Below are 144,179 nucleotides of genomic sequence, written 5' to 3'. Positions count from 1 at the left end.
AGAACAGTGATGGATCAAACCCAGATCTTTTGACTGGGTGTGAGTGTTTGATTGGTTCTGATGCTCCGTCCATCACCACCCCCTTTTGTACCGCTTTTGGCCGCCATAAGTGTGGCAGGGTATGCTCAGACGTGAGTCCCTTGCTCACTTTGCCACTGGATTCAAGCAAGCCGGGCTGAAGACGGCTGGAATGCCAGAAGCCGGTCCTCTGAAGCTTGTTTCCGGTCCAGGGAAGGCATGGCTTGGCAGTTCGGGCTGGACTGTTCCCATGAGGCACAGGGTCAGACTGATTTGCATATAGCCATGTCTGAACTGGGGTGGCAGAGTGGGCTAAAGAACAGTGATGGATCAAACCCAGATCTTTTGACTGGGTGTGAGTGTTTGATTGGTTCTGATGCTCCGTCCATCACCACCCCCTTTTGTACCACTTTTGGCCGCCATAAGTGTGGCAGGGTATGCTCAGACGTGAGTCCCTTGCTCACTTTGTCACTGGATTCAAGGAAGCCGGGCTGAATACGGCTGGAATGCCAGAAACCGGTCCTCTGAAGCTTGTTTCCGGTCCAGGGAAGGCATGGCTTGGCAGTTCGGGCTGGACTGTTCCCATGAGGCACAGGGTCAGACTGATTTGCATATAGCCATGTCTGAACTGGGGTGGCAGAGTGGGCTAAAGAACAGTGATGGATCAAACCCAGATCTTTTGACTGGGTGTGAGTGTTTGATTGGTTCTGATGCTCCGTCCATCACCACCCCCTTTTGTACCGCTTTTGGCCGCCATAAGTGTGGCAGGGTATGCTCAGACGTGAGTCCCTTGCTCACTTTGCCACTGGATTCAAGCAAGCCGGGCTAAAGACGGCTGGAATGCCAGAAACCGGTCCTCTGAAGCTTTTTTCCGGTCCAGGGAAGGCATGGCTTGGCAGTTCGGGCTGGGCTGTTCCCATGAGGCACAGGGTCAGACTGATTTGCATATAGCCATGTCTGAACTGGGGTGGCAGAATGGGCTAAAGAACAGTGATGGATCCAACCCAGATCTTTTGACTGGTTGTGAGTGTTTGATTGGTTCTGATGCTCCGTCCATCACCACCCCCTTTTGTACCGCTTTTGGCCGCCATAAGTGTGGCAGGGTATGCTCAGACGTGAGTCCCTTGCTCACTTTGCCACTGGATTCAAGCAAGCCGGGCTGAAGACGGCTGGAATGCCAGAAACCGGTCCTCGGAAGCTTGTTTCCGGTCCAGGGAAGGCATTGCTTTGCAGTTCGGGCTAGACTGTTCCCATGAGGCACAGGGTCAGACTGATTTGCATATAGCCATGTCTGAACTGGGGTGGCAGAGTGGGCTAAAGAACAGTGATGGATCAAACCCAGATCTTTTGACTGGGTGTGAGTGTTTGATTGGTTCTGATGCTTCGTCCATCACCACCCCCTTTTGTACCGCTTTTGGCCACCATAAGAGTGGCAGGGTATGCTCAGACGTGAGTCCCTTGCTCACTTTGCCACTGGATTCAAGCAAGCCGGGCTGAAGACAGCTGGAATGCCAGAAACCGGTCTTCGGAAGCTTGTTTCCGGTCCAGGGAAGGCATGGCTTGGCAGTTCGGGCTGGACTGTTCCCATGAGTCACAGGGTCAGACTGATTTGCATATAGCCATGTCTGAACTGGGGTGGCAGAGTGGGCTAAAGAACAGTGATGGATCAAACCCAGATCTTTTGACTGGGTGTGAGTGTTTGATTGGTTCTGATGCTCCGTCCATCACCACCCCCTTTTGTACCGGTTTTGGCCGCCATAAGTGTGGTAGGGTATGCTCAGACGTGAGTCTCTTGCTCACTTTGCCACTGGATTCAAGCAAGCCGGGCTGAAGACGGCTGGAATGCCAGAAACCAGTGCTCGGAATCTTGTTTCCGGTCCAGGGAAGGCATGGCTTGGCAGTTCGGGCTGGACTGTTCCCATGAGGCACAGGGTCAGACTGATTTGCATATAGCCATGTCTGAACTGGGATGGCAGAGTGGGCTAAAGAACAGTGATGGATCAAACCCAGATCTTTTGACTGGGTGTGAGTGTTTGATTGGCTCTGATGCTCCGTCCATCACCACCCCCTTTTGTACCACTTTTGGCCGCCATAAGTGTGGCAGGGTATGCTCAGATGTGAGTCCCTTGCTCACTTTACCACTGGATTCAAGCAAGCCGGGCTGAAGACGGCTGGAATGCCAGAACCCGGTCCTCTGAAGCTTGTTACCGGTCTAGGGAAGGCATGGCTTGGCAGTTCGGGCTGGACTGTTCCCATGAGGCACAGGGTCAGACTGATTTGCATATAGCCATGTCTGAACTGGGGTGGCAGAGTGGGCTAAAGAACAGTGATGGATCAAACCCAGATCTTTTGACTGGGTGTGAGTGTTGTATTGGTTCTGATGCTCTGTCCATCACCACCCCCTTTTGTACCGCTTTTGGCCGCTATAAGTGTGGCAGGGTATGCTCAGACGTGAGTCCCTTGCTCACTTTGCCACTGGATTCAAGCAAGCCGGGCTGAAGACGGCTGGAATGCCAGAAACCGGTCCTCGGAAGCTTGTTTCTGGTCCAGGGAAGGCATGGCTTGGCAGTTCGGGCTGGACTGTTCCCATGAGGCACAGGGTCAGACTGATTTGCATATAGCCATGTCTGAACTGGGATGGCAGAGTGGGCTAAAGAACAGTGATGGATCAAACCCAGATCTTTTGACTGGGTGTGAGTGTTTGATTGGTTCTGATGCTCCGTCCATCACCACCCCCTTTTGTACCACTTTTGGCCGCCATAAGTGTGGCAGGGTATGCTCAGACGTGAGTCCCTTGCTCACTTTGACACTGGATTCAAGCAAGCCGGGCTGAAGACGGCTGGAATGCCAGAAACCGGTCCTCGGAAGCTTGTTTCCGGTCCAGGGAAGGCATGGCTTGGCAGTTCGGGCTGGACTGTTCCCATGAGGCACAGGGTCAGACTGATTTGCATATAGCCATGTCTGAACTGGGGTGGCAGAGTGGGCTAAAGAACAGTGATGGATCAAACCCAGATCTTTTGACTGGGTGTGAGTGTTTGATTGGTTCTGATGCTCCGTCCATCACCACCCCCTTTTGTACCGCTTTTGGCCGCCATAAGTGTGGCAGGGTATGCTCAGACGTGAGTCCCTTGCTCACTTTGCCACTGGATTCAAGCAAGCCGGGCTGAAGACGGCTGGAATGCCAGAAGCCGGTCCTCTGAAGCTTGTTTCCGGTCCAGGGAAGGCATGGCTTGGCAGTTCGGGCTGGACTGTTCCCATGAGGCACAGGGTCAGACTGATTTGCATATAGCCATGTCTGAACTGGGGTGGCAGAGTGGGCTAAAGAACAGTGATGGATCAAACCCAGATCTTTTGACTGGGTGTGAGTGTTTGATTGGTTCTGATGCTCCGTCCGTCACCACCCCCTTTTGTACCACTTTTGGCCGCCATAAGTGTGGCAGGGTATGCTCAGACGTGAGTCCCTTGCTCACTTTACCACTGGATTCAAGCAAGCCGGGCTGAAGACGGCTGGAATGCCAGAAACCGGTCCTCTGAAGCTCGTTTCCGGTCTAGGGAAGGCATGGCTTGGCAGTTCGGGCTGGACTGTTCCCATGAGGCACAGGGTCTGACTGATTTGCATATAGCCATGTCTGAACTGGGGTGGCAGAGTGGGCTAAAGAACAGTGATGGATCAAACCCAGATCTTTTGACTGGGTGTGAGTGTTGTATTGGTTCTGATGCTCTGTCCATCACCACCCCCTTCTGTACCGCTTTTGGCCGCTATAAGTGTGGCAGGGTATGCTCAGACGTGAGTCCCTTGCTCACTTTACCACTGGATTCAAGCAAGCCGGGCTGAAGACGGCTGGAATGCCAGAAACCGGTCCTCGGAAGCTTGTTTCTGGTCCAGGGAAGGCATGGCTTGGCAGTTCGGGCTGGACTGTTCCCATGAGGCACAGGGTCAGACTGATTTGCATATAGCCATGTCAGAACTCTGATGGCAGAGTGGGCTAAAGAACAATGATGGATCAAACCCAGATCTTTTGACTGGGTGTGAGTGTTGTATTGGTTCTGATGCTCTGTCCATCACCACCCGCTTTTGTACCGCTTTTGGCCGCTATAAGTGTGGCAGGGTATGCTCAGACTTGAGTCCCTTGCTCACTTTGCCACTGGATTCAAGCAAGCCGGGCTGAAGACGGCTGGAATGCCAGAAACCGGTCCTCGGAAGCTTGTTTCTGGTCCAGGGAAGGCATGGCTTGGCAGTTCGGGCTGGACTGTTCCCATGAGGCACAGGGTCAGACTGATTTGCATATAGCCATGTCTGAACTGGGATGGCAGAGTGGGCTAAAGAACAGTGATGGATCAAACCCAGATCTTTTGACTGGGTGTGAGTGTTTGATTGGTTCTGATGCTCCGTCCATCACCACCCCCTTTTGTACCACTTTTGGCCGCCATAAGTGTGGCAGGGTATGCTCAGACGTGAGTCTCTTGCTCACTTTGACACTGGATTCAAGCAAGCCGGGCTGAAGACGGCTGGAATGCCAGAAACCGGTCCTCGGAAGCTTGTTTCCGGTCCAGGGAAGGCATGGCTTGGCAGTTCGGGCTGGACTGTTCCCATGAGGCACAGGGTCAGACTGATTTGCATATAGCCATGTCTGAACTGGGGTGGCAGAGTGGGCTAAGGAACAGTGATGGATCAAACCCAGATCTTTTGACTGGGTGTGAGTGTTTGATTGGTTCTGATGCTCCGTCCATCACCACCCCCTTTTGTACCGCTTTTGGCCGCCATAAGTGTGGCAGGGTATGCTCAGACGTGAGTCCCTTGCTCACTTTGCCACTGGATTCAAGCAAGCCGGGCTGAAGACGGCTGGAATGCCAGAAGCCGGTCCTCTGAAGCTTGTTTCCGGTCCAGGGAAGGCATGGCTTGGCAGTTCGGGCTGGACTGTTCCCATGAGGCACAGGGTCAGACTGATTTGCATATAGCCATGTCTGAACTGGGGTGGTAGAGTGGGCTAAAGAACAGTGATGGATCAAACCCAGATATTTTGACTGGGTGTGAGTGTTTGATTGGTTCTGATGCTCCGTCCGTCACCACCCCCTTTTGTACCACTTTTGGCCGCCATAAGTGTGGCAGGGTATGCTCAGACGTGAGTCCCTTGCTCACTTTACCACTGGATTCAAGCAAGCCGGGCTGAAGACGGCTGGAATGCCAGAAACCGGTCCTCTGAAGCTTGTTTCCGGTCTAGGGAAGGCATGGCTTGGCAGTTCGGGCTGGACTGTTCCCATGAGGCACAGGGTCAGACTGATTTGCATATAACCATGTCTGAACTGGGGTGGCAGAGTGGGCTAAAGAACAGTGATGGATCAAACCCAGATCTTTTGACTGGGTGTGAGTGTTGCATTGGTTCTGATGCTCTGTCCATCACCACCCCCTTTTGTACCGCTTTTGGCCGCTATAAGTGTGGCAGGGTATGCTCAGACGTGAGTCCCTTGCTCACTTTGCCACTGGATTCAAGCAAGCCGGGCTGAAGACGGCTGGAATGCCAGAAACCGGTCCTCGGAAGCTTGTTTCTGGTCCAGGGAAGGCATGGCTTGGCAGTTTGGGCTGGACTGTTCCCATGAGGCACAGGGTCAGACTGATTTGCATATAGCCATGTCTGAACTGGGATGGCAGAGTGGGCTAAAGAACAGTGATGGAAAAAAACCCAGATCTTTTGACTGGGTGTGAGTGTTTGATTGGTTCTGATGCTCCGTCCATCACCACCCCCTTTTGTACCACTTTTGGCCGCCATAAGTGTGGCAGGGTATGCTCAGACGTGAGTCCCTTGCTCACTTTGACACTGGATTCAAGCAAGCCGGGCTGAAGACGGCTGGAATGCCAGAAACCGGTCCTCGGAAGCTTGTTTCCGGTCCAGGGAAGGCATGGCTTGGCAGTTCGGGCTGGACTGTTCCCATGAGGCACAGGGTCAGACTGATTTGCATATAGCCATGTCTGAACTGGGGTGGCAGAGTGGGCTAAAGAACAGTGATGGATCAAACCCAGATCTTTTGACTGGGTGTGAGTGTTTGATTGGTTCTGATGCTCCGTCCATCACCACCCCCTTTTGTACCGCTTTTGGCCGCCATAAGTGTGGCAGGGTATGCTCAGACGTGAGTCCCTTGCTCACTTTGCCACTGGATTCAAGCAAGCCGGGCTGAAGACGGCTGGAATGCCAGAAACCGGTCCTCGGAAGCTTGTTTCCGGTCCAGGGAAGGCATGGCTTGGCAGTTCGGGCTGGACTGTTCCCATGAGGCACAGGGTCAGACTGATTTGCATATAGCCGTGTCTGAACTGGGGTGGCAGAGTGGGCTAAAGAACAGTGATCGATCAAACCCAGATCTTTTGACTGGGTGTGAGTGTTTGATTGGTTCTGATGCTCCGTCCATCACCACCCCCTTTTGTACCGCTTTTGGCCGCCATAAGTGTGGCAGGGTATGCTCAGACGTGAGTCCCTTGCTCACTTTGCCACTGGATTCAAGCAAGCTGGGCTGAAGACGGCTGGAATGCCAGAAACCGGTCCTCTGAAGCTTGTTTCCGGTCCAGGGAAGGCATGGCTTGGCAGTTCGGGCTGGACTGTTCCCATGAGGCACAGGGTCAGACTGATTTGCATATAGCCATGTCTGAACTGGGGTGGCAGAGTGGGCTAAAGAACAGTGATGGATCAAACCCAGATCTTTTGATTGGGTGTGAGTGTTTGATTGGTTCTGATGCTCCGTCCATCACCACCCCCTTTTGTACCACTTTTGGCCGCCATAAGTGTGGCAGGGTATGCTCAGACGTGAGTCCCTTGCTCACTTTGCCACTGGATTCAAGCAAGCCGGGCTGAAGACGGGTGGAATGCCAGAAACCGGTCCTCGGAAGCTTGTTTACGGTCCAGGGAAGGCATGGCTTGGCAGTTCGGGCTGGACTGTTCCCATGAGGCACAGGGTCAGACTGATTTGCATATAGCCATGTCTGAACTTGGGTGGCAGAGTGGGCTAAAGAACAGTGATGGATCAAACCCAGATCTTTTGACTGGGTGTGAGTGTTTGATTGGTTCTGATGCTCCGTCCATCACACCCCCTTTTGTACCGCTTTTGGCCGCCATAAGTGTGGCAGGGTATGCTCAGACGTGAGTCCCTTGCTCACTTTGCCACTGGATTCAAGCAAGCCGGGCTGAAGACGGCTGGAATGCCAGAAACCGGTCCTCGGAAGCTTGTTTCCGGTCCAGGGAAGGCATGGCTTGGCAGTTCCGGCTGGACTGTTCCCATGAGGCACAGGGTCAGACTGATTTGCATATAGCCATGTCTGAACTGGGGTGGCAGAGTGGGCTAAAGAACAGTGATGGATCAAACCCAGTTCTTTTGACTGGGTGTGAGTGTTTGATTGGTTCTGATGCTCCGTCCATCACCACCCCCTTTTGTACCGCATAAGGACCCTTAGCAGCCAATCGGACTTCATCACCAAACTAGTAGTGCACCAGGAGGCATGTTTGCAGAGTGGTGGAGAAAGAGGGCCGGGCCACGAGAGTGTCTCAGCAATCCCACAGTGTGATACTTACGGAAGGTAACAGGAGGGGTAGTTAGCCCCCAGGGACGTCCTTGGCGGACAACAACTCCTTCTGTTACATCCAGTAAGTCCCACACAGTGCAATTGCTTAGATCTCTTTGGAAGCAACGCCCATCTTTAAGGCTCCCACCAAGCCATAGCAAAATGCAAAGCACTGGGAGTGGGCACTCCGAGACATTGCAGGAGCTAGCCCTGGGAGTGGCAGTGCCCAGGGCCATTAATGGCTCCAAGATGGGGGCTGTGCAGCCCTCTCCTTTTTTGTCATTTGCCCCTCGAAAGGAGTGATCCCCGAGGCTGCAGGGGGGTCCTCATTGCCCCTCATTCACATATCCGAAAGCCTCAGGGATGTGGTGGTACCAGGGGCTAGGGGAGTTCTGAAGGACCCCAGTTTCTTTTCAAAATAAAAGCCCTGGAGAGGTAGTGGCCCCCACAATCTTTTAAGAAAATCCCCACTGAGGAGACCTCACAGCATATATTTGTAAAGAATCCTTGGGGAAGTGGTGGTGCCTGGGGCATAATAAGCCCCGGGAGGGGGAGCTCATGTGCCCCCTACCTTTATTTACACAAAGCTTCTCGGGACCTGGCCCACCCAGTGGCCAATTAATAACGAACTGCAGGGGCTTTCGCTTCATTTTTTTCTCTACGGGCTTCACAGATACAGCGCAACCCCTACTGAAAATTTGAAAAAAATGTCTTTTAACACCTGGATGGGTCCTTTTGGGGGTCAAGGTATTCCTACCCTGCCCCCTTTTCTGTATTTTTTACTTTTTTGTGGGATTCGGCTTCAAGCCAAGTCCCAAGATGGCGGCCAACACTTCCTAGTTGAAGTGTTGGCAGCCAATAAAATTTCAGTTCGTTTTCAGATGTCTATATTTTTTAAACTTAAATGTCTCTGAAGCCACTGAACAGATGTACACAAAATCACAAAAAGCACACTTTCTCGACAAACATCTAGTTTTCTACCAAATTTGGTGTAATTACGTTCAGCGGTTTGGGCTGGAGTTGTGTTAAAAAAATGAAAAATCCCCATAGACATAAAACGGGGAAAACACGTTTTGGGACTCCTTCTTATTCTCAGCCTCTGCTTGCTGGATCACCCCAAAACTTTCAACACAGCAGCTGGACCAAAAAGGGTACGTTTTTTGGCAATTTCCTGAAGATTCATCAAGCGGCCAAAATAAATTGGCAAAATGAAAAGCGGGTTTCCTATCGAAACTTTGAGCCTAACTGTATATATTTATTGTCAAGGTTCATAGATTTAAAGTTAGATATTGTAAATCTATATCTTCTCTACTTACTGTTTGTCCCTCAATATTTTGTCTATGATATTGAGGTATTACAATATTCCTATTCTTGATATTTAGTAGTACACCACTAAAAACAGAAATGGAATCAATGGAATAGTGTTCACGGGCTATACCTTTCAAGTCATGTGAAAAAGTGCAAAGGCACTGTGAGCAATTAGTCTGTACCATTGATATATTTATAAAAAATTCAAATGAAGAAATAAAGTTGACAAGTATGACTAGGATTAGTTTTGAACTTTGAAAAGCTGCAGTTTACACTTGACAGTTACTTCATAACTATATAGTACCTTTGGGGGTTGTGAGGAAAGTGTGGTATTATACGTTGTGCGACCTCACTGTGGAATACACTCATTTCACTGACCTGGGCCCAGTCAGGCTCGTTTGTTAATCCTTTGCAGGGTAGCTGTGGCTATGAGCAGTCAGGGTTAAACAAAGGAACAAGTGTAAAGTATCTAGACTTGTCAAACAACGAAATAAGGAAGTCACGCAACATGAAATAAATTTGACACCATTTTATGTAAATAGATCTTATTTTTATGAATTTCTACACACAAAAATGAACAAGATCCACCAGAATGTTCTGGGAATATGAGTTTCTAAGTAAATAGTAAATCACAACTTTGCACTCAAAAACACGAACAAGCAGTGGTATTCGCAAAGCTTGGCTATCCTCACCCACTTTGGGGAACCGATTCTGAGAGGGGAAGGGTCTGAGGGGCTAATGAGGAGTAGTAGGACAGTTACCTTGTCACCAATGCAGTCTTAAGTCCAGTTCCAGACTCTATGGGGGTCATTAGGATGGCGGGCGGATTGCCCCCGCCAGGCTGGCGGTAGCCATCCCCGGCCTGGCGGGGGCAATCCACCCATCCTCAGCTAAATGCCCCGCCATATTAGTATGGCGGGGGGGGGACCGCGGCAGACGGAAAGACCGTCTGCGGCTTTTCCGCCCCGGTCGCCTTGCAGTCCCCCGAAGTAAAGGCGAGGTGGGGGGTGCGGCAGGTACCGCGCGGTGCCTGCCGCTTTGTGTATGCAAATGCATATATGCATTTTTAGCATTGTGGCGGGTGGTGCTGAGAGCACCACCCGCCACAATGTTATAAATGCAGGATGCGCCCGCCACTGTGGCGGGCGCATCCTAATACCCCCCACGGGACCCCCGCCCTTATGGCGGGTGATCCCGAATTCCGATAGGATGGCGGGCGGACTAAGTCCGCCCGTCATCCTAATGACCCCCTAAGTGTGAACTGCCATTGACTTTAAAGGAGTGGTCCTGATACAAGGGATACAGGATGCTGAAGAGGGTGTGAGATGCTGAGGATGCTGTGTGGTTGACAGGATTCTTCCTGAGGCTACTTCTCGGTCCATGTTCCAGATGGGGCTGCTTTGGCCTCAGGGGTTATTGTTCCTCAAAGTCCTCTTTGGTCCAGCAAAAGTCCAGGTGCCACTGGTCATACCATAACCCGTGGTTCCCTTTGGTGAAGGCTAGTGTCCATCTTGGGTGACCAAATGCACTCCAACAACTCTCCCAGGTTCTGCAGATTCAGGAGCAACTTTTGAGCATTGGGTCTTGGTCGTCCGGGCTGCACATCGGCAGTCTGTTGCAATCAGGTGGTTGTGGCTACTGACTGGCCAGAACAGGCTTCTTCAGCTTTTGTGGGCCTGGTGCTGTAACAGGAAATCACCCAACTGACTCTTGGAGTGTACTTCTTCTGTCTGCTGCTCAGAAGCAACTTTTCCATGAGCCAGACTCCGTAGGCACAGTCCTCTTTTTGCTAACCCAAGGATCAGAAGGTGAAGTCCAGCAGTTGGTGCTGGCTCTCTGGTCAGTGCAGGGAACAACAGGGCAGTCCTTCTTTGGTCCTCTCTTCAGTCCAGATGTGATGGGAGTTCTGAGTGCCAGGGTTGCCATATTTATGCCCAGAAAGTACACTTGAGGGATACAGTGGTTACTAGCCAGAGGGTGGCTAGGGTCCTTCCCCCCAATGACAACTTCCTGCAATGTGTGGCATTTAGCTATCCCAGAGTGCACTATTCTACCCACTCCCAAGATGGCAGAACCACTCTCTCGGTGTGTGGAGTTTGGTAGCCCACCCTAGAGGTTTGGCTATCTGAGGGCTACACGGATCAACCGGTTTGGCATCTGGTCACTCCTCTCCGTCCCTAATGCCAAACCATCTGCCTCAACAAAAGAGCAGCCCCGCTCATGTGTGTCCACCATTTTCATAGACAGCTTCCCTTTTAAAGCTTACCTTTTGGGCTAACATTCCTTGTAGTTTCCTGCCAGAGAAAGGTGACATCTCTTCCAGCAACAGGCCTCTCTTGTTCATACTCCTGGGAGTTGTTCACACTTCTCTACAGGAAGACAGAAGTCTGTGCTGTAGCCAGAATCTGTCAGTGGCCCTAGGAAGACTTGGGCAACAGAGTGGCAACTTTCTAAATTACATTAAATTCAACTTAGGCATTAAGTCAGGTTTAATGTAACAATTATTTTGATACCATGAAGTATCAGCTTTAGTAGTCCCATTCAGGAGTTAGCACAGCTGAGTTTTCAGCATGCAACCCTGTATTCACCGATGGGGCTATTAGCTTTTTCACTGTAAAAATGGCAATTTGGGATTTATACTGCCAGGAAATATACAAATACATGCCCTACTCTTTAATATACAGCACTGTGAATTAGGACATGATAAGCCTGCTGTAGGGGTGACATATATATTAAAAGGGAAGCTTGGGCTTTGCCATAAGTTTAAATGTAAAGTCGAGGTAGCAGTTTAAAAAAACTGCTCTGCCAGTCTGCAGTGGCACATCGTCACATCCAGGGTCACATAATAAATGATGCAGCCTCGGTGGGGCAGTTTTACTTACAGGCCATGGGTACCTCGGTACCATGTAAAGTTATACCAATTGGGTATAAGCCAATCAATAATACATTTTATCGGGTTAGAACACTGGAACTTAAGTCTGGCTAGCAGCCCTCTATGCACTCTCAGAGTCTAAAAACCAATAGTACTATTGCAAAACTTTGAGGTTGATCATGCAAAAAGGGACATTATAGAAGGTGGCTGCTTATTACGGGTATCTTATAAGTCATGGAAAAATGCCATAGACTGCAGTACAGAGGATGGCTGCAAAGCTAAAAGGTGCAATATAGCAAATGTGTGAATTATGATGACCACATACAATGTATCCTTCAACCTATATTTAGATAACACCAAATTCTATCCAAAAGGCTCCTCTTTTGCTAATTTCCACTGCCAAAAGTGTTGTCTAAGGATCAATAATTACTCAATATTTATACAGTTTCTCAAGTTTAAAGCAGTTCATTAAGTTTCTACTGATTTCACCACTACACTCTCTTATGCTGGCTTCATTTGAGGTTTTGCATATCTCCTCCACACACTAGTGCTTATGTTAAATCACGGTGGTTGCTGCTGGAGTTGTGGAGGTCTATCAAGATACAAGGCAGTGATTGTTCAAAAACATTGGTTTCCTATATCAGAGATATTCCTAACATGCCCTTTAAAGAAGCATTAAAATGTCCCTTTGCCATGAGGGCTTCCTCCTCTAAAAGGATCCCAATGGGAAATCCACATCATTTATGAAAGGTAGGATGCCACTAGGCAGATTATGAGGACCAACTTTACATTCTACTATCAGATTATACACCACACTTCCAGAATACTTGGGATGGTGAAGAGACAGAATATCAAATCAAAGATATTGATTTACACAAATAATGAGTTAAAAATGTTGTGGATCAGAAATATTGACAGACAAATGTTCGTGGTCAACAATATCATATTAGGTATGTAATATCGATGTTTAAAATATCGAAGTGTATTTTAGTATATATTTTATATGTATGTGATATATGGATTTTGTATAAGTTCTGTTTGTATTTTTAATATATGTGTTAAATCTTTATTAGTTATAAAAAATAGTATTCGATTTTTGCATTTTTAGATCCGTAGTGGGTTGTTGATTTAGAGGGGAATAGGGTAGGAAGTAATTTAATTATAGAACATTAATTGATTATTTTTAGTAGTTATTAATATTTTCATATTTTAATTTAGCATTTTTAGTTCTCTAGCTGGTTGTGGATTTATAGGGGAATAGGGTGGGAAGTAATTTAATCATATTAAATGGATTGAATGTTTTCTATTTATTATTATTTGTTTAATAGTGATGGTAGAGTGTTAAATGGGTAAAGTAATGTAATTGGTAATTTATTATGGTAACTGTGTAATTAATTTTAGGTGTGTGTTGTGGTGTGTATAGATGTAAAGGGTGGGAAGTAAATTATTTTAAATTGATGAATTAATAATTAGTTGTTAATTATTTTTAAATAATTAATTAATAATTAATTATGGTAATTGTGTAATTAATTTTAGGTGTGGGTTGTGGTGTTTATAGGATTAAAGGGTGGTAAGTATGTTGTGTTAATTATTATATAGTTGTTAATCAATGCTAAATATTTGATATTTATTTTGTGTAATTGTTTATTTTTTGGTGTGTTTTTACTTTTAAAGGGGTAAAAGGTGGGTATTAAATACGTTTTTAAATATTTAATTATTATTTGTTAATAATAATAGTTTTTCTTTTAAAAAGTAATATTTAATTGTGTTTTATTATTTTATAGTTTAATTTAGGTGTGTGTTGCGGATATTATAGTGTTAAAGCATGTGTACTCAATGAATGGTTTTTTTATACAGTCAGAATATCTTTATTCGACTTATTCAAAGTCATACAAAGAAGCAAATACAATTAAAACATGACATAAGAAACATAATTAGGTTTCCTAACATCTAAAAAAACATCATACCCAGTATACATTATAAATACTATTTACACAGTTTAAAAAAAAAGGATACATTTATATTTAAAACAATACACATAATCTCGTTAAGATAGGAAATCTTTTAGACCGGAGATTGTCCAACAGCTTTCGCCCTAGAAGCTGCGACTAAAAAGTTTGCTAAACTAAACGTTGTGCATGGGTTTGTCATGAGCTGTAAATAGAGCAGTGCCGGGCGCACCTGTGTGAACCCTGCTTCTTTAAATAAAGGGAGCAAATATTTTTTCCTCTGCTCGTGATATAGACTACAAAACATGACAAAGTGCATTGTATCCTGCACGGAGAAATTGTCGCAACTGCAAGGGGCGGCTAGTTCTGGCTTCTGCCATCCCTTAAAAGAGCCTAGGTGGAAATGAATAAGATTAAACCTAAGTTTGGTTAATAAAAACCTATGGTAAGGGATTGTTACAAAGCGAAGGTAAGGTGCCAAATTAGGAGTGCTAACCAATAGGTAGTGAGCCCTAACTGCTGGTTTCTGCAGCTCAGATACCTCACGGCAGGCTTCCTTCCCTTCTTTAAATGCCTTTTTTATAAAGGCTATATCTTGGGCCCTAATATTCACTGGACAGAGAAACAAATCTGGGCGACCCAAATCTTTGAATGATTTACTTAAATAAGCCAACCATGGGATTTTACTATAGTTATCCATTGATTGGACATCCCTCAAAATTTTATGGTTCAGTGGAAGATCGACGTTTAACCACATTTTCAACCACATGATCAGTGGTGCTACACTCAATGAGTCCGACAAATATGGTAGGCCAACCTCCTTATGGATAGAATAAGTTGGGGTTGACTGGGGCACAGAAAGGAGAGATCTTATGAATCTATTTTCTGCCCTCTGAATGGGGTCAAGATTAACATACCCCCACAGAGGAGATCCATATGAGGCAATGGCAACGGGTTTACTCTTATAGATCTTCAGCAACGCTTCCATGGGCCTGGCACCCAGCTTGCCAGCAAAACCCAAGAGTGCAGAAGCAGATCTAGTGACTGCCAGCCTTTTTGCGCTTATCTGTGGACCCCAGGTGCCTTTTTGGTCGAACAAAACTCCCAGGTAAGGGAATGTGGTTACTTCCGAAACAGGGATCCCACTACAGAAGAAAGATTTGTGTCTTCTCTTCGTATGCTCTCTGCCCATGACCATTGTGTGCGATTTGGACGCATTGACCTTAAGGTCCAGATTTTCCATAAAAGAGCCAAAAGAGTTAAGAAGGACCTGTAGCCCATTACCCGTGCGGGCGATCAGCACGGCGTCATCCGCGTACAGGAGTGCCGGGATATGGGCATCTCCTACACGTGGGACATCCGTGCTCAGGCCTCGCAGGTAAGCCCCCAGGCCGTTAATATAGAGGATGAAAAGCGTGGGTGCCAAGATGCAACCTTGCCGTACCCCTTTCAAGGATTTAAATAAAGGGGTACGCCTGCCGTTGTTGGAAACTCGAACGGCTGCAAAGAGCTCCTGATGCAGTGTGGCCATAAACATAACCAGGGCTTCATCAATACCTAAATCCAGGAGGATCGACCATAGTTTGGACCTGTTAACGAGATCGAAGGCCGAGGAGAGGTCCATGAATGCCAGATACATTGAACCCTCCTTAGCCAGCGTGTACTTAGAGATGAGTAGATACAAGTTAATGCATTGCTCTATTGTACCTTTACTCTCTCTGAAACCATATTGTAGTTCACACAAACCACCGCACCCCTCAACATTCTCCCTCAGTCTTGATAAGAGGACTCTCCCCAAAATCTTTACGGTAGAGTCCAAAAGGCATATAGGCCTGTAGAATACTGGGTCGTCCCGCTGCCCTTTATTTTTGTAAATGGGGACGATGGTAGATGTAGCCCATGATGCAGGAGCTGAGTTATCGTTAACAGCATTAAACACATTGGACAACACCCTCGACCACATTTTAGGTAAAAACATGAAAAAGTCGGCCGGAACTCCGTCGGGGCCAGGTGCCTTGTGTTTAGTGGTTTCCGCGAGTGCCTTTTCTACTTCTTGGGGGCTAAAAACAATTGGATGTACAGGCCCGTTGGGCAATAAGCGCCTGTCAATATGCTCATCAACTAAGTCACCCCCATATACATTTTTGAAAAAAGACAACCATTTATCCTCAGTAATCACACAATCCATTGGTAAATTGCTGTCCTCCGAAAAAAGGGGCTGCTTAATAAGTTCCCAGAATCTCCTGCTATCCTTCAGCACCGCCGCCGAGAGGAGGTTATCCCATGTTTCACGTTTAATGGAGTCTTTGCGGTTCTTTACTGCAGCCTTATACATTTTCCTAAGCCTCGCAATTTTCTCTTTTACTCTCGGGACAATTTTTAGTGCCACCAACAAATCTCTGTGGGCCTTTGAACAAGCAGAATCAAACCATCGCTTGTGACCCTGCGCTCCCTGAAAGGGTTTAGCTAAAAGTTCGTTAGAAACCTGGACACATATTTCCTCATAGACTGATTCCATGAGGCTCCCTTGGGTGTCAGGGTTCTGACAAAGCTCAACCTGAGATTTAATCTTAGGGAAGCATTTTTTATAGAAATTTTCCGGGATCACATTCGCCCATTTAACTCTTCTGTCTTGATCTGTAGTCCTCAAGGAATGGGCTGATTTTATAATCGATGGTGATGCGCCCATCTGACTGCCCCACATCACTTCTAGTAGTACTGGATTATGATCGCTGAAGTGAGTTACTATCGTGGTATATGCAGCAGTCAAATTTAGGATGCCAAGAGAAACAAAAATATAATCTATCACAGACCCATGATGACTGCCGGTGAAAGTTGGCGTTCTCAGACCGAAATTAGGTTCATAGAGGTTGAAGTTTGCAAGTAAGTCCTCAAGCTCCTGACCCTCTACTGAATGTTCGAAATGAGGTGCTACTGGGGCGTCATCATCATCTTCGCTGACTTCACTTCCCTTACATGCTAAATTGCATAAGTGTATATTAAAATCACCTAGTAAAATTAACTCAGATGCAAAAGAGATATTCTGTAGGACTGAATTTAAAATACTATCTAAACTGGCAATATTACGCCCTTCATATGCGCTGTTCCCAGAGTTATAGAAGTTAATGTATAAGGTCCTACGGGTCTTATTGATGACCCTTTCAACAATCAGTATATTGTCAGATTCGGACCTAATCTGCCTGTAACTTCCTTTTAGGTCCAAGGCGAAAAAAAGGGCCAACCCACCTCTAGCCCTGCCTGTTCTGCTTGGGACAGCTGGGCTTATAAAGCTAGTGTATCCATCCCACCAGATATTACTAGATGTGTCCCAAGTTTCTTGTAGGGCAATAATGTGGTGCTTTGAGATAAAGCTCCACCATACCGGGTCCTTACGTTTGGTGTTCAAACCTGCCACGTTCCAGCTTATGATCTTACATGACTCCCTACTAGTCATTAACTTGCTACCACTCTCTGATTCTCCAACCACTGCTGCCTGCGATGGTGAAGCCTCGGTGATTTTTACTTGACGGCAAAGCTGTGTGCCCACTCCGCCCAGACCCTGGTTACGGCCAGACTCACCCCCAGATGAGGTTGCTTGCTGACCTAGAGTGGTAGATGGTTGGGGCTTAGTGGCTACATTAGGCGTAGAAAAACTAAGGAAATCATCAATGCTTAAGCCATCGCTACGAGAGTTTTGACTAGTCGAATCCACATTATTTTGGTCAATACCTGGTTCGAGTCAATCGCACGTGTTAAGGTCAGATAAGGGGCCAAACCTATTACCTGTAGTAAAGCCCCAAGCAGATGGGGTAGCTAACTGAGCCTGACCGTTATGGGCTAAATTCCACAGAGGATGTGGGGTAATTGGATGAATCAAAGAAGGGTCCATTCTCTGCCACCGTGTTGGCATGATACCCCGTGCACTGTGATCGTACCCCAGTGCGCCAAGCCCCCACCCGTTGGTTCCCAACCCATACTGGTGAACCGGCCGAATATTTTCCTCGTGCGGGTAAATAGGTCTTCCTGACTCTCGCTGTACTACAGGCGGGAACCGGTCATTTACATATCGCAGGCCCCTGGCCCCTCCCCAGCTACAGTTGTTACTATACTTGTTCTGCCTGTTGATTTTATGTATGGTAGCGGGTTGAGGCTCATTATAGAAAAAACCAAGAGTTAAAGGGACTATGGAACCGTTGCGCCGCTGAGGTGGGAAGACGTTGCTCAAGATTTCAGGAAGGACCTCGGCGTTTGTGAAATTTAGGATAACACAGTCGCCTTGAAACTTTTTCGGCTTGCTGCCAATCCAGGGTACCCTCCTGGTCAAAACTATGTTTCCTGCCAATTTATCAAGCCCTTCTTACGCCATATGCATGTTGTTTGAGAGCCAATGTATGGCTTTATCTTTGAGACCCTGATCTGACTCTGTTTTGTCTTTTAGCAAAGGTGGAACATTAGCCAGCACCAAGACTACCGGTGAGGCCTCCGCAATAAATTGGACTGGGCTGGCCTCTTGATGACTTACCACTGTTGCAGCAGTGGAGATGGTATGAGGGTCCCCAGTTACGCCATTCTGATCCGGAACAGTTAATATTGATGATGGGGGTAGGGGTAACAACCCTTGTAGAGCGGGCTGTAAGTTATTTTCAGTAGCAGGGGCCTCCTCATCCGTGGATATTAGGTCCGCGACGAGGGAAGATAAATTCTCTAGCTCCTTAGTCAAGGTACTATGAACCCCCCCCAACTTTCTGACTTCGGCAGTTAATTTGTCCACTTTCCCGATCAGAGGTTTAATGATGGTCTTAATTTTGATATCTATCATGTCTTGAAACCTGTTGAAGAGGTCATCATCGATAATGCGCTTGGACTCATGATCGACCTCGCAATCTAAATATTTGCCCAGACGCCTGGAAGGAGGTGTGGCAGGCTTCTTCCTTCCCAATTGTTTCCCCCCTCGTTTAGCTGTTTGTTTCCTACATGCTCTAACAGCACGAATAGATGGAGGCTGGGGCTGGAGATCCTCTTCCGTGGCTTCTATCTGAATACTTGATTCAGAGATGGCATTGTCTGATAGATCAATAAGATCTTCTCTATCTTCACTGTTCATGGCGGAATCAGGGACGATGGTGGCCTCCAAGTGGTTTTTTTATACGATATTTTTAATTGGGTATTAATTATGTTAATTATGGAAATAAATTTTATTAAAAATGTTGAAGTGTTTTGTTATTGGTGTGGTGTTATAGGTAGGAAATAAAATAAATTCATTTATGTTTTAAATAATTGTTTTGTTTGTTAATATGTGTCACTTTCAAATAAATATTGTTTATAAATGTATTTAATAATTTATTTTATACATTATTTGTAGGTTTTCGTTATATGTCATTAATATTATAATATGTGTTCTTTTTGTAGGTTTAATATATTTAATTTTATATTTTTTACATAATGTTAATTTATTTTTATGATTTTTTTAAATGTTGGAATATTGTTAGGTTTTCTTCAATTGTTTAAGTGTTATTAGTAATTTTTTTCTCTGCTATCCAACACTTTCCCTAATGTTGCAATCACTGGTGTGGGAATATTAATTTTTACCTCTCCGCTATCCAGTACTTTCCCTATTGTTGCATTCACTAGAGTAGAAATAATAATGTTTACCCCTCCACTATCCAACAGTTTCCCTACTGTTGCACTCACTGGAGTTGGAATATTAAATTGAATTACTCCGCTATCCAACATTTACCCTACTTTTGCACTCACTGGAGTGGGAATAGTAATTTTTACCCTTCCGCTATCCAAAACTTTACCTACTGTTGACCGCTTTGGAGTGGGTACAGTAATTTTTGCCCCTCCGCTATCCAATAGTTTCCCTACTGTTGTACTCACTGGAGTGGGAATAGTAATTTTTACCCCTCTGCTATCCAACATTTTCCCTACTGTTGCACTCACTGGAGTTAGAATCAGGGCCGGACTGGCTACCGGGCAGTTGTGTGTGCTGCTGAGCTGGGGGCTGTTTTCGTTGATAGGGACCTGCGTGTGAAAAACAAAATTCGTTTTGCGTTTTTTATTTCAATGCGCACGCAGGTCCCCATCAACGAAATAAGCCCCCACCACAGAGAAATGAGCCCCCAGCTCGGCAGCACGCACAACTGCCCGGTAGCCAGTCCGGCCCTGGTAAGAATAGTAAATGTAATTATTCCGCTATTCAACACTTACCCTACTTTTGAACTGACTGGAGTTGGTATAGTAATTTTACCACTCCTCAATCGAACACTTTCCCTACTGTTGCACTCCCTTGATTGGGAATCATAATTTTTGCCCCTCCGCTATCCAACACTTTCCCTACTGTTGCACTGCCTGGAGTGGGAATAGTAAATTTTACCACTCCGCTATCCAACAGTTTCCCTACTGTTGCACTCACTGGAGTTGGAATAGTAAATTAAATTACTCCGCTATCCAACATTTTCTCTACTGTTGCACTCTTTGAAGTGGGAATAGTAATGTTTACCCCTTCTTTATCCAACACTTTCCCTACTGTTGCATTCTTTGGAGTGGGAATAGTAATGTGTTCCCCTTCGCTATCCAACACTTTCCCTACTGTTGCTGTCACTGGAGGGGGAAAAGTACATTTTATTCTTCCAGTATCTAACATTTACCCTACTTTTGCACTCACTGGAGTGGGAAAAGTCATTTTTACCCCTCGAATATACAACACTTTCCCTACTGTTGTACTCTTTGGAGTGGGAATAATACATTGTACCACCTCCGGCTATCCAACACATTCCCTACTTTTGCTATCACTGCAGTGGGAAGAATAATTTTTACCCCTCCGCTATCCAACACTTTCCCTACTGTTGCACTCACTGGAGTTGGAATAGTAAATGTAATTATTCTGTTATCCAACACTTTCCCTACTGTTGCACTTATTGTATCGGAAATGTAAGTTAAATATTTTTTTAACAGTTTAATGTTTTAATTTATTAAAGAATTTTTTTATTTTAAATTATTGATATATATATTATTTTTATATAATTGTAAAGTTTTAAAATTAAATAAAGATAATAGGTAATAAAATATTTTTAAGTAAATATAGGTATGTTTTTAAATTAAGTTTATTTGTTATATTTGGTTTAAATCTATAGTACATTTAATTTATTTAGTTAAACATGATATTATATTTAATATATAGTTAATATATTTTATTTTATATTTTTTAATCAATATTTATTACATCTATATTTTTTACCTAGATATATTTGATTCAATATTGTTTTACTTACCTGTTAAGATATTGGAGTTATTATTTGTGCAGTTGATACTTTTTTGTTGATATTTAGACCATTGATGTTTGTTACATCGATATTCTATCAGCGAACCACTCGGGATGACCCTAAGACTTTCCTCAAAGATGAAATGAACATTTAGCTCTCCCTGAATGAACATCCCGCATTCATGGAATGAACGCCTAATCCTCCTTGTTTCTACCAGTTTCTACCGTGGAATAGATCACTGACTGTGAGCGATGCAAGGTGTTGTTGGGGCATTACAAGAAGCATCAGTTTTATGAATTGCATATGTTGAATTTTTCAGCTAATTTTAGGACCTTGGTAGAAAATAGGAAGATAGTTAGATCCTGTTTGGAATGTTCTCGCCTCCATTGCTGTAAAAGGATTCATTCACTCTGGCAACAGAGCGAAGGCACCTTCCAGGCTTCATTGTCCACGGAACTGATATACTGTTCCACTAGGAGCTACCAGAATAATGACAGTTCAGTCCCTGACAGAAGTGTCCGACATACCCCTGAAAATATATCAAGATAAATTTGAACCCAATGCCTTGAAGAGGGTGATCCATTCTGCAAAAGGTGCCAGTTTTTTTTTTTTCGCATCTGGACTGCATTTACTTTTTTTTTAATACATGTACTTTGACAAACGATAAATGCCTTAAAATACACTAAAGTTTTATTCTCCATTATAGAACATAAACAAAGATTGGGAAATAGAGTACTTGGCAACTGGGACTTTGTTAACACTATAAGAACATATTTGTTAAAAGGTGCCCCTGAGGGGGAGGAGCCAAGCTCGTGACCGCAATGGCCGCTCTGTAGCTCGGCTCCGTCAGCCTTCCTGCCCAACACGCAAATCCTGACAAATATCCTGCCCCGAGACGACACACTCGGGAAGAAACGGAAACGTGAAGCAACACTCGTACTCACCGTCTGGCCTGGGGGCTCCTGCGTGCTGTGGATCCGAAGCTGTGCTCCTGCTTGGTCCGGGGCATTCGCGGTGTGGAGACCGGAGCCTTCCCTGCGTGGATCGGCCGGGGTGGCGGTGTCGGCGGCGGCCCCCGGCGGGAGTGATGGCCGACTGTGAGAGGCCGTTGTGCGATTGTTCCGGTGGATACTGACCGGGCCCGGTCCAGCGGCCGGGAGGCCCCGTGGTAGGGCGTGGCGCGCCGTGGATGGGGGAAGACCGTGCAGGGGGACGCCCCCGTTGCTGCCCCATCCGGCCATCTTGAAGCCCTGCGCCGGAGTCGGCTTGTGATGCCCGCAGGTGGTGGCGCAGGCGGACCCCCCGAATTTGGTGGCGCATCTTTCTGCACCAAGATTGCCATTCTTGGGGCCTGAGTGAACTCCAGGGGTGTCTTTGCTTAAGAGCCCGCTCCGCGAGTGGCGGAGGGTGTGTGACGCGGCTGAACCCGCAAAATGGCGGCCGACGCCCTGGGACACGGATTTCCTCGGGGCGGCGGACTTGTGTGGCTGGAGTGCGCGGGGGCCTGGTCATATGAGCGTGAGCCCACGATTGGTGATGTCCTTGACGCCCTGCAGTCTCTGCATGCGGCCTTGGCCCCCGGTGCCCCTGTGAAAGGTATACGGTCCGCCGCCATCTTTGATGGACCGTTCTACATGGACGCGGCTCGACTTCGTGGTGGCGCTGCTTCGTCCCCCTCGATCGCTGCGGGGAGTGCTACCGCTGTGCATCGACAAGACTGCAAGCCTGCGGCCCCGAATCTCCTGGCAGTTATGAGTGTGGAGTGCGAGGGCGTGGGCTCCATGTTGGGGCCCGATCCTGCTCGAGTGTTCGAGGAGCGTTGTGGACTGCTGCTCCGATCTACTTTGGTGAGGTTGTGCTGTTGTACTGCGGGGGAGCCTCTGCTTTCTTATACGGCGAGACTGAACTCCTGTTTTTTGCTGCTCTTGGGGTCATTGTTGAGAGTTCCGGACTGCAGAGAAAGATTCTTGTTTTGTTGCTGGTTGCCGGGGCCCCCTGGTCTACACCCTTGCCTTGTTTTGTTCCGATCGAGTAGCCTCTCCATCTTGAAATGTTTGCTTCCCACTGCTATATCATGTGTGTTAGTGATGACTAGGAAAGGCCAGGGGTGAGCCAAACTGAACCCTGAGGACTACCGGTGAACGGATTGTGATGAGGCAGACCCCCAATCATGATAATATGGACGATCCCTTTGAGAGTTTATGATACCTGAGATTGTGTCGATCTCGTTTAGACGCTGCATAATTGTGTGGGTGGGCGGGGGGCTGGGGCCGAACGACTCGATTGATGGTCTCCTTCCCCCCCTCTTGATTTCTTTCTTCATTTTTTGCCTCTTTATTCCTCTCTCTCTCCTTGACTTCTCTATATTTCGGGTTCTGGTTTAGGGCGACAGGCACGCTGCTGGGGGGTAGGCCGTAGCCTTCTGCAGGGGTGCAGGGTGGGGTGGGTGGGCTGGGGCTTCTTCTCTGTTTTCTTTTCCTTAGTTCTATGGCTCTTTTGTATCCCTTTATCGGAGCGCCGCGTCTGTGCTTGTCTCCCATGGTACGATTGAGGGTGGGAACTGAAGGTGTGTTGTTCTCCTTCTTACGGTTTTGCCACATTGCTATTACGACTCACATGACCACCTTGCTGGCGATATCCTTACTTTCTTTGCGTGCTTATTGCTGTGGGGCGCTTGCATCAGCGCGGCGTTCTCTCTTTCTTGCTTATATTACTTCTCCCCTTTCCTCCCTCCCTTCTCCCCTCTTTTTCTTCTTTAGGTTAGTATAGCGGATGATTATATTCACTGTTGCTGTTCCGGTTCCTCCGTTCTGTCTAAAACATGTAACTGGGTGATAGGTAGACAAGAGACGAGCCACGGTGGGTACTGCTCTGATATATGGCGTCCATATCCTGATTGATGTAAACTGTTGCTGATGATTATCCATATTGATGCCCTTGTGTTTTGCTGTTTGCTTCGTGGCCCGCTATGGGAACTCGGATATCCATACACTGCAATTGATCCTGCTATACTCCTTATTATAAAATTAACCTTCTTTGATCCTGCTCGATGGCCGTACTTAACCTTTTCAGACTGAACTGATTGCTTCTATATTGTTGGCTGATTCCGGGGAACATCCTTCCGGAGTCATTGGCCTCTCATACTGTGTCGTGGCCGGCCTGACTGGTTGTAGGCCCATATTTGTATATTCCTTACTGCATAATAAAGGTTTTAAAAAAAAAAAAAAAAAAGGTGCCCCTGAAAAAAAATGGTGTTAATTTAATTTAATCATAAAAAATATTTAAAAAATAATTGGTAGCGCCAGTGGTCAAGGTCAAGGTCAAAGGATCTTTATTCAGATATATAAAAACATCCATAAAAGTACAAAATCATCACAACAATCCACATAATAATCAGTTAAAACAGTATAAAACAATTTAAAACAATTAAAAAATAGACAATCAATCTGTGCGATGGTTGCCTAACAGTCTATATTAGGTGGGAGCCATCTAATTATATCATTAAAAGTACATCACTTTATAATCTAGGCTGGCGCTCAATAAATGTAAACATTGTATAAACTAATTGGCTATGTGCAAAGTGTCATCAATGTACAGTGGGGACTGCTATAAAGTGCAAATGTGCAACAAATAAATGTTCAGGCTTTTGTACAAAACCACAATAATATGCAAGTGAATTAATTTATCAGGGCATATTCATAGTTGCTCGGGAACGTGTCGCTGATTGGAGGAAACAGCTTACTCTGAAAATTACTTCATCACAACTCAACAGTAATAATTCCTTAAATGCTAGATTAAAATCCACCACAGCATGCTCTTTAAAGTAGGGAGTTAAATAAAGTTTTGTGTATCTAGCATAAAAACAATAGAAGAAAAAGAAGTGTAACAAAGTTTGTTTACACCCTAGATTACAGGGACATTGCAAAGTCTCCAGGTTTTTATTGAAGCCCAGTGGAAATGATAAGGAATATTTAATGCTTCCATCCCTGAGACGAAAGAGCAAACGTCTGTTCCACCTCCCCACATTTTTTCTAAGGTATCCCTGCGGCATGTTGTTAAGCCTGCCACCCTGTGCCAGCAGAGGAATATATCTTATGATGGCAGGTTTGTGTTGCTCAGATGTTTCTCTCTCTTTCTGATATAAATTATACAATGTCCCTCTTACTAGCTTATGTTGTGCTTGTTCAGTGGCTCGGTGGGAGGAGAATAGGTGCTCCATACCCACACTTGCTAAGCTTCTTTTTACTGCCCCCAACCAAGGTATGTAATTTGCCCTGTCACACCTTAGGCAATCCATAATTATTTCTTGGGTCAAAGAAGCAGCAGGGTTCCGCAATATTTTTAACCAAAATAGTGCTGGTCTTGACCTGATGAAGTCCTCCACATAGAAAAGATTCAGCTCCCTGTGGCAAACATAGGTAGGTGCTGAGATAGACGCCCCCAGAACCTTTCTACAGAATCTGTTCTCTTCGATCTGTATACTGGCGCTGTTAGAATAAGGTAGCGCCAGTGGATATCTGGTGGTTTAGTGTCGCACTGGGCCATTTATCTTGCTACCCCTTAAAGCTTATACCCAAAATATTATTTGAGACGTTTTCTGCACCAATCTTTATGGCTCTCCTTGCTTTTGGTAATGCATCGATAACCTATTTTTTGGCATTTTGAGAGGTCTTCAGCGCTCATTTATTCGCCTTTGTCTTCAAAGCTTTTCTAGTTAACAAGATCAATATAGCATAGTGCTGATAAAGGTGGATCATCACCCGTTGATTCATCTCTTTTCCCCATGTCTTCTTTATTCATTTCTAGGCTTGAGTTTTCATTCCATTTTTGGTGGTTTCGTTTGTGATGTTATGTTCCTTTTATTATTTTACATGTTATATGTAAAAAGAATATTTATAAGGCTCCAACAATCCTCATGGTAGTCAGAGTTGTAGTTTAATAAAATGTTTCCACGTTTTTTTGCAAAGATTCAGCCCATTCTTTCACAAGCTGGTTAATTCGGGAAAGTGGATGAAATCAGGAGTCGGAAGAGGCTTCCGTCTGGTGAGCATCATGTATTCTGAAAAAGAGCTGTTGTGATCTTTTGCGGTCTTTTCAGTGCTGATTCTAAGAAATGACCATGCCCACGTCCAACTTACTGCTGGGGCATTATCAAAAGTGAAGATGGTTTAAATAATGATAGTTCACCTCTTGTTAGAGTTCATGAACTGTGGAAAGTTCTGTAAGACGAAGACACAAATATGAAAGTTGACAACAGAGGGTAATGCACACCTAGTTTAGGAAACTCATCTCCAGGTGTAAACAAAAAGCAGGAAGATGCTAGCTAATTTTTTCAACATAGTTTCTTTCTTGCAATTCAATTGACAAAAAAACAAAAAATCAACATAAAATGTGCTTTTAATTCTGAGTCCCAGGCATTTTATTGGTATATTTCTTGACTGTGAAAGTATTTAGTACAAAGTACGGTTTTAAAATGACTGATGGTTTCCCACGCCATGAATGTAGGTGGAACATCCTGTGACTTAAACACTTCAGCAAGTTTTTAGTGCTTCCGAAAATCCCAAATACATTTAAAATGAGTCACATTGTATAACATGGTGCTTCCATATTAAACTTGGAATTGGGGAATAGTGTTTCTCTTCCAAATACAATACATTTCAATCACATTTTCTTGTATCGCGATGCTGCTTTCCTTGCAGGGAGCATATTTGAAAAAGGAAATTCTACACCTGTCCTCTATGGGTGGCCCTAAAGAGAATGGGTGCTGTCGAAGTCTGCACTACTCTTTGTGTACATTCTCAGTTCCCCTCAAACAGTAGGGAACTGGCTTACACGGATGTATGACGTTACAACGCACACTTTTACAACGCATACCTTTACAACGCAACTTTTACAACGCAGGATCCATTACAACGAATTCCATTACAACGCATTTTTTTACAACGCAAATACCTTTACAACGCATACCATTACAACGTAAGTATAGGTAAGTATATAATATTTTTAAAAATGTAAGTTATTAAATTTAATATAATTTAAGTTTTATTTAATTTTAATTTAATTTAATTTAATTATTTTTAAAACCCAAACCTAGCCTTGAACCCTAAAAATACCCCTTTACCCAAAAACCCATACCTAGCCCTGAACCCTAAAAATACCCCTTTACCCAAAAACCCAAACCTAGCCCTGAACCCTAAAAATACCCCTTTACCCAAAAACCCAAACCTAGCCCTGAACCCTAAAAATACCCCTTTACCCAAAAACCCAAACCTAGCCTTGAACCCTAAAAATACCCCTTTACCCAAAAACCCATACCTAGCCCTGAACCCTAAAAATACCCCTTTACCCAAAAACCCAAACCTAACCCTGAACCCTAAAAAAAAACCTTTACACAAAAACCCAAACCTAGCCCTGAACCCTAAAAATACCCCTTTACCCAAAAACCCAAACCTAGCCCTGAACCCTAAAAATACCCCTTTACCCAAAAACCCAAACCTATAACATTTTTACTATAATTATATACTTACCTATACTTACGTTGTAATGGTATGCGTTGTAAAGGTATTTGCGTTGTAAAAAAATGCGTTGTAATGGTATTCGTTGTAATGGATCCTGCGTTGTAAAAGTTGCGTTGTAAAAGTAGTCCGTTGTAAAAGTTGCGTTGTAACGGTTAGATACCGGCTTACACACGTTACAGTTTCCCTGCCATTCTCTGCAGCTGTGCAAAACTTTCCTTAAAGCAGATTTGTAGGTCTACCCTACAGACAGCATTTAGCTCTCTGTTGTGAAAGACCTCTTGTCTAGTATGTCAAAACTTACAGTGGTCTGTGGTTCGGGTCATTGCATATCATTGGTTGGCTCTCTTATCAGTCTCATTTGCTTGCTTCTTACTTGAAGGCTTTCTTTCCTGTTCTGTGTTTGTACCTTTCCTAGAGCTAGGCTTCTTTATCATCCTTTTGATTGGCCGGCCTTTATAGTTACACTTGTGGAAGTGCTTTTTACTTTTTCTTTCAGAACTCCATTGGAGTGCCTGTGTTTCCATGTTTTCTCCCTTGTATGTTGCTTCCCACCTCAAAACTACTGCTTTTTGTGTTGCTCTTTCCTCCCCCACAACAGGGCCATTGCCTGCCCAACCCCTCACTGTCCAGCTTTTTAAAAATTATTTTAAAACCCTCTTTCAGAAAGATACACTATTGCTACCTCATCTTTCCCCACATCCCAATACTTAGCTCCAGCATTGTCTTTGCCCCACACACCCACTCCTATGTTGATCCCTGCCACTCACCATCACACTTTAAAGAAAGCAAAATTCGCCTTTTTAGGTCTCGCCTGTCGATGCGCATGCGCATCGAGCAAGGCGAGAGTATTGCGAGTTATCCACTCTTTATCCACACTGCAAGGAATCGTGGCGATTCCTTGCAGTGCCCGTGACTTTTAAGGTCAATGCGCATGCGCATTAAGCTTATGCGCATGCGCATTGACCTTAAAAGTCACGGGCGCGTGCATGTCCGTCTTTGTTTACCCGCTCCGCCCCCTCCCGCCGTGTCGCCTTGCCTACTCTCTTCCACAGCCTCCCCCAGCTCCGCCCCCTCACTACTTGATTGCACGGCCGCTAGGCCGTGCCTCCCCTACTCTCCTCCCCCCTCCTCCCCTGCCTGCCTGCCGCTAGCTGAGTCCTAGCGTTGGCTGAACATCCCGTGATTTTGGACAAATCCCTTAATCTTGCTGTGACCTTGTTTCTACTTTCAGCGCGGAGGCTTATTTCTAAACATGTTCACACTCTCGACGTCTGAAACGGGTGAAACAGGACTATGAGATTGCAAGATTTCTGCGAAAATTGGTAGTCTTAAAGAGCTCTGCCGCCCACTTTAAAACACATTCAAGACCTCACTAAGTGAGAGGAGACCCCACTGTTCCTCTACCACGAGGCATCAGACCTTTAAGACCGCAGCGTTCTTTCTGTTCGAGTGAACGCAGACCCTGTACAATACCACTCGTACGAGTCACAACCCAGCCTACTATAATCGCGCATCTTTGTGTGACACGTTCCGTGAATTCCATTCCCCGAATCTGTTGCGAAATACTACAGCCCACACTTTACCCGTGTTGTGACTGACTAGTTTTAATTTATTGCGGTGCCCATTTCATTTACACTATTTTTGTTCTGAAGTGTCTGCCATTTATTGCAGTATTGTACCTCTACCTGCACTTTGTACGCTTCTGAAACCTGCACACATATCACTTTTCCTCCTATAATGTACCGATTGCTACTTCATGTATTTTTGCTGCTCACCATTGTCACTATTCATTCACGCAACTCAACGTTGCCTTCCTTCACCTATAATTTTCTCCTCACGCATCCTTAATGCTCCCATCGAGACGCGCCCCGCCAACCCACTGCAAAGTCCGCGCTACCAAAACCAACAAACAAACTATCACCCCCGCATCGCTCTCCGTACTCTGGCCTCAGCAACCCCCTTCTCCACCCCCACCAGTCCCCTCGGCTAACTTGGTAGAGATGCGGCCCCGCCCGGGCTCCCCCCTCGCATCCCTGCCCCCTCGCGCTGCTTCAACCCCTCCCCTGGCCGCGGCACTTTATTAGGGGCCTAACCCGACCATTTGACTGTCATTGTAAGTCTCTTGCTGGAGCTACAGTCCCAACAAAAAATAAGCCTTTCGGCAGTCCGATGTCCCAGCTGTGACCAGACACACGTTTTTTGGCTTTTATTGAGTTATCCCCTCTGCTCTTGAACATTGTAAATCGCACCCTCTCTTCTATGGGTGCTAAGTGCTATATCCTGTATTTTTCTTCTTCATATATGACTTTGTTTCTATCACTGTGCTGCTCTCTGCAAATTTATAAAGCGCTCTGATACCCGTCAAGTTTGCGCTATAAAAAACGATCAAATAAATAAATACTTGCATGAAGTCCGTGTTTTAAATCTAGCGACTGAGATGTATTTTCTATTTTGTTTAGTTCATTTCGTGACAAAAACGTTACGAGTCATTGCCTGTGCGACTTCTTTTAATCTTGCAGAAGCAAGGCTGCACCACGCCACATCTTGTTCCTCTTTTACCCACTCTGACACTGTCCCGGGACCGTCAAAACCAGTTTGCCCAGTTTGGAAAGCTTCACTTCAGTGCTTCTCTCCTCTACCTGCATATCAACACGGTGGTGTGAGGGGGTGTGGTGTCGGGAGAGGTAGGCTGGGGGGAGGAGAGGTGTGTTTGTGACAACTCCCAGGGCTGTGCACAAACGCCTTTCATTTGCTCGGTTACCAACAATCTCATAGCCAGCTACTTAAGTGTCCAGGGAAGGCAACACGCAGGGCCGAAAGCTGCCGTTATTATCCGTAACGACCTCAGAGGGGACCTCTCAACATTACTCACAGAAAACAACTCAGAAGGTGGAGTCATTATACTAAAAGGAAACCGCACAGGCTTTCTGTATACTGTGACTGTGGGAGAATTAGTTAATGTTCCTGCGTTTGAGTTAGAGCTTTTAGATTTGTTTATGGCTTTTTTTCTTTGTAATTCTTTAGCATTGCCTACAGGAAACAAAAATGCTAAAGATTTAAAAAAAAAACCCATAAACAATTCTAAAAGCACTAACTCTAATGCTGCGAGACCTATTGCATTTCCAATGCTTGTTCTTTTTTGAAAGGCCTTGCAGCTGAAATTAGCTACTGGGTAACTTCTTTGTCTTTTCTGCATTTTTGCACACACTTTCGTAATTTACTGCTCTAAAATTGGTGGCTGCCATCATGGAATAGTACATTAAAAGCTAAAAAGAATGTATGTTTGTCGTAATGAATACCTGTGCATGAGTGCTGTTTTGCATTGGCAAGTATTTTTCTTTTTTCGCTGATGTGGAACAGAATTGACCAATTGCATTATTGAAGCCAAAATTTCAGAAAGCACAATCGATAGGTGAAATCATTTGGCTTTTCAAATGCTTGATTTATATTATCCCAAGTAGCATACAGATGCAAGTTAAATAGTCTTAGAAATAATATGAATATGATGAAACGGTAACATAAGTAAAAGAGTAAAAGATCCCTTGTTTAGTAGACATATTTTTATAAATAGTGAAGCGACAGCCGGCTGGTCTTTCGGGAAAAAGGGTGTCATTATATGAAAAGGTAACTGCCTCACAAGGAATCTTTCCACCACTGGTAAGAGGTGCCTCTGCAGAGAGAGATTACAGAAAGACACTCACCACGTTCCACCTAATGGTCCCATGAATCGCTGAGCAGGAAAGTCTCTATCTAACAAAGGGGACATTTGTAGTCATTTCCCCACAAGGATGTGTCCTTGTTGGCTCCTCCCTGAAGGGAGAGGGAGTCACTACAATGTGGTAAGTATTGTTGACTTGCTACCACCTCCTGTGGAGAGCTGCTGATGCTCCCCAGGTGCCATTTAGGACTCAACCATTAAAACAGCTATTCTAATAGTAAGGAGGGAATCTCTGCTCTCCAATACATCATAAAGATTAATAGGCAAGTTACATGTTTAATTTATTGAGAATGTTAATAGTATTACTTATGCTTCACCCAAACCCCTTTCTGTACCAAGGGACACACCGATTCCCTTACTACATTCAGAAGAATGTATCTTATAACAACTTTTACTAAGGTATATTTAAAGGTAGGTGGTGGTCCATATTGTGGTTCACTAATTATTCTCTATTAGGGTAATCAAACATTGACAGGAAAGAAAGAAGGGGGAGCCCCCAACCAACGTACATAAGCCTGAGTTGCCCCTATGTTCATGGCACTGATTTTAACACCTCTGAGGCCAGGGGTCTCAAAGGCAGAGCCTGGGTTCGCAAGGGGTAAGCCAGGTGTCGAAGCTGCGACCCCTAAATGACGTCCATGAGTGACAGCCCCTTCACAATTACAAGATGTAAAGAATGTACAGCTTCCAGGTGAAATGTTGAGGCACAATGAGGAATAAGGACTGGAATTACCTTAATGTTCTCACAATAATTCCTCTTTTACAAAGAGACACTCTTGGTCCCACACCTCATATCTAGTAACTTTTCCCCTCCCTCTCCTTCCTCCGAATTACTGAGGCCATTAATATTGGTCACTCCCACGGGGATGGAGTTATTATGTACTACTCTGGGGCCCTCAGAATGGGACCCTTACACATTGACCAAACCCATAATGCACCTTGCATTAAGTAGAACATATTGTAAATACACCCAAATACCCAGTATCTTTCTATTGCACTTTCTGTTCAAATATCAACTCAAACCTTTTGCACATTCTACTTGGGAAGGGCTTGCAGCCTAAAGTAATAGAAGTACTGTATTATATTACTATAAGTAATCCTTAAAACCAGCCATTATGTTAGCCTTTCTTCTCAATTCTTTCCGTATTTTAGATCGATTTACTTGTGGGTAATGGCTTTCCATCTTCTAGGCTCTGGAGAAAAGGGAAGCTTTTTTTGAAGCAAGATGGGATTTTTTTTCTAGGTTAAAGGACATAAACAGTCCTACGCTGGTCTCGTTCCTTACGCGAAGGGCAAGTGTTTAACATAATAAGTATTTTCCCCATGCTACTTCTTGCAATCAAAGTCTGGAAGCCGTGGAGTATATTATAGGTTGGTTTATTGGATGATAGTTCCAATTAAATAAGATGATGTTAAAATCCCACCAGGATCAGCATGCTGCTGCTCAGCCCTATTGGAATTCTCAAAGGCATATTATCAAGCCCATTGTCGCTGTTTTAGCTGTAGTTTTCTGCCACTAAAAGGGCGATAATTTTTAACGCCGTTCTTGATAACATGCCCCATAGTAACCAAAGTAAGTCACAACACATTTTCCCTTCTTAAGTAAACAATAGAATACATAAATAAAACCATCAACAAGTCTCAAAAATCAAAAGGATAAAAGATACCACAATACAAAGGTGCAGGTAACCCAAAAACTGGAATAACTACCAATTCTCCACATGACACACACTCACGTAGGACCAGCCTTATACTTCATAACACAACACTGGGACATGTAGCTTTGAGCTAAAAATCACACTTCACAACAATGTAACTACACACCCACTCCTCTTCCTGCATTATGAACAGGACCAGGGAAGGGTGGTCGCACTTCACAACAATGTAACTAGAGACCCACTCCTCCTCCTGCATAACAACAGGACATGGGAAAAGTGGTACAATGGGCTAAAGCAATACCCCTTCACCTTTAACCCCTTAGGAAGGGTGGTAACCTTGGGTGTGATTAAGTGCCATCTTTCTTGCCTTGGTATGCCCCCACTTTTTTCTGAACTGCTGATGTACTTTGACTGAGTGTGCCCTGGGTCCCTGCCAACCAGGTACCCAGGGCCTGTGTTCCATCCCTACAAAGAAAACCTATGCTGAAACAAAACACCCAATTGGAATCTCTGGCCACCTGTCAGCCCCTAGTAAATGGTACCCTAGGTACCCAGGGCATGGTGACCAGAGAAGACCTCTGAGGGCTGCAGCACTTATTGTGCCACCCCCAGGGACCCTGTACCCTGGCACCCACACACTGCCGTTGCAGGCTGAGTGCCTAAGTACAGAACTAAAGCAAGAGTCGACATGCACACATCCCTGTGTGCCATGCCCACAGAACCCACTGCCCTGGTATACTTCAGTCACCCCTCTAGCTGGGTGCCCTATGCCAGAGGTGAGGCCACAGGGGCATGAGCCCTGTGCCCCTACAGTGCCCAGGGCCATTCCTGGGCAGTGTAGGTGCAGTGATGCCATTTAAGAGTATATGGTGCTGGGAGGTCGTCATTACGAACTCCACATCACCATAATGGCTACACTGAAGACTTACAAGTTTGGTACCAAACTTCTCAGCACATTAAACCCACACTGATGCCAGTGTGGGATTTAATGTAAAATGCACGAGAGGGCATCTTAGAGATGCCCTCCAAGACCCGAACCTACCATCCACGTCTGTGCTGAGTGGCTGCAGAGGCTGCCACCCAGCAGACATGTTGCTGGACCCCTGGGTGGAGAGCCCCCCGCTCTCCTGGGCCTGCAACAATGCACATCCTGGGCGAGGTGATATGTCTCCTCCCCCAGGATGGACAGGGGGAAGCTTCAAAGGCATACCGCCTCTGAGAGCTTCTCCATACGAGTTGCTGTACCCAGCAACCAGCCCCCACCAGGCCTACCCCCACCCTGGTGGGAAGGCTGGCGGGAAAAACTACGTCAGGAAGGGGGGTGTGCCAACCTGTGCCAACTCCACCCCTCAGGTGGAGGAGGCGAGGTGAAGCACGACCCCAGACCCCGGCCATCTTGTAGATGGGGAGTCCTGCCCAATCCCAGCTAGGCACCTGCCCCCTCCCACAGGAAAGGAGCAGGCTAGGGGGTGTACTCACCCCAGGACAGGGACCCATTGGTCCCTGCCCTTGCCCTACCTGTAACGCCCCTAAATTCAGTATTTAGTGGCTCCCTGAACCTTTCTTCCTTAATCCCGATATCAAAAAGAAGAAAGAAGCTTAAGAAGAAGAAGACCCGCCATGCAGCTGCTAACAACAGGACAACAACAACTGACTTGGCCCCAGCCCTACCGGCCTGTTGATCTTGGAACCTGCTCCTGCCTAACGCCAGCGACCTCCGCGGACAGCAGCCTTGGGACACCCAGAGGACCTGCCTGCCTTGACCCTCTCGATGATTGGAACTCCCATCAGCAGAGGCTCTGCTGCAACAACCCACCTGGTGCCCACCAGGAAACTCCGGACCAGCCCACTCTGCACCAGCCGAGCCCGGGCCAGGCCAACCCGAACCAAGACCACGAGGTCGTCCCCCCGGCGACTGGGACCCGAAGTCCAGTGCCCAAAGACCCTCCTCGATGAACCAGCCGACGCCTGCAGACTCAGAACCAGGGGCCACCCCAACCGCGACCAGCCGAGGGCAAGCTTTTCCGACACCCAAAGACACCCCTGCACCCGGCGCCCTACAGCCCCCTGTGCCTCCCTTTGGGGTACCTACCTGTCCTCCAACATCCCAACTTACCCCTCGAAGTGCTGGTCACCCCTGGAGAGTCACCATCCCCGAGCCTGCAGCCTTTGTTCCTTTTTCAAGATCCTCATTGGATAACATTGAGCGCCCGACGGCTCAAAAGCACCCTGCACCCAGCCGCCCGAGTGCCGCTCACTGTGACCTCTTTGCCCTATCCTATTTCCCCCCTTGCCCAGAGCAAGTGACCAATAGCCCAGCTCCCAGAGCCGTGTGGCCTGCTAGCCAGCAGCCACTAACCGAAGGCCCATTTCCCTCATTGGATAACATTGGGCCTACCTACCTCTGCACCTGGACGCCCCTGCGCCGCTGGGACTGAACTAACTGTACTCACCTGACCCTGGGGGGACCCCTGAGTCTATGCCCAGAACCGTAACTTCACCAACCAAGTACTCATCTGGAAACCGGTAATTCACTTACCTGCCATTGGATAACATTGACCCATTTTTGACTCAAAATTTTTCTAAGTGTGAAGTTTTGAAAACTGAAAATATTCCTATAAAATCAGCCAAAGTCCAAATTCGAAAATACTCACCTGTGATCAGGAGAGAAGCCAGTACTGTACCTTTCAGCCCAGTACTGAACCACAAAAGTAATCCCTAGCGGGTTTACTAGTAACCTGTATTTTCTCCATAGGAACCCATTGTCTGCTTTTCTATGAAATTTCTTCTGTGTCTACTTTTGAAAACTGCAAATATTCTTTAAAAATCGTACGACATACTGAAACGCAATTACCTACCTGTTTTGAGTTAAGCCCCCAGTGCTGGCCCTAGGAGACTAGTGCTGGGTTACAAAAGTAACGCGATCGTACTTTACCTGTAACCTGAATTTCCTCCCATTGAATAACATTGTGAGAATCACCTCGAAACGTTTCTAAGTGTGAACTTTTAAAACAGCTTTATATTCAGGAAAAATCATCACTGTAACTAAAACGTTTTTGCTAATCTGGTTTCAGCTTAGACCCCAGGACTGAATCCAAGATCTAGTCCTGGAACTACCAAAGTAATCCATAAAGTAATCAACTCTACTTTCCTATGAAAACCCATTGAGCTCAATGCTAGAGTGTGTTTCAGAACTGTATTGCTATTAGCTAACCTGTGATTATTGTGTGTACAAACTTGTTGCTCCTCCGCAAAGTGTTTACCTGAGAGTACTCGTAATGTGAAAAGTATATTTCTATAACTGTCGGTTCTAAAAATAAAACAACTATATCTAAGGATATAATAATAATTGGCCTGGAGTTAAGTTCTTGAGTGTGTGAAACCTTCTGCTGACTGAGTGTGTACAACAAATGCTTTACACTGTCCTCTGGCCCTGCCTTACTGCTCGACCAAGCTACCACTTTGGAGAGTAAGGTCAGTTCTGACTTTAACCTCTGTTAAACCTTTGGGGTTTGTGGACTCTATACACACTGTACTGCCTTATTGTCCAGTATATATAGAGGCACCTTCTCACATTGGGCTAAACAAAATGCCCCTTCACCTTTAACCCCTCAGGAAGAGTGGTGCCTTGAACACGGAACCTCTGCAAAAAGGGTGTCATTAAACTTATCACATTCCCCTACAGAGGGAATTTCAGAAAAACACAGCAAAAGGATTCTTTCAACCCATAACCTCACAGGGAAACTTTAGACCCCTCACAATCACAGGGTATTTTTTAAACACAACACATTCCCACTCAAACTCAGGAAAACTCAGGAAAATGTAGCAACAGGTATATAACGACCCATCGCATTCCCACTAACACAGGGAATCTCAGAAAATGTAGCAACAACAAAAGCTCACACACCATGCACAAACTCAAACACCAAACCTGGTCTTCCAACAGACCCAAACTTTAACCTTAACTTATTCGCACCCACAAGGAAACTTCACAGTGTAATACTTTACTCAATAAGCATACCTCATACAGTATAATACAGAAGCAAAAACAAACTCCTGCAATAAATCCAGTCCTCCATGAACCAAACACTCTTAGCAGATAAACATGCTAGGCATGCTAGACTTGAATAACAGTACAAACACAATATTTAACTGCACAATTTCCAGCACAAACAGTAAAAGTTCCCGATGAGCGAGCTTTCACCCGATGTTCTTCACCAGGGCCAGATATGAGGAGACACTTCACAAGATTACCAAAAGTATAATGGAATTTCCAGTATATGGCTGCAATGCAAGAAATCCTGAATGTAGAGATCAATCCATAGTAGTTACTGCTGGAATTATAGACTTTCCAGGAATAGCCACAGAAATTTAATTATGACAGCAGTAGGGTTCTCCCCTCATACCTTAACGCTTCTCCCACCACAGAGTCCTCACTGATGACTTGTGATGATCTAACAAAGTTCCTTTTGCCATGCGATGTGTAAAAAAAAATGCTGGCTCCATCCTCATGAGGTTGAGGACTCAAAACACGAGTGCACATTCCAGTCTACCAAACTGACATCACAAAGAAGGGCCGCTCATCACGAGTGTATGCTCCAGCAGGCGAGTCTTGACCACATAAAGATGATGACAACTAGGGACTCTCAATCTAAGGGCTAGGTATGTTGCACAAGAACTCATGTAGCAGTTTTAAATGATGCATCGGATTATGACGCTCTTTACTAGAGGAAAATGGCGATGACGTGCATGCAGAGGTATGACATCAGAGCACCCGGCCCACTAAGCAGCACACTCACTTGAGCCAAACAACCTCGCATGTCAGAATCCTCATGTTTTTCTTTCAAAAATAAAAGAATGCCGCCACCATCCTTGTGCTAGTAAGGGTAAGCACAAATCCTACTCACCGCAGTGATGTCTTGCTGTCAGTTACTCTCACTGGTATGTGCATATATTGCCACCCATGTTCAGATCACAATGGCAATTCCTCCACAGCGACGTGTTAATATGGATCCCATTAAAAACATTAAAAGTCACATCCGCATCTTCTCAAAGTGTTACCTTTCCAACACTAAAATGCAGGAGCAGGCTCTATGGTCACAAGCCCCTTGCCTCACCAGTTCCTAAGTGCATGTACAAGCCCTGGGCAGGCCTGACGCCAAATCAGTTTAATTTAGCAGCTGGCCTCCCTATCTATTACACCCAATATGCTGGATTGTGACATTGCCCTGGAATGGAGGCTGACAGATCCTTCATAACATAATTGCTTTAGGCTGATGAGCATATTACACAAGATGTTGCCTCCATTACCATGAATGATACTAGACCATGTAAATAACAGATCCACGCTCTGGCAGTGGGCTAACCGATGGGGACGACACGATGGGTCCTGCCCCAGTCCCTGCTTCTTCAGTGAAGAGCTTGGGTGTTACACTTGCATCGGATCTTTCATTAAAAGCTCAAGTCGGAGCAGTTGTTTCTGCTAGTTTTTACCAGATTAGGAAAATAAAAAAGATTGCACAATTTCTGACATACTCAGCCCTTATCCAGGTCACCATCGCACTGGTACTCTCCAGGCTGGACTTTTCTAATAGTCTGTACCTGGGCCTTCCATCTGGCCTTTTAAAAAGACTCCAACTAGTGCAGAACCAGGCAGCCAGACTTGTTCTTAAACAACCTAGGCGGTGTTCCATCAGGCCAGGCCTAGAACAATTACACTGGCTGCCTGTATCTCAAAGAATCATGTTTAAGTCCGGCTGTATCATATACAAGAGTCTACAAAACATAGGGCCTCAGTTCATCAATCAGTTGGTCTCCAAATACAAGCCCACTCGCAATCTTAGATCCATCAATAAAGACTTGCTGGTTGTTCCCTCTTACAGGAGAAAGCGTCAGGGCGACAGCTGTTTCCATTACTTAGCTGCTGTCCTATGGAACTCCCTACCACTTTCCCTTCGGCTCAGCCCAGACTTTCTAACTTTTAGACGTTCTTATAAAACTTGGCTGTTCAGACAGGCTTATTTTCAGTAAGTTGTTGTGTTAGGTTCCTACTTCAAAAGCGCCATGAAGACCACGGGCGTACGTGCGCTTTACAAAAAACCCCTAACATAACATAACATAACACTAGTGGGCTGCAGAGCATTCTGTTTCTTCTGTAGTGCTCAAAGTTTCTTCAGAAGTTTCCTCTTAGGTTTCCTTAAGATTTCTTCAGTAATTTCCTTAATTCACATGGATGGTTCTTTCTTTAGATCGTCAGCAGTGTTGTAACCAAAGTCTGGAAGCCGTGGAGTATATTATAGGTCGGTTTAGCGGATCATAGCTTCAAGTAAGTAAGATGATGGTTAATCCCCACCAGGAGCACCAGCCTGCTGCTCAGCCCAAAACCAACTGACATTCTATCCCACCAACACTCTACATTTCAGATCATCTCACACTCTGGCTGAGCAGCAGGGGTATGGAATTCTGGGGAGGATGCATAGCAACCTAAGCAATCAACCTAAGCAAGCCACAACACAACTGTTGTATAGTTGTGGGTTACAGAAGCACTCAGGCATATTTTACTGAAGTTCAAATATACTATTCTATGTTCTGTATGTCAAACTCTCAGTCCTTGGGCCTTTCAGTATAACAATATGCATTATCCAGAACTACAGTTGTAAATAAAACAGACACTTAATATTTTCACACGGTCGCGACAGTCGGAATTATAACCCAGCAAGCTGAACTCTCGCTGTAGAAACATACGACTAGCTGCATGTCACGAGTTTGAATCCTGATAAGGCCTACTCAGCGTACATTCCATTCAAGATCTAACTTGAGTACAATTAAATTGTAGTGTAGTACCGCTTCGTACATGCAGTGCTTAGAAACAGGAAAGTGCCCCATGAAGCACTCTATGACAAACACCTTATTATTTCCTTAAAACCCTAACCATCAACAGATCGGTTTTGTAACCGTGAATGGAAGCGAAAGAGGACCAGAGTGTTATGTGTTACCTGTTCTGTATCCCTAGCTTGATTGATTTGATATTTCACATCTAACACATATTTTGCTTTTACTGATTATGAGGTTTCAGAACGGTGAATAGGGAACGCTGGAGGACTTATTTTTCTCTACTATGGGTTGCCCTTGTGATGCTCAAACCTTTGTCCAGCAAAAAGCAGGCAACAATTGATGCTTAAAGTGATGAATGTTTTTAGACTCTCTTTCCTGTTGGCAGCTGCTTTAGGGCTCGTTTAAGAATATGTTTAGTTCTGATATTCGGAGTTATGAGCCTGACAGAAAGTCCGGGTTCTGGTGCTTTTCATCTGGGCCTCCAGTTGCTGAATGCAGCTAAACAATCTGAGTGAAACTCTTTCAGTAAATGAGGAATAACCAGGGAAAAGGATGCAGTATTTTCTGTTCTACAGGCGACGTTTCATTTCTGAAGGGAGCCTGAGCTCCCATATTAAAAATGCAATCGATGTCAGTAAATCCTGAGAGGAGCAGGGTACAAGCCAAATATATTCACGGTCATGGAGCTTAAATGGGGAACCCTAAAGGATGGGACCCCTGCACCGCCTGCGTTACGCCCCTGAGCTCATTAACCATGCCATACTCTTTTAGGGGGAGACAATAAGCCTTGGACGATTCCATACACACATTAACCTTAAAACCACTTATTGGCTTTACATTTTGAGTCACTACATTTCCTACAGATGTTTTTTTGGCTACACGCGAGTTTTATAAGGGTTTCCAGAAGGTTGATGCTTTCTCACGTCTATAACATCCCACGTCTCAAATACTTCGGCAGAGAAATATTTCTATGTGTTAGTTATATTCAAATGCATTCAGAGCGTGGTAGTCTGAGTGGAACAAGAACATTATAAACACTGACCATTTGATGCACATGTATTCTGCCTAATTGCTGAACTGAGCGCCTGCTTTTATGCTCTGGTGGTATATAAAGTGCATACTCATAACTCAAAATTTCTCTGCAAGTAAGACTAAAGACACATGTGGACTGTAAAAGTGACAAAAGGCTGTCATTCTCTAGCTCTGCGTGGATGGCACCGTGCTAACCATATTCTTAAACATCTGCTAGAGAAACAGACATTTCAATTAAGCAAATTTAGAGTGCGGTGATGTGGTAAAGTGCCCCATATAAAGGAACTGCTTTCCGCCGAAACGTGGGAACTTACCATAATTCCCTGCTTTCTTTTTTGCATAATTAATGTGGCACTCTAATCCTGAAAGGGTATTATCTTGACATACTGGGTGCTCCCTTGTGTCTGGACAAAGCTATATCTTTCCAGAGAGCAATAACTTGAGTGAAACACATGCCAGGGGTAGCCTTTATTCATTCCAATGTTGTAAATTCCACAATTGGCCGTTTGTAATCAGACAGCTGGCGTTGTCTGGTAAGCTTGACCTAATAAGAATTGGCAAAGCCAATAGGTCTCACAAATGGAATCTATTGACTTTGTAAATGTTTTCCGTAATGGGTATATATCACTGGCATGATGCTGTGCAGCATGGCTCCATGTTTTTGTTGCAGTTTATGTCCTAAGTGTGACAGGTATGCCCAGGCATGGGTCCCATGCTCATTATGCCATAGGACTTAAGCTATACATCACTGATGAGACCTAAGTAGGTCGAAATTGATCCAGTCTTGAGTGATGGCCAGTGACTGAGATGAATCCAATTATTCCATCCATTGCGTAGTTGTTGTTGTTTATACATTAAGTGAAATGGGTATTCCCAGATGTTTTCCCAATGCTCACTGCGGCATGTCTCAAGCTATACCTCACTGATGAAGCCTAAGTGGAGTTGAAAGTGGTCTGGGGTTGCTTTGTCTCAATTCTAGAGGGGTTATCAGCTGGCTGTTTGGGATGACTGTTCCCATGAGGAGCATGGTCTGTACTGATTTTCATAAAGCAGAACTTTGTCTAGAGTAGCATGGTGGGTAAAAAAAACTATGGACTGCAGTGAAGCCCAAAAGACTACCAGTGGCTGAGATGAATACATGCATGTCATCAAGCATGTTGTTGTTATAGTTTATTGTAAAGAAAAAGGGTCTCCCTGCTACACAATAATTTACCCAAGGAAGGGATGAAATAATTAACAAAAAAAGAACGCAGGCAATTAATGATTCTTATCACAAACTAGAAGCCCATACTAGGACAATCAGAGTGACGAAAAATACATCAAATAGAAAAATATGTTTTTTTTATTGTTCTATTAAACAATATAAAGATAACAATATGTCTATAATATATTCTTTTTGTAAAAATACATAGCCATTATAATTAGTTACACAAAAAAAACATTCATTCACAAATTTTACTCTCCAGCCTTCACACAATCATACTATCACCCATGTCTCTTCAAACATACTATTGCACTTCTATCTTCCATACTGGTGAAATTAACAATCATTAGAAATAAATATATTACAGCAGACGTATTATTGAAACGATGATTACAAAATAGTGGCCTGACGTATATGTTGCTTTTTATTCTATGCACATTTCGGCAAATAGCCTTCTTCAGGAAGCCACAAAATCAAAAATCCAAGCTCGAAATTCTTAGAGTAAAGGTAATTCATATTATAGTTGATTATGTACCCCCATTCAAATTTAGATAGTACTCATAAGGTGGTCAGGATCACACTGACTCAAAGGTCATATGTTCTTTACTGAACATAGGTTCTACTAATAATATACCGCAGAAATGTGTCCAAATTCAACGTACAGATTAAAGATGAAAAGGTCCCAAGGGATCCCAAATATGGAACCTCGAACTTATGGCGATCGATATTTTCATAAAATGTTCAGAGTAACTTGGCGACGGTAACTGCCAAACCGCTAAAATCGTGTGCCTGCTCGGATTACAGGCACATGCCTGTTGATGAACGGAAGCCCCGTTTCTCGGCATGGAAGTGCTCTCTCTAGTTTCAAGTTTAATTTATTTGATTTAGTTCTCTGCTGAGAACAACACATTTTTGAAACAGAACGTTTGTTATAACAATATAAGTAAAAAACATTCAATACAGATTTAAAAAAGACTTTAAGAATTTAAACAGGTGATGACACAAATTCATCAGGGGGAACTTCATAGTTTATGCAAGGAAATAGTTTGGAGATGGATTATCAGCTACATAGTCAAAAAGGCTCAAACATAACTTGTTTTTGCAGTAATAACAATTTGGGTGTCCCTTCCTTGCACTCAATTCAGCAGCAAAAATAAATATTGTCCTGCACAGCTGCAACCTGAAACAAGTGGAGAAGAAAGTTAAGCAAAGTTTGGAGTTCCTTAATAAAGCAATAAATATACTTCATTCTTGTTTCATGGTATATAACAACACTATCGCAAGGTGAACTGAGAATGTTTAGTCCAAGGAGATTGCGTTAGAAATATCTGTTGACAGAACAGCAGCCAAAGGGACTGCCCTCTAGACAGAAACTGACAACAGTTCTCTGCTCTATTAAAGACTTGTCAAATCCAATACATAATTATGAGTTCTCATGTTAGTACACCTTTGACAAGTTGTACCAGAGCATTATAATGACTATAATCAATGTTTCTCATAATTCTTTCTTTGTTAATGCTGGGGACATCAAGGGAGGTAGAAGTGCTCCTCTGCAACAAGCAGAAAATGATTCAAAACCCAAAGGCAGTGGCCCGTATAAGGACTAACATTAACTGCAGTTGTTCACTTTCAAATGTGGCACATTCAAATATTTTATATAACAGCTAGAATCACTGGACAAGACAGAGTTTTGCCACCATAATAGGCAACATAAATTTCGTATTTTGACATTGGCCATCTTGCATTTAGTAACATTTAGTTATTTAGTTGATTTTTATATAATTATTAAGACCAAGAACACAATTCTAAGGGTGTACTTTGGGAGATACATTTTGCAAAGTTCAATAAATATGTGTTTGCAATTACGCACCATAGGAACCAATGGGAAAAGCAGAAAAATGCTTGAAAATTCAGGCAATGATTTCATGAAGTTAGTCTTCTCATTTTCGGCCGATGTCCAGACCGAATCCAAAGTTCCAGCAGGAGAAGTTCGGGAGCATCCCGTATCGGCCGGGCACAGAGTACTGAGATGTTGGAAGCTGGTTCGCAAAGTCGAAGGGGGCCATTGAAAATCCACTGCACAGGGGGCTTACAGCTAGGTCTGGCAGGTCTCCATAGAGAGATGAGGTTGCAAGAGCCTGGGGACCACAGTAGCAGGGCTGGTTAGTCAGTGCTGGTGGGGCCGGGTGCAGAGTGAACAGGTCAGCCGGGTGTCATGCGTCTTGAGGTCCTTGAGGTCAGGAGCAAGAAACTTGGAGGGACGATGTCTGGACAGCTGGGCCACTCAGGAAGTGGGTTTCAGGCATCTTAACATCCCTTGACAGGTTCTTGCTTCTGGTGCTTTGGGAGTCCAGAGTGGACTCTTCTTCTTGGTGTTTGCCGTTGAGGTCTGGTAGCCCGAGTATTGGTGCGCTGGGGCTACGTTAGGTCCTGGTATCTCCAAACTTGGTGGGGAGACAGATCTGGCCCTCGGGAGCTTTTGCACTTTCTTTTGCTTTGGTGACGCATCAAGGTCATTGGGGAGCAGCAAGTCAACAAAGCAGACTTTACTGTATTGGTGCCGGAGGTGCAGGGGAATTATACCTACACTTTAAGGTAGCTTCCCTGCAATTTCTTGAAGGCTGGATGTGCTCCTGGGTTCTTGGAGTCCTCTCAGATTTCAGGACAGCACAGCATCAGCGATTGTCGAGTCCTGGGAGCAGCAGACAGGGTTTGGCGCCTTTTTGTTCTGCAGCAGGGCTTCAGTTCTTCTGCAGCAGGTCTTCTATGTTCTGGTCTTCTCCTGTCGGTGGAATCTGATGTTTAGGCGTTAGGGTGCCACCTAAATACTAAATTGTGGGGCATTGCCAGGGAGTCAGGTAGTAGTCAATGGAGTATCTACCTTTAGAGTGTCTACACCCACAAGTGACCACTTCCTGTGGGAAGAGGCACCACTCTAGCCCTGATAGGATGTTTTCCCAACATTCAAAGATGATGGGATTTAAGGAGAAGGGTTCACATTGCCTGCTCCACCCTAGGGGAGGGGTAGGCTTAGTGGGAACATACTCTTAATCTAACACATTTTCTCACATTTCCTCCTGCCAAAAGCTAATCAGGAAAGGGGGCTTGGTTTCCCCTACAATCTGGAGGTGCCTGGGTTAGATTTCAAAGGCAGCATCAACTTTGAAGCTTTCCTCCCAGGATGGCATCCTGTCCTGGAGGAGGTGTGAAGCACCTCTGCCCAGAGCGGACATTGCCTCTGACCTCTGAGAGCACTGGCTCTCATCCCATGAGGCCAGAAACATATTTGGTAATGGTAGGCGGGCAAAACAAGTCAGGAACCACACCTGTGCTTGGCAGGTTTTTAGAGGACCCTCTGAAACGGTCTCCTATTTGAATATTTTAATAGTCATCAGTGAGGATTTATTAAGACATGAAGTTTGGTGCCAAACACATTATAAATCAGTGAAGCCATCATAGAGCTGTGAAACTTGTGGTGACAAGTATCCAGCAAATGTACTCTTCATGGCATCCCTGTGCACCTACAATATCTAAGAATAGACTGGACATTGTAGGGGCATGTGTGCTCATGTTGATATGCCCACACATGGGATACAGTGGATCCTGCCTTGGGGCTAAAGGCCTGCAGTAGGGGTGACTTACCCATATCTTATCCAGTGTATGAGGGGCATGGCACACAGAGCTGTGTTGTCCATGTCGACGTTTTGGATTTCTCTGCACCAAGACATACAGCCTGCGATGGCTCTGGGGCAGCACAATGAGTGATGCAGCCCCACAGGACCCTCTTCAATACCCATGCCATAGGTACCAGGAGTACCATTTACTAGGGACTTAAAGGGGTAACTGAAGCTGTGCCAATCATGGTACAGGTTTTGGGAAAGAGATCTGGCACTGGGAATCTGGTTAACAGGGACCCAGTGCACTTTCAGTTTGAAATCACATCAGTCATCAGGCAAAAAGTGACGGCTAGCCATGTCAAAAGAGGCACTTTCCTACGCAATACTTGTTCACTTGGTCTACTTTTAGCCAGTTTGAGGGCTGCAGTGTAGCCTTAAATGGCATCCTGCTTAGAATGTTTGTGGGTCATAGTGTATGCTTGCATGGCATATTGTCTAGCATGTTTGTGGGCCCAAACATATGCTTGCATGGCCTACTCTCTAAAATGCTAATGAATCAATGTGTATGTGTGTATGGCATACCCCCTAGCATGTCTGTGGGTACCAGCATATGTTTGCGTGGCATATCGCTGAAAACGTTGGTAGGTTCCAGCATGTGCTTGCATGGCATATTGTCTAACTTGCTTCGTGGGTCCCCCCATATGCTTGCATTGCACACTGTTTAGCAAGTTTGCTGGTCCAGGCATAAGGTTTGACGGCATACTGCCTAGCATATCTGTGGGTCCCAGTTCATGATCGCATGTCATACTGCTGAGCATGTTTGTAGGTCCTAGCGTATGCATGTATGATAAACTGCCTAGTATGTTTGTGGGTCCCAGTATATGATTTTGTGCCACACTGCCTAGCAAAGTTGTGGTTCCCAGCACAAGATTGCACAGCATACTGCCTAGCATGTCTGTGGGCCCCTGCTTCTACTTGTGTGCAATTGTTCCTATCAAGTTTGTGGATCAGAGTATATGCTTGCCTGTTTAGCAGGTTTATGGGCTGCAGTGTGTGCTTATATGGTATACAATCTAGCATGTTTGCGGGTCATAATGGTTGCTTGCATGGCATACTGCCTAGCATGTTTATGGGTACCAGAGTATGCTTGCGTGCCACACTGTTTAGCAGGTTTGCGGGCCATGGCGTATGCTTGCATTGTGTACTGTTTAGCATGTTTATGGGTCCCAGAATATGCTTGGCATACTGCTTAGTATATTTGACTATCCCAGCATATACTTCCATGGCAAACTGCCTAAGATGTTTGTGAGTTCCCGAGTATGCTTGCATGGCATACTCTCTAGCATGTCTGTGGGTCCCAGCGTATGTTTGCGTGCCATACTGCTGAGAATGTTTGTGGGTCCAAGTGTATGCTTGCATGGCACACTGTTAGAAGGTTTGTGGGTCCAAGCATTAGTTTGCATAGCATACTGTTTATCATATCGTTAGGTCCCAGGGTATGCTTGCATGCCATACTGCTGAACATGTTTGTGGGCCCCAGCGTATGCTTGCATGGCATACTGCCTAACATATTTGAGGGTCTAGTGTATGTTTGTGTGCCATTCAGGGCCGGCCTTGTAGCATGTGCGAGCTGGGCCCATGCCCACTGTGCCGACCTTCAGAAGGGAGCAGGAGCTGCCTGCAGAAGCCTTGCTTCGACCTGGGACATATAGATAATCAAAGAGCATGAGTGGGAGGGGTGTCAAGTTTGAAGGCCAGCTCTGTGTGCCCTTCTGCCCAGGCGGTTGTGTGCATCGCAGCATACGATTGCATGGCATACTGCCTAGCATGTCTGTGGGTGCCAGCATATTCTTGTGTGCCATACTTCCTATCAAGTTTGAGGATCTGAGCGTATGCTTGCATGGCACTCTGTTTAGCAGGTTTGTTGGATGCAGTGTGTGTTTATGTGGTACACGGTGCAGTGTGTGTGTGTGTGTGTGCATGGTATACTGTCTATAAAGTTGGTGGACTGCGGTGCAAGCTTACATGGTATACGGTCTAGCAAGTTTGTCGGTTGCAGTACATCCCTGCATGGTATGTGGTCTAGCAGATATATGGCTGCAGCGTGGGCTTACCTTACATACTGTTGGCTAGTGGACCGCATTGCATGTTTGCATGGCATACCATCAAACAGTCAAACAAAGTGCGGAGCAGCGTTTTACTCCGACGCCAGGTGCACAGCTTTGCGTTTCAGTTTTTACTGTTTCTTAACCTTCAGTTATCCCAATTTTAAACAAACTTGTGACATCTACTCCAAAGTGTATTTCATCTGGATTTATTTGCTTCATTGTTGGATTCAAACACATAAGACGGTTACAGTTATGGCAGCTTCATATGCCTCAGGTATGCCCCTCCGAGCCTTTTCCTGGGCACGTGCATAATCGTAAAACATTCTCAGATGCAACTCATGGATTACCCAATGCATTTCGGGCTCTGAAAAGCCCTTCTTCAGGGGTTTGCTACAGATAAAAGAACGAAGCAATTAGTCTATGGCTACAAACAACACTGATTAACATTGTAAATTGTTTAAAAACGAATCCGTATTAGATATTAGTATCACCCCATGATTGCGCTTTCCCGCTAAATACATGTACCTTAAGGCTACCCTGTACACAGCTTTAAAACCTCCCATTTTTATCCTCATGGTGACTCACCCACGGTACTAAGATGTACCCAGCTACTCTCCAGATTGATTCCTCATAACCTTAATTCCTGTTTTGCACCGTTTTAGTTAACATACCTTCATTGCTACGTCGTATGTGGATCCTGTCTCAAACAGTTCCAAAGGTAAACTGGTGGTCCCACCCTTTCTCCACTATGTTTAAACTCAGGTGTTAATATCCCACCTCTAATGCTTCAACCAATCGTCTACAACCACCTCACCTCGAAGCAAATAAATCCAGATTAAATACACTTTGGAGTAGATGTCACAAGTTTGTTTAAAATTGGGATAACTGAAGGTTAAGAAACAGTAAAAACTGAAACGCAAAGCTGTGCACCTGGCGTCGGAGTAAAACGCTGCTCCGCATTTTGTTTGACAGTATCTTCACGTGAAAAGGGCAGATCATGCTTACCAGGTTGCACGCATAATGGTAATCAATGGAAAATGGCGACGAGTCAAGATTATAAAGTTAAAAAGGTGTGCACTTTAATTCCTGCTATGTTTATTACACAAAATATCTGCCCTACCTACAAGCTGCACCCACGGAAAAGTATCGGTGAACTAAACTTTAAACAAAGATATACGTCCACACATGAGTTCGACATTCCAGACAATGAAAAAAGTGCGTGCAATGAACACTTGGTTTTCATCAAGCTTCTGGACTTTAAAATCACGAACACCACGTATGAAAAGAACTTGTCTATTGTAATGACATCATTTTGATATTGATTTAAACCTGATGAGTTTTGTTGCATTTCATACGCATGTTTTTTAAACGAATCAGCAGTTGGGTATTGTTTGCGCTAAAATTTACAGATGAAGGGCGGGCGGGGCATTCTAAATAATTGTTGGGAAACAGTGGGCTCGGAAAGTTGATGCATGCATCTTGTTAGATTAGATGCATTATGGGATGTGAAGTCTCTTGGAAGCGCACAGCGAGGTGGTTGTAGACGATTGGTTGAAGCATTAGAGGTGGGATATTAACACCTGAGTTTAAACATAGTGGAGAAAGGGTGGGACCACCAGTTTACCTTTGGAACTGTTTGAGACAGGATCCACATATGACGTAGCAATGAAGGTATGTTAACTAAAACGGTGCAAAACAGGAATTAAGGTTATGGGGAATCAATCTGGAGAGTAGCTGGGTACATCTTAGTACCGTGGGTGAGTCACCATAAGGATAAAAAATGGGAGGTTTTAAAGCTGTGTACAGGGTAGCCTTAAGGTACATGTATTTGGAGGGAAAGCGCAATCATGGGGTGATACTAATATCTAATACGGATTCGTTTTTAAACAATTTACAATGTTAATCAGTGTTGTTTGTAGCCATAGACTAATTGCTTCATTCTTTTATCTGTAGCAAACCCCTGAAGAAGGGCTCTTCAGAGCCCGAAATGCATTGGGTAATCCATGAGTTGCATCTGAGAATGTTTTACGATTATGCACGTGCCCAGGAAAAGGCTCGGAGGAGCATACCTGAGGCATATGAAGCTGCCATAACTGTAACCGTCTTATGTGTGTGAATCCAACAATGAAGCAAATAAATCCAGATGAAATACACTTTGGAGTAGATGTCACAAGTTTGTTTAAAATTGGGATAACTGAAGGTTAAGAAACAGTAAAAACTGAAACGCAAAGCTGTGCACCTGGCGTCGGAGTAAAACGCTGCTCCGCATTTTGTTTGACAGTATCTTCACGTGAAAAGGGCAGATCACGCTTACCAGGTTGCACGCATAATGGTAATCAATGGAAAATGGCGACGAGTCAAGATTATAAAGTTAAAAAGGTGTGCACTGTAATTCCTGCTATGTTTATACCATCAAACAGGCCTGTGAGTTGCAGTTCACAAACTTTTGTAATATATCCTGTAGTTAATTGTAAAATGCATATTGCATGAACTTTCCTTCCACCCTAGTCACCCTTACTCCTTATATACTTCCCTATAAAAAAAATATATTTGATTGCAATGGTTAAACAATGTTTTTATTAGGTCAGGAGACCAGGGGGTAGATGTATCAAGATTCAATTTTGCGATTTCTAAATAGCGATTTTTAAGGAATCGCTATTTAGAAATTGCAAAATGGAATGTATGTAGAAAATCGCAATTTTTTAGCGATTTCTTAGTCTTCCTTATTTGCGAATTTGCCATTTGCGAATTCGCAATTAAGGAATAATTTCCCATGCATTCCTATGGGCCAGGAGGCCCATAGGAATGATTGCGAAATATTTCTTAATTTGCGAATCGCAATTTGCGAATTCGTAAATTGAGAATAATTTCAAGGGTGCGGGGGTGTCTCAAAGACACCCTGCTGCACCCCTGAAATTTACATGTGTGTGCATATGGCGCACATACATGCCCTATGGGCATGTATGTGCGTCACATGCCACCTTCACAAATGCCAAATAGGGCATTTTTCAATGAAATCGCAAATTACCACCAACTACAAGTTGGTGGTAATTTGCAATTTCTTAACACAAATTCACAATTTCTAAAACCCACATACATCGCATTTAAGGAATCGCAAATTTTGCGATTCCTTAAATGCTTCAGCAAAATAAGGAAAGCCTTTTGCGATTCGCAAAGGTCGAAATTCACAGAATTTCGGCATTTGCGAATCGCAAAAGGCTTGATACCAGGCCCGGACTGGCAATTTCGGGCACCGGGCAATCCCCCGGTCGGCTGGATGGGGTGGGGGCCGGTTTTGTGACAGGGGGGCCGGTTCTGTTGCTGGGGGCCGATTTGGCAGTGCCAGACCGACCCTGCAAACAAACATAGCATTAACTTCCATTCCTGCTCACTGCCGCCTGCCCTGAATACAATGATTCTCTGCATAAAATGCTGGTGCTGTGACGTGAGCAGTGACCTGACCCGCCAGCCGATTTCATTTCATTTAGGCCGGACTCGTTATAATTTAAAACCCACCTGACCATGTGATCATGATGACCTAGCTGCTCACTGCTGTCACCCCCTCCGCGTCTGCGCACAGCAGTTTTAGTTTAGTTCAGCCTTAGGGTGGGGTCTGCTGCCTGGTACTGCACATGCGCAATTAAAAGTAAAAGGGCGCGTGACTCTGAGGCAAGGTCAAGGAGGACGCAGGCATCGCTCGCTCTCAGAGGCCAGACAGACCCCATAATGTAATCCCCCTGTCTGCCCCCGCAGCCGCAGGTGAGTCTATTTATGACTGGACCAGGGGAGGACCTCGGAATCGTACTCGGTCCGGTCCCGGACCTCTGATCCAAACGTGTGCCTGATACCAGGCAGGTTCTGAAATGAAACGGCAGTCTCCAAAACGTGCATGAATCGCCTGCCCAGTCAGTGCCACCGAGTGATGTACACTCTAATGCCAGACATCCCCGTCCCGCCAAACCCCACTTCACACAATTGCCTACTCGCAGATCCCCACAGCCCAAGGAAGGAGGGCTATGGGTGAAACAAAATCCCCAGGTCGTTGACCCTGTCCTCTTCTCAAAATAGGCCCTTTCTAGTAAAGCGTGAGAGCGCCTTGTCCAGCGCTTGGATGAAAGTGCTGATGACTATTTTCAGAGGCGCTACCGAAAAGGATCATTCTGCCCAAGCAAACAAAACAAGGGGCCCGTACCCTGGTCAGACCTTTAAACTCTTGCATGTGTAGAAAACAGCAATTAACGAGCAATGCTTAAAAACAAGTCCAGGGCAATACACAGCTGAAGTATACCATTGCCCAATTTAGACTGAAAAACAATTCAAATAATTGCAGGGAAACTGAAAGAGCATCAGTGGGAGCAAACCGCAATTTGTATTAGGTTTAATTTTCAAAGCGCTCTAATCTATTGAAATGATATATGCCTTTCCTCTGACGAGGAAGCCACTGCTCTTACACGACCCCACCATGTATTCGCTCCTCTGACTGTACCCCGGAACCCAGGGTTAGTGGTAAATCCAGTGATGGTTGTTGATGACTGGCTGCGATTACTTATGTACTCTCAAAGACCCCTCCATCGGTCACCGAGGAGCCACACAGCCTTCCCTCATCACTGCCTACTCTATCCACCACCCCTGACCCCACCCCTATCCAGTTCATCTTTGCCTCCGTGTCGAACTTCTTCTCTTGTCTCCAGCATCCTCCATCAATTTACATTGACTCTCTACTCGTCTCTCGCGCATACGCCTCTCTTTGTCTTCATTCTCATTATGATTTTGCTTTTCCTTTCTTTCTTTTCCTCCCTCTCCTTCCTTCCTACATCGCTTCTCCTTCGCTCCCACTTGTAAACTGTTGCTTATCGTTCCTCCCCCTGGCTGTCTCTCCTTCTCTTCCTCTATTCTCTCTTTCCCTTTCACCACATCCCTTTCTGTCTTGCTTTTTCACTCTTCATTTCCTTCTTCCCTGTACCGTCCACTTCTATCCTCTGCCTCCACCCCTCTGGTTCTCTCCACCGTTATCGCCTTCTCCCTCCTCCACCGCGTCTCTTCTCCCATCCACCATCAATGTACACACTTTCTTTTCTCATAAGTGCATTTCCTTCGTCCCACCCCTTACGTCCATATCCTCTCTAGTCTTCTTTCTCTCACTCCACCCCCTTCCTTTCTTCATCCCTCATTCCTTCTCTCACTTCCTTTCTCTGTCCCCTTTCCAGTCCTATCCCTCACTCCATTTTCCCACAGGTGCTTCCTGCCTCGTTTCCATCTCACCCCTCACCTGCCCTCTCTTCTCTCGCTCCATTTTCCTGTGCCTGTTTCACTCCCTCTAACTCACCCCTTCGCTTTTCCCTTCCCTGCCTAATCACACTCTCTCTCTCTCTCCACTCCCCTTTTTCTCTCTCTCTCCCCCTCCCTCACCTTTCCTCCTCATCCTCTCTGTCTGGCTGTGTGTGTGCGCATCTCCTCCGAACCTCCTTTCTCTGACTTTCCCTTTTCTTCGCCCCTGCTTGTCTTGTCCTCCCCGCCCATTGGCACTCTTCCTCACGGCCCCCTTCCCGTCTCCCTAGCGGCCTCCCACTGCCCGTGCCACTCATGCCCTCTGCCTGGTCTCAGAGGCTGCGAGCTGCTGCAGTCTGTGCCCATGGCTGTCTGTCTTTCCCTCACTGACCTCACCCAGTCAGGGCTGAGCCCGTCACTCACAGGCTTGGCTGAGAGGAGGGTGCACATTTGCACTGGACTCCTGTCTGCAGAGGACACGCACCCCGACACTCTGGGCTGGGGGAGGGGGTATGGCTAAGTTTGCGCTGCCGCCAGTCAAGCCTGTGAACATTTGCACGTTCTGCCTGAATTCAGTCTTTAGCCAGCCAACATGGTCAGGTGTGCCCTCAACCCAGCCAATGTGGTTTCACCTGTTTGCAATATTTAAAAGGTTAAATAATACTTGTGAGAAAATGTATTTGGTACTTTGGCTAATGGTGCTCGAATAAATTATTTGACACGGGGGTAGGGCACAGAATAAAAAAGTTTGAAGACCATTGGTTAGCTGATAAGTTGCTGAGCTTTGAAATCAACACCAAACACATGACGCAGTTCAAATACTTCCTTCTCTCTCTCAGTGCCTACAATTGCAAATCAGTGCACCTGTGAAATGCAAGTATGTATAAAATCCAGTTTACTGTGAAGAACTCTACACATGTTCCAACCATTCCCCCTCAGCCCCCACACGTGTTGCAGCCTGGCAGACGCCTTTAAGCACTGACTGCACAGCTTTTCATCTGAGCTGCTGAGCACAGGGGACATTGTGGTAAACACGGCTTAGTGGGTTAATGCATGGGCTGGTGAGCAGATCGCTATGTAAGGGGACAGATTAAGACATTTCAGAGGGTTAATGTAGCTGTTGTGACGCTCACTAACCTCCAGGTTCCAATCCGGTAAAATAGCATAGAGGTTAATGCACCTGCTGCAGAGTACCAGCAGGGAACAGACTTTAACTCTGCATATATCAAAGATTTTAAGTGGACAGTCCTTATCTGGCCCTCCGATTCTAAGGTCCCTAACTTTACAAGCAAAATACTGGTCAGTTTCACAAGAATGACTTTAAAAATCCCCAGTCAAGGTGATCTAGGTCACCCATGCAGCCCCGCTTACATTTCACATTTTACTTCTTGCATTCCTTATGAGTGTTTGCTTTCTCCGTATGTGCTTCTGTAGTTTTTATACAGGGTATGACTCTTGTATAGTGCATATTGTGAACTGATCTGACTCTAGGCGTATGAGTGAGTTCAGGTTGTGGGTAAGTGTTTACGAAAGAACACGATTGATAACTCTGCAGCTGAGGCTGAAGAAGAGTGAGTTTCTTTCAGTTCCTGTCAGTAGGTTATACAGGTATTCAGACTGAATGCACATCCCATCCTTGGCCTATCCGCAGAGTGCACAGAGCGATGGTCTCATATGTTGCAATGATAACTGTTGGGAAGTGTGTGAAGGAAGTACACAGCTGTCAAAATTTAGACTGTGCCAAAGGAATAGAAATGAAATGCTTCCAGGTGTGTGCGTTGAGTGTGGCAGGGATGGTGGAGTGGAGAAGATAAAAACGGGTATGTGCAGAAGGCAAGAGTGAAAGGAATGGCGCAGAAGAGGAAAGAGATGACACTGTTTTGCAACTACGTGAAGAACAGAATGTTAGTTCCTGTGTTTTCAGCCATGCCCTTCCTTACATAGACCACGACTCTTGGAAAATAATTCTAATTCTACTTCTTTTGCCACATCCCTTCTAGAGACCCCTTGCTGTTTTTATCCTACTTGAAGCACTCGGTATGTACATAGTACACTAAGTAAATGCGTCTGTTGTCCATATGCGTGCATACCCCGCAGTCAGCAGGCTTGATTCCTCATCTGACGCGTTTTCACTCATGCTGCAGCCAGCTGTAGGCTGCAGGTTCAAATCCCAAACCCACGAGCCGCAGTCTACCCTACACCAGTGGGTCATTGAGTGTACCCAGTCCCTTTCCAGTCTTTTCATTACTCTCAGACTCATTATTCCCATACTCCTCATGGTCAACAACTTCATCCTTCTTCACACAACTACAGTATATCTATTGTCATTTGCTTGTGCCTTTTAAAGGAAAATAAAGAAGAGAAAAAATAGCGAAAAAAGAAAGGGATACAAAGGAGAAGTAAGTGAAAGAGAAGCTAGGATGGGAAAGAGATTTGAAGGCAGAGGAGACAAGAGGAAGAAGTGAGAGAAGGAATGCAATAAAGTAATGGGATGAAAGGAAGGAGTGACAAGGGTAAGGGAGGGAGAAATGAGAGAGAGTTAACCAGGATAGAAATTAAGTAAAGAATCTTAGGTGATCATGGAGAGATGGTAGGGAAGAGTGAAAGGGAAAAGAAAGGAACGCAATGGAATGAGAGGGGAGATTATATTTAAAACATGGGTTATAAAAAAAGGAGAGAGCATGAGGATAAGAACTGAAAGGATAAGAGAGCAGAGGAAAAAGAGAGGAAAATCAAATGGCAAAAAAGGTTTAAGAATGGAGAATTTGATATCTGAGTAAAAAGCGTTTAAGGCAGGATTAGGAAAAAGAGTAGCAAGGGAAAGAAAGGTAACTGAGAGAATGCCCTTCTTTCTGGGAAAGAACACGTTTAAAAAAAAAAAGCATAATAAACAGCTTGATGAAGATTATTGAATCTGTCTGAAAGTACTTGAACAGGAGTGAATGTGAAGAAGCCAGGGACATCTCATAGGAAATGTGTTTCATAGCCAAAGTAGTGCAATCAGAACATCCTATTATATCTGAGCTAAACTTGCAGTTGCAGTTTAGGGAGATAGTGATCTTGTTCTACCTGGTGCTCCTCAGTGAGACACTAGATGCCACCCCCAGTGTATTTATCAAAATGGAAACAGCAAATAAGATAAAATTCACTACTTGTGTCTATTTTTGGTGCTCTCGTAAAGAATGTCTATGGGTACATATGAATGGGTGGGTAACCAGGTGCTCTTTAAGGTCATCATCTACTATTTACTGTGGTTTCAAATTTGATACCATTGAATATGTAATGAAAAATGTGCTGTAAAATTCACCATTTTGGTCTGTCTTTTTCCCAAACCCCCCTAGTAGCAGTCGGGCTCGCTGCACTCGCTCGCTACGTGCCGGACGGGGGCTGGTCTGGGAAAATTTGCCAGGGCTGCTTTCAGTTCCCAGTCCGGCCCTGCTTGATACATCTACCCCCATGACTCGTTTGAACTGTGCAAGATTCCGATGGAAGCAGGGCCACTATATGGGAGGATGGTTTGGTCTGTGGCGTACATGTTCCTTTGCTTCAGTCCCCAAGCATTCAAAAGTCACAGGCCCTTAGTTAAAAAAAAAAAAAAACTTTGCAAGGTTTAGCTGGAGACAGGTGTTTGACATGAATGAGCCGACAAGCTTAACCATAGTGAACTGAGCTGTCATACAATGCATGTTATGAACTGTTGGAAAGGAACACCGCCCATAATATCCTACTCCAAATAATGCTAATGCGCCATGACATGCTGGTCTCCAAAGTCTGCATAAATAGGAGCATCACGTTACACGAAATCTGCTACATTGCACACATAATATCACACTCTGCCTTCTCAGATAAATCCGGCCAAGCAGGGCTGTGACTGGTTTGTTGGGTGATTGTTTGTTAGGGGAAAGTATTTCCAAATTACACAGACACCACTACATGCCTTCCTTTGGAATAAGAACATATCTCCATAGATGATGTATACTGGGAAAGGGAGATTAGTTCTCTTGATTTTCTATTTTTGCATCATTTACACTACAGTGGTTAATTGCTAGCATTATACACCCACTGTCTTCGTGCTGTGTAGCGCACTGGCTCGGGCATATGCAGGCAGATTCTGCAGTTTCCCACATATCTAGAATCCGTTTTGGTACCCTCACAGATGTGAGGGCACCAGGGTAATATTTTATTCAACATCACAATGGCTCGCAGTGACTCCGTCCTCACCCTCGCCCTTTCTTCTGCTTTAATCCAGACCCTCTGCCTGCGTGCAGAATTGACTGGCTGTGCACCCACTTCTAGTGCTTAGTTGCACCTTGCACTTTCTGTTTAGCTGTGCGACTCTAATTTATGGCCCTCCATCCTCTGCTAGGCCCTGGGTCTCAAATGGCACGCATGCGCAGATCCATTTACACCTGCCCTCTGCCTCTGAATCCACCCAGAAACATTGGCTTGCTTTAGCTCTGTTGATCTCCGGTGACCCAAACGATGCACAAGGGAGAATGACTGTTTACCTAGGAAATGACATCCAGTGCGTATTTAGGGTAAACTGAACTATGGGCTCTTAACCAGCTCTTAGAAAAGGTTTTCAGTCAGCGATAACGATAATGACTTGACGATGCATCAGATGGACTTGGCATCATATTTCCATGCTCTCATTTGCAGACGTTTAAGGTTATGGTGGGGAAGAGGTATTTTTCACCAACGATGTTGGGGGAAGTAATGTCTAGAATAACAACCGCGAACACCTGGTTCTGCACCTCCCACTAGTTCCAGTAAGTAATATTCCTGCGCAACCAACCCCAGCGCCAACCGTTGCGTGACGCCTCTGTGCTCCAGATCCCAGGTTGTTTTCAACGAAATGGGGGTGCGCCAGGTAATGAAGTCCAGTAGTCAGCTAGTAGCGTTAAGAAAGTTCTTTATTTCAAATTCACCAATCAAATCAGAAATATGAAGAGCTCAGCCAATGCGTTTCATTCCCTCACATGGAACTTCATCAGGGCTTTTATAATAGTTCAAATAGAATACAACAGCTCAAATAGCCGATGCAGGTTTTCAGTTTCAGCATGTAGTGTGGGGACTCCCTGGTATACTTTCAGAATAGAAAACCCAGGAAGTTATGCAGGGAGTAAAATGTGTAAGGCTCTGGGGCCAACCACAGGGATTTCTGCTGGAGGTAAAATAAGCAAGGCCCTGGGGCCAACCACAGGGAGTAGTGCAGGGGGTAAAATAAGTAAGGCTCTGGGGCCATCTACAGGGAGGTCTGCAGGAGGTAAAATAAGCAAGGCCCTGAGGCCAACCACAGGGAGTAGTGCAGGGGGTAAAATAAGTAAGGCTCTGGGGCCATCTACAGGGAGGTCTGCAGGAGGTAAAATAAGCAAGGCCCTGGGTCCAACCACATGGAGTAATGCAGGGGGTAAAATAAGTAAGGCTCTGGGGCCAACCACAGGGAGTTTTGCAGGAGGTAAAATAAGCAAGGCCCTGAGGCCAACCACAGGGAGTAGTGCAGGGGGTAAAATAAGTAAGGCTCCGGGGCCAACCACAGGGAGTTCTGCAGGGGGTAAAATAAGTAAGGCTCTGGGGCCAACCACAGGGAGTTCTGCAGGGGGTAAAATAAGCAAGGCCCTGGGTCCAACCACATGGAGTAATGCAGGGGGTAAAATAAGTAAGGCCCTGGGGCCAACCACAGGGAGTAGTGCAGGGGTAAAATAAGTAAGGCTCCGGGGCCAACCACAGGGAGTTCTGCAGGGGGTAAAATAAGTAAGGCTCTGGGGCCAACCACAGGGAGTTCTGCAGGAGGTAAAATAAGTAAGGCCCTGGGGTCAACCACAGGGAGTTCTGCAGGGGGTAAAATAAGCAAGGCCCTGGGTCCAACCACATGGAGTAGTGCAGGGGGTAAAATAAGTAATGCTCCGTGGCCAACCACAGGGAGTTCTGCAGGGGGTAAAATAAGCAAGGTCCTGGGGACAACCACAGGGAGTTCTGCAGGGGGTAAAATAAGCAAGGTCCTGGGGCCAACCACAGGGAGTTCTGCAGGGGGTAAAATAGGCAAGGTCCTGGGGCCAACCACAGGGAGTTCTGCAGGGGGGTAAAATAAGCAAGGTCCTGGGGCCAACCACAGCGAGTTCTGCAGGGGGTAAAATAAGTAAGGCTCTGGGGACACCCACAGGGAGTTCTGCAGGGGGTAAAATCACCAAGGCTCTGGGGTCAACCACAGGGAGTAAGTCACATCCGTCCAAAGCCTTGTAGGAACTGTGGTGAGACATAATAATAATAAAAAGTGCAGAGTGGAAGATTCAAAACACACCTGCGTATTTCTGTGGTAATTATAACAGTAGAAAACCACCTGCAGAATGTCTAGCAAGGTCACTGGGTGCGCACCCTGCGGCGTGCCTGTGATGGCAGAGCGGCAGTAAAGTTGTCTGAATGACATACTGTAGAGTGTGCATGCTTTCCATACCATCTAACTTGCTCGTCCTCTTTTCACAAAAACAAAAAGCTGTTGGAATGTAGCACGAGACAAGTAAGCCATTCAATGGGGCAGCTTTGAGTTAATGTCGTCAGATTTTCAAAAACACAGACATAAGTATGTTTTCGAACTGTCGGATTTGAAGACCACAAACACAATGAAGGTCGGAAGTGCTGACGTGCATTGATGACGTTTGCAAACTTTCCAAAATTAACATGATTCTAGTGATCATACAGTCCTCCCTATACTGCTAAAATTCCTTGAAAATAAGTTAGCTTTAGATTTAAAAGAGGTTATTGGTCTATATCTCAGCGGTGCTGAAACATGCAGTTCCTTCATGAAATACGTTTTTAGTTAGACGGTTTTATTAAGTTTCAGAGTGAAAATTAAATATGATCAACATATATAAAGATACAAATAAGCCTGCCGTGTCAAATTGGAAGCACTCATTCGGCAGTGGGTCAGGCCTGGAGATGGACAAGTAAAACTTAGGTGCACACACACAAAACCAGCACTGGCAGAACCAATAGACTTCTTATTGTCTGTCAATTGTTGACTATGGCAATGTTTAAGAATGATTTTCGTAAAACTGTATTAGGCGTGCGTAAGGGCATATTGTGCAAGAGCAGAACTTGGGTCCAATTTTGAAAGCCTCGAGCTTTCAGATCATAATACAAAAGGCAGTTGTAAGATATTGATTCCAGTGCTGATAACAGCGAACATCCGTAAATTGGGCACAGGTGAACGCCTTAATGAGAACTGCATTAAAACTGTTTGTAGTTTTAAAAATGGGGTTTTATCTGTCACATTTTCTGCTCACGCTGTATCAGAAACACTGCATGAGTGGATGATGTGAACTGAACTTGTGGTACATCACTGCAAGGTTGAATGAGACCGTGAGTGTCTTCCAGGTCAAAAGAAGCCAGCCAGCAGGGTGATCCAAGACAAAAGGCCATTGAAGGGGGAAAGCAGAGAGGAACACAGGGCCGGAGATATCAAAGGGCTTTACTCATTAAGGGCCCGAATATGGTGTCGGGCGCCCAACATTCCAGGCTGTGATCCGACTACTGCATAATGATGTGATCAGTCAGGGTGCAGTGGGCGGAGGGACTGACCGACGTCTCCGACAAGCTCAAGGTGCCCTTTTGGTCATAGGTCAGAGCGTAATCCCTACAATGGGGGGGGGGGGCAGGGGGTGCCAACGGAGGCACCGCCATAGGGATTGCAATGACCATCTTCCCTCTGCCTTTACATGTCGGTCCGACTGTCAATGTGAAGGCAGACTGAATGGTATTTTGGGGACCCCTAGCAGGCCCCCCATCCCTCATAAGCCTCTGCTTTGGGCCCAGGGCATCACATTTGGTGTCCCTCCAAACATCCATGCACTGTGTGCCGGGCACCACATGTTGCCTGGCACACAGTGCATGGATGTTTGTGATCTGCCTTTTTCCCCTGGGGCTTGTGCTGCAGCCCTTTTGTATGGCTGCAGCGCAAGCAGCAATGAAAAAGAACAGTTTTCCGACTGGCTGCACAGCAGTTACATTGTAATTGGGCTGGTGGAACTGCTAACATAAGGTCGATCGGACACCTGGGTCTGACCGCCATCGTAATGAGGCCCTATCTGTCTGTGGGGAAATATAGTGACACATAAGAGCCTTGATCATGAGGGTCTTAGTAATTTCAGCGTTATCCTCACGCTCTAACAGCCAAGCACTCTACATTTTTATGATGTTTTTTTTAATTCCAATAACAGCTTTCTATTTTACTGAAAACAAAATAACTTTTTAATGTATTTGCTTTTATTCAGTTACCGTTTTTGATTCTGCTTTTAGTTTCTTTTAATTTCTTTGGACTATTGCTCACCACACTACAGGGATAGCATGGCACAAACGACATTTAGTTTGACATTTCTTCGAAATTCTTAAGTTCTTCTGATGGTTATTGATTTGTTTCCAAATATGACAAACAGCAGTCTAAACCGAGAGCACAGTCTGAGATGAACTTGGGATGCTTGGTCATCTGCTAGACCTTCTCTGCGGGACAAAGTGCTTTTTGTAAAAACAAAAACAAAATGCACAAATAATACACTGTATTCCCCATCCACAAGTATATTTCTCCTCTCAAAGAAGTTGGAAGTGACGATGATGAACAAATGGGTTGTTCATGTTGAGTGTGGAACAGAAGTGCAGATCAACCTGTTCTAAATCCTGTAGTTCTACCAATAGCACCTGCTTCAACCTTGTCAAAAATCCAAAAATGTTCACCAGCCACCATATTACTGCAGTCGCAGCTCACACAAAGGAAAGACAAACACAATCACCTAACTCTACCCCAATAACTTCTGGTTTAGCTCAGTAAAGAAGCTGTACTTCTCAGTTTGGAAGTCCTTACAATTAGGCTGCATAAGAAAACTACACTGTAAACTGCACAATTTGCCGCAAAACAGAGTGTCATGGAAAGCAAGGTGACATTAAGATACCCAGGGCCAACTGGTCCATCTGAAAAACCAACATGCAATTCTGTTGCAACAACACCTCAAAAGGATAGCTGGTACAGAGAGAGAAGTTGAACAGATAGAAGGAAGTAGTGATAATGTGTAAGATGTTGTCAAGCGAAAAAGGCCTGTCACTCTTGAGCCTGCAGTCAATACCTGCAGCTACCTCAACTTGGCACAAGGAAAAGAGGAATACCACAGTCGACCCGAAGTGTCCAAGCAGCCTTCCTCCTCCACAGATGTTAATTGAGGTGGTATCTTCACAAGGACAACATAAACTACAGCCCCCTATGAAGTCTGTGATTAGCACATTTTCATCATAGCACTGAAATCATAAGCTGGTTTATAAAAGGGAAACAGGCCAAAATGTCAGTGCTTGGACTCTTATAGTGCTGTCAGAATTTTGGCAAGGTACAGTGCCCTTAGAGAAATAAATAGCCTTCAAACTTGATATTGTGGTCTTCCAAGCAGTATGGTAATTTGAGAATAATCGAAAACAAACCACATTGCCATAAAAGACGTAGCTAGTTTGCCCTAGAAAACGATTACAAAGAGGTATATTGCTCACAATTGATCCTTATCTGGACTTCTATGTCTGATAGCTATAATGAATCTTTCTACAGAACCTTGCAAAGCAGCAGAGGTAATCTTACATAGTGTCAGAAACACCCTCGTAACAAAGTCTGATAAATCAACAGGCAACAGCAAAAGATAGCTTTGGAAATGCAGGAAAACAGCAGTGCAGCATACCACAGGCGAAGGACAGCACATCAAGGCCTTCCTTTAAGTCAGAGGCATGGATGGGACCATACTGATAAAAACGACACATTTTAAGGTAGAGTCCCCACCTCATCCTCAAAACAATTCAGTGAGGCACATTCTGCACCGAAGAGACACCCATCCCACCACATCTACAACCTGGGAACATCAGCTATCAGCACCACCCTGATCCATATCATCAGTACCACAGAAATGAATGCCCCCCTCTAGAAGCTCACAGCCGACCCGAATCAACTGAGCAACTTCCGACCCATCTCCCTGCTCCCCTATCCAGCCAAAGTGATTAAGAAGGCCAATAACAAGCAACGTACAACCCACCTCGAACATCACCATCTTTTAGGCAACACACAATCAGAAGGAACCCCAGCACCGAAACAGCACTCATAGTGGCCACCAATGACATTTGAAACATCTAGGACAGAGGAGAAACAGCAGCCCTCATACTACTTGACCTCTCCACGGCCTTTAACACTGTCTCCCACAACACCCTCATCAGAAGACCCCACGAAATTGGTATATAAGGATCCCCTCTCAAATGGATCTGTTCCTTCTTCACGGGAAGAACGCAAAGGGTCAGGATGCCACCCTTAACATCAGAGACCAACAAACTGATATGCAGTGTCCCACAGGGATCGTCCCTCAGCCCCAATCTTTTCAACATATATATGATACCGTTAGCCAAAATCATATAATCACATTACATCACCATTGTCTCTTACACCGATGACACCCAACTCATCCTCTCCGTGACAGACAAGACAAACACCACCAGAACCAACTTCACCAATTGCATGACCATGATAGCAGACTCAATGAGAACTGACAGCCTGCAGCTCAACTCCGACAAGACAGAAATACTTGTCTTCAGCAACAAGACCTCCCCATGGTAATTTACCTGCTGGTGGTCATCCGAGCTAGGACCAACACCCACATCCACTGATGATGCAAGAATTCTAGAGATGATGCTCCTCCTGCTTCCACATCCTGCGCATGCTGCAAAAGATCTTCAAATGGTTGCCTCATAACACCAGATGGACAGTCACACAAGCACTCCTCACCAGCAGACTGAAGTACAGCAACACTGTCTATGCCTTAATCTCCAAGCAACTCCTATACAGACTCCAGACCATCTGGAAGGACTTATACTCAACCTCCCATGCCATGGCCACATTACATCGCAGCTTAGGAAGATTCACTGCTCCCCATTCACAAGCACAGTTCAACGTCAAACTTCTCTTTCACACACACAAAGCCTGACTAAAAATAGCAAAAAACCACAGTTGATGGACAGAATGTAGAACAATGTCATACATTCACCCCAGTACAAGGATCTGGGCCTAAATCCATCGTTTTTTTGCACTCCACACCACCCTGGGTTAGACACTGGCTATATGCAAATCAGCTCCGACCCTGTGCCTCATGGGAACAGTCCAGTCCGAACTACCAAGCCATGTCTTTCCCAGACCGGAATCAAGCATCCAAGGACCGGTTTCTGGCTACCAGCCTTCATTTAGCCTGGATAGCTTGACTCCAGCGGTGTGGAGAGCCTGGGACTCACGTCTGAGCATACCCAGCCCACTCGGGGTGAAAATTGCAAAAAACACAGTTGATGGACAGAATGTAGAACAATGTCATACATTCACCCCAGTACAAGGATCTGGGCCTAAATCCATTGTTTTTTTGCACTCCACACAACCCTGGGTTAGACACTGGCTATATGCAAATCAGCTCTGACCCTGTGCCTCATGGGAACAGTCCAGTCCGAACTGCCAAGCCATGTCTTTCCCAGACCGGAATCAAGCATCCAAGGACCGGTTTCTGGCTATTAGCCTTCATTCAACCTGGATAGCTTGACTCCAGCGGTGTGGAGAGCCTGCGACTCACGTCTGAGCATACCCAGCCCACTCGGGGTGAAAATTGCAAAAAACACAGTTGATGGACAGAATGTAGAACAATGTCATACATTCACCCCAGTACAAGGATCTGGGCCTAAATCCATCATTTTTTTGCACTCCACACCACCCTGGATTAGACACTGGCTATATGCAAATCAGCTCTGACCCTGTGCCTCATGGGAACAGTCCAGTCCGAACTACCAAGCCATGTCTTTCCCAGACCGGAATCAAGCATCCAAGGACCGGTTTCTGGCTATCAGCCTTCATTCAGCCTGGATAGCTTGAGAGAGCCTGGGACTCACGTCTGAGCATACCCAGCCCACTCGGGGGGAAAATTGCAAAAAACACAGTTGATGGACAGAATGTAGAACAATGTCATACATTCACCCCAGCACAAGGATCTGGGCCTAAATCCATCATTTTTTTGCACTCCACACCACCCTGGGTTAGACACTGGCTTACACCGATGACACCCAACTCATTCTCTCCGTGACAGACAAGACAAACACCACCAGAACCAACTTCACCGATTGCATGACCATGATAGCAGACTCAATGAGAACTGACAGCCTGCAGCTCAACTCCGACAAGACAGAAATACTTGTCTTCAGCAACAAGACCTCCCCATGGTAATTTACCTGCTGGTGGTCATCAGAGCTAGGATCAACACCCACATCCACTGATGATGCAAGAATTCTAGAGATGATGCACCTCCTGCTTCCACATCCTGCACATGCTGCAAAAGATCTTCAAATGGTTGCCTCATAACACCAGATGGACAGTCACACAAGCACTCCTCACCAGCAGACTGAAGTACAGCAACACTGTTTTTGCCATAATCTCCAAGCAACTCCTATACAGACTCCAGACCATCTGGAAGGATTTATACTCAACCTCCCATGCCATGGCCACATTACATCGCAGCTTAGGAAGATTCACTGCTCCCCATTCACAAGCACAGTTCAACGTCAAACTTCTCTTTCACACACACAAAGCCTGACTAAAAATAGGACCCGGATAACTGAACAGCTGCATACACTTTCACACACCTAGCAGATAGCTATGCTCTGCCTCACTCTCCCTCGCACACACTCCCCACATCCGCTAAAGCAAAACTGGAAACTCCTTATTCTCCTGGACCAAAGACGTGGAACAACCTCCTTCAACTCTTCAGAGCCTCCTCCTCACTTCTTGAGCTCCACAAGAAACTGAAGACCTGGGGCCAGATGTAGGTAATTCTAATTTACCGATTCGTAAATACCGAATTTTACCGATTCGGTATTTATGAATCGATAAATTAGAAGGTTGGAGATGTAGGTAAAATTATTTTTCAATTACCGATTTGGTAACAGTCGGTATTTACCAATTCGGTAAATACCGAATCGGTATTTCCCATTGATTCCTATGGGCCTTGAAGCCCATAGGAATCAATGGGCAATACCGATTCGGTATTTACCGAATCGGTAAATACCGAATTCTGCAAGGGTGCAGGGGGTGTCACTTTGACACCCTCTAGCACCCCGAATACGGGCACCTGTGCCATGTGGCACACATGCATGCCCTAAGGGCATGTCTGTGTGGCACATGACATAGGTGTGCATGCACAGATGTGCATGCACACCTGAATTCGGTATTTTACCACCCAATAGGATTGGGTGGTAAAATACTGACTCTTAAGGGCCTGTGGCACTCTTAAGAGTGTCACCTACATGTGGATTTACCAAATCGGTAAAATTACCGATTCGGTATTTTACAGAATTGGTAAATTTACCGAATCGGTAAATTTACCGATTCTGTAAAATGATAGCCCCTACATGCCGATTCCTAAATACCGGTCGGTAACGGCCGAAATCGGCCGTTACCGACTGGTATTTGCTCTCCTACATATGGCCCCTGGTTCTTTATATAAGCACCTTGGGCCACACACATACACATCATGTCCAAGTGCTTGGATAACCTCTTGGTTATTAGTGCGCTATTCAAATCAACATAACATAAAAAAACTGGGGCTAAACAAAACACAGATTTCTTGAGCAGAAGTGTTAACCTCTAGAGTTATCCTACAATTTTGTTATTCCCTGAGATTTACTGGGCACACAAAGATCTCTGGCAGCAGATGTCTTAATACCATAAGATATTTTAAAATGCCGACTTTGCAACCAATTGAGCAGAACAGATCTACTCTCACATTTGTCCTTATTGCCAGTTTCTCTGTGGCAGAGATTTAAAAAAATAAATGTATAAGTTGAGGCCCAGATTTTGCGCTGAGGTTGCGTCACTTTTTTGGCACATCCTCAACAAAAAATGTCATTTGTTAACTCTCGTAATGCACATAAATGTACTCATGATAGACCGGCTAAACATATGTGTGAGGTCTTTAGATCTGATGTCACTACTTGTGATGGTGCTTCCTGGTCATATGTTGTGATCCCACTTTGTGGGATCTCACTTCCTCTCATGTCACATGTGATGCCACACTCCGTGGTATCACACACTGTGATGTCATACCCCATGATGTTACTTACATACTGCCTAACTTGTTTAGTACCCCCTGCTTATTTTTCTAGGACTTGTTCCCTGGTGTGTTTGCTGCTGAGGAAATATTCTCAAGGTTTGTGATGCTAGGTCTGTATTAACTGTCTAATTTCTGGGACTTTTTTCTGTTTTTGCAAGCTTTGCCTGGATCTTGTGATATGGCTCCTTGTTTGATTGCCAAATGCCAGCTTGTGGACTTTCTTTTTTACTTTGCGAGGATCTTTCCCGCTTTTTCTTATCTGAGTCGTGTGATTCAAACATGCTTGGATTTCAACTATAAACGTTTTAAAGCTTGCCTTATTTGAATGCCACTACTCTTTTGGGCATGTAAAAAGACGCTGCAATTTAACTAATTTTGCAATGTTTAACTTCTAATGCTAGGAATTACAAAGTTGTGGTGGCTGGCCATTTCTACCATTGAAAAGGACGTGATTATTCAATTTGGTGATACCCTTCAAAGTTTATAGCGCCATTGTTCTAATGAGGTCTCTTCATAGCGCTGGTTCTGAAGTTTATCTCAGCTTATCCTTCACAAATATAACGTTTTAGCTGCACTTACTGGGTCTCCTCCATCTGGCTTAGTTTTGTGGTTGAAATTACATGTGAGAAGTATTGATGAACTATCCAACATCGAGCATTTTTGGGTTCTGGAACAAACCTCGAGTCCTATCTTTCGCCTAAAAAGTATAGTGGAACCCCTTAGCTGGCATTTTAGCAACAGAAAGGTTTCAGACAATGTTATTGTTTGTTCGTATTTTCAGTATAACTGGATTACTTCTGAGCTGATCCTAACTGGAACTACGTAGCAAAAATTGTATTTCTATTATATACAGTCAGTTATGGGCAATATGTAGAGCGTCATATTTCTGGGAAAATAAGAAGGCGTATCCTCCTAATATTCAACGATGGCTATAAGATAATTGATGACAGAAAAAGATATCTTAGGTGGGTCTTGTCTTTTATTCATTTGCTTGTTTGTGAAGTGAAGTCTAGGAATTCTACTCCTAAAAAGGACAAAAAGCAGCTGATTGGATAATCCCAGTGCATCCATGTCTACAAAGATTGCTCAGCAGGGACCTTGGTAGGGTTGGTACTGCCTTGAGACAGTTGTAGCTTTCTCGCCAGCCTCATAAGCTATAATATATCATAAACGAAAAATACATTTATATAAACATGCAAAGAGAGACTCTCTTAATCCATTGGTCTTTTCAACTGTCATTAGCATTTGACATGAAAAAACATCACATTCAATTACCTTAATAACTCTTTAAGGCATAGTCTGGGAAAAATACCCCTGCAGCATAGTGGTGGAGGCCGGAGGGCCTGCAGATGTGTCTCTCATACTATAAAATGAACAATAAAGCAGTAGGTACAGGTCTATTGCTTGATATGCATGCAAGTAAGATTAGGGCGACTTAGTACCTGCAGCCCATGCCATATAGCCCTGCCTTCCTCTTTTAACCGGGTAACAACCAGTTTAGGCCGAGGCAGAAGGGCTATTTGGCTATTAGAACATTCAACCTACTGCAACATTCCAAAGGTGTGGTGCAGTGGCCAGAGCGGCTGACTCCGGAGCGTGGGGATAGCGGTTTGATCCCCGGTGGCAACTCAGCTCAGCACCGTGTGACTCTGGGCAATAGCTCACTTGATCTCCATGGTGGCCCCCAGAGCCTTGAAATCCTTAAGGGGGTGATGTATTCGAGCTCTGCAAATAGGAATTAGTAATACGTGTTAATGTCCTAATAGGGTATGAAAGACTGCGCAAGAAATCTTCAGACGCACATCTGCTACGAGTACACAGCTTGGAGTTAGTCGGTCTGAGACAAATGTGGACAGAGAATAATTGACGAAAATAGAACTTTCTTTTAAAAGCCATATTCCAGTTGACTTGCTGTGATGTATCAGGGCTTCATTTTGACCTGTGCAAATTGGTGATGAATGCCCATTTCAAATTACAAGGTTCTTTGATTTGTCTAGAAAATGTCAATTTCTACCTTAACTGTAGGCATCCTGATGTTTTTTCTCGGCAGGGTGTCTCAATCAAACAAGGTTACACAGGGACACCATTACAAATCAAAATATGTTTCATCATTTCCATGTAAATAGGTTGTGAACTCCTATTTTTGATGTAAATAGGACAAACTCTTTGATAATTGATCTACAGAGTCATAATCATACAACGATTTAAATTTCTGCAATTCGATTATCCATTGTGTTTATGATAAATAAATAATTAATTTGTTTATACTAAATAGAGATCGGTTTTTCTCATTATGCAGCATATGTGAATAACCTTAGATGGCATCATATAATTATATTTTTACGGCTTAGAGAGAATCAAATATTTGTTGTGGTTGAAGGCATCAAAACAAAACACAGGCCCAGTAAAGAAAGTGACGTTCACTCACTCTTAAATGAAAATCACTGAATACCATTACTAGTTCTCCAATAAGTGTTAAATTGAGTATTGGCAAAGCCAATAGGTCTGGGTTTAGTGTGCTAATACATGCAAACACAGGTATGCACAAATTTGTAGAGACTACTTGCGTTATATCTTACAGTTTGCTGATCCTCTTATGTTTTTCCCTTATTTTTTATTCCCCAAACTTATGGTACTGGTTGCAAAAATGGTTTCACAAATTGTTGAAAGCACATTGAGGTGCTTAGTCATCCTTGATGCAACATCAGCATGAGCATGGAACAAATTTACTAACAGAAATCACATTTAGGTCTGAATCCATTCTAGGTGCAAAATAATTTTTGGTGCAAGGTAAGCAGCGAAATTGTTTCACATTTAGTAGCAAAATCCTAATTAGATGCAAAATTAAATTGAAGTGCAATATCATTTTTGGTACATCATCATTAGGCATGTGGAAACAATTTAGGGGCACAAATACACCTCCATTGCAGCACACAGATGCTTCAATTCGCCATCCATGGACTACCATGGGAGGTACTCTTTCCGCAGTAGATTAACATACCTAATAGCCAATAGCTAACAGCAAGATTGAAACACTCCTGTTGTTTGATCCAAAGTGTGAATTACATATTCTTCGATCAATGGCTCAACTGGACGGGCTCAGATGGATCAACACATAAAGAGGATGGGTTCAAAGCCCTCTTTTTGTATCATTCACCACATCACTTATGTGAGATGATGACATACTCACAAATAGTGGAATTTCAGTATGCAATTTCAATGGTCAGTTTCCAAATTCAGATATTGGATTTTGAAGGACACTACAGATATCAGCATAGACACAACACTGAGAGGAACTGTTAATGTAGCCATGAAGAAGTTCGTGTGGACAAAATGCATTGCCTACGGTTACTTATTTTAAGAAATTAATAAAGGAAAACAAAAATGAACAAAAGTTATGTCGTCCGAATTTTCTATTGAAGACTTTTAATTATATGTACGTACTTTGTGCATGATATACTTAGAAAAACTGTGCTGAACTACCAAGTATACAAAAATAAGGGTGCTGAACCATTATATTGGGAGTTATCTCCACTGGAAGTTGAAAGGAGCTGAACTTTTAGTTCTGTTAACCATTAGAAGTATGTTAAATTGTTTCACTGTGGTGGTTGGTGCGGGATCTTTTTGTCTCAACATCTTTGTGCATTGATCTACCTATTAGGAGTAGGTCTGCTGCTTCCATTGGCTACTGGGTTGCCAATCGTTTGTCAGCCTCAAACAATGACCAGTCACTTACCAAACAGCAATTTGTTTGCTAACTCCATCTTGGTTGAATATGGCTGGATATGACGTTCTTTACAGAGACCTGGCAGCAATAGACGTCTTACCATTATACTGTAATCTCTGCACCAGAAAGCAGCTACAACATCCTTTGCAATTATTGAAAAATTATAATGAAGTTAAACTGTAATTTTTAAATCTCTTATCTCAGAAACATCTAACAGAAACTTTATTAAAATAAGTGTGGTTGGGTTACCTGTAGATTTCTCACTCAGCCAGCATCTGTTTCGTTCTTACTAGTAAATTCCTCATTCATAAAGTTTATGTTTTGCTCTCTTATTCTGTTCTCCTTTGGCCTCCTTAGCCTTGCTTTCGCCCCTTGGCTGCTTCTAGAAAATATCCCAGAACTATCGTTTTTTTCGGTGCCTCCTTCAGGGGTGAATCTATTTTCTAGTCCGAATCATTTTCTTCCTTCAATTACATCCACATGAGATCATCTCATCCATCTTTATCTTCTATATGGTCGAAATAGATAACAATTATTAATTATACCTATGGTTTTGGAACAACCATTTTCTAACCTGCTTCATTATGCTGCTTTCAGAGAGTCTTGACAGAAGCAACCCTCATGGTAAGTTGGGTTGCATTTCCCATGGAATAATTTAGTGGCTGACGAACCAACGTATCCATTTGGTTGCCTGAGGGACTTCTCTGTGGCACTTTTTGAATCAGGGTCCCCGACACAGGCCTTCAGAGATTGTTTCAAACATACCTTGAATCTGACCTGGCCCTACTTAAAAAAATGAAAACAACTGGTCTTTTGGACACAGGTATGAATGCTCTACCTCTACCTTACAGAAGGAGTGGCAGATAATATGGGAGTCCAAGTGCCAATGACACCTCTGTTAGTCTGAGAAAAAATTGTTGGCCTACCCTTTTCACTTAAGGATTCACAAAAGTGTATTTTTTCAGGCAAAAGCCTGCTTTTTAGGTCCGGCGTTAGCAAAGCCCGTTTGATTTTACTAACATATGTATAAGATACATATAGGACTGTAAGCCATCTCTCTTTATCGATTAGTCAACTGTTGTGCCATTCACATTTTGCTTCCACCAACTACAGTATATATATCACAGGGCATGGGGACAGCCTACTTAAGCAACTGGTTAACTTCACTTTGAGTGATGGCATTTCGATCCCTCATAAGAAGCACATTCACACACAAGCTAGCTCCCTTCTGTGCAAGTGTTTTATTTTCACTTTATAAGAACTGTTAGATAATTGGGTTGTTGGTTGGGGTGAAAGTCTTCCCAAGCAAATGCCATGATCCTTGTCAGGGTGAACTACAAAAAGTCACTAAATTAACCTGTGCCTAAACCTCTGACAGCTTGGCACAAATCAGTGAAGCTTAACTTAGAGGCAGTGTGTAAAGTATTTATGGATTACACAAGCAGTAATAAAGTGAGAACACAATACAAGAAAAATCCCACAAAAAGTAGAAAAAAGAGTAGAATGTAATAAATGATTTGACACCAACAACAAAAATCTAATCAGTAGAATGGGAGATGTGTAGTTTTAAAGATTTTGATAAAAATTGTGCCTAAAAGCACAAAATGGCAATTGCGTTTATCTGGTCCCAGTGGACTGGGTCAAAGTCTCAAAGACAGGCCGACCACGATGTAGTTCTGGCCAAATAGAGGACCAAGTTCAGTCTGATGTTAAAGTAGCCTGTGTCCTAGTGCTTTGAGATGCAAAGTCCTTGAGCTGGCCTGCGCGGCACAGGTATTGAGGAGCAGTTGATGGGAGCTGCGATGCGAGGTCCTGCTTGGGGATGTGTCATGCTGAGTCGAGGATAATTGAGCCGTCAGTGGAACCTTACGATGCGGAGTCTAATGCAGAGTCTGGCAGTAAATGCGGTGCGTCGAGGTCGATGAAGCTGTCCATAATGCTGAACCGAGATGCTTGGAGATGGGCTGGTTGTCTGCATTGAGATTTAGGGCCATATGTATGAACACATTTTCTCATAGACACAGAATGGGGAAAACTGTTTGATACATCTGGCCCTTAGTAACACAAATCAATCCCGCTTTTAAATAAAACAGGAAAAAGTGACGTTCTCTGCATAAGACGGCAAAGTGGCAATGCATATCCATGTGCATTGTAAGACAGGTAAATAAAATAGCACACACCATTGTATTAGAAGAAAGGAGGAATTTAAATGAAAAAAAAACAACTTTGGTTTTAATTAGGCTGCAGTTTTTAGGGTATAGTTTTTATAAGTATGTCGTTCTATCTTTCGCAATATTTAAAATAGATGTGCAACAGCAGTCTTTAATTTCATGCTGTTCTTCAATTTCAAAATGAAAACTGATGGAAGAAGGAAACAAAAAATTGATATTTCAATTAAAGTCGTCAATTAGTGACAGGCAGATGTGCGACATTTACCAATTCCTTGGTACCACCGCCTCATTAGAGGTGGTGGAACCACTTGGATTCCTATGGCAGAGTCTCAGAGCGCACTGCTGTCAGAAAGCTATAGCTGGTGGGTCATTCACCACATGGCCACCAGTTACACCACAAAGGAAGTCTGTCTTACCAGGGTGGGCCTTCCAAAGCATTTATGTCATGTTCATGGCCAACCTGTAAACAATGGCAGTCTCAAACATGAAAAATGCAGCAATGTCCCTGACATTCTGGGAAATTTCTGGAATATGTTTGGTTTCTGCACTTACTTCTGGGGATTCTATCTGAAAAACAAAAAGCATTGCCAAGCTGTGGCATGCCCAGCTTCAGATTTTCTCAAAAGGGTTTCTACTGTGTTGGCAGGTGCAAATTTGGCAAAAACAAATATGTCAAAGGGGATAAAGGGCACTGAACGTATGGTAGGCCGTTCGTCAATCGGCTGGAGGAGGTGGACAGTCTGCAGACTCTGCAAATTGGCAGAGTGTCAGGTAGGTCTAAATGACCTCGAAAGTATGAAAAGATCATCAAGTGCCTGAATGTTCAATTGCTTCTACACATATATATCCAGGCTCAGTTATGCCCCATATAATTTAAATACATGCAGCCCCATTCACAAAGCTATTTTTGGCTGTAAAAGTACATTTATAGCTGAACATATCTTATTTACACTTGCCAGTATTTCACAAATGGATTCCTTTTGGGAATAAATAGATGTATCACTGTGGATATTCCAAGGCAAGCTTTGTCTTTCAAGTTTGGGAGCGCACACAAACCTGTCAATTTGTGGGCATTCCCAAACTTTGATCCAACCGCTTCCCATCTTGGAATTGGTTGGAGATTAACTCCTGCCAAGGATTAGAGTAAATACCCTCCCGGGTTCTAAAGGGGAAAAGATCACCACCATTTTGTTGGGGAGCAGGGGAAGAGCTTTCTCAATGGGGAAAAATGGCATCCCCACATGGAAACTAGTGTGCTGCCGCAGTAGCTCCACTCCACATCTGCAGATTTCTATGCTCTGTAGAATTTCACACATGTGGAATTGGATCAATGGGAATTATAACATGATAATCCCAGTAGTACCCCGGAAAACCTGCATATATTTCAGCTTTCCAGGCATAATAGCGGGAGTGTTGGTGAATATTAAAAAACAAAAAAGTATGTTAAAGGAAAAAATTCTTTACATTTATATTTTTTGTGTGAATAGGACATCCTGACTTTTGCATTAAAAAAAGTGATTACAAAAAAGATAAAACAATAACTAAATCAACCTGGAATTATAGGGGCAGATTTATCATTGAGTTGTGTCACCCTTGTGTCACGTAAGCGGGTGCAAAGGCAACACAACTACTAAGTCAGATTCATCAAGCCAAATGACCCTGAGTGGCTTGAAAAATCCAGAGTACTGCAATGCAGCGCAAATTGCCACGTTATGTTACTCTGCCCCACGGAGGCATTCCAGGGGTGGAGCTTGGGTGTTTCCATGCATCCACCCATGGGTTTTGGCACATTCCCAGATTTACCATTACTGATAGACCTAGGAATCCTTCAAAATGCTACACTTACCCAGGTGAGGCATAACCAGGAGAAATATTGTTATTTCTCCTTGTTGTTTCCACTTTCTATGTGTGCTGCAGAAGCACACATAGAAAGAGGAAAATGCCTCAGAGGATTGATTTTGTGCAGGAAAATGTCCTTTCCAGCATAAAAACACTCATGCCCTCCAATGCAGGCACCCTTGCACCATGGCACAAGGGTGCCTATGTTGGTTCTAGGCAGCACATTGTGCGACGGTCAAAGGAAAGAACAGGAATGAACTATATCAAGTTAAATATGGCACATTTCTGCCCTTTCACACAGCGTAACAAGGTGACTTGCTGCGCCGAGTGAAATAGTGATAAATAGGCCCCAAAATCTTCTGCCATAGACTATTTTGTCAGACCAGTAGTCTGTCTCATGAACCTCTGCATTTTTAAACCCAAGGCGCTCGTCGGAATCCGACTCTGCCATGCTTCTTAATGGTGCGCGCGGCCAGCTCTTGTCTCCATTTGTTGTCGGCTGAGCCGACGACTATAGTTCTCTGGCGAGAACGCGCTTTCCGCGCTTCTAGCCGAGACCTAAAAATGCAGACTTTGCAACCAATTGAGCAGAACAGATCTACTCCCACATTTTTCCTTATTGCCAGTTTCTCTGTGACAGAGATTTGAAAAAATAAATGCATAAGTTGAGGACCAGATTTTGCGTTGAGGTTGCATCACTTTTTTGGCACATCCTCGACAAAACATGTCATTTGTTAACTCTCGTAATGCGCATAAATGTACTCATGATAGACCTGCTAAACATATGTGTGAGGTCTTAAGATCTGATGTCACTACTTGTGATGGCGCTTCCTGATCATATGTTGTGATCCTACTTTGTGGGATCTCACTTCCTCTCATGTCACATGTGATGCCACACTCCGTGGCGTCACACACTGTGATGTCATACCCCATGATGTTACTTACATACTACCTAACTTGTTTAGTACCCCCTGCTTCTTTTTCTAAGACTTGTTCCCTGGTGTGTTTGCTGCTCGGGAAATATTCTCAAGGTTTGTGATGCTAGGTCTGTATTAACTGTCTAATTTCTGGGACTTTTTTCTGTTTTTGCAAGCTTTGCAAGGATCGTGTGATATGGCTCCTTGTTTGATTGCCAAATGCCAGCTTGTGGACTTTCTTTTTTAGTTTCCAAGGATCTTTCCCGCATTTTCTTATCTGAGTCTTGTGATTCAAACATGCTTAGATTTCAAATATAAAAGTTTTAATGCTTGCCATATTTGAATGCCACTACTCTTGTGGACATGTAAAAAGACGCTGCAATTTAACTCAATTGCAATTGTTAACTTCTAATGCTAGGAATTGCAAATTTGTGTTGGCTGGCCATTTCTACCATTGAAAAAGACGTGATTATTCAATTTGGTGATACCCTGCAAAGTTTACAGCGCCATTGTTCTAATGAGGTCTCTTCATAGCGCTGGGTTCTGAAGTTTATCTCAGCTTGTTCTTCACAAATATAACGTTTTAGCTGCATTTACTGGGTCTCCTGCAGCTGGCTTCGTTTTATGGTTGAGATTACACGTGAGAAGTATTGATGAACTATCCAACGTCGAGCATTTTTTGGTTCTGTGACAAACCTCGAGTCCAATCTTTCACCTAAAAAGTACAGTGGAACCCCTTAGCTGGCATTTTAGCAACAGAAAGGTTTCAGACAATGTTGTTGTTTGTTCGTATTTTCAGTATAACTGGATTACTTCTGAGCTGATCCTAACTGGAACTACGTAGCAAAAATTGTATTTCTATTATATACAGTCAGTTATGGGCATTATGTAGAGCGTCATATTTCTGGGAAAATAAGAAGACGTAGCCTCCTAATATTCAACAATGGCTATAAGATAATTGATGACAGACAAAGATATCTTAGGTGGGTCTTGTCTTTTATTCATTTGCTTGTTTGTGAAGTGAAGTCTAGGAATTCTACTCCTAAAAAGGACAAAAGCAGCTGATTGGATAATCCCAGTGCATCCATGTCTACAAAGATTGCTCAGCAGGGACCTTGGTAGGGTTGGTACTGCCTTGAGGCAGTTGTAGCTTTCTCGCCAGCCTCATAAGATATAATATATCATAAACGAAAAATACATTTATATGCACATGCAAAGAGAGACTCTCTTAATCCAATGGTCTTTTCAACTGTCATTAACATTTGACATGAAAAAAACATCACATTCAATTACCTTAATAACTATTTAAGGCATAGTCTGGGAAAAATACCCCTGCAGCATAGTGGTGGAGGCCTGAGGGCCTGCAGATGTGTCTCTCATACTATAAAATGAACAATAAAGCAGTAGGTACAGGTCTGTTGCTTGATATGCAAGTAAGATTAGGGAGACTTAGTACCTGCAGCCCTTGCCATATAGCTCCGCCTTCCTCCTTTAACAGGGTAATAACCAGTTTAGGCCGAGGCAGAAGGGCTATTTGGCTATTAGAACATTCGACCTACTGCAACATTCCAAAGGTGTGGTGCAGTGGCCAGAGCGGCTGACTCCGGAGCGCGGGGATCGCGGTTCGATCCCCGGCGGCTGCTCAGCTCAGCACCGTGTGACTCTGGGCAATAGCTCAGTTAATCACATTTAGGTCTGAATCCATTCTAGGTGCAAAATAATTTTTGGTGCAAGGTAAGCAGCGAAATTGTTTCACATTTAGTAGCAAAATCCTAATTAGATGCAAAATTAAATTGAAGTGCAATATCATTTTTGGTACATCATCATCAGGCATGTGGAAACAATTTAGGGGCACAAATACACCTCCATTGCAGCACACAGATGCTTCAATTCGCCATCCATGGACTACCATGGGAGGTACTCTTTCCGCAGCGGATTAACATACCTAATAGCCAATAGCTAACAGCAAGATTGAAACACTCCTGTTGTTTGATCCAAAGTGTGAATTACATATTCTTCGATCAATGGCTCAACTGGACGGGCTCAGATGGATCAACACCTAAAGAGGATGGGTTCAAAGCCCTCTTTTTGTATCATTCACCACATCACTTATGTGAGATGATGACATACTCACAAATAGTGGAATTTCAGTATGCAATTTCAATGGTCAGTTTCCAAATTCAGATATTGGATTTTGAAGGACACTACAGATATCAGCATAGACACAACACTGAGAGGAACTGTTAATGTAGCCATGAAGAAGTTCGTGTGGACAAAATGCATTGCCTACGGTTACTTATTTTAAGAAATTAATAAAGGAAAACAAAAATGAACAAAAGTTATGTCGTCCGAATTTTCTATTGAAGACTTTTAATTATATGTACGTACTTTGTGCATGATATACTTAGAAAAACTGTGCTGAACTACCAAGTATACAAAAATAAGGGTGCTGAACCATTATATTGGGAGTTATCTCCACTGGAAGTTGAAAGGAGCTGAACTTTTAGTTCTGTTAACCATTAGAAGTATGTTAAATTGTTTCACTGTGGTGGTTGGTGCGGGATCTTTTTGTCTCAACATCTTTGTGCATTGATCTACCTATTAGGAGTAGGTCTGCTGCTTCCATTGGCTACTGGGTTGCCAATCGTTTGTCAGCCTCAAACAATGACCAGTCACTTACCAAACAGCAATTTGTTTGCTAACTCCATCTTGGTTGAATATGGCTGGATATGACGTTCTTTACAGAGACCTGGCAGCAATAGACGTCTTACCATTATACTGTAATCTCTGCACCAGAAAGCAGCTACAACATCCTTTGCAATTATTGAAAAATTATAATGAAGTTAAACTGTAATTTTTAAATCTCTTATCTCAGAAACATCTAACAGAAACTTTATTAAAATAAGTGTGGTTGGGTTACCTGTAGATTTCTCACTCAGCCAGCATCTGTTTCGTTCTTACTAGTAAATTCCTCATTCATAAAGTTTATGTTTTGCTCTCTTATTCTGTTCTCCTTTGGCCTCCTTAGCCTTGCTTTCGCCCCTTGGCTGCTTCTAGAAAATATCCCAGAACTATCGTTTTTTTCGGTGCCTCCTTCAGGGGTGAATCTATTTTCTAGTCCGAATCATTTTCTTCCTTCAATTACATCCACATGAGATCATCTCATCCATCTTTATCTTCTATATGGTCGAAATAGATAACAATTATTAATTATACCTATGGTTTTGGAACAACCATTTTCTAACCTGCTTCATTATGCTGCTTTAAGAGAGTCTTGACAGAAGCAACCCTCATGGTAAGTTGGGTTGCATTTCCCATGGAATAATTTAGTGGCTGACGAACCAACGTATCCATTTGGTTGCCTGAGGGACTTCTCTGTGGCACTTTTTGAATCAGGGTCCCCGACACAGGCCTTCAGAGATTGTTTCAAACATACCTTGAATCTGACCTGGCCCTACTTAAAAAATGAAAACAACTGGTCTTTTGGACACAGGTATGAATGCTCTACCTCTACCTTACAGAAGGAGTGGCAGATAATATGGGAGTCCAAGTGCCAATGACACCTCTGTTAGTCTGAGAAAAAATTGTTGGCCTACCCTTTTCACTTAAGGATTCACAAAAGTGTATTTTTTCAGGCAAAAGCCTGCTTTTTAGGTCCGGCGTTAGCAAAGCCCGTTTGATTTTACTAACATATGTATAAGATACATATAGGACTGTAAGCCATCTCTCTTTATCGATTAGTCAACTGTTGTGCCATTCACATTTTGCTTCCACCAACTACAGTATATATATCACAGGGCATGGGGACAGCCTACTTAAGCAACTGGTTAACTTCACTTTGAGTGATGGCATTTCGATCCCTCATAAGAAGCACATTCACACACAAGCTAGCTCCCTTCTGTGCAAGTGTTTTATTTTCACTTTATAAGAACTGTTAGATAATTGGGTTGTTGGTTGGAGTGAAAGTCTACCCAAGCAAATGCCATGATCCTTGTCAGGGTGAACTACAAAAAGTCACTAAATTAACCTGTGCCTAAACCTCTGACAGCTTGGCACAAATCAGTGAAGCTTAACTTAGAGGCAGTGTGTAAAGTATTTATGGATTACACAAGCAGTAATAAAGTGAGAACACAACACAAGAAAAATCCCACAAAAAGTAGAAAAAAGAGTAGAATGTAATAAATTATTTGACACCAACAACAAAAATCTAATCAGTAGAATGGGAGATGTGTAGTTTTAAAGATTTTGATAAAAATTGTGCCTAAAAGCACAAAATGGCAATTGCGTTTATCTGGTCCCAGTGGACTGGGTCAAAGTCTCAAAGACAGGCCGACCACGATGTAGTTCTGGCCAAATAGAGGACCAAGTTCAGTCTGATGTTAAAGTAGCCTGTGTCCTAGTGCTTTGAGATGCAAAGTCCTTGAGCTGGCCTGCGCGGCACAGGTATTGAGGAGCAGTTGATGGGAGCTGCGATGCGAGGTCCTGCTTGGGGATGTGTCATGCTGAGTCGAGGATAATTGAGCCGTCAGTGGAACCTTACGATGCGGAGTCTAATGCAGAGTCTGGCAGTGAATGCGGTGCGTCGAGGTCGATGAAGCCGTCCATAATGCTGAACCGAGATGCTTGGAGATGGGCTGGTTGTCTGCATTGAGATTTAGGGCCATATGTATGAACACATTTTCTCATAGACACAGAATGGGGAAAACTGTTTGATACATCTGGCCCTTAGTAACACAAATCAATCCCGCTTTTAAATAAAACAGGAAAAAGTGACGTTCTCTGCATAAGACGGCAAAGTGGCATTGCATATCCATGTGCATTGTAAGACAGGTAAAAAAATAGCACACACCTTTGTATTAGAAGAAAGGAGGAGTTTAAATGGAAAAAAAAACAACTTTGGTTTTAATTAGGCTGCAGTTTTTAGGGTATAGTTTTTATAAGTATGTCGTTCTATCTTTCGCAATATTTAAAATAGATGTGCAACAGCAATCTTTAATTTCTTGCTGTTCTTCAATTTCAAAATGAAAACTGATGGTAGAAGGAAACAGAAAATTGATATTTCAATTAAAGTCGTCAGTTAGTGACAGGCAGATGTGCGACATTTACCAATTCCTTGGTACCACCGGCTCATTAGACGTGGTGGAACCACTTGGTTTCCTATGACAGCGTCTCAGAGGGCACTGCTGTCAGAAAGCTAAAGCTGGTGGGTCATTCACCACATGGCCACCAGTTACACCACAAAGGAAGCCTGTCTTACCAGTGTGGGCCTTCCAAAGCATTTATGTCATGTTTATGGCCACCCTGTAAACAATGGCAGTCACAAACACGACAAATGCAGCAATGTCCCTGACATTCTGGGAAATTTCTGGAATATGTTTGGTTTCTGCACTTACTTCTGGGGATACTATCTGAAAAACAAAAAGCATTGCCAAGCTGTGGCATGCTCAGCTTCAGATTTTCTCAAAAGGATTTCTACTGTGTTGGCAGGTGCAAATTTGGCAAAAAAATATGTCAAAGGGGAGAAGGGGTACTGATAGTATGGTGGGCCGTTCGCTAATCGGCTGGAGGAGGTGGAGCGACTACAGACTCTGCAAATTGGCAGAGCCTCAGATAGGTCTAAATGACCTCGAATGTATGAAAAGATCATCAAGTGCTTGAATGTTCATTTGCTTCTACACATTTATATCCAGCCTCAGTTTTGCCCCATGTAATTTAAATACATGCAGCCCCATTCACAAAGCTATTTGTGGCTGTAAAAGTACGTTCATAGCTGAACATATCTTATTTACACTTGCCAGTATTTCACAAATGGATTCCTTGTGGGCATAAATTGATGTATCACTGTGGATATTCCAAGGCAAGCTTTGTCTTTCAAGTTTGGGAGTGTTCACAAACCTGTCAATGTGTGGGCATTCCCAAACTTCGATCCAACCGCTTCCCATCCTGGAATTGGTTGGAGATTAACTCCTGCCAAGGATTAGAGTACATACCCTCCCAGGTTCTGAAGGAGAACAGATCACCACCAATGTGCTGGGGAGCAGGGGGAGAGCTTTCTCTATGGGAAACTTGGAAACATGGAAACTAGTGTGCTGCCGCAGTAGCTCCACTCCACATCTGCAGATTTCTATGCTCTGTAGAATTTCACACATGTGGAATTGGATCAATGGGAATTGTAACATGATATTCCCAGTAGCAAGCCTTAAAACCTGCATCGGTTTCAGCTTTCCAGGCATAATAGTGGGAGTGTTGGTGAATATTAAAAAACAAAAAAGTATGTTAAAGGTTAAGATCAAACTATCTGTCTGTTTCTTTACATTTATATTTATTGTGTGAAAAGGACATCCTGACTATTGCATAAAAAAAAAAGTGATTACAAAAAAGATAAAACAATAACTAAATCAACCTGGAATTATAGGGGCAGATTTATCATTGAGTTGTGTCACCCTTGTGTGACGTAAGCGGGTGCAAAGGCAACACAACTATTAAGTCAGATTTATCAAGCCAAGTGGCCCTGAGTGGCTTGAAAAATCCAGAGTACAGCAATGCAGCGCAAATCGCTACGTTATCTTACTCTGCCCCACGGAGGCATTCCAGGGGTGGAGCTTGGGTGTTTCCATGCATCCACCCATGGGTTTTGGCACATTCCCAGATTTACCTTTACTGATAGACCTAGGAATGCTTCGAAATGCTACGCTTACCCAGGTGAGGCATAACCAGGAGAAATACTTTTATTTCTCCTTGTTGTTTACACTTTCTATGTGTGCTGCAGAAGCACGCATAGAAAGAGGAAAATACCTCAGAGGATTGATTTTGTGCAGCAAAATGTCCCTTCCAGCATAAAAACACTCCTGCCCTCCAACGCAGGCACCCTTGACCATGGCACAAGGGTGCCTGTGCTGGCGCTAGGCAGCACATTGTGCGCCGGTGAAAGGAAAGGTCAGGAATGAACAATATCAAGTTAAATATGGCACATTTCTTCCCTTTCACTTTCACAACTTTCACACAGCGTAACAAGGTGACTTGCTGCGCTGAGTGAAATAGTGATAGATCTGCCCCAAAATCTTCTGCCATAGACTATTTTGTCAGGCCAGTAGTCTGTCTCATGAACCTCTGCATTTTTAAACCATTACAACTCATACCTCACACATGCAATGCTAGTGTTTATTCTGCCCTCCTGCTTTTATCATAGTTCCCTCAAAATGTTTTGGACCGGATTCACATAGCCGTTATTGGCCATGTTTACGACTGAAAATTGGTAAACTTATATGTGCTCGGCATCAGGATCCTGGCAGGCGTAAATGGTCTTAGAGGCTTATTAACAAGCCCCTGACGCCACCCATCACTAATATTACTATGGGAAAAAATGACGTATCGGCAGCGCAAACGGCTTGTAAATAAGCCCCTTAGTATTTGTCTGGCACAAATGTGGGGACATCTACAGTAGTAAATCGCAGGCAAGGGGTGAGAAGTTGGAGGAACAAGGTGTATTTACTCTTGAAACTTTGTGAATTCCAACAAACGTATATGTTTGGGAGTATTCACAAACTCTTTTCTGCTGTAGGAAAGGTCAGAGATTTACTCCAGCAAAGAGCCGTAGTAACTGTTCTTTCTGGTTGGAAAGGAGAATGGATAGGCCTCTCACTTGGTGGGGATGTTCGAGAAGAGGTTTCCCCATGTGCAAATGTGTTTTCCCCATAGAGGCAAAAATAATTGTGCCTTTTGTATATGGGATCACATTTCCACAATGGTAATGTATCCAATATGTACAAATCCACACCGCTGAATTAGCGAGTCATAAAAATATCAGTTCCAGTAAAATGCCTAGAAAGCTGTTTTCCAGATGCAGTTGTGGGACTGTTCTTAAACTATGTTTAAGCAAGGTTCATTTTCCCAAGTACTTTTACACTTTCTGTCAATTTTGTTTCCTTTTCAGAATTAACGTCTTTAACATGAAAATCGATGTAATACTGATTATCTGAGCAGCAAATACACACATTTCACAGGTTTTAATTCGCTGCAGCCCTATGCTCTGTATTTCAGGAAAATCTATTTTTGACAGGAATTGATGTGCTTTGCAGTCTACATTGGCTGCCATATCTGGCACATCCCATAATAGATCCCAAAATAGTAGTATGCACTTCTCCAACTTCCCTGAGCACTGTATAAACTCTTAAATATTGGATGACCACATCTGAAGCTTATAAAGTTTGAGTGATTCTTTAACCAAACAACTGACATTTTGCATATATTTCTGCTCTCAATCATTAGATTTCTTATTCTAATACTGCTGAGCTTGTTTTGCTAATGAAATCTGCACATTACATCGCGCCAAGCATAGTATTTAATGTTAGAGAATGGGCAAGATGCCTTATGCAGTTCTACAAAGACATCTGTCTGAGTGATATCCCTCTTATTCATTACTAGACCCAAGTATCCAACAAGCATTAATGGACCCTTTCAAGGTATCATGGTAGAGACCTCTCTCAATACCTGGAAAATAATTTTCAGGGTGGAGAAAAAAATTAATGTATGAATGCATATTTCTATCACACTTTCTCCTACTTCGTCAATTCTTATGAGTAGGAATAGAAGAGGAAGATTAGGCATGGAAATCTACCATTATATAGACTTTCGTGAACACTTGCCAAATTGCAGTGCCCGCAATCACAAAACAGAAGTTTACTACATACTAAACACCTTTTGTGTTTTGGAAAAAGCCTCTCTAAATACCAAAAATAATTTTTCAATTCATTACAAATTGCCATTAGGATGGGGCAATGGTGGTGGGGGGGTGTAATTCAACCCTAACTGTAATTCATTCAAATCTTTAAGACCACAATTACAGCTGAAACTATTAATTAGTTGATGACTCTTCAAAGTTTAACTTTTGGCAGAACGATGAAAGGTTCCCCTAAGTCGATTTGTTATCTAACTGCTGGCTTGGATATGAATTGTTAAACCAGAGGATTGGACTTATTCCATGTTATGGGGGGGGTGGAATTCTACCCTAACTGCAATTCATAATCAAGGTGTATCAATGCTTTGAGACCACAAATACAGCTACAACTATTAATAAGTTGATGACTCTTCAAAGTTTAACTTTTGGCAGAATGACAAATGCTTCCCCTATGTGGATTTATTATCTAAAGGTTGGCTTAGATATGAATTGTTAAACCTGAGCATTGGACTTATTCCATGTTACATCAATGACAAGATCAAATTGGCGGGGCGTGGCCAGGAGCGTCAAGATGGCGGTCACACTTTAGAAGTGCTCTGACCCCTCCGTCATCCGCTCCTTAATCTGCCACCATCGAAGAGAGATTTTCCCGCAATCATGCTGTCAGGCTCCCCAGGATCCCTGATGTTACCTTGGGAGCGGCGCTGCGGCCCCCTGGACGCCACGGGCAGACTCTGCTGCGGAATTCCGGCCTGTCGCGGGCCTAAGATGGCGGCCCTCACCGGAGTAGAGTTCTGGCTTGTCATGGGGGCCCTGTGAGATCTGGTGGCCCTGGCTGCGGTGTGACGAGGAGCTGTCCAGCAGAGCTGCCTACGCTGGTCCCCTTCGGCTCGAAGGTCGCTGATCCGGTGCAGATACGGACCCCTGGACATGAGAGGCGCTGAGGGTGGCCTTGAGCAGGCATGTCTGCCGCGCCCGGCAATGGGTCCCTGGGTGGATGGAGGGTCGCCGCGGGTGGTCGGCCGTCACTTCAGCAGCAGCGTGAGTAGACTCCTGTCCCACCGCTCTCCTCCCCTTCAGCCTTTGACGACTGAAGGCCTGCCGGGGCTGCCTTAAGCGCCCTGGCTGCGTGTCTACTCCTGTGTTCTGGGCCTACCGCCTGCGTGGACTGCATTCCTTGGCCCCTACGCTGTCGTTCTGGAGGCGGGGGCCTGGAGCACCTCGGCTGTCATTCTGGACAGCGGTGGAGGGGCTGGAAGGTCTTGTCTCTCATCGGCGGCATCGCAGCAGTGCCTTGCCGGGCTCAACTGCGGCTTGGCTCCGACTCTGCTCCTTGGAGGAATCCGGCTGTCGCATCGGTCAGGGTGTGGCTGAGGTCTTCCTTCCTTCCTCCCCTCCTTCTACTGGCCTGCTCCCTGCCTCTTCCATGTGAGGCAATCACAACCATTCTGCTGTGGGCTGGACCCTGCGCCCCGGGCCCAACGCTGCTGTGCAATATCCGCACCTGACTCTTGGCCTGACATCACGCGGGGGAAACGTTGAGACGGAGTATTGGCCATCAAACTGGACAACAGGCGCCTGGTGGGCTGTTTCCCCCCCTCTTTTCCTTCTTCCTTTGGGGGCTGCACGAGGACGCCTCTGATTCGAGGGGAGCCCCCCTCCTTGGCTGTTGCCTCTCCATTCCCGCCCCAGGCAGCCACACCAACTGCCTCCTGTGGATTTTGATAGTGCGGGGCCCAGGTCCAGTCGGTGCTGTGAAGGCCCCCACCCGACCTCTTAGATGACCGATTGACCCCGCTGCGCCCTATTGTGGGCAACGGGTGCACCAGCAGCGGAGCTGAGTCATGGCTGGGACTGTTGAGAGCTCCAGCTTGTTCATGATCTGCAGGGCCACGCAATCCTGAGACCCAGCGCCTCCTCTGGCTTTCTGGATCGGTGGAAAGGGAACTCTGCGACCGCTGGCCTGGCCACCTCCTCTCCTCCTTCCTTGAAATAAGCAGTGGCTACTGATCCGCACGCTCTCCGTTCAAGCTGAGCGGCGACCATGGTGATAGGCCGGGCGTCCAAGACCCCCGCCACGCAAGCGAAGATGGACAGATATATGACCACAGAGCCCGGGGCGATGGGTACACTACGGAGAACAACGCCCCGATCTCTCCTGACCTGCCTACTATCTTCAAAGCCATCCTCACCTCCCACTCCTCAGTGGAGGGCAAGATTGCGGAGGTCCAGGTTGAAATGAATCTTCTCCGTCAAGCCTCTGTAATGCTTCGGCCTGGATCAAAGAGACTGAGCCCCGCATATTCACGGTGGAGGATGATGTGCAGCAACTTAAAAGCCAGGTCACCCACCTTCAGATGCATACCCAGTAGCTCAACAGGTGGGCCAAAGATGCCGAGAACAGGTCAAGGTGGAATAACATCCGCCTGGTGGGTTCCCAGAAGGTTTAGAGCAGAGCCGGACATCCGGCTTCATTGACCGCTGGCTGTATGCGTGGATGCCCGAGGGCTCCCTCTCCCCATGGTTTGCAATCGAATGGGTCCATCGATCTCTCGGTCCCTGTCCACCACCGAGTGCACCCCACTGGCTGATAATAGTGCGGATCATTAACTTCAGAGATCGGGACTCCATCTTGGCTGAGGAACACAAACAGGAACACCTCTAATACCAAAGCCAGGCAATCATGATCTTTCTAGACTATACCCCGGAGGTCCAAAGCCGGCGACGCTCTTTCGTAGAAGTCAAACAAAAGCTGCACACCCTCAACCTCCAGTACAGGCTTCTTTTCCCGCCCCGCCTCCAGGTCGTGTTCCAAAACAAAACCCTGTTTTTCGATACTCCGGAGGAGGCTTGGACATGGCTGATTGAGAAGCGCCCCTTGAGACTCAATGCCCGAAGCCGAATCCCCAGGGACCATGATGCCAGACCCGGAGCAATCCTGAATGATCTTCTCACTTTCCGTCGTTCTGGCTCCTCTATTCACCCAGACCCAATGGGCGCTTCACCCCAGCCATCTCTGTCGGAACTAGCGCACACAGTTCTATCACAGCGCCCGGCCCTTCTCAAGGGTCCACCCTGAGGACGTAGTAGCCACGGGCCACAACCAGTTCCATGACCCACAGTACTGCAATTAAGATAACCATTATTTATCTCTCTTGTTGAACATCACTACAGAACATCCTGCTATGAGGAGGGGTCCTCCACGATTCCCCATTCCCAAGCGTTTATTTGGTATCTCTTCTAGTTTCTTCTGTATGGGTCGACAGATGCTTCAACTTCTGAAGTATAGGGAGGGGAGGGTTGGGGAAGGGGGCCGTTGTCCCAGTTTGTTGTTGACACACTTTGTTCACGTCATCAGCATTCTTGCTCACCAACATGGCAAGCGCGCACAAACCCAGTACTGTGGAGGTCCATCCACTACCTCACGCAGGCAGAACACTACACCCGTGCTCAACACCCGCTCTCGGTGTCTCACCCTGCTCTTATTTTATTTATTTATTTATTTATTTTGAAAGTTTTATATAGCGCGAACAAGATCTTTGCAGATATCAGAGCGCTTTACAGACGAAAGGAACAACGTGTGAGTAAATAGTATTGGGGTGGGGAAGGTACATGTGGGAGCATGGTCAGCCAGATACATCAATAATGATACAAGTACAAATAATTGGTAGCGTAAACACTCAGGCAGGTCATCAACACGAGTCATACAAAAATGCAAAAAAGATCAGTAAAACTGAATGGTACAACGTCTGTAAATATCATCCCCAGTAATAATTTAAGGGTATTTAGCCATGAGGATAGCTTTTACTTCTTTCTTAAAAAGTCTGGTAGAGGAGATGAGCCTGATTTCAGGGGGGAGTGAGTTCCAGATCCTGGGTGCCATTCCAGAGAAGGAGCGCTTATACGTTTTTTCCTTGCGGAATCTTTGGGGCTTTAGCAGGAGATTGTTTGTGCCTCTAGTGATTCTAGAGCCTCCGGAAATCGACAGTTTTTGGGCGATGTATCCGGGTGAGCTCAGGTGGACAGCCTTGTGCGTGATGCAGGCGATTTTCAGATGAATTCTGGCTTCAAAAGGTAGCCAGTTCAGGGCTCTCAGGTCAGGGGAAATGTGTGAGTGTTTTCTTGATCCGGTGATGAGTCTCGCTGCAGCGTTTAGAGAAGCTCTTATGGGTGCCGTGGTAGTTAAGGGGAGACCGCAGAGGGAGATGCTGCCGTAATCTATTCGAGGGATGACTAGAGCTTGTACCGCAGTTTGGAAATCTTTGGCTGGAAGGAAGGGTTTGAGTTTCCTTAAGGTGTTGATCTGGTAGTTCGCCCCTTTAGTTGCTTTGTTGATGTGTTCCTGCATGTTGAGGTTGGTGTCAAGTGTTATGCCTAGAGATTTTGCTGAGTCAACAATGGTGGGATGAACATTGAGTGCGGTTAAGTGTTTAAGCCAGATTTGAGTGGTAGTGATCTTCGCAGGAGGTGAGATCAAGAGGAACTCTGTTTTAAGAGCATTGAGCTTGAGATGATTAGCGGCCAACCATGATTGGGTGCTTCTGATTGTTGAATTCAAGAGCATAATGTCTTTGGGTGATTGTACTTTGAGATAAAGTTGGGTGTCATCGGCATACATGTGGAATTGAACATTGGATGCTTGTAGCAAGGTGGTGAGAGGTTCCATAACTAGGTTAAACAAAGTTGGGGATAGGGAGGATCCTTGTGGGACACCTAGCGATACCGGTATTGGAGAAGACATCAAGTTGTTACTCTTGAATTTCTGCGTTCTGTTGTGTAGAAAGGACGTGAACCACTTGAGCACAGTTCCAGATATACCCATTCTTGTGTTCAATAGATCGAGTAGGTTCTCATGCTTGACGGTGTCGAATGCAGAGGAGAGATCCAGAAGGATAAGGAGGCAGGTATCGTTTTGATCTAGGATTCGGAGGGCGTCGTCAATTATGTGTATCATAGCAGTTTCTGTACTGTGGTCCGCTCTGAAGCCTGATTGATGAGTGTTGAGTAGATCAAACTGATTAATGCGATTAGTCAATTGGGTTTGTGCGCATTTTTCCAGTAATTTGGCAAGAGTCGGAATATTGGTAATGGGACGGTAATTATTTAGATCAGAGGGGTCGGCTGTTGGTTTCTTTAGTAGAGGTGTGACTTGTCCAACTTTGAGGGAGTCGGGAATGGTCCCTTGTTGAAGAGAGCTGTTGATGATTTTAGTCCAAAGTGGGAGGAGCGACGGGGTAAGGTCTTTGACAGCGTTGGCAGGAAGGGGGTCCGAGAGGTGATTGGCTGGTTTCACAGTGCTGAGCAGTCTACCAATTTCTTCTTCAGAGTAGGTGGCAAAGGATGACCATGTAGCATTGTTTTTTGGTTCAGCGGGTGCTGTGCCGAGGGGTTTGGGGTAGAGACTTACGTCAATGAGGAGATCGTTCTTTATGTTGTCTGTTTTTTTTATTAAAGAAAGAAGCGAAGTCTTCACAGGAGGGTGCTTCACCCAGAGCACAGAGTGGTTGGGGTTGTTCCTTGGATTGTGTTCTGATTAGCTCAAACAGCTTTCTCGGACGATTTTTGGCTTGGTCAAGCTGACGGCTGAAGAAATCTGATTTTGTGCGTTTTATTTTCCTGAAGTAGGCATTTCTCTTTTTCTTCAGCATTTGTAAGTGCAGTGCGGAGGGAGCTGATCTCCAGGTGCGCTCTGCCATTCGCATGGCCCGTCTATTGTCATTGAGACTCCCGTTGTACCAAGGATTGGACATTTTTGTGGATGCTCTTTTTAGCTGCATAGGTGCAGCTTCATTAACTAAAGAGGTCATAGCGTTGAGATAGTGATCCGTCAAGGCTTGGACATCCGCAACGCCAGTGGGAGGGAGTAATATATTGCAGCTGTTGGGGGGTAGAGAGTTTCGGTTGAGAAGCCCCCATGACTGACAGCCACAATGGGAGGGGATCGCTCCTTATAATATCCTGGAATGTTAATGGGCTGTTAGACAGGATCAAGCGAACAGTGATCTTACGCTACACACAACACCATACTATTGACATATTGCTGCTCTAAGAAACCCATCTTGTAGCAATAAGTGTCCCTTCCTGGCACAATATGGCAGTGTTTGGCACTCTGGCTTCAATCGGGGGTCAAGAGGTGTGGCTATTCTTGTGCGCCGCGCCCTCCCATTTGTTTTACACAAGGTCACTAATGATCCTCAGGGTAGCTTTGTCTCCTTAGAAGGCACCATAGGGGACCGGGTCTTAATCTGATCTCTGTCTACTCTCCACCTTTGCTGATGGCCCCCACACTTAAGAGAGTTGCAGCATTGATTGCGGCCCTTCCCTCAGGTATGACCATTATTGGGGGAGACTTCAATGCAGTAATGAACCCTGACCTCAACACTACTAACACAATCTCGACCTCCAGAATTACCTTCTCTAATCTCTTATCGAATTGGGCTGCCACCCTGGGGTCTGTGATGCCTGGAGGCTTTGCTACTCGACGGCCCGACGATACACCAACACTTCGGCATCCCGCCACAAACATTATCAACTCGACTACATTTTCATGCTGGCTGGACTGTCGGTTAATTACTGATATCAACATCCTTCCCAGAGGTATCTCTGACCATTTCCCTGTGGTGGTGCGGATGGGAGATCTCCCGGAGTCCTCGCGCCCAATTTGGAGGCTGAACGTCTGGTTTCTCCAGAATAAGGAATTCAGAGACTCTGTGGGCAATGAGCTCTGCCACTACTTTTTCACTAACCATGGCTCTGTTCCCTCCTCTGGTACCCTGTGGGAGGCTGGCAAGGCCACCATTCGTGGCTTCGCCAAGGGCCAGCTCAAACTCAAACGAACCACCCAAGACTCCTGGCTTACACTCCTAGAAGCTCAAGCGATCCTATTTGAAGGCCAACCCCCGGAAGTGGGAACTGAGGCCCAGGATAGGAGATTGTCATTTTTGAGGAATGAGATTAAGCAGACCTCCCTGGAGGCTGCCAAGCTGCTGTGGAGGTCCTCTGTAGTAAGCGTCTATGGGTGGGAAGACAGAAATGGGAAACTCCTTCACCATCTAGCGACCAACCCCATAGCCAACCGCTTAATTCCCGAGGTAGTAGCCAGTGTGGTACAACGATCCCCAGTGGCGGTGGCTCAATGCTTTGCCACATACTACGCTGCCCTTTACTCTGCGCAGCCTCCCAGTCTCCCACTTTCGGAGCTGCTCTGTCATGAGTGGATCCTTCTTCCATGGATCAGTGAACCTGAGGCGGAGGCGCTGGATCTCCCGATCACTACATAGGAGATCAATGAAGTCATATCTCGCATGGCCTTTGGCAAGACCCTGGGGCCGGATGGACTCCCACAGGAATTTTACGTGGCCTACTGTGATACGCTAGTTCCCCACCTCCTCAAGATGTATCTTGAGGGGGCTGACAAGGGCTCGTTCTGCTCTGAAACCGATGTGGCCACCATTGTGGTGATCCCTATGTCTCAGCCTCCCTCGAGGCCCTGCGCTGACTATCGCCCCATCTCTCTCATCAACTCGGAAATCAAGGTGTTCGCCTCCGTCTTAGCCAACCACATACGTCTGCATCTTACCAGACTGGTCCATCCGATCAGTGCGGCTTCATGCCTTCCCGGGGGCACCAGGCATTGCCTCCAACGTCTCCACCTCACCCTAGGGAACCGCCAGCAACTTACCCCATTCTTGTCTCTTCTTCTCGTCAATTTTGAGAAAGCATTTGATACGGTGGACTGGCGGTACCTAGATGCGGTGTTGACGGAAATTGGATTTGGGGAGAACTTCCTTTCAATTTGGTAAAGAAGTTATACTGTCAACCCAGGACCTGGTGCTAGTTAACGGAGCTCTGTCATGACCCTTTCCCATCAGGAGGGGCATGAGACAGGGATGCCCCATCTCCCACCTCCTCTTTGCATTGGCGAAAGAGCCCTTTGAGTGCCTTATACGATCGGATGAGTTAATCACGGGTTGGAAATGGTCTGGCCCGAAGGAGGACAAAATTGCTCTTTATGCAGATGACTTTCTGCTATTTCTGGCGGAGCCAGCGCAATCAGGACCCCGTTGTCTCCGGGCATTGAGTCTCTTCGAATGGACCTCTGGCCTCGGGCTGAACTCTGCTAAGTCTGTCTTGGTCCCCCCTTATCTCTCAAGGGAGGGCTTTGAGTGGCAGACCACGATATCTCTTCAGCGGCAGTCCTTTAAATATCTTGGGATTTGGGTTGCCCTCTTCCCAGACCTTGCCTGGGCACTCAATGTCACCCCGATAGTCAAGAATGCCCGAGCTGATCTCCTCAAATCGCAGACACTGCCGTGAGCCATATGGGCAGAATAGCTTTATTTAAAATGATTATTCTGGGCCGTTTTTCTCTACATGCTTCAAAATACGCCCCTATCCTTCCCCCGGACGTGGTTTAGGGAAATGGACAGGTTGGCAGTCAAGTTCCTGTGGGGAGGTTGGAGGCCCTGTTTGGCCCTCACCCAGTGCTGGATCCCGCCCTCCGATGGCTGCCTATGAATGACAAACCTGTACCTCTACTATTTAGCTACTTGGCTCCCTACATTGCATGACTGGTTTAATTGTGGCTGGTTGGATATGGCATACCGACTGGAAATACACGCCCTGGGTCTGCCCAACATTCAGGGGATGCTGTACGGGAACACTGTCCCCAGAAGCCTGCCCGAAGTCAACCACGGTGTGCTACTGGCATGGCGGGCCTCTCTGTTCCACACCCACTGGTCAGGCAAACTGACTCAATATACCCCGCTTTGGCAGGGCGCATGGCTCCGGGAGGTCATCAACCTACCTGGACCTCATTGGGATTTCACAATTGGGGGACGTTTTGGGGGGGTGGACCATATTTGCACCTTTCAGGGCTTGCAAAACCGATATTCCCTCCACACTTCCCAGTTTTACCGTTACCTGCAGTTGCGACATGCCCTTCACTCTCACATCTCAGTGGGCACCTCCCTACCTGAATCCAGCCCTCCCGAAGCTCAAATCATGGCAGGTAACCTGGGGAAATGAGGAATATCCTGTATCTATCGCTCCCTCACAAACAACACCCCCAACACACTGCCCTGGCTCAGAGACAGATGGAAGGGATGGCTTGGGTCCTTAGAGGATGACGACTGGAGAGACTCGCTGATGGCCCCCAAGACAGTCACTGCCTCAGTGAGACTTCACCTGGTCCAAATATACTACTTACACGCTGCCTATCTCACACCAATGTGCCCCACCGCGCTGGGCTCAGACCCGATGCATCTTGTCCCCGCTACAACCAACCACAAGCTGAATTTTATCCCATGGTCTGGCTTTGCTCTGTAGTCACACGTTATTAGGAATCAGTGGTAGGGGAGCCTACTGAGGTCCTGGGATGGTAAGTTCCTCTTAACCCAATGAATGTGCTCCAGGAAATCACTGAGGGGATGGACGGCTCTAGAGCTGACAAACTCTTTTTGAATTTCGGCCCTGATGGTGGCCAAGGGAGATGTTGCGGCAACTTGGTTGAACTCGACGGCTCCCACCATGACCCGATGGCACAGGGTGGTGGATTTGTGCGCTGCGCAGGAACGGCCCTTATATGAAGCCAAGGAGTGACTGAGGAAGTATCGAAAAACGTGGGGCAAATGGGTAGGGGTGATAGAAGATTGAAGCTTTCATTGTACTACCGTGAGCTGTGGTGGGTGTTCCCCCGCCTTTTCCTTAACTTTCAGGATCATACACGATGTTGTAAGGACACCATGTTTTTTTAGATGCACTGTTGTCTGCTCATACTGCTGGTCTTTGTTTTTCTTAAAAAATCAATAAAATTGGTTATCAAAAAATGATTATATTGCAATGATCGATCCTGCAGGGAAATGTACATGAGATTTGAGCACACGATCAATATTTTGCACATTTTGTTAGACTGTCTAAAAGTTCTGCCCCATCGGAAAATCTATTTAAACTCAATTTTGTTAAAAGATGGCATCAAGGACCGTGCGCAGGCTTTAGTACTTCTAACCAATAGGTGCTTCCTGGATTTAGCATATGCCAATGGGAGATTTATGATCGATGTAAAAAAGTTTTTTGTGACGCGTATTTTGAGTATTCTATGAAAATGAGTTAGAATTACCTTTACAAGGTCAAGGTGAAGGCCCATATATTTTGTATCCTTTAGGGCAAATACGTTTCAATGGGTTTTATGGGAGGACCTGTAGGACAGTTTTCCCTTTGGCAAATGTGTTGACTGTCTCTGGTAAAACAGGCAGTGATGTAGGCGACCACTGCTGCTCCCCCAACGTCTTCCTAAAAAAGAAAAACATTTTTAAATAGGGTACAAGAAAGTACGATTTACGGTAAGAGGCTTCAGTCCCACTCCCCCACCCCATAAGGAAGACTAATCCCCTTTATGGAATACCATACAGCGATGTTTTGTATATTATGGTGATAAGTTGTCATTTTATGCAATACCCCACTCTCCGTCCTAGTTGTCATTCAAAGGACAAGCTTGAAATAAACAGTTTTCTATGATTTACACCAATATTGAAATTCTGGAATAAGAGAACTTTGTTCAAAACTATAATACTCACCTCTGTTTCCTGAATGGCCTGCCTAATTAACTCCTGCATACATAAGATAATACATCATGTATCTTACCTCACATTTGCAGTAGCAGTAATTGCTCCATCCAGTCGCTTTGCTAATACTTCCCGTATATCGTTTAGTGGTTCCCCTTCACAATTAGCACCTTAATCTGAATCTCTGTTTTCCTGACTTGCAATGAAGCAGATACACACATTTCATGGCTCTGAACTGATTTGAAGCAAGAAATCCATATTTAGCACATAATATACTTGATTGAAATTGGTGTCAATTGAAGCCTCATTGGCTTCCATAGCTGGTACTATCAATATCAAGTACCCAATATATGAATATTTATCAAACGTCTCCATGTACTTCATTAAACTGTTACATTTTTGATGAACACTTCTACAGTCTTTGTGGGAATCTTCCACCAAACCACTAATATTTTACTTATGCTTCTGCTTTGATTCAATAGATAGTATATTACACGAGAGAAATGTGCAACCTGAGGAAAGCCATGTATATTGGAGAAAATACATTGTAGATTTCTGCAAAAAAGCCTCAGTCATAGTCTACAAGCAGCAATTGTCACCTTGAAAGTAATGGCAGACCTGCAAAGTTCTTGGAGCATCCATAAAGTGAGAACACTTTTAGATAGTCACGAAAATTGCAAGCTCTACCCTATCATGTTTACCAATGCATACTTAATCTGACAAACATAGGACTTTGTGTGCTTCCGTGATGGCCAATCCTCAATCAGAAGTATGAAGGAGAAATTCTATGTTCCAAGTGTACTCTGAAGGATTGTTTAGAGTCTTTTAAAAGTAGAAATTATCCATGAATATTAAGAGGAAACCTACAATGCATTGGTGTGCAACATTTACCAAAATATCATAGTGAATCAGCCCGTTATTGCAACAGATTTCTAAGAAGTGGCTACTTGGTTTAATAACTTACCCACTTGATTAGTCATTATCTTGAGTCATAATTCCAAAAATATACATTCATTTATTTATTTGAAAGGTTTTATATAGCACGAACATGACCCGTCAGAGCACTGTACAAAAAAGCATGCATGATCAACAGGAAAAGGTAACAAGCATTTACAATGCAACTGTTTCGCCTTTGCAAAAGTTAGAGCTATTGGCATTGTAAATGACAACATTTTTATTTATGTGTTGGTTTTGAAAACAGATAAATAAATGGCATTGTCAATTACAATGGCAATAGCTTAATCTCTCGCAAATACCACAGACACACACCCACAGAGAGCCCCCCCACACAGATCCCCACCCACACACACACACAGAGCCTCCCCACACACCCACACAGAGCCCCCCACACACTGCGAGCCCCGCCTCACACACCCACACAGAGCCCCCCCCCCCACACACACACACTGCGAGTGAATCTGGAGGCAAGCAAAGGCAGGTGAAACAAGCAGGGTACTCACACCAAAAAGGTCCCTCCATCTCTTTTTTTTCCAGAATGGCTTGAAAGCCACGACCATTGTCTCCCATCTCCATATTGAAGCTTTGTTTGATGACCATTCTCCTTGTTGAATGTATATGCTGCAACTGCACCAACAGCAGAAATCTATGTTTCCCACTATGGAATTTTCTCTCCCTTTGCTGAAAGTTTTATGGTGTCTATGTACATAGATTCTTTCCACTTTTGTTCGGGTATTGGCCCAGATGAGTGAGGCTAATTTTAGCCGGATTGGACTAAAGCTGACCAACCTAGAGCGTGTTGGGGCACACATTGCAATTATGGGTTCAAAAATGTGACCAGATGCTGTTGGCTGAAAAGCCAGGACTAAAGTAAGATGCCAGACATAACACAGAGCCACATGCATTGTAATTGCATTTATATAGCGCTTGCTACTACCATTCAGGTGTTGACGGTGTTAACGTCCCAGTGCAACATAACTATTATAGTGGCTGTACAGATTTACAATGCATGCCAACCATGTGATAATTTTTACTGTGTGATACTAGGAGGTTGTGGTGAGGTGCTGGTGAGGGAATCAGTTTCCTATGTAGAGGTTGGTAAAAGGTTCACTCTAGTCACCCAGGTTTTATCGATTGGTGCGCAGTAGAACATAATAAAAGGTAATATAACAGACAACTGGATGTCATTTCAGACACCAGGTGACAGGCTTGAGATTTCATTATACAAAGTGGTTAGTGTGTTCGTTCAATTGCTTCATCTGTAAAGACCCACGAGTACATCCCTTAGAGTGCATTAGGTCCTTCTAGCAAAGCAAGGACATTAACATGGTGTCCTTGGAGACCCCGGGTTATATGTAAGCCTAGCCTGGCACAAGGCAGATAGCGCAGCCAGGCTATACTGATGGCTGCACAGTGCTACGAGTCTCATATTTTAAATGCTTACTAATCCTAAAACTTGCAATTCAGTGGTGGAGCCTGTCTAGGAAAATACAGAAACAGCTGTAAATAGGTCAAATCTAAGTTTACAAAAATACCCTATACTTTGCAAGTTCCATATTGTAGTTATTGTTTTCTGCTACAGGCCATTGTGATCTAGACTTTTTGCCCCACTGGCTCAATCGATGTGAAGCAGAACTTCAGATACCAAAAGGCATTGAGTTGTTGATAGCAGGCCAGGCGTGGGTACCCCTGATGACATGAGCTCATCTGGTAACCTTATTACAATCTCAAAAGTCCTATACCCGGTCCAAACCTTGAACTGCGATGAATAGCTAAAACTCTTCAAAATGAACAGAAGAGGGGTTTTGAAAGCTAGTCACTTTGGATAGCACAGGTTCACTGTTTTCTCGATTAGCAAGAGCTTATTGAAATAGGATACTGATTAGCTGACTACCACATTCTTTTCTGGACCCGAACGAATTGTTCAAAATTAAATAAGATATCAATCCAAATGTGAATGCTGTTATTTCTCCATTAAACAAAGTAGCTCAAATAAATACGCGGCTTTAGATTTAAGAAGACAAACTGCTTGTAATATTATGGAGCCAGACAACATATCCCCATTAATCGAAAATTAAGTAAAATGATTTTTCCTTCATCGTGGTCTTTTTTAAATCTCCAAAGTATTACTTAATTTGAGCTGTATGAAACGTCCCGACTAGAAGGAGGAGGGGTGGCGGTAACCCTGCTCGATGTTGACAAGTATAACATAACAAAATCAAAACCACAGACAAAAGGGCAGCGGGACACAATTCTAAATGGAACTTGAAAACTTGAGAAGTAATTTAAGAGAACCGCATTAAAATACTAAAATCTTTAATGGGGCCCATCTGTCTTCAGCAGAAAAAGAGAGTGAGAGAAAAGTAGGAGAGGAAATCAAGGAGACAACAAGTCTGTGCGACTCGCTCTAATTAGGGGCATTATAATTGAGTTCAGTCTTTAGGAGGGCACAGGCAGCTCTCTGCAGCAGCGTAAAACAAAAGCCCCCCGCCGTAAGTGGGGCTGGGGTCCACAGATGAGAGGCTAATTCCCGTCATTTGTGACTGCTTAAGGCAGTTCATCACGCGAGCGCCAGCGCGCCTTTATTACCTCAGAGTGGCGTTCCATCTAGCAGATGTCTGCTAATTTGGGAAGGAGGCTCGTTGTCTCCAACCTGTCTGCTCCTTAATGCACTGTATCGGTCTGCCCGCTCCCCTCTGCGACGGTGGGAACGCCAAGAGCCGACAGGGACGCGCAGCAAAGGGCCCGGCCTAAAAAAAAAAAAAAACTGCCATTTTATTTTTCAGCCCACAAACGAGAGCTGTGAACGACATATGGAAGTGCTTCTCCTTACACAATATGTAATCAAAACTTGAGAGAAACGAACAGTAGACGAAAGTACTGCGTGAGAGGAAAATATTTAAAGGCGACACATGACCGCTTTCGTGGTCGTAATGTTACAAGCGAATCGATTTGATCAATATCAGTCTCACACCTTATTAAATACCTTCCTGTGATGTCCAATTATAAGGCTTTTACTATGGCCCGCTTGGAATGCATCATGTACAGCTCGTGCTGCTGCCATGCATAAAGAAACCCTTCCCAGCAATTATTGCCTCCTTTGCCGCATGAATTGGGCTGCTTGTGTGACATCAATTAATCCCAAGTGCGGTGGATCAGGTTCATTGCCATTAGTTACGATTAGTGCGAGGAGGAAGTAAAGCCCGTGGATGCCCCTGGGCGCTCCTGGGCCTGCGCTCAGCCAGCCTCGAGTTCACACATCAGTGGGAGCAGGCAATGCGAAGAATGTCCACTCTGTATGGGGTGAAAGGACGCCAGCACAATGATTCGTGGGAAAGCCCTGAACCTGCATTTGTCTTGTAAATGTTTTTATGTGTCCGGTATGGGGAAAAGTGCTGTCTGCATATCAGCCTAATGCACTGCTGCAAAGAATAGTGGGATTGGAAGTAATTAACACAAGTCAGGTCCCGGGCCGGCAGCCAATCACAGCGCGGCCCGGGGAATGACGTCACGGGGGGTGTCCCGGCCGGCAGATTCGGGGGCGTGTTTTTCGTGCTCGCCCCTTCCCATTGGCTGGAAGGTAAAATTCCAGCCAATGGGAAGAGGAGAGGGCGGGACTTAAAAAAACACACGGAAACGCCCCCTAATCGCGTTTTCACGGGGAAAGCGTGATTGACAGCCAATCTCTTCCAATGGCTAGCCTCCATTTATTGAGCTAGCCAATGGGAGACAGAGGCGGGACCAAAGCCCCATATGTAGGACATAAGATTGCGCCCTGTGCGGAGCAACTGCTACGCAGTTGCAACGGCCAGGGCGAAACCTAAAAATACCAAACATGTGGTACTCTGGTAAGCAGAACATGAATAAAAGAAAAGCTCACGTCATAGAAGGTATAACGAAGTAAAAAGTGCATCGTTGAATGTTAAAATCATTGCTGTAAACAAGAAGTAAAAGTTAGTTTGGGTGGCTTCAGGTCAATTGTTGCAGGTAGCTCTTCATGAGCAACCCTTTGACTTCTTTTTTAATGTGGCAATCGAAGGGTTAGTTCTGATTTCGGGAGGAAAACCTTTCCATATTGTTGGCACAAGACTGGATAAGGCTTGGTTATAAATTCTCTTCTTTTTGAATGTGCGTGATTTCAACAAAAGAGTGATTGAAGCCCAATAGTTCAAGTTTTTTTGGCAGGTAAACTGGAGTGTTATAATGAAGAGCTTTATATGTCAAGCAGGCTATCTTGAACGGAATCCTTTTTTCAAAAGAGAGCCATTTAAGTTGAATTAGGTCTGGGGTGATGTGATAACGTTTACTTGAACATGTGATAAATCTGGCAGCAGAATTCAGGGTAGCTCTTAAAGGGGCCAGTCTAGCTTTGGGAAGCCCTGCCAGGGACCCAATTCTGTAACCTAAGTGGGAGATAACTAGGGAGTGGAGTGCTAGCTGCATGTCATCAGGGGGCAGGAACAGTTAGATTTTTCTTATAGTGTTGAGTTGGTGATTGTGGTCCTGCATGTTCAGGTGTATATCTAAAGTTATGCCTAATGATCTGATAGAGTCAACAACATGTGGAGCGCAGACCAGGTTGTGTATTCAGTCATCAGTGACTTTGGTGATATCAGTCTTTGTTAAAGTGCTTAGTATGTCACATAAATGTAGGTGCTAGGATTTAGTGAATCATTCTGCTTAGCAATATAATTTAAACACTGGGATGACATCAGCATGAGCCCTAAGCTTTCCAACTCTCTCTTTGATCCTGCCCTTCTTCTTTTCCAAGATATAGTAACCTCTGCCTGGTTTATATTTTGTTTCAACATCCCTGTGCATCTTTGATTGGACAGATTGTAGACTCTTTTTTGAAATATCTGATTCACTTGGTGAAAATAAAAAGCTGCCTGAAGCTAATATCATCCCTATAGTTCACATGTTCTGTGCAGACTCTCCTGCGTTCATTCATTTTTCTGAAATCACGAACAGAAAGACCAAGGACCCTTTTTGTATCTGAACAGGGAAATCTCCAAAACAGACAAGCTGAAATGCGCATCCTCCATAATTTCCCAGGGTGTCATGCCTTGAATGTTCTCGGAAAATCTAATTGTTTTATCTGACTTTCAAAGTGCACAACAGGTTTACGTAATCATATGCTGTCTCTAATATCTGATCCTGTGGGGCTGCCTTAGTAAGAGGAGAGCGTTCACTTACTCTAGCTTTTGCCACCTCACCACCTTAGAATGTTGGAACACAGTTCCTTTTACTGCCGGTCTCTAATGATCAAAGAATGTCTGGTGCTACCTCCATCTCCCTCCTTCCAGGCTGCTCTTGTTCTTCTAGGGCATTATAGAAGCCACTCTTCAAATAAAAAAGGAATTTTTTCCTTTGCCATGCCTCAAAGAGTTTGTCCAAAATAATTCCAACCAACATTAATAAGTGGGCTATTTCTTATATATTTAAAATGTTCATGCTTTATTGTTTCCACAGTGTTTTCAGGTGAATAGTTTATACGTTTAAATATAGTTTTTCCTTCATGCTAGAATGGCTGATCACTCTCAAATAGAGGGAATAGGTGATATTGAACAATTTTCCGGACCGAATAATTTTTTTAAATATTATTTTGGTTAAATGTGCAATTTAGGCATCTATCGAGTCCATTGTGCTGGATATTGAATAGAACGTCTAAGATATTTTTTAGACTACACATGCTGCTGGAAGCATGACTAAACACCATACCTCTTCAAGAAGACCTGTCTCGAGTGTGGTTCAATTTCCATGTAAATCCAGAAACAAAACGAAGCATGCATCAGGCAACAGTGGGCCTTTAGATCTTACAGGTCTCTCTACACATACAATTACTGATGTGGTCAGTAACTTAATTAAGGTGTAAAACTCCTTGAATGACAGTGGCTATCTCAAATAGCGAGGTTGAAACAAATTCAAGGAAACATACTTACCTGACTCCTCTGACGAACCTGGCAACAATTTCGATGCTTTAATCATTTCCCATTGTTCGGATTCCGAAGGTCACAATGATTCTAATTGAGTTGGTCCAAACACAAGTACGATCAACCAATTGTCAAAATTCCCTAAGAAAAAGAAACAATTTTTCTCTCCAAAATTAATAGATGATACTTCTTAGCAACAGCTCTTGGAAAATGCAGATTTTAGAGTTTCCCCCATATGTTTAACTCTCCAGTGGCAAAATAGAAGGGTTGCTGTGGCTTCTCTTTTAGACCCTATTCCAACGCCTTGTTAACAGTGTAATCACTAATGGGAGAAGCTAAATGTGCATTTTGGTAAATAACTTCTTGTGAGATAGGTTTTGCATCAGACAAATATTCCTGGTACTGAAATTACTCTTGTTTGACCCCCCAAATAGTTTAAGTTGCCTTTACACTGTTTTTGGCCCTTCCCTGAGGATGGATGATCATACTTAGATAACTTAGAAAATAAGGTAATTGGCATGTGGGTTTACAGCCTTTGTTAACCATGAACTATATTTGAAAAGCAGAAGCAGAGTTTATGCTACTTCTACCACATACACTTCTGTCTGCTTGTGGGCTGGGGGTTGCCAGCACAATTTGTCACATAGAGGATGACATATCCTGTATTATAAAATGTATGGTTTAAAAAGTACATTTATTTTTTAAGCTTTTCCTGGAGGTAGGTTTAATGATTATAAAAATGTAAAAATCTTAAGCTGGCTGCAGTTTATCCTCATTTGCTTTCTACAAATATGTCTAGAAGACATTGATATAGACTTTGTCAAAGAAAAGCTAAAGACTCTCTTTGCCATGGCACGGCATTTAGCGGAGAATTTCAAGAAGTGGCAGAAATTCGGTAGCATCAATCAGATGGCAATATTTCTGCCTACATCACTGTTAGCTTCTTGTAACCCCTGCAGTGTACAATGTATGCCTTCTGATTTTAACTTGAGCTGGTGGCGTGGGAAGATGCATCGGGATGTAGATGGGGCCTGCAAGCTTTGAGTCGTGGTATCCCCTCAACTCTTTCTCCTGAGGGAAGTTAACTGCTGTCAATTCTCCTCAGGGACAGAGACACCCTCTGGAATGGGAAGACAGCTACTGTCACCCACACTACACAGATAATCCTAGGGATTATCTTCTCTGGGGAGTGCAAGTATCCTCGCCAAAATGGGTACTTTGGCCACGGTATATTAAATGACAGTAGTCCAATTGTTATAAAATAGTGGACGTAACTACAAAATTTCACAGTACAATAGGAAATAATATAATAATGCATTTATGCTTTGGTATTTCTAAATCCAAACTGAGCCAGCTAGCAACAGAGCACTGTACATGGGGAAAGACCCAGCGGGAAAATGTAAGGGGCAAGGAGACAGAGGGAGGAGGAAGAGCTTATTGAAGGGGTGACAAGTTAACCTATCTGAGCAAGTGTTCCTTGAAGAGGTGAGTTGTTACTTTCTTACATGTGATTTTTAGGAGTGTTTTGCTTTTATGATGTCAGAGGGGATGTTGTTCCACATCCGAGGGGAAAAGGTTGACAAGGCTTTTTTTCTTATTTTCTCCTTCCAGCAGTGTTCAGTCTTTATTCATGTCCTGGTCCTATGTCTGGCGTTGACCTACAAATATTGTCAATTTGTTAGTTAAGTAGGAGGGGTCTTGATTTAGAGTGCCATGTTAGGGATGCAGCTGATCTCAAGGATGATTCAAGCTTGCAGTGGGCCGGTGTACATCCTTTTGTGTGAGGTTGATGCGCTCAGAGTTCTTCAGCCCCTTGATGAGCCATAGTCCTGTATGAAGAATGCTTTTCAGGAGAGTGAGTGTGTTTTCTGGGATGCAGACACTGCCTCTATCTAGGTGGAGAACTTTCACTCTGAAGTCTTTATCAAGGAGTAAAGATTTCACTTTTTCAGGAGCATGAGTTGGGGCCAGGCTATTTGACCTTCTTGGCAATGTGTGTTGTGTGTGTAAGAGGTTTGAGTCCAACTTGAATCCAGGGGATTTGGCCTGGTCTGCCACTTGGGATATGAAGACTATTAGGGTTAAGATGGAGAGAAAATTATTGGCTCTGAGAATGTTTGGCACTCTTGGCAAACAAGAGGAGCTTGGTCTTTGCGGGGTTTAGCAACAATTAGTTTATTGACATCCAGGTTTCAATGCATTTAGTATTTTTCCTGTATTTCGTTAGCTCAGGAGATTTTGAGATGAACTTGGGTGTCTTCAACATACTGGTGGATCTTCAAGGATGACTTTCAATAGTGCCATATAAACGTTGACAGTTTCCGCTGTTGGCAGGTGCTGGTCAATATTGAGCCCAGAGGGCTGATGCCTGTTGTAAACCTCTTTCAAACCAACTTTCAATACCAATATTAATGAGGCCGAAAGGGCCATAAACAACTGGTTTGGATCTGGCCTTAATTCACTAGCACCTCTCATTGGCACCTCTAGTAAGAGCAGAATGTCACCTGTTCCATAGTTCAACACACATCTTTCCTCTCATGAGAAAAATTGCAAAGTCCTGGAAGGTTTATGGCACAACAATCCACCTGCACCTTGCCTATCAGAATCTGCCTGCATCAATGCCGATTCCTTTTCCAGCTTAATGAAGGCGATTAAATCAGCTTCTTCATAGACACCACCCCAGTCAAGTGGTAACAATTATTCACTCTCACTTAGAACAATTATTGAATGCATCCATCTCCTTTGCTTCGGTTCCCAAGTTGGGGAAACATGCAGTTTGTTTTCCATTCCTCAAAAAAACTTCTCTCAGTCCCCTGAAACCTGAAAAGTACCACCCTAGTCTTCTGTGCTACTTCCTGTCAAAGTGTTGAAAAAACATATTAACACAAAACTCTTTGATTACTTGGAGTCTCACAAGCTTCTTCATCTTTTGCAAATGAATTTCCACCTTCTACGTAGTATCAAATCTTCCCTCCTGACAGTCATTTAGTAATTGAGTTCCATCCTTGATGCTGAAGGTTTGCCACTATCATTTTGTTTGACCTTAGTGAATCATTCAATAGTGTGTTACACCATTCATTGTTTGTTAACCCATTTGCAAGAGGATGGACTGTACCATAATGTTCTGAAATGGCTTACTTCTTTCTTGAAAGATTGCTTCTTTCAAGTTTCAGTAACCCCTTTCTGTCACGCTGCCTGCCTATAATGTGTGGTGTGTCTCAGGTTCCCTCCCAGAGCCCAATGCTTCTTAATATATGCCTATGTCCACTGGACAATATTATTCAATCTTTTTGTCTTACTTTGCTGACCTATGCTGACGATGCTCTGCTAGACACAAGTTCCTCAATTGATTGCCCTCAACTGTCTGAAGCTGAATGGTGGAAAGAGAGAAGTCATGGTGGTCGGCAACCAACCCAACCTCTGGTCCTTCAGCTGCTGACCAGATTCCCTTGGTCCTTTTTCATCCCACCAAATTGTTGGTGAATAATGTGAGATATCTCTTGGATTTAATGTTACTGTGAAAAATCAAATTAAGACCTTTGAGGGCTGTTGTTTTGTCCTATCACATGCATGAAATAGATCCTTTTTCTTTCTTACCAGAAAACCGTTTTCCAGGGCATCATCATCGCTCGTCTTGACTACGGCAATGTCCTGTAAATAGGCATTTTCCAGACCCTACTTAGACACTTACAAATTATTCAAAAAGCAGCCTCCCACCTTCTGTTGTGGATTACAAAGTGGCTTTCCAACTTCTCCCACCTTCGGAACATCCATTGACTGCCAATCATCTAGAGAGTTTCGTTCAAAGCTGATCCCCTCTATTTTCAACATCTTGTACGCCCCTATTCCTCTTCTTGAGCACGTTGGTCGACAAACTTGCAGCTGCCAATCACACTCTGCTTCTAACTGAAAAGACAATTGTGCGGCTCCTTCGAATTTCTTGACCCATAACTTTGGAATAGCTTGCTGCTCTATTTCTTCCAGGCTTAATCTCAAGCAGTTTTTAGAAAACATGTGATTTCCTAGCTATTCCAGTCCTCTCCCTTTTTTCTTTCTCTTTTCTTACTACGGAGGTTCAGAATTCTCATGCTGCCACACCCATCTTAGGCAGCCATGTGCTCTACTAATACTAAACATGAAAGCAAAATGATGAGTGACAGGATGGAGCCCTGGGATACTCTCCTGGTAGTGGAACTTGTAGTTCATATCTGAATGAGTTGCCATTACTCTCCGGCTCGGGCCGGATGAGTTGTAATCAATGGGCCGGCATGCGATTTTAACAAAAACCAGCATTAGGAATGTGATAAATCATGGAGAAGGTCATAAAAATCAGTTTCGGCAGGGAAAAGGGTGTGGCCGGACACTACATCATATCCCAGAAAAGTTTGCTCCTATTTCATTAATAGGGTGGCCATGAATTAGGCTCTATTTCACAGTTTTTCTAAGATGGAAAAGCACACAATGGAAAAAGATGCATGTGGAAAGGCTGGCAAGACAATAGAAATGCACATTTCTTTCTGCAATAGGAATAGATGGCCAATGTAAGCTGGCCGAGGCCTAGTCAGGCTAACAGAACCATGACTAAATTTGGCATTATTTCCAATGAATAAAATCACCCCCGTTAAACATATTCTGCCTCAGTCGTCTCCCACAAAATTGAAATAAACTACGTTTGCTATCAAATGTGTCTGCTACTACTACTACTGCCACTACCAATAACAATAATCATCATCACTATCATATTAATCATAACTACATCTGTGTAACTCTATAAAGAGAAAATGGTCTCAATAATTCACTGTTTACCTTTAGTATTACCAGTGGTTTACCTAGTGAATTCCTGCACATACAAACCAAGAGCACTATAATGATAGTTTTTGTTATTCTGCCTGCTATTTTATTCATGATTCCTGGAAACCGATTCCAGTTTCCTCTTCATAATCAACATCTTAAATCGAACCTTTTGTTCTGACCCACAGATCGGCAGATATACGGGTTTCATCACTCGGTCTCTAGTTGTAGCCCGTGACTTTCACCAAATTATACGTTTGATTAATATCTATGTACCTTCCTGTCTACATTGGCTTTCATGCCTGGCACGGTCACCAACCGAGCCCAAAAATAGCGATATTTATTTCTCTAACATCCCTGCAAACTCTATTAAACTTTTACACATCAGACGACCACATCTAAAGCTTGTAAAGTTTGTGTGATTCTTTAACCAAACCACTGACGTACATATTTGTACTTTGATTAATTCGATGTATTATTGTACTTCTACTGAATATGTTATCTTTATGAAATTAACATGTTGGCACGGGCTAAGCATAAAGGCAAGCTATCTTATACAGTTCTGCTTTTAAACTCCAGCCATAGTCCACAAGGTCACTGGCTTTTCTTGCCCCACATTCCCCAGAAGCATATATATTGTAACCTAGAAATGCCAGGCCTGTGTGTGGTCTTCAAAGCTCTTTCTATAACACACAGTCAGGGGTGAATTAGGAAGCCTTAAGCACTCAGTGGAAGCTGTATCTGCCCAGCATGATGTCCCTCATGCTCCTCTTCACAATGTGATTATGCACAGAGATGCCTGAGAGGGGCCAGCATTTCTTTACATGGTAACGTGGAAAGACTAGGTTAAGCACTGAGCAAAACACAGCTATATAGCAATTGTAATTAGAGAGACTGTTTAAAACAAAAGACAACACGGCCGATTCACAAATGTCTAACTTTACGACTTTCGGTATTCACAAAGGGCATTTACTACTCGTAAATGCCCTTTGTGAATACCGAAAGTCATAAACTTCAACTTTTGGTATTCACAAAGGGCATTTACTCCTCTCAGTTAATTTTTTTGAATTGGGCCCAACACATACAGTGAAGCAGCCCTCAACCAGCAGGGTACAGCCCTAAACCAGAAAGGTACAGCCCAACAAGCCATTAATGCAGCCTGACCAATCCAACCTTAACCTCCTACAGTTAAAGGTGAAGGTAAATCCACCCTGATGACAACACTTTTAAATGATGCCTAGCAAAATGGTAAGTTCGATGAGAGCAAATCTACATAAATGATTATGAAGAAGAAGAGCACATTGACATGTAAGACGTGTGTACATTTGCAGGAGGTCTCTTTTGAATTTTTGCAAATCCATTGAAAGTGGGTCATTTATATGAATTGTTTGAGGAAACACATGATGCATGGATTTGCAAGTTTTACTGTAAACCTTTGTGAATCAGTCCCTTGGGGCAGCGTCTCCCACAGAGACAGCTGCTTGCAATAATTGCTCACCCAGGTGACAAATCGTTAAATTCGGTTATAATTCCATTAAATAAGAGTAAGTGACATAAGCCCTGATTGTGTATTATCTACAAGGTGACTTGAGTGATTTACATTTTATTCTCATATAAGCTTACATACAAGTCATTAATACAATGTATAGTGTGTCATAGAAGGTAAATCATGATAGACATTTTTATTTATTAAAGTGTACTACTTATGAATGCAAAGGGAGGAAAAGTAGTTTTTACCACGCAGGCATTACAACATAATGCCTTTTACCATGCATCAATTACAAAGCAATTCCTTTACCAAGCATTGCCTTTCTCACGCATGATTTGACCACAGATATTCCTTTACCACATATGCATTTACAAAGAAATTGTGAGTATATATCACACTATCTTCCGAACAAAGTGTGTTAGTGATTCTTGTTGTGCATCGAAAGTTTCGGGGTGATCTGTGAAGAGGGGGCAAAGAAAAAGGGGAGGATCAAAAAATGTGCATTTCCCATGTTAATTCCCATAGGAATTTTAGACAAAACTACAGCCCGAACTGCTAAATGGAAGTAAACCAAATTTTGCAGAAAGGTAACTGTTGCTACCTTTTTGTAAGTTGGTGTAAAACCATTCAGCAGTTTGGGAGACATAAAGAAACACATTTAGATATCTAGGGATGCAAAGGCTCCAAGAACCCTCCTGATCTTGTGCTGAGGTCTGATTGGCTGCCAACACTTCATGCAGGAAGTGTTAGCAGCCATCTTGGAACTTGGTTTCAGCCAAGACTCTAAAAAAAGACCCCTTAGTTCTGGTCCTCCTCCATAGTCATCTCTATGCCCCAGGGACCACCACTTCTCCGGGGCTGGTGTTTGTATTATGGGGGAGACCCTCTGATCCCTGGGTGGCATAATCTCCCAGGTCTTTAATTTAAAAAATTGCACTTGGGGGCGTGCATGCCCCCAGGCTCCAGATACTACCACCACCCTGGCGCTGGATAGAAAGAAATCAGAGGGCCTCGCCGAACCCCTGTGCCTGGTGGACCACCACCTCCCCAGGGCTACACTGTTAAAAATAGGGGGCCTCATAGGCCACCCCCCAGGGAACAACACCGCCCTGGACCAAAATAACATTTATGAACTGGGAGGGGGGCCCCCTCCTGGGCCATATATGGCCCGGGCACTACCACCTTCCCAGGGCTGGCCCGTAAACAACAAAGGAGAGGGGCTGCGTGACTCCCCCTCCAGGAGCCATATATGGCCCCGGGGATCGCCAGCCCCCTTGGCCAGCTGCAGCTATGTCCCTGGTTGAACACCCCAGGGTCATAGCTGTTTGCTTTGACTTGGCGGGAGAAGTCAGAACAAATATAAACCCCGCTCTCAACAAGCAAGACATGTGACACCGTTCCGGCTTACTGAGACCTGAGTTTTCATCTGTTCCCCTGCCCGCTTTCATGAGGGCATGTAATCAGACAAACATATTGCTCACACAGTGACTGTGTGCCCTGGGTGGGCTCCAGGGTACCCACAACGAAGAGGCTGGGTCCCCTGGAATGAGGTTGCCAGGGCTAAAATCGTCCCGGAGAGGGGGCCCTGCTGCCCCATCCCCAATTTACAGTGGAACCTACCCCCTTGAGAACACCTGCACCTGTGAGCCATAACAGGTATAGTCCCTTAATGAACTATTGAGGAACATCTACACCCCTTAATGCTTTGGTATGGGAGTGACATATAGGTCTCCTTTGAGAAACTCACCCTAGCATAGGGCCCTCTACACTAGAGATACCAGCACAGAAATGAAAACACACATGAATGCGACTCATGGGGAAAGGTTACATTATTTGAAGTTTGACTAGTAGAGCACTCGACTTTTAATAATCACAATCAATATGCTCTTTCATGTTCATAAGATGAAGAAAGATAATGTTATATGATATACAATGTGTTGTGACGGATATATGACGTTACAACGCATGCTATTACAGCGCATGCCTTTACGACGCAAGTTTTACAACGCAAGTCATTACAACAACTTGCGTTGGGGGGCGCTGGATAGTGAATAGTATAATTTACTAATCCAACTCCAGTCCCCGTGGATAGTAGGGAAGGTGTTGGAAACTATTCCCTATCCTAGAGCGCCCCCCAGCGCAAGTCGTTGTAAAAGTTGTGTTGTAATGGTTGTGTCGTAAAGGCACTTTGTTGTAAAAGTTGCGTTGTAAAGGATGTTCCCCTGATGTGACACCTTACCAACTCTCTAAACCAAATACCCACTCAAGCAGTCAGTCACTCACCCTCACAGTCACTTACACAGCCAGTCACTCACTCCTACATTCATTCAGACACCTGCTCACTCACCCATACAGTCACTTGCACACCCACTCACCCACCCATGCCGCCACTCACACAGCCACTAACTAACCCATACAGCCACTAACACACACACCCACTCACCATACAGTCACACACACAGCCAGTCACTCACCCACCCAGCTACTCAAACACCTACTTATACAACCATACAGCCACTCACACACCCATATAGACACTCAGTAACTCACTTACACATGGATACACACAGTCACACAGTCACTCACATAATATATGTTAGAAATAGCATCACTCATTAGTAGTACACAAAGAATACTATTTTAGCTTTTGTAGTACCTTGGTGTATATATAATCTTTATGAAAACACTCACACTCACTGGATGATATCATCAATGGTCATTTGAGATGTCGTCAGTGATGTCATCAGTGATGTCACTTACCATGTCATCAGTGATGCAATATGTGAGGTCATGTCATCAGTGATACAATATGTGAGGTCATAAGCAGTGCATTGTGGGGCATAAGTTATAGTTATCTCAGGTAACTATACATGCTGAATTTCTGTGGTTTTGTATGAGTGAAATCTAAGCCTAACTGAATTTCTAAGGTTTTAAAACTTCTATCTCCTAACTGTAATGTCCCTGTAACCTTGTTTTTTTTAAGTGAGAAAAAAGCCTACTAACATATTACCTACTGGCGGTCGCCAGTAGGTATATATAGTTAGGATTTTTTCTCTATGGGTTTTTTGAAAATTCTATGTCTAATAACTTTGGCGTTTGTGGACGGAATCGGCTGAAATTTTCAGGAAAATGGCACATTTTGTTTCTGAGCAGCCCTTGAAAATTTGGGGGGGGTTCGTCCAGTGGGGGCCGAGAAAAAAGGGGGGTCCCAAAACGTGTTTTTAACATTGAGTTTTCCATAGGGCGGTTGGCCTCACTTTTAGCCCGAACGGCTGAATGGATTTGCACGAAACTTGGCAAAATTGTAGGGACTGGTAGCCCGATGTGCCTTTTGTAGGTCTCAATATATGTGCTCCAGTGGATTTTGAGAAATTAACGTTTAAAAAAAGATATATATCTGTAACAGCGGACCGGTTAGCGCTCTGGTTCGCGGACTTTTCGCGCAACGGAGCTTTGTGAAGCGAAGCTGATTGGCTCTCCGGCGTCTGTCAACATTCCAAACAGTCCGTAGCGGCCGCCATCTTGTCTCTCGGTAGGATCGAGAGACAAGAGGAGGTCAAAACAAAGGGGGAAATAACTATAAGGGGGCATAGTAGATCCTCGCTGACCCCCTAGGTTTGATGTGGAGGTTTTAAAAGGGCCCCGCGGGGCAAAAAAAAATAATAATAATAATAATCGAACGGCTGAATGGATTTGCACGAAACTTGGCAAAATTGTAGGGACTGGTAGCCCGATGTGCCTTTTGTAGGTCTCAATATATGTGCTCCAGTGGATTTTGAGAAATTAACGTTTAAAAAAAGATATATATCTGTAACAGCGGACCGGTTAGCGCTCTGGTTCGCGGACTTTTCGCGCAACGGAGCTTTGTGAAGCGAAGCTGATTGGCTCTCCGGCGTCTGTCAACATTCCAAACAGTCCGTAGCGGCCGCCATCTTGTCTCTCGGTAGGATCGAGAGACAAGAGGAGGTCAAAACAAAGGGGGAAATAACTATAAGGGGGCATAGTAGATCCTCGCTGACCCCCTAGGTTTGATGTGGAGGTTTTAAAAGGGCCCCGCGGGGCAAAAAAAAATAATAATAATAATAATCGAACGGCTGAATGGATTTGCACGAAACTTGGCAAAATTGTAGGGACTGGTAGCCCGATGTGCCTTTGCTAGGTCTCAATATATGTGCTTCAGTGGATTTTGAGAAATTAACGTTCAAAAAAAGATATATATCTGTAACAGCGCACCGCTTCGCGTACTTTTCGCGTTACGGAGCTTTGCGAAGCGAAGCTGATTGGCTCTCCGGTGTCTGTAAACATTCCAAACAGTACGTAGCGGCCGCCATCTTGTCTCTCGGTAGGATCGAGAGACAAGAGGAGGCCAAAGCGAAGGGGCAAATGACCATAAGGGGGCATAGTAGATCCTCGCTGACCCCCTAGGTTTGATGTGGAGGTTTTAAAAGGGCCCCGCGGGGCAAAAAAAATAATAATAATAATAATCGAACGGCTGATGACCATAAGGGGGCATAGTAGATCCTCGCTGACCCCCTAGGTTTGATGTGGAGGTTTTAAAAGGGCCCCGCGGGGCAAAAAAAAATAATAATAATAATAATCGAACGGCTGAATGGATTTGCACGAAACTTGGTAAAATATTAGGGACTGGTAGCCCGATGTGCCTTTGCTATGTCTCAATATATGTGCTTCAGTGCATTTTGAGAAATTAACGTTCAAAAACAAGATATATATCTGTAACAGCGCTCCGCTTCGCGGAGATAAAATTATATGTGTATTACCTAGCTGTTGCTAACACCAGTTAGCGACGGCTAGTAGGAGATAGCGACCATCTTGGGTCCCACTTTGCATGTGAGTGATATTTATCACTAATGACATGCAAAGTGGGCATGCCAAGATGTTAGCGACTGGAAACAGTCGCTAACATCGCTATCTCCTATTATCAACTTTTGGAAATATTCGAGATAAGCGCGAATATCTCCAAAAAGTAACAGCTGCCCTGAGCAGTTCTTAGCCATGTTATCCAATGGGAGGTGGATAACATGGCTAAGAGCATTAGCTCGGTAATGCATGAATATCGCGGAGTTTTCAGCGACATTAATGCATTGCGCTCGTTTTTTATCGTATTTGCGATAAACCTTGATAATAGCAAGGTTTATCTGCGATAATTTCTGACGGTAAAAAAATCTTTGCAATGCATCGTTAGGGATAAATATCGCTTAACTTTGGTAATATGCCCCAACGTCTGTTAACGTTCGATTCGAAGGAAATCAGGAATTGTTGAAAAACATTGTGTGCGCCATCTTGTCTTTTTTCAAATGCCACACTTTTGTCGTGCACGGCAGCCATTTTAGATGCCTTGACCAGATCCACTCTGTGAACGCTGTCGATCCTTAGCATGGCTCCCCACCCTCGCAAGCATCTCCCCCAGGCAGTGGTCACCCCCGCTCTCTGTTTTATGCATGGGTAATAAACCTCCCCCCATCTGCGCTGTTCTTCCCTGAGAATCACACCCTGTGCCCGCCCGACACCTCCCTTTCGCCCTATTCACTACCGCACCCTCTGACACTCCTTTTCCTCTGTGTCCGATTGTCCAGGCCGGTCCTAGGCTATCAGCTAGCCCTGCAGATGTAGTTTATGGCCACAGCTGTAAAGAATCACCCGTCTTCAAAGGAGTTATAGTAGATCAAGGCCCACACTCGATGAGATCCGTCACAGCAGAAGCGTTGCTATTATCTGAAAACCATTCTGTATTGTGATTGGGGAGGGGACCGAGCGTGAAGCGGAAGATTCCAGGGATGACTCTTTGTACATCAAAGTTTTTACAATTATGTGTCACATTAAAAATATATAGCACTCCGACAAAGTAGTAAGATTATAAAACTTTAATAATTTATAAATATATACAAGAAAACAAAAATAGTAATAACATATAAACATTTTTAGAGAAAAACAACGAAGTAGCGGTCGGCTGTGCGAATAGTCCCAACGCAGCACAACGTCCAGATTTCCGGCGTGGGGCGTCGCGGGGGGTGGGTGATCAGTAGCAAACTGTTGTGCGAATAGTTCCAAGGCAGCAGAACGCGCCGAAATCTAGATGACACAAAAGTGATGTCTAGTAAGTTGCCACCCAGCAAATAACGGCGTGGGGCGTCGCGGGGGGTGGGTCATCAGTAGCAAACTGTTGTGCGAATAGTTCCAAGGCAGCAGAACGATGGCACCAAGGTGATGTCCAGTAAGTTGCCGCACTGGTTTTGGTATCCTACAATGCTGCTCCGAATAACGGCGTGGAGCGCCCCGGGGGAGGCGGCGTGAACGGGCCTCTCCAGGTGGAGTCTCGTCTGTTGTAGTGGGGCGCCCCTTTACCGTTTCAGTTGCCATTCCGTCCGCTTTTGGTCCACTGTGTCAAAATCCGCCATTCAGCTGAGTTGCGCCCACTCTTGCGGTGCAGCGATAGGCGGCTGTCACAGGACTCTCAAAATGGCGGCAGGCTGTTTCCTTTTTGGGCCTGGTCCACTGAAATGGCCCTGGGACACCTTGGAAATCGGACGCTTGTCTGCTAGGTCTTGGACCCCATTCTCGAAAGCGTCCCCTCCGCCTTGAGAATTCATCAAAAGTTTTGGGGGCCCCGACTCCTGCAGGCTTCTGGTGGGGAGCGGCTGCCATGATTGCTCGCGGAATGACCACGACGGAGCTACGAGATGGTGGTGCTCTCATGGTGACGCCAGCTTCAGTCTGAAACATCCAGAAACAAGGTGGGGCTTTCATCGTTTGGGGGGAAAAAAAAGTTTTCATCCAATGAAAAGTGTTGTTTTTAGGTCATATGATCAAGCCTTCCATCATTAGGAAACCAAAAGTAAAATGAACCAATGAAAAGTTTTATAAACAAGTCACATGACCTGTTATGCGGCATAGGGTATAAAATGCGGAGAAAATACGTTGGCACGTGAGGCGGCGTCAGTAGCGGACCGATGTGCGAATAGGCCGAAGGCAATACAACGCGCCAAGATCCGGATGGCATCGAGGTGGTGTCATAGTTGAGAGTTCTGAGCAGCGGTTGTAACACTGTCTGAAGCTTATTTGCAGCTGCTGCAGCTTCACTACGCGCCAAGATCCGGATGGCACCGAGGTGGTGTGTAGGAAGTTGCCGCACTGGTGTGGCCATCCTACAATGCTGAAAGTCGGCGTGGGGCGCCCCGTTGGCCTGTGAGTTTGCGTCAGTAGCGGACCGATGTGCGAATAGGCCGAAGGCAGCACAACGCGCCAAGATCCGGATGGCACCGAGGTGGTGTCTAGTAAGTTGTCGCACTTCTGTGGCCATCCTACAATGTTGAAAGTCGGCGTGGGGCGCCCCGTTGGCCTGTGAGATGGCGTCAGTAGCGGACCGATGTGCGAATGGGGCCAAAGGCAGCGCAACAATATTTTCTACTATATTTCCGGTGTAGAAGAGACCACAAGGCGCTGAGATGCCAAGATCCGGATGGCACCGAGGTGGTGTGTAGCAAGTTGCCGCACTGGTGTGGCCATCCTACAATGCTGAAAGTCGGCGTGGGGCGCCCCGTTGGCCTGTGAGATGGCGTCAGTAGCGGACCGATGTGCGAATAGGCCGAAGGCAGCACAACAATATTTTCTGACTGACACCACAAGGCGCTGAGATGCCAAGATCCGGATGGCACCGGGGTGATGTCTAAGTTGCGGACTGATGTGCGAATGGGGCCAAAGGCAGCGTAACAATATTTTTTGTATGGAAGATACCACTAGGCGTTGAGATGCCAAGATTCGGATGGCACTGAGGTGATGTCTAGCAAGTTGGTGTGGTCATCCTACAATGCTGAAACTCGGCGTGGGTCACCCCATTAGCCTGTGAGATGGCGTCAGTAGCGGACCGATGTGCGAATAGGCCGAAGGCAGCACAACGCGCCAAGATCCGGATGTCACCGTGGTGGTTTCATAGTTGAGAGGCACTTCATCTGCAGTGGGGCGCCGAGATCCGGATGGCACCGAGGTGATGTCTAGCAAGTTGCTGTACTGGTGTGGTCATCCTACAATGCTGAAACTCGGCGTGGGTCGCCCCATTAGCCTGTGAGATGGCGTCAGTAGCGGACCGATGTGCGAATAGGCCGAAGGCAGCACAACGCGCCAAGATCCGGATGTCACCGTGGTGGTTTCATAGTTGAGAGGCACTTCATCTGCAGTGGGGCGCCGAGATCCGGATGGCACCGAGGTGATGTCTAGCAAGTTGCTGTACTGGTGTGGTCATCCTACAATGCTGAAACTCGGCGTGGGTCGCCCCATTAGCCTGTGAGATGGCGTCAGTAGCGGACCGATGTGCGAATAGGCCGAAGGCAGCACAACGCGCCAAGATCCGGATGTCACCGTGGTGGTTTCATAGTTGAGGCACTTCATCTGCAGTGGGGCGCCGAGATCCGGATGGCACCGAGGTGATGTCTAGCAAGTTGCTGTACTTGTGTGGTCATCCTACAATGCTGAAACTCGGCGTGGGTCGCCCCATTAGCCTGTGAGATAGCAGTTCTTTGGATTTGGGCCTGGCTCGTCTGCTGTAGTGGGGCGCCCCTTTACCGTTTCAGTTGCCATTCAGCTGAGTTTCGGCTGCTCTTGATGCTACAGCGACAGGCGGCTGCAACAGGACTCTCAAAATGGCGGCCTGTTCTTTGGATTTGGGCCTGGTCCACTAAAATGGCCCTGGGACACCTTAGAACTCGGACGCTCGATTTTTTTTTCCTTTCCTGTACATGCAAAAAAAGGTAAATGCCCGGTACGTTACACGCTTCATCTGCCACGATGAACTCTCTAGAGGAACCGAAAAAAAATATAGTTGTGGTAACTATACCATGCATCGTCATATGGAGAGGTGGCACCAATTAATTATAGTGCTGCATAAAAGAGAGATTTGGAGGAGAACCCCTGACCTGCTAGTACATTCATCAAAGAAGTGGCACTGAGAGCTTCAGAGGCAAGGGAAACGGTCCCAAATATTTAGAAGAACTTTGGAAAGATTAAAATGACATGTTTAGATTGTGGCAAATTTATTTCATGTGGACATCTGAGTGTTACTCTAATAAATACAGCATATGAACATCATCATAGTCGATGGTTGGTAGAGACATTTTGACTATATCCTGGACCTGCCCGTCCTCGCCCAAAATGGCGCCAGAATAAATGGGACTCGTAACTCCTTGTTGTGTACTGGTTGCAGAACCTTGAAATCACGAGATACGTATGCAGTTTTGAAGCACATGGCGGGCGGGGACGAGAATTGATTGAATATTTCGACATCCCTATTGATATTAAGTTCTGATGTGTTATTGATTACTGTACTGTTGAAAGTTCGAATTAACGTCACCCATGGTACTTGCCCGCAAATGTATATCTAGATAATTTTATTGTAACTGGCCCTGTCGTATTTTAATTATAAAATGTACGTCCACCGATTCCGTAACTGTTAGACACCTTAGTTCTTGCAACCTAATGGCCCGCCCGTTACGTTCCTCTACAGTGTAAATGTCTATTCATCATATACGATTACAGTTTGCTCCGTGGCCGGCCCACGTGGTTATAGGCTCGTATTTGTATAATGAAATTTTCACAATAAAGGTTTTTAAAAGAAAACATGGTAGTAGTATATACATTGGTAAAGTTTTTAATAATAGTCACTGTTTTAGAATCATTAAAAGGCAAGTGAAATAAAGCAGACCAATTACATGAAGGGTAAAAGGTATAATACGAAGGAACGCAGTAAAGATAAATGGTCAAGGGCTGTTGTGTTTTCTATTCCTGCAACATAAAGTGATCGATAAGAATCTCATATTCAGGCGTATCGGCGACTAAGACAGCAGGTCGACCCTCTTTTGCTCAACGGCTCCGTCATGGGACGAAGAAACGCTCTTTTTCTCGAAAAAAGAATATATTTTACTTGCAGGACAGTTGTAAAATTTCCGGGAAAGTACATTAGCCTGGAACATTATAACATATATTTAAGAAAAAATAATGTTCGGAAGTAATGAAAAGCGTAATTTTTAGGTCATATGACCAAGCCTTTCATCATTACAATAAGAAAAGTAAAATGAACCAATGAAAAGTTTTATTAACAAGTCACATGACTTGTTATGCTTACGTTACGCGCTGCGCGCCCCGGATGACTTCCGGATGCGCTAACGCGGCGCGTCATATGACGCATTACGCGACAACGCAGGTACAGAATATAGTCAAAATGTCTCCACCAACCAGCGGTCGGAACACAACCCCTTTCAGCAGGCTAAATAGTTCTGTTAAATGACAACAGAAGGGACAGGCAACAAGAACCATCAGTCAAAGAGGGGAGGGCTAGTTCTTCTCTACCGGGTTACATTGGGGCGCTACCGGAACTGATCGAATTGGTAGTCTACAGTGTTTCTGGATGTTTCAGACTGAAGCTGGGGTTAGCATGAGAGCAGCACCATTTCGTAGCTCCGTCGTGGTCATTCCGCAACCAATCATGGCAGCCGTTCTTTATCGTTATTTTGGGCGGGGTGGGTGGCGGAGCAGAGCTGTTTTGCAGCCATCATTGTGTGGAGTTCAGTTCATCTCACTAGTTTTGTATTTGTCATGAGGGGTTGTTCCTAATGTTTCTATTTTAGCGAGGTCAAAAAGAGATCCCATTAGTGGCCTACTTATTTTGCTCGATTCCTTTTCTTTTTTTTTACACGATTTTTCGTTATCTGCAAAGACTAAACAGAGTATTGCGACTCTGTGTTTGTTTGTAAATAGAGAATGAACCAAAGAGAACTAATTCTAAAACAGTAAATACTTGGATAACAATGAATCAAATGGAGAGAGAAGCAGGCACGACGGATTACAATGGGGGCAAAGACCTGCGTTAACTACCTTTCACTATCTGCAAAGAGAGAGTACTCCTAATAGAAATGAGGGGGGGGGCACCATTCAAAGCAGATCAGTGTGCATAAACACGAAAATGTTTTCACTTACCACGTACTTGACATTCGACAGCTTATGATATTTGCTATTAAAAAACCATTGAAATTCACTGAAAAAACCATAGGTTATAGACCATATATAGTTAGGAATTAGCATTTACAAAACCTTGAAAATTCACTGAAAAAACCATAGGTTATAGACCATATATAGTTAGGAATTAGCATTTAAAAAACCTTATTTTACTCACACAAAACCATTGAAATTCCATATATAGTTAGTTGCACTAACTATATATCGCGCACCTGCAATCCACTGCTGATGATGTCACATATTACATCATTCATGACATGGTCAGTGACATCACTGATGACATCACTGATGACATCTCAAATGACATCACTGATGACATCACTGATGACAACATCCAGTGACTGTATGTTTCTGTAAAGTTAAAATGTGTCTTACATATTGAAGAATGAGTGGAAGTATAAGTGTCTGGACAAAGGATTTAGTAGGTGCATGACTGAATGCATGAGTGAGTGATTAAATGTGTCTCACTGAGTGCATGGGTTAGTGACTAAAGTGTCTTAATTTGTGCATCATTATGTCTGTTGTTCTGTAAACTGCTGCATGTTTTGATCAGTAGCTATATGATTAACTATATGGGTTACTGATTGATTGTCCAAGTATTTGTATGGGAGACTGAGTGTGTGTGTGGCTGGCTGGGAGGTGTGTGACTCTGTGCAGATCAATGTGTACTTGTATCAATGATTGTATAACAAGGTAAGTATGTGTTAGTATATGTTTGAAAATGTAAGGTGCTCTATGTTTAACTGTATAGACAAGAAAATGGAAGTGTCATTGATTCTTTACAGGACTGACTAGGTGTGTGAGTAACTCCATGGATGAGTGGCAGACTGTGAGTGTCTGTATAGGTGTATGAGTGCATATGATAGTGTTGTAAAGATGAGTGATTGTATGTATGAATGATAGTATGGGTGAATGAGTGAAGGTGTGTGTAGACGTAGGAATCAGTGAGTGCGTATGTAGTAACTAGTATTGGTGTGTCAATGGTTTCAAAAATTATATTCTGTATTTAACACTGGGTGAAACAGAGGTTATATTAAAATGTGAGGAGATGCATTGTATTGTCACATGAATGATATCATCAGTGATGTGGTCATTGATGTCAAATGAGATGTCATCAGTGATGTCATCAGTGATGTCATTTGAGATGTCATCAGTGATGTCATCAGTGATGTCACTGACCATGTCATGAATGATGTAATATGTGACATCATCAGCAGTGGATTGCAGGTGCGCGATATATAGTTAGTGCAACTAACTATATATGGAATTTCAATGGTTTTGTGTGAGTAAAATAAGGTTTTTTAAATGCTAATTCCTAACTATATATGGTCTATAACCTATGGTTTTTTCAGTGAATGTATATATATATTCATTGAAAAAATCATAGATTTTAGGGGTGTTATAGTTAGCTGGACATTTCACTCATACAAAACCATTGAAATTCCTCCGTTATAGTTAGTTGTACATCAGTGATGTCAATGACCATGTCATGAATGATGTAATATGTGACATCATCACCAGTGGATTGCGGGCGCGAGAATTACAGTTAGTACAACTAACTATAAGACCCCTGAAACCTATCGTTTTTTCAATGAATTTCTAAGGTTTTTTAAATGATAATTCCTAACTGTAACCTGCTTGAAACCTATGGTTTTTTCAGTGAAATTCAAAGGTTTTTTTAAATGATAATTCCTAACTATAACCTGCATGAAACCTATGGTTTTTTCAGAGAATTTCAAATGTTTTTTAAAGGACAATTCCTAATTATAATGTTGACCACTTCCCCATATCTTCAACAAGAAAACAAATTTGCAATGTTACTTAAAAAAACAGGCAATAGTTCCACTTACCACAAAAAAATTTACATCAACATTTAACATTTAACTAGTGTAAGGACGTCAACTATGTACTGCGTGAATTACATCTAACTCACACCCATATTTAAAGAGCAATATGTGATAGAGGTACTAATTTTACACTTCTGACACCGACAATGCCAGCGCCACTACCACTACAACCACCCCTCCGGGCCCCTCCCCCTCTACTACCTCAGAGGCACCGCAAAACAGGACAACGGACCTTCCCAAAATAATATATCCCCTCACAATAATGTACACAATGCTAACACTACCGGTCATATTCTATACACAACTCACTATACAAACCAAAAACTTTTCCGTGTATAGATATACCATTGAAACGTGAAGTATACTGTACAGTGGACGCAACCATATTTTCTCAGACTCTGGGTAATATCTCGGTGATGTTGCTGTGTTGTCTCTCCCGCCCCCTTCAAGCAGAACTGAAGTGGGCTGATCCAACGTACGCAACGTCAGCGTAAGAGTATAAATAATGTGCTTATGCCATGGCCGTGGTTCACTTCTGCAAAGAGAAAAGACTGCCACAGCGAAGGTCCTCACCCTGCCACGTGATTGCGGCCATGACCACGTGCCTCCTCGATACAGGCCGATTGCGAACTCAGGCCAAGGCACCGCAGACTTATGTCTGTATCAACTACTGTCTTCCATCTATACTGCGGACAGCAGGGTTCACAACTTGAATTCAGCTTTGGATCTACACTACGCACAGCATTGAAGTTATCCTTCATTTATGTAAGGCAGAGACAATTTTCTTAAAGTTTGAACAATAGGAAATTCAGCCTTCATTTATTTAATGCAGAGACAATTCTACTATATGTCCTCAGATTTTGTTTACATATGTGACAAGAAGCATTCGTCCATGTCTGTCTCAACAAAAGACTTCAATCTTCACTGCATACAACAGGGTTCACACCTTGAATTCAGGTTTCCATCTACACTACGACAGCATTCAAGTTATCCTTGATTTATGTAAGGCAAAGATTATTTTGTTAAAGGATGCCACAAAAAACATTCCTCAATGACTGTAGAGAGTTCTGTTTTCAAATGTACACTGCGATCAAAAGAGTATACCACTTGATACCAGTGGCGCATAAGCACTACAAACAACATAAAATTCAGTCTCGATTTATTTAAGGCAGAAAAATAGTACTGTGTCGTCAGATTTTGTTAAAGTATGTGACAAAAAAAGCATTCCTCGATGTCTGTGTCAACTACAGCCTTCAAAGTACTCTGCGGACAGCAGGGTTCACAACTTGAAGTCACCTTTGCATGTATATTACAGACAGTAAGGAATTCAACCTTGATTAATTTAATGCAGAGACAATTGTACTGTATGTGTTCAGATTTTTTCAGATAGAAAGACGATTGTACATGACGCATTCCAGTAAACAAGAGACATAATACCACTGCGACCCCCGAACCACGAATTATCACAGGGTACGAACTCGCTGCGTTCTTTTGGTACCACTAACTCACTGCACCACAAGTCATTTCCCCGTAGCCTTATTAAAGCCGAATTCACTAGGCAAAACATATTGCTCCCAGTACAGCACCCCTGCATTACGCATTATCGCAGGGTACGTACAAGCTCAGCGCCAAAGATACTACTAACTCAGTGCACCATAAATCATCGGAAAGAAGAATGAACAGTTTTATGTCAGCAATGAGGCATACTATCACTTTTAAGTGTTATCCACCTGAAGCTCAATCCCGATAAGACGGAACTTGTGGTTACGGGTGGTTGCTCCAGTCCCTGGAACTCTCTATTTTGGCCCCCTTCCTTTGGTCCTCCCCCCATCCCAGCTTCCTCTGTTAAGACCCTTGGCATCAAGCTAAATGACAAACTCACTATTCACTCCCAGATAGGTTCGGTGGTTTCTTCCTGTTTTCTTACTCTTCGTACTATCTGCTCTATTTCTCGCTTTTTTTCCTTCTCTGCACTTAAATTAATTATGTCCGCACTGGTCCTGTCCCGCCTGAACTACGGGAACATCCTGTTCAATGGCATCCCTCAGTACAGCCTGCGCAAACTACAACTGGTGCAGAACCAGGCGGCCCGCCTTGCCTTTGGTCTCCCCAAATTCCATCATACCTCTCCCCTCCTGAAGACCCTCCACTGGCTCCCCGTTCGGGAACGCGCCTTGTTTAAATTAGGCTGCATGGCGTTTCAGGCCAGGACTGGCCTGGCCCCTCTCTTTATATCTTCAGCCATCAAATCTTACGTCCCTGGCAGAGACCTTCGGTCCTCGGCCCAGCATCTTTTAGCAGTCCCTCGCTACAGGAAAAAAAAACAGGGCGGCTCCAAATTTTCTACCCTCGCCCCCATGTTCTGGAATTCCCTTCCCTTCCACCTTAGGTCTCTCACCCAGTATTCCATTTTCCGCAAATCACTGAAAACATTTTTATTCACTCAGGCCTTTCTGTCTTAAACCTTTGTCCCCCTCTTCAGCTTATGTCTTAGCGATTGACTCTGCCTAGCAGGCTGTTTGCTATCTCAGCGCCAAGAAACCGCTCAGGTGTATTGCGCTTAACAAATATTTTAAACTTAACTTAAACTTACTTAAAGAATCCAATTGACAAAAGACATTACTCCAATTACTGCGCCCCCTCCCCCCACCCCAGACCACGCATCATCGCAGAATATGTACACACTAAGCACCAAAGGCACTATTAACTCAGTGCACCAAAAATGATTGTCACGTCACGTGGCCTTACTAAGGCAGCATTCACAACACAAAAAACATTACTATCAGTACGGCCTGCCCGGACCAGGCATCATCGCAGGCTCCACAGAACCTTCTTGTTTTAGATACCACTAACTCAGTGTAAACCAAACTAAGTATAACACCTATCAAACCATACACAATATCCCTTTATTATAGAATCAACCGCAATGGATCGCACACCGCTAGCCCCTCCTCCGGATCGCCCCTAAGGATTCTGGTACGTATAGTTCATAAGTGGTTCACCTCAGTAGGTACAAGTAAGTACTTGTTGTTGTGAAGATCTCTAGACCCGAGACATGGCCAGGGTTTCGGGATATCTTCCCTCATCAGTAGAGAACGTAGTTGGGGTGGAAAAGAAGGCCGCCAAGCAATCGTCACAGGCCCCTATTGACTTTCTCTACTGATGAGGGAAGATATCCCGAAACCCGGGCCATGTCCCGGGTCTAGAGATCGGGGGAACAACAAGTATCTACTTGCACCTACATAGGTGAACCACTTATGAACTTTCAGTAATTCTTTGAACTTCAGGCACTGCACATACCAGAGTGCTTAGGGGCGACCCGGAGGAGGGGCTAGCGGTGTGCGGTCCATTGCTGTTTTTTCTATATCCCTTTCCTAGAAAAACGTAGTTTATATCACTTATAGATTTAGTTGAAAAATAAAATGCACACTGAATACATGTTCTATCTTCCACTTCAATCATAATTGCAGATGATGCACTCCACCCTAAGATCTACAGTGCGGACAGCAGGGTTTACAACTTGAATTCACCTTTGCAGCTACACTATAGACAGTAGGAAATTCAACCTTGATTTATTTAATGCAGAGACAATTATACTGTATGTATTCAGATTTTGTTAAAATAAGTAAAAAAAAACCATTGTTCTATAACTGTACTGACTACTAGCTTCAATGTACACTGTGCACAGTAGGGTTCACAACTTGAATGTACCTTTTCACCTACACTTCAGACAGCATTAAATTCAGCCTTGATGTATTTAAAGCAAAGAAAAAAATAGTGCTGTGGCACTGCTAGTATGTGCAAGCACCTTCAATAGCTGCATTGTGTGAACTATGATAACAAAGAATGTAGAAGATTGCGCCAAAATGTATCTCCACCACCAGCAATACCAAGTACCTCTGGGGTATCACCTTCAACATCGCCACCAGACATACATCCCCAATTTGTTAAAGTTACAATGCACTGCGTGAAGAGTAATCGTTTAATTTGTTATGGGGAGCAATCAGTACACCTAGTTTGCACAGCAATTGATAACCATCGATGCTAGTTTCCCCCCTCAAAGTTCATATAGTCCAGTATGCAACAGTCAATCATTTCTGTGCAGCCTGTTCAGACCACGCATCATTTCAGGGTGAGCACGCGATAAACACCAGACATACCACTAACTCAGTACACCGTAAATAATCGCCACGTGCTCTTGTTAAGGCAAAATTCAATAGTCAAAACACATTTTTACCAGTGCGGTCTGCCTGGACCATGCATCATCGCACGCTCCACACAAACCGCCCCTACCTCAGTGCACCACAACTCATGAACTCTTAACAATTTTCTGTGTATTATTTCACATACAATGGTCCTACCTTTGTACAGCAGAAGTCATAAACCGTTTATGATTAAATATCTGTATATGATATCATGATTACTATTCTACTTGTTACCAACAACAATGTCATAAAATGGAGTAGAACATACGTGCCCGTACCCACTTCAATTATGTAGCTGTGTCTGTGAATTTATTGTGTTTGTAAAATGCTGCTCCTCCGCCCTACCACATTATATTGTGCTATAAATTGCATATGCAACCATCTTACCTGGGACAGTAAGTGTGGGCTATTGCTCCTTTTTTTTAGCATATTTATATAGCGCAAAATCAACCCAAAACTAATACATTTTCAGGTATGCGTACATTACGTCATTACTCTACAATAACAGGATGTGGAAGCAACTGCGAGCCTCAGACACTGATTTCCAGCACCAAGTTCTACAGTGTACCTGAATAACCACATTCGTGTATATATTATCTGCCCTTCATGTGCCAAAAACTGCAACTTTAACCTTTCACAGCCCTGTATTACTACATCTACAACACTCCACTGAATGTACAACAAACATTCATAATCGCAGAAATGCGTCATGTCCACCATCTTTTATGTGTGAACTATGAACGAATATAGAGTCAGTGATACCCCTTACCTTCCATATTGGCCAAGTTGCGGAACTTTACAGAAATAATGACACATTCGGGTTTAAGACCCGGGTGACATGAACACTACAAAATGGACCCCCTTATCACTTGGTTTTTCATATAGCTCATGACGGGACCACGCCCATAGCTCCAAAATCATGGTTTAGAGCCTCCCGCAGCACTGGCATACGTCAGGCCAGCCCACTCCACTTACGCTACCAGGAAAAAACTAAAACGAAACATTGCCCAGATTTCCATTGTACTGATTTCTTACTTCCAGGTCTAGTTGTCAGAATGGCACACACACACTCCCTCATGGCTGGTATACACCGACACCACACCCATCCAGCGCATGCGTCACTACACATGTGACCCTACCAATAAAAAAGACGGGGCGCACGTGCTGTACGCCATTTTAGAGTTGCTCCCATCGCATGGGCTTTGATGGCCCATCCTAGTGGTTTGGACGCCTCATGTAGGCCTGAACCACCAAATACAAGGGCCCACCACTACGTCCGTGGCCTCTTTGGTCACTGAGTTAGTGGTATCGGAAGGACTGAGCGGGTGAACAACCTGCGATGATGATGGGAGCACGAGTATGTCGTTAGCCATGGCGATATCAAGACTCCGGACCATATGTGAGACTTCTTGGTGGCAGAGCGGTACTGCATGATGTAGAAGGTGTCCTGTTGACGAAAAGGTGAGCAGTGAGTCCTGGGTGCGCATCGGAGGGAGTCGATGGGCTGCAGCAGACTGGATACAAAAAAACGAAGCAGCGATTTAGACAAACGCAGTCCTATATACCGATTTTTATTCCATTAATTATTTTTTTTCCAATAGCAGGAACATTTTTATAATCTGTCAAACATTCGGAATATAAACTGTACAAATAGTTGTTTTTAAATGCGGGTGGGAAGGTAGTTTGAAACGGCAATGTTATTGTACTCCACATTAAGATAGTAACAAATATCAATAATAACATCTTTCTTTTACTATCTTTTAGATGTAGAGCTACAGGGTACATCATGTCCCGGCACGTGGTGAAAAACACACGGTGACAGAAAGGTGAGCTGCGAATATTCTTTGCAGTCACTCTCTTACTTCCTCTTACTTCCTCTCTCCTTTGATCAAGAAATGACACACAATGTTAAGTTTTTATCCTACAGGTTGTGTTTCACAAATTGGCGTCACCCCCCCAAAACCTACAAAGCTCTACGTTCGTGTATTCCGCGATGATGCGTGGCCATCGTAACAACGTCTGAGAAGCCTGCTTCGATACGTGGTGCACCCTCTTTGAATCACACCAATGGCACAAGGTGAGCAAAGAAACTTGTTTCCGAAACAACGACAAGTTATCTGTGAAAGGAGAGAGTGGGTAGTGTGCAGCAGCGTCACTGCATACGAATGTACAATTACCTCCGAGCAGTTAGGATAGGTTACAACAGTCTTAGGGGCAGATTTACAAGCCCCTTGCGCCACATTTCTGTCACTTTTAACATGAGAAAAGAGGGTCAAGGAGCTTCTAAATCTGCCTCTGACTTCCCAAGAAAAACTCTTACCTCCGGACTCTGCGAGTCAATGGGGTGCAACAGTCTAGGTACGCAATATTGAGAACTCACCACTATGCAGTGGGAGTGCATGGGATATACTACTTTTGAAGAAAAACAGCGTACAGACACCTCCTTACAGTGGAACTGGATGAAATACATTATCCTGAGTGTACAATAAATAAAGCAAAGATATACGTGTGCAGTTGTAAGTTACTATGCTATTACTACCTCTATATACTATCTTTCAGATCACTAAACTAGAGGGTGCACTATGAACCAGCACATGCTTGGACACACAAAGGAGGCAAAAAGGTGATCTAGGAAGATTTTCTCCAGTATTAACTGCTCCATCTATAAGTTTCTCTCTCTCACAGTTTTAACGTCATTTTTTCTCTCTTTCTCTCTGTCACTCTCTCTCACATCGTTTCTCTTTCTCTTTTAAAGTTATGGACGCTACTGTCCATTCTGCTGAGGCTAAATGTAAGACAGTCTGCAGTGTACAGCCAAAGCTGAGGTAAAGTGGTGAACTCTGTTGGTCACAGTGTTTACAGAAGGTAAGCAGAGTGGCCTAGATATACAATGCCTCCGATTAAATGCATTATAAATAAAAGAGCTTATTTACAGGCACCTTGCACCACTTTTGCGTCATTTTCAACATGGGAAAAGTAACACAAAAGTGGTGCAAGAGTCTTGTAAATAAGCCCTAACGAATATTGTCCTGCATAATGACTTGATCTTTCACCTAATTCTGTCTCATCTCTGAATCATTTTAAAGACATGTCGGTCCATAGTGTAAATCTGAGTAGGCACTTCCATACAGACACCTCTTGAACGCGGGCCTATAAGACAGGTGAAATGTTTCAGGCACACTGCAGATGTGCAAATAACTAAATTTCGCCAAGTGTTACCTTAACTTGTAATGTTTGACCACATTTAGTCACATCAATCTAATTTTAATCACTTTTTTCATTTTTGTTTTGCAGATTACCTACCCTACTTCTATAGTCCATATCACATTTTGTTGAATTGTTTTTTTAAAGTCATATTTCTAGTCATTTATTACATTGTTATCTTTAAGTTATGTTTCCAGTTATCTATTATTGTTTTAATAAAAGTTAATTTAAAAAAGTATATACGTCTTCTTTTTCTGACAACATTTCACTAATATTTAGTGTGATAAGGATATAGTTAGAACACATTTAAAAAATAGAAATTATATTTATAACCTAAAGTATAATACTGAGGCTAACTCTTTACCACATCTTTACCAGAGTCTATAGCTACGACTAATGGTTCCTATGGAAAAGTTTAAAACTCCAGCACAGTAACTGCTTCAATTAGCAACATAGTGTGGTGAACTTCTAACCTCTGTGCTCTTTCAAGTGTTCCATGAACCGTTACTAGTTAACAGGCACAAAACCGTTTGGGGGTAGGGTTGAAAGGTACTGGCTGTACAGAAACCGTTATATTTACCCAGGATCCGCTACATTACAGAAAGGAAAGCAAAGTAAAACAGAACACTGTGTACCAGATTTACAACCCCCTTGCGCCACTTTCGCGTCACTTTTCCCATCTTAAAAGTGATGCAATACTAATGCAATGGACTTGTAAATCTGCCCCTATGCACATTACGAGCAAAACAAGTACACAACTCATTCAATTCTTTATTGATCACAATTAGACAGTGTTGCTTCACGATTGACAATGAACTTCAATAAATACTTCGTGCCTATTTAAATGGAAAACGACATTGTCGGCAATACAAAACTTAGTTAAAATTGTCGTCGCTTTAACGCCTGCACACTACAACAAAAACGCAGAAAATGGACTTCAAAATCCTTTGTTATCTTACCGGAAGATTTTCTCAACATTGCTGTTTCCTATACAAGACTGAGAGCCACCCCGGGCAATAAAATCAATGGTTTTGGGGGCTCTAAGGCCCCTCCTGCAAAATTAGACGTGTGGGGACCTCAACGACCTCCCTCAAGCCCCGGGAACCACCACCTCGGGGATTTGTGCATTGTGGGAGGCTGACCCTCCGCCTGGACCCCTCGAGGGCCCTGGGGACCGCCACGCCCCGGGGCCGGCTCCTGCAGTGTCCCAGGGTGTCTATTAGGCAGTGTTCACTTTTTTTTACGGATAGAGTCACTTAGTTACAGGAAATGTATTAATATGTAGGACGGCGTGTTCTGAATGTGTGCGTGGAACAAATTTAACGTTTAATTGTCTAACGTGTTCCAACAACAAGCTTAATGTTCATTGGGTGCGAACTATTGAAAGTAGAAGTGTTTTCTGCAATTGACTTCTGCTCCGGAGAGTAACAAGGACATCTAATTGGCTTACATGTTGTAAGGAGGACTTTCCCGAGCTTTATGTTGGTTGGTTGCGAACTATTGAAAGTAGAAGTGTTGCCAGCCATTCACTTCCGCTCTGCGGAGTAGGAGGGACATCTGATTTGCTGACGTGCTCCAAGGAGGACTTACCCAAGCTTAATGTTGATTGGCTGTAAACTGTTGGAAGTAGAAGTGTTGTCAGTAATTCCTTCCCTCTTCGAGGAGTATTAGGGACATTTCATTGGGTAACGTGTTCCAAGCGGGACCATACGAAGCATAATGTTAATTGGCTGTGAAGCATTAAAAGTAGAAGCTTTTTCAGTCATTCCTTCCTCCTCTGCGGAACATCATGGACATTTTATTGGCTAAAGTGTTTCGAGCACAAGTTTGCTCCTTATTGGGCAGAAATGGTTCACTGTTGTTAGTGATTTTGTGACGCACTTGCAAAGGAGTATGGGAAAAGAAAGTAGTAGAGGGGAGTTTAATGGCACTATTAACTCTGTACAGTGGTCACAGGGATTATGAAGGTAAAAATTGTTTTTATATGTTTTAAGGGCCATTTATATAATTGCTGTGTGGTTTACAAATCATGGCGGATAAAAGACAGTGTCTTGCGGTGTTTTTTTATCAAGTTTGCGGGTGGGATACTTCCCAGGAGCACTATTAACTTATAATGTGGTGTTTACTTTTCTGATGGGGAGGTGTGGTTGCGCAGCAAAAAACTTTCAGTCTAGGTTTGAAACAGTTTTTATTTAGCAAATACAAATAAACTTTCTTCAGAAACTGACCCTGTATATATAAAAGGGATTACAATTAAAAATGCAATTTCATAAAATATAAGTTAAGCGTGGCCATACCCTCCTTTTTTCTGCTATAGTTAGTAAAAGTGTTTACCCATATTCTTGATAATGTAAAAGGGCATCAGTTACTTTTAGATAAAGTAGAATAGAAGTGCTACAACAAACACTCCCGCACTACATTATCTGAGATGAGGAGAACAAGTAATAAACAGTTAAATACAAGTGATTTCATATTACATAGAAATGTATGCATTATTATTTTTCAAATTTGTACTCTGTAGAATGCAGGAACTTTCTGTTGTAGTGCTTAGAGGTCTCACACTGTTCCGCTAACAAATCACATACTCACTTAAGAATATATAGGATGGTACTATTATAATATACAAAATTGGTCCTATATATTCTTTAGGGAGAAGATGAATAGGAATTGCAAATGAGAAGAATAGAAATTAGAAAATAACATAAAAAATGTAGGGTTTATCAAATATTTAAAGTAACAAAGTATGTATGCAAGCTATATTTTTTATTCTGCAATTTTGTAAAATATGCTCCCTGAAAAAAATATCTGATCAAGTACGTTGTAATGTTTTCTAAGCTGTATTACAGATGGCACTGAAAAATCTCCTATTCCTCTTCTGTAACAATAGGACAATCTATTACAATATAACGATTGATACCATTGTTGCAGTAGAAAGAAAAGGAAAATAAAGTTATCTATTTAACAGAACATCCATAACGAAATACTTTCGAGCTGTAATTATTTTCTGAGCTTCTTTTCTCCGGGAGGTTGTAATTCTGAGGGTCCCTGGGGGCCAACTAGCCCACCAGGTACCTCCAGTATGTGCCAGGGAGATGAGTTGCAGAGAGGTTTTCAGAGGCCACGCCCCTTTTTACACCTCTCTGCAACGCAGCTCTGTGGTGCTTACTGGAGGTACCTTGTGGGCTAGTTGGACCCTAGGGACCCTCAGGATTCAAGGGGACTTAATCTCCCAACTTAATCGGCGACAGGGCGTGTTTACAAAGTGGTGAAGGGAGGGGACTGGGCCTGAGGTGACGTGTGAAAACACGCCCTGTGGCACGTTTTAAGTTGGGGAAATAATTCCCCTTCAATCCTGAGGACCCCTGGGAGCCAATTAGCCTACCAGGTGCTTTCAGTAGGCGCCACTGTGCTGCGTTGCAGAGAAGTGGTCCAGGCCATGCCCCTTTTTACATCTCTGCAACGCAGCTCTGTGGCGCTTACTGGAGGTACCTAGTGGGCTGGTTGGACCCTAGGGATCCACAGGATGCAAGGGGACTTAATCTCCCAACTTAACCCCTTCCCCACGGAGCTAATTCCCCCGTGGTGTGGGGGGAGGGTGGCCGCGTGCGGCGCCGCGGTCCTCATGGCGAGCCCAGCTCGTCATGCTGCACAGTGGAGCTGTGCTCATGAAGACCTGAGCTAGTCACAACTCCACCCACTCCTGTGGAACGCCTGCACAGGAGGGGATTTTGCCCCACATGGGCATTCCGCAGCCGTTATGATGAGCTCAGCTCATCATGAGCACACCTCCACTGTGCCTCATGACAAGCTGAGCTCGTCATAAGCGTCGAAAAGGTTAAAACGGCCACAGGGCGTGTTTACACAGTGGTGAAGGGAGGGGACGGGCCTGAGGTGACGTGTGCAAACACACCCTGTGGCGCGTTTTACTGTGCTGCCTGGCAGAGAGGTGGTCTAGACCATGCCCCTTTTTACACCTCTCTGCAACGCAGCTCTGTGGCACTTACTGGAGGTAACTAGTGGGCTAGTTGGACCCTAGGAACCCTCAGGATTCAAAGGGACTTAATCTCCCAACTTGAAACAGCCACAGGGTGCGTTTACACAGTGGTGAAGGGAGGGGACGGGGCATGAGGTGACGTGTGCAAACACGCCCTGTGGCACGTTTTAAGTTGGGGAATTATGTCCCCTTTAATCCTGAGAGTCCCAGGGTCCAACTAGCCCACCATGTACCTCCAGTAAGCACCATAGAGCTGCGTTGCAGAGAGGTGGTCCGAAGCCATGCCCCATTTTACACCTCTCTGCAATGCAACTAAGTGGCACTTACTGGACATACCTGGTGGGTTAGTTGGCCCCCAGGGACCCTCAGGATTCAAGGGGACTTTATCCCCCAACTTAAAATGCCCACTGGGCGTGTTTGCACACATGTCACCTCAGGCTCCCCCCTTCTTTCACCAGTTTGCAAACACACCCCGTTGCGCGTTTAAAGAGGTAGTTTTGATCCCCTGCCCTATTATGTACTAGGGGCTTACCGAGGAGGTCATGATAATCACTGGGGTACCCCAAAGCATAGTGTTCCCTAGTGTATGTAGGTGTTTTCACTGTATTCCAAGTGTCTTTTAGCATAGCACTGGCTCTTGGCCTGGTTAGTCAGAGTCAGTTAACACCAGTACCCGTCTGAAAAAGTTGTGGGCACTGGGATTTTGTAACAAGGCCTCTTTCTGCTCCTTTGTTTATTCTTTCTCCACATGTCTTGCTTCTTCTTGCACTTTTCTTCGTCTTTGAGGACTTCTGTAGCTTCTTTCTGCATTTCTTTTGCTTCTTTCTGTGCATTTGTTCTTCTTTCTAAACATGTCCTACCTCTGTAGGCATAGTTAGAAAGTAGCATTTAAAAAAACTTAGAAATTCACTGAAAAAACATAGGTTTCAGGCATGTTATAGTTAGGAATTACCATTTAAAAAACCTTTGAAATTCACTGAAAAAAACATAGGTTTCAGCGGCATTATTGTTAGTTGGACATTTCACTTGTACAAAACCATAGAAATTCCCCCGAGATAGTTGGTTCAGCTAACTATAACTCGCGCGCCCACAATGCACAGCTGATGACATCACATATCACATCACTCATGACATGGTCAGTGACATCACTCATGACATCACTGATCATCACTGATGACATCATCCTTGTGATAGAGTGGCAGACCTCCTCTCACCCTAATATAACCTTTGATATACACACTCAAAAATGGAAACCAACATTTTCAAAACAATGGACACACAAATACCAGTTACACAACACACCTATTCAGTAATTCCAAGATCTACACCACTCATTCAGCAACACTCCTATACAGTCACTCATACATGTACTCACTCATCATATGTACTCATAAACCTATACATCCTGTTACACACCATCACTCATCCATAGAGTTACTCACACACATAGTCACACATGCAAATAAAGTATCAAACATCCATTTACTTGCATATACAGTTATACACACAATACCACACTTACTTCTACAGAAACTTACACATACTTACTCTTTTAAACAATCACTTATAGAAACACATATGTATTTACACAGAAACTCTTCAAATCTCTCACTCTCACATATACTCACTTATATACACCGAGACTCACATATACTAGTTTAAAACAAATGTAGTTTCTCATAAAGACAGTATTAAGACAGTCATTCACTCACTAACACACCCATACAAACACTCATCCACCCCTTCAGTCCTGCACACATGCTGTCTTCAACACATACAAACAGTGAGTCACTCATTCATGCATCTATGCGCTAAGTAATACCCCCCACCGAACCATACAGACACTCATATTGATACTCAAAAAAACAACTAATAACCCATATAGACACTCATATAGCTAGTCACTAACCCATGCAGCCACTTATACACAAAGTGAGAGGCTGATACAGATATGTACATATTTAAACATTACTTGCTAACCCATGTATTCACTAAGATACACTTAATCAGTCAGTTATAGAATCAATTTTACAAAAAAAATCATCCATTTAGACACTTATATACCCATTTATATTTCCATCGACCTTGAGATATACATATATAAACATATTTAATTTCAGAAAAACACACATTCACTGGATGATGTCATCAGTGATGTCATCAGTGATGTCATTTGGGATGTCATCAGTGATGTCATGAGTGTTGTCACTGAACATGTCATGAGTGATGTAATATGTGACGTCATCAGCAGTGCATTGCTGGCACGCAAGTTATAGTTAGCTGAACTAACTATAACTGGGGAATTTCTAGGGTTTGGTACAAGTGAAATGTCCAACTAACTATAACTCCCCCTGAAACCTATGTTTTTTTTCAGTGAATATATATATATATATATATATATATATATATATATATATATATATATATATATATATATATATATATATATATATATATATATTGTTGCAGCAAATGTCCCAGTACGAGAGGAGCAACTTTATGGCTGGTGCTGGCGGCGGGGTCCGGGACGCCCTCGCAATTAATGTTAGATAGCAAGAATTCTTCGGGTCGACAGTCTGCCCGCTAAAGAAAAGAATACTAGAGCATACCCGAGCAATTCAGAACAATGATTTGAGTTATGCAACTGCAAAACATCTGCGAACTCATCCAGGAAAATCATGGAAGGACATGAAATATGCTGGGATTGCCTTAGTAAAGGACAATGAAAGAGGTGGAGACCGTATTAGGAACTTAAGACGCTTGGAATCAAAACTCATAATAAGATTCAAGACAAGAAGCCCTTGGGGCCTGAACGCTGATGAAGAACTTTATGTTCATTTATAATGAAATCTTTTTATTGCTTTCCTATTAATGTATGATACAATTGGACAAATAGTTGAAATGCAATGAATTCATACAGAGTGTCTTACTTGACAAAAATCTGAAATTTATGTGAAAAAAGTAAAAGAGCATATTAAATTAATTATTTACTGGTATTGTTCATACCTTGATTGGGGCACCGACAACACATCTTGGAAATAGGCACTAAGCCACAACAATTTGGGCACTTAGCCCGTGATTGCATACATAAAATACGCTCTATATATAGAAATAATATATATGTCGACAAAATCAGATCTGCCTACATAATGCGTAATGGATATACAGTTTCTGTTTAAACAAAAAGAAATTAGTATTTTTCAAAAGTGTTGTAAGCTGCAACAGTCGGTTTGAACAAATATTCAGTTAATGTGTAATTTACATTGAAACTACTGAGCCCACAATGCATCCTAATCTGCCTAGTGGTGTCATCAGATAAATAACAAACAGCAATGATGGACAAATGTTTGTACCGTGATCAGGGACAGTTCCTGTCCGAAACGCGTAGGTGGGGAACCTACAGAGAATTAAATCGAGGTTTAATGCGAAGTGGTGTGCGGTGTCTTCTTTTCGAATAATTCTTGCTATCTAATATATATATATATATTCACTGAAAAAACCATAGGTTATAGACCATATATAGTTAGGAATTAGCATTTACAAAACCTTGAAAATTCACTGAAAAAACCATAGGTTATAGACCATATATAGTTAGGAATTAGCATTTACAAAACCTTATTTTACTCACACAAAACCATTGAAATTTGCATATATAGTTAGTTGCAATAACTATATATCGCGCACCCGCAATCCTCTGCTGATCATGTCACATATTACATCATTCATGACATGGTCAGTGACATCACTGATGACATCACTGATGACATCTCAAATGACATCACTGATGACATCAGTGAATTTCAATGTTTTTTTAATAGCAAATATCAAAAGCTGTAAAATGTATTCTTCTTTTAAAGGAAAAATATATTTTATATGTATTTAATATAATTTTTTTATGTATATAAATTTTTTGAGGGAACGAATTTATCAACTATCATGCTGAAGAAGAGTGTGGGGAAAAAAAAACAAAGAGGAGGACTAAGAGGAAAGAACAATCAGTTCAAAAATACAATTGCTTTAAAGCATGAAGTGCTTTTCCACACATTTACATTTAAATAACCCATATTAGAACATACAAAATATCTACAGAGGAGACGGTGTACATTGAATTTTAGACTCTTCATTGGTACCTACATGTTGGTACTTACATCACCCACACAACACAACAGCTCTATTCAGAGCTACCCTACCTCAAAGCACTCTAAAATATTATTTTACTATTTCCCTTGGTTTTCCCCTTGTTACGCTTTCCGGAACGCTACCCGGTGCGCGGACCGGGCGCTAACCGTGCGAAAATTTGAAAAAAAAGGTGTTTTTTTTTTTACATATATGGGCCTCCCCAGCCACCCTCAGAAAACCTAGGGGGTCAGGATATGTCTCCCGTGCCCCCTTATACTCATTCCCAACATTGTTTATCCTCCATCTTGAGACTAAATTCGTCCAAAACACAAGATGGCGGACTCCCGTTACGCTACCGGTGAGCTACCCGGTTCGCGTACCGGGTAGCGCTTCCACCGCGAAAAATCGATTTTTTTTTTATTTTTTTTTTGCCCCGCGGGGACCTTTAATAGCCCCCACATCAATCCTAGGGGGTCAGGAGGGGTCTACCTTGCCCCTTTCATTCATTTCCCCCTTCGTTTATTTCCATCTCTTGTCTCTCGATCCTACCGAGAGACAAGATGGCGGCCGCTCCGGACTGTTTAGAATGTTGAGAGTCACCGGAGAGCCAATCCTCTTCTCCTCGCTAAGTTCCGTTACGCGTCTGGTACGCGAACCGGGGCGCTAACCGGGACGCTGTCACAGATATATATATTTTTTTGAACGTTAATTTCTCAAAATCCACTGGAGCACATATCTTGAGACCTAGCAAAGGCACATCGGGCAAACAGTCTCTACAATTTTGCCAAGTTTCATAGAAATCCATTCAGCCGTTCGAGCTAAAAGTGAGTCCAACCGCCCTATGGAAAACTCAATGTTAAAAACATGTTTTGGGACCCCCCTTTTTACTCGGCCCCCGCTTGACGAAACCCCCCCCAAACTTTCAGGGGACGCTCAGACACAAAATGTGCCATTTTCCTGAAAATTTCAGCCAATTCCGTCCATCAACGCCAAAGTTATTCAACATAGAATTTTCAGAAATCCCTATTCAAAAAAATCCTAACTATATATACCTACTGGCGACCGCCAGTAGGTAATATATATATATATATATATATATATATATATATATATATATATATATATATTCACTGAAAAAACCATAGGTTATAGACCATATATAGTTAGGAATTAGCATTTACAAAACCTTGAAAATTCACTGAAAAAACCATAGGTTATAGACCATATATAGTTAGGAATTAGCATTTAGAAAACCTTATTTTACTCACACAAAACCATTGAAATTCCATATATAGTTAGTTGCACTAACTATATATCACGCACCCGCAATCCACTGCTGATGATGTCACATATTACATCATTCATGACATGGTCAGTGACATCACTGATGACATCACTGATGACATCATCTAGTGTCTGTGTGTTTTTGTAAAGTTTAAATACGTTTTACATATTGAAGAATGACTGGATGGATGGAAGACTGAGTGTGTGTGTGGCTGGCTGGGAGGTGTGTGACGCTGTGCATATCAATGTGTACTTGTATCAGTGATTGTATAAGAGAGTAAGTATGTGTTAGTATATGTGTGAAAAGTATGATGTTCTGTGTTTAACTATAGATGAGGAAATCGAAGTGTGATTGATTCTTCACAGGACTGACTAGGTGTATGAGTGCATATGATAGTGTTCTAATAATAACTGACTGTATGTATGAGTAATTGTATGGGTGAATGAGTGAATGTGTGTGTAGACGTACGAATCAGTGAGTGCGTATATAGTAACTGGTATTGGTGTGTCATGATGTCATCAGTGATGTCATTTCAGATGTCATCAGTGATGTAATTTCAGATGTCATTAGTGATGTCATCAGTGATGTCACTGAAGTATGGTGTTCTGTGTTTAACTGTATAGATGAAGAAATGGAAGTGTGATTGATTCTTTACAGGACTGACTTGGTGTGTGAGTAACTCCATGGATGAGTGGCAGTGTGTGACTGTCTGCATAGGTGTATGAGTGCATATGATAGTGTTGTAATAATGAGTGACTGTATGTATGAGTGATTGTATGAGTGAATGTGTGTGTAGACGTAGGAATCAGTGAGTGCGTATGTAGTAACTGGTATTGGTGTGTCATGATGTCATCAGTGATGTCATTTGAGATGTCATCAGTGATGTCATCAGTGATGTCATTTGAGATGTCATCAGTGATGTCATCAGTGATGTCACTGACCATGTCATGAATGATGTAATATGTGACATCATCAGCAGTGGATTGCGGGTGCGCGATATATAGTTAGTGCAACTAACTATATATGGAATTTCAATGGTTTTGTGTGAGTAAAATAAGGTTTTCTAAATGCTAATTCCTAACTATATATGGTCTATAACCTATGGTTTTTTCAGTGAATTTTCAAGGTTTTGTAAATGCTAATTCCTAACTATATATGGTCTATAACCTATGGTTTTTTCAGTGAATTTCATTGGTTTTTTAACAGCTAATATCTGTAGCTGTAAAATGTATTCTTCTTTAAATCCAAAAATATATTTTATATGTTTATTAATAATTTTTTTTTTTATTTTTTTTTTTCTTCGTTCCCGCTTCGCGAATCGGGAAGCTTCCCGTTAGCTGACCTTGATGCCGCGAAATAGACCGCGAGCCGGTAAACGTTTCTTTACCGCAACTGCCGTGTTAGAAAACAACATCGTGACGCCTCCCGTCCGCATGACGTTTCGCGTTGTCGCGTGATACATCATATGACGTGCTACGTTAGCGAACTGGTACGCTTACCGAGTCGCAAAGCACAGGTTTCTGGAAGCAAACCGGGAGGCCCTGCAAAGCGCTTAACGTAAACACAGAAGGTCATGTGACTTGGTAATAACACTTTTCATTGGTTCATTTCACTTTTGGTTTCCTAATGATGTAAGACTAGGTCATATAATCTAAAATGAACACTTTTCATTGGTTGAGAACTATTGTTTTTCCCAAATGATGAAAATCCCTCCTTCTTTCCTCACTCTGACTTTCATCATTGTGAGAGAAAGACCCTTTGTTACCAGTGAGCAATGGCTTCTTTAGTAGCTTCAGCTGGTGCTTCCCCACCACCTCCACCACATCCAAGGAAGAGTGGACCACCTGCTCAAGTTATAATTCAGCAAGAAGAGGAAGAAGAGGAACAGGACGACGAGCACGAAGAGAGGCACTTTTTGCCTGAGGAGCCCAGGACGTCTCACCAGAAAGAAAACTTAATTTGGCAATTTTTTAAAATTCCCAAAGGTCAGAAAAAAGTAAATGCAAGATACGTAACTTGCCTTATATGTCAAGATAGACTGTCCAGAGGGACCGACAAAAAATACAGTTTCGGAAACTACACAATGCATCGCCATATGACTAGGTGGCATCCTAACAACTACAGTGCTGCACAGTTTCGTAACGACCTAGATAATCTCCCTATTATGGCCAGAAGATCTGTTGTACCGGAAGTAACGGGACCAGAGGGCAGGGAGATGGTGCCAAATATTCAAACGAGATTTCATGAAGTAAAACACGTCTGCGTACATTGCAATGGATTCATTTGCTACGGAGAAAGAAGCATCACTCTGATCAACAGAGCTATTGACTATCATATGCAAGTTTGTACGAAACGCCCCAAATAATAAATACTTTTTTTTTGTTTTGTTGCTCCTGTTGAGCCCTTTACAATGAATCGTTTTCATTGCCCCCTGCAAGAAAAACCCAAAAAAATATAAAACTGTTCAGAAAAATTCAAAAAAAGTAAAAAAATGTTCAGAAAAATAATAAAAAAAATATAAAACAACAAAAACAATAAAAAAAAGTTCTTTTCAGAACTACCTCCCCGTTATTAAAAAATTGGTACAATATTTGGAACTGTGCCAACCTCTATTTCTCGTAGTTCGCTTCCCAGTTCACTCGCCGGTACGCGAACCGGAAGTGAACCAAAAATCTTTTTTTTAAAAAAGAACAGTAAGTATAAGGGAAGGAAACAGACACTTATGTTAAAAGAAAGACAGCTATAGGGGAGTAAACTAGAGATACTATTACCCGTAATCCACTGCTGATGATGTCACATATTACATCATTCATGACATGCTCAGTGACATCATCAGCAGAGGATTGCGGGTTTTTTGGCAACGTGCCTTATCCACGGTTTAATAACGCTGCCTTTTGCTTTATATAAGTTTTCAAATTGTATGAAATATATACCAATAGGTCGTTATGAACCTTTAGGTAGTGCTTTTCTTCATGAGGTCTGGTCGCTTCCATACACATACAGATGTTTCAAAGATGATCAAGAAGTTTATCTGAATGGAGAGGAATGCACTGAGACGCCAGATCATTCACTAATGTGTAGGCACATACAGTTACACGGTTCATGCAACAAACACCGACCAAATATGGCTTGCGTGTTGCAAGGCACGCCAGTTCCTGCTATCATCCCCACGTTCAAGTTGTTGGAAAATGGTAGTTATTTGATGCTCAATAATGAAGATTGTTCTGGGTTAATTAAAAGTATTCCTTTTATCGTAACAGTAAGTGAACGGGTTATTTGCTGCAGAAATGTTCTATTTCCTCCCACACATGAACATAGGGAGTTTTCAATCTGGCCACAAATACCAACCTTGGGAGCAGATTTCAACGGCATGGCAAGAATAAGAGCTCTTTTGTCTCAGAGAGAGGTGGCCTTGAGTTCGGCCCGTGAAACTTTCGTGCTTCACATAGCGAACACCCGTACAGAGGTGCAGACCCTTTTCAATACTGATTCGCCTTTCCATTTCAGCAAGATGGTTCTGACTATCTTTAACGCGTCCTCCACAAAGGCCCTGGCGCACTTTTTTAAAGTTGTTACCAGTGGTCTCGTGACTTCATTTGAGAAAATCTTTGGAGTCATCCCTGCTTTCTTTCATTCTATTTTTTTCCACTGTGCTTCGTGGATTCCCATTTTTACTTGCATTACCAGCGGACGCTCTTGTGCTTTTTTACATTTTTAAATATGGATGTCCCTCCTGTGCAAGCTCCCGCCCTGCAGCTGCTGACACTCTTCCGCAATCGCATGCTAGAATATTATGGCACAATGCCATTGGCGATATTAAGCACGGCATATGGATTATCTTTTCGATTCTCCTACTTCACCTGTGTCCAGCCTGTATTTCACTGCCTGACCTGTGATTTCGATTGGGCCATTGATTTGTGTCTCTACGGACCGGTTTCTCCTGACGTCGACTTTAATCAGCTGATGACTCCTATCATTACTCACGAGTTGGTTTGTCCTGGCGAAAGGATTATGGCTGTGGCATTGATGCATGGACTAATTGGTCCCTGGAATTTACTGGCGGCAACACAGTCTTTCTTGGAACAGAGCTTTCTTGAAAACCCACCGAGCTGTCCTCTGATGGTGATAGAGGATCCGGTGCTGGGAGAGCACGTATGTTCTTTTCCGCTTTTAAATTGGATGGCTGAACTCTTTTCGGATGAAGACGGTGACTTCCTATTGGAGGCTGTTGCAGCTTATTTTGCATACACAGTTATGTCATAGACCTTTTTCATGTTTGATATGCTGAGTACTAGCATTTCATTGACAATTCATTGACTTATTTGTCAAGTTTTTATTATTTAGCTTGCCTATTGGCTTAAGACTCGATAAAGTACTTGGCTGTTTTATTTTTCTTTAGCATTAAATTTTCCTAGTTTTTAATGTTTTACCTTGCGGACCGTCCACATATAAAGTTGCAATCTGCTCTCATGAGATGGCACTTCTATTATCTTATTCAGTTCGTTTCCGGATCATGGGGAGGTGTCATCTAGGTCCTGGATATCTTTACACCGTGTTAAGTTAGCATGGGCTCATTACCGGTTTAAACGCCCTTTTTCCTTTTTTGCAACTTCTGCACACGACACTTAGTTGTTGCTTTAGCTTTCAACCTAGTAGTTCATCGTGGTTTACATGAGAATAATATGTTATGGCTCTACTATCTGCTTTGCTTGTTAAACTATATCTGTACAGCGAGTGCTGAAGTTTCAAGAACAACACGATACAGAATTGTTATGAGGTCTGATCTCCACGACTTCATACTCATAACATAAGTGCAGCTTCTGCCAATTCTAAGCATGAGGCGGGTTTTATATTGCTTTGCCGAACACACATACACAACAGTTGATGCGGTTCACATGAAGAGAGAGCTGGTGTATGCTGATGTGATTCCTTCAAATCTAAGACACTAAAGTATGGGCACGCCCTAAACCAACACAAAGAGACCTTCTTAGCAAATAATATAATATGTGTATTAGGGAGGGTGAGATATAAGCAGCCGCGGGCCGTGGAGGGAGTTACGGTGGGGCAGGGAGGCGGGGAGGGGGAGGGGCAGGGTGGAGCCCTCTCCACCCTGCCCCTCCCCCTCCCCGCCTCCCTGCCCCACCGTAACTCCCTCCACGGCCCGTGGCTGCTTATAAGTGTTGCTAACTCTTATTCATTTACAGCATGTTAACATACTGTCACCATTCGCTTTTTATGTACTAGTAACTATGCTGGTAATTTTGCTACTGATGATATGTGTACTTGTATTATCTAAGATACTACGCCTGAGAAGACGGCATTAGTAAATAAACATTTCAAATACACATGTGTTCTTCTTAACTCCATGTTCTGGTTTCTAAGAAATATATAACGACCGACTGTTCATGAGTTCCACGTATCCTGAGGTACTATAAGTTCATATTCTGGATTGTCTAAACATTGAGAGTTTGTTATATCCAATGTGACACTGTACCTAGCTTGCTAAGGGGTTTTTGATTACTAAGGTGAGTTTTGGGGCACCCTAATTCGCCGAGGTTCCAATCCTCTGTCCACAGTTCTGTGTGAGAACAGAAACCCTGCGACAGGGGCACCCCCGACCCTTGCTGGAGCTTCATCACACTTGCGATACAACTCCAGCAATGCGCCACCTTTACGGCACAGATACATCACGCATCTGTGCTGTTTTTGCCCCATGATGCGCCGCATTGTAAATGCAGCACACCATAGGTGACGGAACAGCGGCACAGAATGTCTAACACATCCCTGGTGATGCGCCAGTCATCATAAATCTATCCCTATGCTTCTTATCTTGTTAGAGATGAACCGCCATATGTATCATCAAAGTTTTTTGCATTTCCTAAATAGCGAACTTTAAGGAATAAATAGCGATTCTTTACCATTCCTAGTTTGCGATGAGCTATTTGCTAATTACAAATTACCCATTCATTTCCTTCATTTCCATAGGGCGGTTGGACTCACTTTTAGCTCGAACGGCTGAATGGATTTCCACGAAACTTGGCAAAATTGTAGGGACTGGTAGCCCGATGTGCCTTTGCTATGTCTCAAGATATATGCTCCAGTGGTTTTTACGAAAATTAACTTTGAAAAATATATATTGGGCTACATTGGCCTATATATATGTTGGAGCCCAAATGTAGCCCAATGTAGCCCAATGAAGCCCAATGAAGCCCAATGTAGCCCAATGTAGCCCAAAGATGGCCGCCAGAGACAAAAAAAACAAATGTAGCCCAAATATCAGCCAGGTGTAGCCCAACTATAGCCCAGTGACAGAATGACCAATCAGCTTCGCAAACCTCCGTTACGCGAAGCGGAGCGCTGTTACAGATATATATCTTT

The sequence above is a fragment of the Lissotriton helveticus genome, chromosome 8 (genome assembly GCF_964261635.1).
Source record: "Lissotriton helveticus chromosome 8, aLisHel1.1, whole genome shotgun sequence".
NCBI classification, from domain to species: Eukaryota; Metazoa; Chordata; class Amphibia; order Caudata; family Salamandridae; genus Lissotriton; species Lissotriton helveticus.
This window is presented reverse-complemented; position numbering follows the sequence as displayed.